At 33.3% G+C, this 144,179-nt stretch overlaps 1 protein-coding gene and 1 long non-coding RNA gene across 3 annotated transcripts in view; one reads left to right on the top strand and one right to left on the bottom strand.

Moving 5' to 3' along the window:
* Window positions 1-14,957, top strand: part of LOC118181696 (uncharacterized) — a 19,482-nt gene extending 4,525 nt beyond the window's left edge. Inside the window, exon 2 of the long non-coding RNA XR_004756930.2 lies at window positions 13,749-14,957. This is a non-coding gene — a long non-coding RNA (uncharacterized LOC118181696). The remainder of the gene's footprint in view (window positions 1-13,748) is intronic.
* An 18,339-nt stretch (window positions 14,958-33,296) lies between these two features.
* Window positions 33,297-102,289, bottom strand: LOC118181695 (dual specificity tyrosine-phosphorylation-regulated kinase 2-like). Of its 2 annotated transcripts, none has more exons than XM_085822295.1 (2): window positions 100,280-102,289; window positions 33,297-33,441 (listed from the first exon to the last, which is right to left on the bottom strand). In XM_085822295.1, exon 1 carries the CDS (start codon window positions 102,027-102,029, stop codon window positions 100,392-100,394), a length of 1,638 nt encoding a protein of 545 aa, XP_085678421.1. In that variant the 5' UTR covers window positions 102,030-102,289; the 3' UTR covers window positions 33,297-33,441; window positions 100,280-100,391. The 2 variants fall into 2 exon arrangements, with proteins under 2 accessions (XP_085678421.1, XP_085678420.1); XM_085822294.1 differs by lacking the exon at window positions 33,297-33,441 and adding an exon at window positions 85,860-92,433 and having other exon boundaries at window positions 92,506-102,289.
* Window positions 102,290-144,179: the final 41,890 nt, after the last annotated feature.

The following is a 144,179-nucleotide window of genomic DNA, read 5'->3' as shown; positions in this document are numbered from 1 at the left end:
TTTCTTTATAGCTGTTCGTCACGTTAAGCATCGCGCAAGTTTCTACTTGATGGCAATAAGTCTGCTTTCAGCTGCAAAACTCCTAAGCGTTTCACTCACGCGATTGGTTACCAATCGATTGGCTGTTGCGTGCAGGCGGCTTGTCGGAAGTCGCTGTGGTCGTTTAAACGTTATTCAATCTGTCTAAGAATATCGCTATATATCGTTGCTCGACGTACATATATTGAGGTGATTATACTTCTGTAAAGATTTCAACTTTCCGATTCGTTTAAGTTAGATATATCATCAGAGCAATGCCGACAGATTTAATATTTGAAGCCGATTTCCTAACTGAATCCCTTCATTATTAGTTTTTTTAATTCTCATTATCTAACTCTTGTTTAATTTATTATGCACTAAACCGTCTTCTTGAGGTCACGTCTGAAAGTGTTCAGTATTTCTCAGAGAGTAAATAGACATCGGTATGGAGTATCACTGCTTTCTAAGATGATCACAGAATGTATTTTTTCCCCGTTGGGAGAAAAATTCAAATGCACTGAACTATCTCTAAGACAGAGGTGAGCAAATACTTTTAACCATGGGCCAAAAAGGTCTTTTTTTAGGCGAGCACAGCCATCACAAAATGTGATGGTGCTCGTATGACGATCTTTTGCGGTGCTCTTAATTGCTCGCCAGACAACGATGGGGGCGAGAGGTATACTACACTCTTCCCCGGTATAATTTTTTAAAAAACAATTACAGTTTAAAATAACTTTTTAGCCACCTTTATGCACTGTTTTTTTTTACTTTAAATAAGCCTCAGAACAGTGGGTCGTACAAGTGGATCAACCAATGAAATATAAAATATACATAAAAATTTCAAAGACTATGAAGCAAAAACATGCATCGACGATTAATTAAATATTTTAATAAATTTATAGTTTTGCATATATTTTAATTTTTATGAGATATAGTATTGTAAAAACAATTATCATTTAATATATACTTAAGGTGAGACGTGAAATTTCGCATGTTCGTTTGCGATTGTTTCATACAAATTAGGATTAAAATCTGTAAAAGTTTTTCCCCCCTACTGGGTGTACGATGAGGCTAAAGTTGAGCATAATGCCATATGACAATTGCTTTTCATTCTTCAAGTCAGAGATAATTGATTATTTTATTACTTTTCTTTGATAGAGATTAGCGTATACTCTCAATCTGCATTTCAGCTAAATACGTCAAAAATAGGATCTGTTTCTATTGGTCATCAAATGACTGGCATGATGATTGTTTCATTTTTAAATAAAAATTTAGGTGTGAAATGTTCTTTTACAAACTCATTTTTCTGACTATTTTTTTTATATCAACAATATTCATATTTCATATTTCATCAACAATATTCATATTTCATTCATATTTCATCAAATATATTTCATACTCATTCACTTTTTAAATTAAAGCTGCTAGGAATCATAGGTCTATATTCTTCGGTGAATGCACATACTTTTCAAGCATAACTAGTGCTCTCAGCCTAGGTTGATCACTAGTATATATGCGCATGTACCCTGCAACATATAGATAATAAATGCGGTCTGCTGCTGCTGATTCCGATCGTTTGCGGACGAAATTGGGCAGGCAAAGATGGAAATATCGTTACATAGAATTTTATAGCGGGCGAGATGAAGCAACTGAAAGGGCTGCATTCAGTTCGCAGACCGACTTTTGCCAATTCCTGCTTTAAGAAATTATATATGCTCCAGATGATTTTGACTTTCTGTGAAAGTAGTCATCTTAGAAAAGAAAATGTTGAATATCGATGCTAATATATGAATAAAAAACTGATCTTTTTTAGAGATGGTGGGCACAAAATGGTGGCGTCTCGATGTATATGAAACTGATAATTTTTATGATCATTTCCAGTATTATTTTAATTTGCAATACGATGAGATTTTACTCAAGTGAGAAAATTTTACTACTTCTCAACCTAGCAATAATATTTCACGGAACTCAAACTTATCAAAACTTATAAGCTAAACGAAACTGCCACATTCGTAATGAATTCTATATAGTATTTTCACTTTAATTCATCTCATTTAAACTCAACTTACCAGTTTGGCATCATAATTCTTACTTGAGTAAAAGACGAAACACCTTCGCATTTATTATTTATTGTTAATTTATCGGGGGTTGGTTTGTTCCCCTTAAAAAGTCAACCAGTTTCGGATCAATGACGATAATTACTTGGTTTGTTAATTAATTTAGTTTTTCTTTTTTAAAAGTCTCCAATTTAAATTTTTTCATGATTTATAATTGATGCCCCCTTTAAAAATTTGTCAAGATTTTTAAATGCTTCTCAGTTACTTCATTCCACTACAATTCTACTAACTTTCTCAAAGGAGATAATATACTTAGGAACAGAGTAGTGAAGCTCTAAAAAAGATTTATTCGGGACTATTCATGTTTTTTATAAAAAAAATTTTTCGCATCAAACAAGAGCTTCAATTGTATGTTTCAGCGAAACGCGTAATGCTATTTAGACTAATTCGACACTCAGTCATTTTTTCCTTGAAAAGCCTGGAAGAGGGTACTGTTAACTTACCATTTTCCGCTTGTTGTTTTCGCTTGTTGTTCCGTTGCGTGTTTACATTATTGTATTTTTGTATTTTTGCAATTTATGTTTTCATTATAATTTTCGCTTTTTATATTTTGGTATATTTTTTTTCCGTCAATCTATTATGTGTATTAACTTTTCATATATATTTTTTCCATCAATCTATTTTTTATGTGTATTAACTTTTCACATATCACAACGGTCAGATATTTTTTCGTGCATTCGCATGTCTTCCAACATTAATTTTAACGTTTTTTTTTTTTTTTTTTTTTTTTTGCGTGTTTACAGTTTTTTTCCAGATAAATTTTTTTAAAAAATTCTTCTTTTTTAAAAAACTCAGACATCTTAGATCATATTTTAGTAATACCTCGTTGAACTATTTCGTGGAGCTACAGCTCCTGGTAACTTTTTAGCAAGATCGCTGCAATGTTTCTACCTACTATTATATATATATATATGTATGTATGTACACACACACATTATTTCTTACGCACATATATATATATATACACTGGTGTGCAAAAATAAAGGACGAGACGGTTTTTTCAATATAACTTTGTACAAAAGCTTTCCAAATCAACACATTTAATACCGTAAGATCCCCAATACGTAAGGACATGAGTAATGTAAGCAACTGAAAGAGAAATCAGAGGGATAAAAAGAAGCTTTATTCAAAAAGTAGCATTGAGCGCAATGCGACTGAAGGCCGAAACATCCCTGTGATGGGTGTCCAGCAAGAAGCATCCGGTCTTTTATAGGGGATATGATCTCCCCTGACTGCTAGGCAGGTTTCACAGCGTCTGCCCATGCTGTGAATGAGGGTGTCAATGAGTTGTTGAGGCATTGCTGCCCATTCGTCTTGCAGCGCCACTCGAAGCTCCGGAATCGTTACTGGTGGTAAGGTACGAGCTGCCAAGCGTCTGCCTAGAAAATCCCATACATGCTCGATCCGGAGATCGTGCCGGCCAATCCATACGTTCAATATCCTCACTCTCTAAGAGCTGTTCGGCAGCTACTGTGCGATGACATGGTGCATTGTCGTCCATGAAAAGGAACTGCGGACCCATAGCGCCTCTAAAAAGACGCACATATGGAAGAAGAATCTCGTTACAATAACGGGTCCCGTTGACTGAACCTGCGTCGAAGATGTGAAGGTCTGTACGACTACCAAGCATGATGCCTCTCCAAACGAGAACACCGCCACCTCCATACCTGTCCCTTTCAATGATGTTCGAGGGATGATTGCGGCTTCTCCGCTCTCTCCAGATGAGTATGCGATGAGGATCGCTACTCAGACTGAATCTACTCTCATTTGTAAAGAGTACTCGTCCCCGTTCCTTGTCTCTCCAATTCCAGTGTTCCCGGCACCACAGAGAACGCCTTCTCCGATGGGCAGGCGTTAGAGGTACACACCGTACAGGGCGTCGTGCAAACAGACCTCCACCTTGCAGTCCTCTGGCCACGGTAAAACGCGATATCGGTCGTCCAGTCGCCTGTGTCGTGTGTCTAGCGATTTCTCCCGTTGTATGCCGCCTGTTTCTTCTGGCCTGTAAGGCAATATACCGGTCATCTGCGGGTGTGGTTCCTCGTGGACGACCACTACTAAACCCCCAGATAGCTGTTCCTGTAGTTTGAAATTGTCTCCAAGGTCGTGAAACGTTGCTGTGAGCAATTCCGAACTCTGCAGACACACTTGTCACACTGCGGCCTTCCTCCAACTTCCCAATGTTTCGACCTCGGGTAAAAGCATCCAGATGTCGTCTAACAGATTGATTATTCGCCATTTCTCGCTGAGGCAGCAACTCGGTGTGATTTTAACTGCTATACAGCGTGCAATCTTTTTGCCAGAAATACTGATCTTACACCGACAACATGCTTTATACTACTCAGACACTCCCCCATTACGTCTACCTGCATATCTGCGCATGTGCTACCGTACATCACCTTACTTAATCTCCTGATTGGTCTTTCTGTCCGCTCTGCCTCTTCGTTCAGCTGATATGCTAATTTTTCGACTTCGTCCTTAATTTTTGCACACCAGTGTATATATATATGTAAGAAATAAAATAACTCAAAATTACTAACATAAACCACAGTCCTTTTAATACCTCATTTTTACGTGGCTACGTTACTTTCCTAGAATTTAAACCGCGTCACTTGAAAATTAATCCGTATTATGTCGTCCGAAGTTCGGTTAGCTCTTATCCAGTCACCGTTTAAAACTTAAACAAAGGATTCCAACTCTTTAAATACGCTTTGCTGAAGAGGGAAGTCCCTTTTCCTGTCTTCCTTGCGCTGTGAAAATATGTGCATTCCGTATTTCTCCGTTTCATCCATTGTCTCGAAATGTGATTTGTACAATATATCCTTAAAAATGTCAAGGGATCGAAAAATTAAGAGTTCGTGTTAAAAAAATTCGTGCTAACCGGTGACTCAAATGCTTTTTTAGAATAATTGTTCCTACATATACTGTAAGTAAAAAAAAATGCAGTTACTGATCACCAACTTCACGGCTAACAGTACTCATGGTTTCTGTAAAAGTAGAGGTCGATTCGGATGTTACAGCAAAACGTTACACAATGTCTAAGGCGTTTAACATTTCCTGGTGGGGTGGGCAGAATGGTATTGTCCTCCTTACTTTCTTCTGATGACATCTGTTGCATCTCAGATACAATTGTTTGTACATCAAATTTTCACTGGAGCACATACGGCAACATCGTCATCTGCACTAGCGAATTCCTCAAAATTCATCGTTGACCCAATGATCGCGATTATCGAGCAATGTTACCTCTGCTGGCTGCGTTTTAAAGAATACAGAGTAATTCTGTGAGGTTTTCAATTAAGCAGGACGGAAACCTTTTGAACGCAGTCTTAGCAGAGAAACAGCAGAAAAAATAGGAAAAATTTCAACGTTCGTGTTAAATGAATTCAAGATTACAATTGCGATAGTAATCTGAACTAAATAGTATTAACTTTAAATTTACTGCGACATACTATTCAAACAAAGGGAGGCAGATGAGAAGAGCGGCATCATAGGTCTTAACAGCAAGAGAGGTAGAAAAGCGGTTTCCCCCTTTTTTTCTGACGCAAAATGGCGTGAATTCTTCATTTATAGGAGTGGTTACGTAACATGCCCGAATGTTCTCGAAAGTACTGGTCTTGGGAAAAGATCCTGAAGTTGTGGAAATTTAGTTAGAGGTTGCCTGTTCGCGTAGAGCAAAGCCACCGTATTTTTTACATTTTACATATATATATCATCTTATTACACAATAGGATGACTTGGAGAGAGCTACAACGGACTGTCTCTGGTTCTGTGCTTTATAATAACTTAAAGAGGCTTTATGCGTAGTAAAGATGACACTCGACGACAGACGTACTCATAAATTCCACACGTAATTTTATTCCTGGATAATTAATTCTGAGGACACATATTCTTTTTCATTTCACATCATCATTGTGTATGCAACCTACAATTTTATATAGCTTATATTTTTAGACCAACGGACAAAAGCTCGCAGTAGCTAAGCAAGCAAACTAGCGTCTTAAAGAGAAAAGAGCTAAAGCAAAAGTGTCCAACATGGAATCTCATTAAGAGAAGGTTTTGGTTTGATTTGCTTATTAAGAGAATATTGGATTTTCTCTTAATAAGCTTGGCTTATTAAGAGAAAGAAAGTCATTCGAAATTTTGAGTTCATATTCCGAATTAGCTACTTCATCAGCGTCACGCAAGCTATAAGAGATGGATTGATCTAGAAATGACGCAGTCCAGAAAACGGCATTACTGTTTTTAGAATAGAGAGGGGTGAATTACGGGCTATTGATAGTTTAAATTATAATTTTGAGATATATATATATATATATATATATATTTTTGAGTATTACATATTTTTAATCTTACACACACACACACACATGTATCCGGCTGTAACGAAGGTTTTCAGCCGAAAAAACGTTCTTAATAAAGTTAGGAAAGAAAACATGAAAACAGTACATTTAGTGAGGGTAGTAATCACCACCCAAATCTACGATTTTCTGCCAACGTTTTTGTGATTTTTCAAAGCCTTCGGCCCAAAAACTTAGTGGCTGCGAGTCCCAAAACAGATCAATCTTATTTTGGACGTCTTGTGCAGAATGGAAAATAGCAGCAGCAAGATGTAACTGTATGTGGGAAAAAAAAATAATTCCGAAAGAGGATGTTGGGTCTATATGGTGGGGCGGCAAAAGATCCCATTCGAGTTCGTACTGAGTCATCCGGCGAATGCAGACACAAGTGATCTTACAATTATTTTGATGGAACATTACCTTTTTGCGCCGGAACTCAATTTGATGTTTTTCCTTGATAGCAGCGTCAATGCGGACTAGCATCTCGCTGTACACCTCACTCACTGTCGAGGATTTTACCTTTCTCTAGATATTCATTGTGGATAACACCACGGCAATCCCACCAGATACAAAGCATGGTCTTTTTGTTAGACAAATTGTGCATTGCGGCGCAGCTGACGAGCTCACCTGGAGCAAACCAATCTTCTTTTTCGGCTTGTGTTGTTGAAGTTAAATCACTTTTCATCACAAGTGACGATCCAGTCTAGAATTTTGTTCTTGCGTTGATATTGAAGCAGATTAGTGCAGGCCCGAACATGTCTGTCTTTATCTGCTTGATTCAGCTCATGCGGCACCATGAATTTGTACGAAGTTTATGCGATGCGCAGCGCAACTAATGAACATGGCACTAACGTCTAACTCATTAGCAAGCTCCCGAGTGTTTGCACACCGATCTTCTTTCAAAAGTTCTCGCAGGCGTGCCCCATCAACATCGGTAGTCCAGCCAAAGCGCTCTGTTTCTTGAATGTCATAGTCCTCGTTTTTGAACTTTTGGTACAAACCTTCACAGTATCATATGATACAACATTGTACCTGAAGCTGTATACATAATTTGGTGACATTTAGTAGCTGACGTTATGCAGCAGAATTGGAAGTAAATGATGGTTCTAATCTAGTAATGTGTTAGTGCCATTTCAGACACCTTGCACTTAATTATAACGATATTTTTTTTACAAATTTCACAATACAGTGTTCTCTTTTTCAAAGTCTCTTTCTTTCAAATGCCAAAAATCGTTTGATAAAATATGATTAAACACGCCAATGCGAACTCTGTTTGCGTAGACGATATTTGGGATGGCTAGAAACTTTTGTTAAAACCCTCGATATATATATATATAGTATAAATGTATTCATAAGTATGGTTGGACATTTAAAAAAAATTAGTTACAGACTTATGATTTCTTAGATGCATATGTCTAAGTTTGATCTCAGACACGTAATTCTAATTACAATGTTTTTAAAATGAGGGTAAAAAGAAAAAGAATTTTATAGAAATGGTTTGAGCACTGTGGAAAGCAAGATTCTGCAAAAATAAAATAGAACTTCTTAGATGACCTTCAAAAGGCAAAAGTTCAAATTTACAAAAAAATTTCATTAGGATTTAAGGAATGCAAAACCAAAAAATTCTTTACCTTTATGTGCAAAAGTTCCGTTAATTAAATGTTTTCAAGGTGAGAACGACTATGTTAACACATCTTGTTTCATCCTACATGAAACTACTATAGTTGGACTTCCATTAACGAACATTCCCATTAAAGGACAGTTCCTGAATCTTCGAGCCCTTTAAGAAAGAGACAAATTCACTCCCATACAGTGTAAATCGATGACAGACATAAGCCTTGGTTTCATGACTTCTGCTAACGTTAAGTTCAGTTTTGATTGTCACAAGATCATCTTTATTTTTTAAAGTTGCTCTGAAAATCTCGGTAAGATTCACGGGAAAAGTAATCTTCACTATGGAATGTCTCCGCTACTTTTAATCGTCAAGAGTATAGAACATTTATATTTTAACCCTCCACCCACACAACCCCAAAAAGTAGTACGTATTTTGCTATTTAGAGATTTTGTTTTATAACCGTCTAAAAAAAGTTAGATTTAATTTTTACGCAGCCCTTTCATCAACAGTATTAAAACATTTTTCATCAAAGTATCTGACTTGTTTTAAGAAAACATGTGATTGGAAATTCATATCTACAATATATAAAACATGTTTTAGTTTATGAATATAAAAAACTACTTTTATTCAACTTTTGGTATTTATCAACATTTTCTATATTTTTTCGCGTTTAATTTATAAAGCACATTAAAAAATATAATCTAAATTTAAATAAATGTAAATTTTTCAAGTTATGAAAAGAAAGAGGGATGATCATCCATCAATGATGAAAGGGGCGCATGGGGCTAAGAAGAGTGAAAACCCCTGATGTAGCCTCGATACTTATATATTCAAACTATAAATATGCAATTTATATTCAAACTATAAATATGCAATTTATATTCAAACTATAAATATGCAATTTAAGTAAAAGCAGACAGAAATGGGTTAAATTTCTTGTCATAAGTATTATGTCATGCATTGCAACTAATACTATAAGAAGATAATTTTAATTTTAATTTATGCAATGTTGCAATCATGTTGTTTGTAGTATTCATATCCATGTCGACTGGTGGGACGTATTTCAAAGAAATGACGGATTTCACTTTTGTATACACACTGCGTAAGCTGTCCTCTGACGTAATCAACCCACGTGAATGATAACAGAATTGTGTTATTAAAATAAAATAAATAAAATTCTCACGTGAAACGTAATTTTGACTTCGCTTATCAATAAAAAAAAACTAAAGTCATCTTTCGAAATCGTTTAATAGATGGCACATAATCGTGACCTACTTCCCATTTTCTGCTGTTGGGAATGGATGATTTTTCGTCGTAAAGTTAAGTAGTCCATAAACCGAGCAAAATGACGATACTAATATTTTAAATATAATTTTTAAACTGGCATATTTTGGCGCCTTATGGTTCCTTTTAGTATTACATTGCAAGTGAGGGCTACGTTAATGAAACATTCAAACACATTGCTGAAAGTGGCCAATATTTCTGAGAATATCGGTGTTAATTATGATAGCAGTATTATCTACGATAAAGAGTCGCTTATCCGATTTATAAAAATATCATTATATGTCTAAAATATTTTATGTGTTAAATAAATCAAAAGATTTCCATTTCTATTTCTTCTTATAATATCAAGGCTATTTTAATAGGCAACAATAGTAAATAATTTATTAAATAATGTTTAAATCAATGTGATGCAATTTAATATGTATGTTCGATTCAAAGTATCGAAGACCTTGTTTAAATGGCTCCGAAACTGCTTTTGTTATTATCATTATTTCCTTTTTCTGTCTGCGCTTGATGTCAAATGTTAACGTGCTAGAAAAAAAACCTGCAATTCTTGCCTGAATTTTTTCAAATTGGTTTTATTTTCCATCAGCCGCTTCGCAGAATGCAAAGTTGCATCCGATTTCCTGTAAATCGAATCATGTCTTGATTTTTTGGTTATCTTACTATATTGACTCCTACTGTAAGGGCTGAAAGTGTTGATCTTTTTCATTAATGTTTTCAGAGTAGCCTTACATAAAAAAGTCCACCGAGGTAAAATAAGTATCAAGAAGGTTAGAAGTTGTCTAAAAATTAAAATAGAAAATCATTCAGTTTAGAAACACGATTGAAAACGATTATTATTACGATTAAAATACAATTATTGAAAATACTGCTTGTGGTCTGTAGCAAATATTGGCAGATTTCGTTTGATGAATATTGTAATAAATAGCGAGTATTTTCGAAAATACTAAACAAAATTTAGAATGCAATTTTTCTTTTATTTTCTGTTTTAAAAGTAAAATCTGTTTTTCGTATTTAAAATATATTTTACAGTGCTTCAGGAAATTAACAGTATTTAAGGAGAAGGAAAGGCGAAGGTAAGACCTGTTTTCCTCCTGCGTTTATTTGCTACTTCCATATTTTTCTTTAACAGAATGCAAGATCCTTGAGTAAATTCGTTCTGTAAACTGATAATTATTATCACTAACAGTCATCTTCTACGTCGACCATTTTCACAAAAGAAGTCGTATAGCGAATTTACGATTTATATGGGAAAAAAATACTGTACAAGAGGAATATTCATGCCACTCGCGATAAGCCGACGAGTATCCAAATTTAAAGAAAAAATCTAATTTTTAGGTAGAATGAAGAAAATGTATGTTATTGTAATTGAAAAGGTAAAGAACAATAATTTCTTGTATGTTGCTGTAAAGAACAATAATTTTTAGATTTTAAATGAAAAAGAAGTAAAAAGCATAAACAAGATGAAATGTGCAGGACAAGACGTGCTAAAAATACCCTCAGAAATATGATTATATACGATTATGTATACAAGGAACGAAAATTTAATTCTTGTAATGGCCACAGAACATGATCCGTGAAATATATATATCGAAATCACATGAATGTTCTTGTTTGAACATTAATTAACTGTACATTAGTGAATATTCTCGACTGTAAAATTCTGCCTTTGCCGATCTATACTCTGATGTTGCCATTTTTGGAAGAAGCCTAGAACTCATTTTCTGGAACGCTGTTAAATACCTATCTTCTCTTGTATTTTCTTGGATATCAGGTACATTAGAAAAACTCCGTCTCTTCGCCTCAATTTTTAATTTGGAAAAATACCCAGAAATCCCAGAAAATTAATTCAGTTGGAAAGGTAGGTTGATCTAATTGGTTTATTTATTTTTTTTAGCCAGGAAGTGTTTTATAAAGAGAGAACTGTGGCTGTATGTGCGAAGCACAAATTTTTTCCCACTTAATTCTCAAATTAAAATTAGAAAAAGTTTCCCCTCAATTAATCTGTAATTCTTCAGCTAACAGTCTCACATTTAATCCTTTATCAGACCATATCGACCTTGTCTTCTGTTAGTGCAACCGTTCATTGATATTTTTGACTATCTGCTCCTGGGTTTATCCATTATATATTTTCACTTCTGTTTGAAATTTTTTTTTCACTCAAACACACTTGATTTTTTCAAGATTTCTTCATTACAAGTAATTTTCAATAGTCCTAACTTTTCAAGTTTTTTTTTTTTTTTTTTTTCTTCCGATTTTTTAGAAGTTTCAATATAAATACAATAAACCCTCACGAAGCCAGCATTTTCTTAAAAAGCTATAGCTTTGGAAGTAAGGCTTATTTCTGGAAGTATATAGAAATATCGCTAATGAACATTTCCTCTATGAAACGATCACCTCCGCAGAAGAACAAAAAATGATCTGAAATCATGACTGGCCGTCTTAGAAAGGATTTAGTGTATCCATTTCCTTTCCAGTTCCTAAACCACATTGAACCCTCTTTAGGACGACCATTTTCGGTTCTGGATGCGGTTTTCTGTGGAGGTAGTCATCTTAGGATATGTTCAATACCGGAGCGTATTCATGTTCTTAGAAACATTGATTTATCTTACAGATTGTTGTTTACGAGAAGTGGCCGCCTCAGACATAGCGAATTTACGATTTATATGGGAATGTTCTTGTTTGAACGTATAGCGAATTTACGATTTATATGGGAAAAAAATACTGTACAAGAGGAATATTCATGCCACTCGCGATAAGCCGACGAGTATCCAAATTTAATTTAATTTAATTAGATTTTTTCTTTAAATTTGGATACTCGTCGGCTTATCGCGAGTGGCATGAATATTCCTCTTGTACAGTATTTTTTTCCCATATAAATCGTAAATTCGCTATACGTTCAAACAAGAACATTCCCATATAAATCGTAAATTCGCTATGTCTGAGGCGGCCACTTCTCGTAAACAACAATCTGTAAGATAAATCAATGTTTCTAAGAACATGAATACGCTCCGGTATTGAACATATCCTAAGATGACTACCTCCACAGAAAACCGCATCCAGAACCGAAAATGGTCGTCCTAAAGAGGGTTCAATGTGGTTTAGGAACTGGAAAGGAAATGGATACACTAAATCCTTTCTAAGACGGCCAGTCATGATTTCAGATCATTTTTTGTTCTTCTGCGGAGGTGATCGTTTCATAGAGGAAATGTTCATTAGCGATATTTCTATATACTTCCAGAAATAAGCCTTACTTCCAAAGCTATAGCTTTTTAAGAAAATGCTGGCTTCGTGAGGGTTTATTGTATTTATATTGAAACTTCTAAAAAATCGGAAGAAAAAAAAAAAAAAAAAAAACTTGAAAAGTTAGGACTATTGAAAATTACTTGTAATGAAGAAATCTTGAAAAAATCAAGTGTGTTTGAGTGAAATAAAAATTTCAAACAGAAGTGAAAATATATAATGGATAAACCCAGGAGCAGATAGTCAAAAATATCAATGAACGGTTGCACTAACAGAAGACAAGGTCGATATGGTCTGATAAAGGATTAAATGTGAGACTGTTAGCTGAAGAATTACAGATTAATTGAGGGGAAACTTTTTCTAATTTTAATTTGAGAATTAAGTGGGAAAAAATTTGTGCTTCGCACATACAGTCACAGTTCTCTCTTTATAAAACACTTCCTGGCTAAAAAAAATAAATAAACCAATTAGATCAACCTACCTTTCCAACTGAATTAATTTTCTGGGATTTCTGGGTATTTTTCCAAATTAAAAATTGAGGCGAAGAGACGGAGTTTTTCTAATGTACCTGATATCCAAGAAAATACAAGAGAAGATAGGTATTTAACAGCGTTCCAGAAAATGAGTTCTAGGCTTCTTCCAAAAATGGCAACATCAGAGTATAGATGGGCAAAGGCAGAATTTTACAGTCGAGAATATTCACTAATGTACAGTTCCGTGCACATATTTTTTAAAGATGCTTTCCAGGAATCGAATTGTCACATTTTCTACATTTATCCTTATATATTCTTTGAATTATATTCTTTATATAGCAGTGTTTTAATGCGATCACCCGTAACTCTTTTGATAATTCTGTAGTTCCGTATTTATGTCATCTAAGAGGAAATATTCAGTCTCCATGTGAGTTTGTGTTATAAAAAGTGTTGTTCACTTTCGGGAGGTTGTTGCCAGAAAGTTTTTATTGTATTTTATTGAACCATTTATAATTCCATTGTCTTATTTATTTACTATTGCTATTTATTTAGTTTTATGTACCATTTCTAATGACTCTTCCTATGACTATTGTAGAATTAATTTTAAAAATTAAACCTCAGATTATAGTTAACGTTTTTAAAATGTTTTTATTTTCAGTTATTATTAATATGCGACAGCAGTCAAAAACAGAAAACCTGTGATGTTACGGCAGATGATACCAGGAAATAAGTAGTTCGAAGACCTCGACGCAAATTTCCTCATCTGGTTACTTCGGTGAAACGGCAGCGAGCCCAGAATGTTTAAAAATCTTGGCACCCATCAAAGCCGCAAAATGTAGCGGTACAGTATTCAGAATTTTGATCCCTGAATCATCAATAAGAACACTTTAACACCATCCACATGTTGTAAATGCGAAAAAAAAAAAAAAAAAAAAAAAAAAAAGAAAGACAGAAAAACACACACCCGGAAGGGGGAATAAAAGAAACATCCAGAAGATGCATCGAGGCACCTAACAGCACCAACAATACCAACATGGTTTATTTCCGGTAAAGGCTGAACAAGGGCCCGTGGCCTCGAAAAACGAAGATGAAAACCGCACGACAGAAGTTAAAAAAAAAAAAAAAAAAAAAATAGGAGGAGAGAAGAAGAAGAAGAAGAAGAAAGAGAGAGATTGAGAAGTCGCGTTTTAGCTTGAGTGTGCAAGATCATTCCATCGTTTGAAAGCTTCACAGGAGTTTAAAATAGCTTGCCACCAGTTTCACGCGGCAGCATTATTGCTGCAGCAGACAGACGAAGCAGATATGATGCCAAAGGAGAGAAGGGAAATAAGTTAGGGCTCCTTGAAAAATTCGGTTCTCTCGTCAAGGACGAATTATGGCTTTTCGGCTGTGGCACGTGCGGCTTTTAGAAAGAGAGAAAGTCTTCCTGTTTGGATACTAATATAGCGTTGAGTGAACCCTAGTGCTTAGTTCACTATCAAACTTCTGCCTTCGTCTGGCAAAGAAGCATTTTTTTTTTTTTTTTTTTTTTTTTTTTCCCCGTGGTAAGTTTTCTTTGAAGGACAGAATTAAAGTTCCAGTGATATAAAATATTCTTCTCAGACATCACTTAAGTTTCTAAACCTAAGCTTTCGTCCATGAAATTCAGGAATGTTATAACTAGAGATTGTACTATTTATAGGGCAATTATGGATTGTTCTATTTATAGTTTATTTATAGTATCCCTGATTTGGGAGCGGAAAATTCGGGAATTAAGAATTTCTGAATTGATTATTAATTTATTTTTCAAGATATAAGACTTCCTTTCGGAAATGCTCAAGGAAATTTAAAAAAAAAAAAAAAAAAAAAAAAAAAAAAAAGAAAGAAATTACAAGTAAGCTGCCGCAAAATAAAAAAAAATTTTAATTAATTTTTAAAAATAAATTTATAAAATTACAGTGGCATCATAGCTGCTTCGTCTGCCTGTCGAAGCCTCTCGGTTCACTGCGCATGATATGAATTATTCTGGACTGAATAAAATAATCAATCCATAATAATTCAGTCCAGAATAATTCAATCCGGAATAATCCCTTCCTTTGACTGGAGAATTTTGAAATTTCTAAAAGCTTCATATTTATCTTCAGTATTATTAATGAAGACTTCGTAGTTTACAACCTCGTCCAAGCAGTGCTGGCAAGCTGAAAAAAGTCAGCGGGATGAAATGGAGGAAACTAATTTTTTAGTTTATTTGTATTATTGTAGTAGTATATGTAAGATAAAAATATGTAAATCAAACTTAATAACTGTAAATTTATTATCAATAATCTCTTTTATTCTTCATTTTAATTTGGGTAATTTCCCTTTCCTGTCTTAGAAGCTAGTCATTATTTATAGCATATCAGTCTAAATTGCGTTATCTCAAAATTAATTCGCATCATAAAATCTTACATAACGCTGCAATGTAGATGCCGCTTATCCAGTCATTGAATAAGATTTCTACTGAAACAAAACCTTTTTTGATCCCTCGCAAGCTTCTTCTGAACACTTCATACACTTTTCTGCTTCCTTGCTTCAAACCAACATATCGCGGCCCGCTTCTCTGTATCGTCCGCAGTCTGAAGATGTGCTGAACTTACAAAATTGTAGGGTGCATGTAGCGGCCGTGATGATGTACGAATCGGAATATTTGTCTCAAGGATTAGTTATCCAGCAATAAATTATGTAGCTATGGCTGCGCTTGTCTGCAAGTTTCATCATTACTATAAAAAGAATTTATTTTAATTAAAGGGGAAAAGTAAGACGGAGGGAAGGGGAATAATTCAGAATAAAAACAGAACATAAGTTTTTTCACATTCTTTTAGTGAATCTTTTAATTTTACTCAAAAACCAATATTAACTTTTTATAATTGCTAATAAATATTCATTCAGGTTGTTTTTTAACAACGCGATTACCTTTCTCAGGCTTCTTATCGCTCTGAAAGTGATCGGTATTTCCAAGAACGTCAGTTAATACTGATATAAGGTATTTTCTCCCTCCTTTCTGCATGACTTCGTGGTGTAACGTTAGCACACTCGGCGCCTATTCGAGAGATCCAAGTTTGAGGATATTGCTCATTATTCACGTCTCCTGCTTCAAAATAACTTAATGACTGTACACTGATATCGAACGTCGCTTTGAAAAACCTTTGCAAAAGACCAAGATAAACTAGAACTGTAGATGATCGACTTAGAAAGGACTCATATATACAAATAATATCAGTTCTATTAAATGAATACAAAAGTTCCAGAAATGGAAGATCTCCTCTCGCTTTATATTCGCTTAGTATCATGATAACAGAGCATATTTCGACTTTTCCGGTACATATAAAGTATAGAAAACCTGTCTCAGACTATCTTCCGCATCATACTGGCCTTCTGCGAAGGCGTTGCCTTGGAGAGCTGATGCTCAGTACCGATAAATATTCCCAGAAATACTGCTCACTTTCAGATTTGGTCCTCTTAGGAAGTTGGCCTCCCCAACAGTGTTTACTGTATTCCTGTTGCAAAAGCTTTCTCTAACTTTTCTTCCCTTACACTATCATCCACATCAGAAACATTACCGTCACGATAAAAAACTGCAGCTACCCAAATGCTATAAAATCGATAAAAATTCAGTAAAATGATCATCCATGATTCTTAATGACTTTCAATTTCTGTGGAGTTGGTTATTTTAGAGAAGTAATATTTACTATTGATTTTTATATATGCCCTCAGAAATACTAGTTATATTTAGAGGTGATCCCGTTAACCCTAAGATAGCCACTCACTTTGTAGAGACATTAGGATTTTTGGAAGCCAAAGAGATGAAAAATTAGCAACCGCCTTCGCCGGGAATCGAACCTCTCCGGCCCAGCGTGCTATCGTTACACCACGAAAGCACGCTAGGGAAGTGGGAGAAATACCTTATAACTTCTCCAAACAATTTTGGTCAATTTCATTCGCCGTTCAAACTGCCCGTGTTCAGTGACTTTACAGTTTCTGTGATATTATTCTTACTTTTACAACAATTTTAGGTCTTTACTGAGTTGGTTAACTTGACTGTTAATTCTCCTTGAAAACTTTTTGGAGCATTCCATACTGTTGCGTGCGTACGGGTTCGTTATGAAATGAATGCACAAGTCCGATGAAAAATGAACAAAAATTTATTATTATCACAACAAAAATGCTTAAATTTTCTCAAATTATCATGCAGTATTACAATATCTCACAGTAGTTTTCTTTTAACTACTCAAATGTCAATAGAACGTAATTCAAAACAGCTAAAGAACGCTAATCCGCGAATTCGCTACAATCAACAACAGTAGTTTTCTAAACAACAACAAACTAAGCAACTACTAACTGAGATGTTTTCCTCCTTTTATAAGATTTTAAAATCACGCGCTAGAATTTTCCAGTACTTTCTCGAAATCAAAAAGAGATATTTATTTATTTAATGCACGCGCTCTTGTATTTTCAATTTTCCGGCTTAGCTTTCTTTTAATATTCGTCACGCGCTGCACTGCGCGAGAAATAAAACCATTTAATTTCTAATTGAACTAACATTAGCTTTTTAAATACCAAATTCGTAACACTGCCCCCTTCCCAAGGACTGCACGTCCCGGGCAGTACAATCCCTGGACAGGAAGCAAAACTTAAAACTGTGGCATAAATGCATTAATAAGCATTACATTACAATAATAAACAACATGAACAATAAATGCAATACATAAAACAAATCAAATGCTATCAAATACAAATCAAATACACATTTAAAAACAAAAATGGACCATGGTCTTATACTATTTACAATTATTTACATTATGTACTATGGTCATAGTAATGAGCTAACCTGTCGTAAGAGTTCGAAGACTCACGGATCCGAACCATGACGTCATTTAGCCTGTTTAGGATTGTGTGCGAACCATCCCAAGGTGACTGTAAATCAGGCCTGACTCCTTTTCGTCGAATCGGGTTCCACAACCACACCTTGTCTCCTTCGTTGGATCTATGTCCAGCAGCTCTCGTGTTGTATCTGGTCTCCACTTTCTCCGTCGCCAAGTTCACTCGCTTTCGTGCGGAACGGTGCATCACTTCAAAACGGGCCTTGACATCTTGGATGTGTTTGTTCCTCAGGCGATGAAGGCGCATCCGTACGGCGATGAAACAGGCGGTCACAAGGCAGACGAAGGTCTCGACCGAAGAGCATCTGAGATGGCGAATAGCTGGTAGTCTGGTGTTTCTTTTCGACCCTAGCATGATTTCGGCTGTTTCTCGAGCTGGTTCTTTCGGACAAAGCGTCGGCATTTCCAGGTGAGGATCCCTTCTTAGGATGGATAGTCATGTCTTTAGATCCTGAAAGCAATTTGTTGTTTTTCAAGTCTAAGGAAAAATTGTATTTCCTTAAAAAGTCCAATCCGAGTATGCATGGATCTGTAATATCCGCCACATATGCCGTGTGATGGTAGGCGGCACTTCCAAACGTGATGTTTACGTTTAACTTCCCAGTTATGTCGATCTTGTCACCAGACGCAGTCTGAAGGGTAACACAGGATGGCGTCCAAATAAGTTTATCTTTAAACTATTCAGCTAAATCTTTCCTAATGATGGTAACATTAGCTCCTGTGTCAATGATCATACTGCAAGGAACTCCATCGATATTCCCATTGATGGACAGTCCGTTATTGTTGCCACTCACTGTATAAATTTTAAGAGCTTTAAAACAAGGTTTTTCACTATCTGGCAACCTCCGTTCCTCGATATGGTCACTAATTTGTTTGCTGCGTTGTTGCTGGGAAATGGTCTTATTTTCCGTACCTCGGGGTGTTCTGCAGTTTCTGCGTATGTGGCCTTCAACTCCGCAGTTCCAGCACTTTAGAATTAGTTTCTTTTCACTTCTGTTCCGTCTCAAGCCACTGACTTGTCTGGTAAAATCATCTGCTTTATATTCCGTACCCTGGGGTGTTCTGCAATTCCGCCTTAGGTGACCTTCACTACCACATCTCCAACACCTTAGAGCTACTTTCTTCTCGCTCCTACTCCGTATCAAATCTTCGACTTGTCTGGCTAAATCATCTAAACGAGCCATCAGTTGATCCACTGGCTCATGGACTCGCACAGCTCTAACTGGGTAGCGATCTCTACTAGTTGCTTGCTGGGCTGCCTCGAATTTCATGGCGTACACTAGAGCACTTTTTAAATCTTTTACATCCGCCATTCGTAGAGCTTTCTGTATTTCAGTATCTCGGATGCCGTCGATAAAGTATTGCAAGGACAGGATTTCCCTTGTTTCTGTTGGGCATTCCGAAAAGGCGAGATGGGACAGCCTTTCAACATCCGCGGCGAGCTCCTGAAGTGTTTCGGTAGGCTTCTGTTGACGAGATTTTAATTGGAGCCTGCTGTAGTCTTTTAAACACTTCTCCCCAAAGCGCAACTCCAAGGCGCCGGACAGAGCTTCGAAATCTAACCTTTTGTTTTCGGGAAGAGTCTGAAGGATATCCGCTGCGTCGGCTCTTAGAGAAGCGGCGAGATGACAGGCCTTAGCTTGGGAATCCCATCCATTCGCATCCGCCACCATAGAAAATTGTGTCTTATACACCTGCCAGGAGGTCTTCCCATCATATGTGGATAGCTTCAGAGGTGAACGAGCAGGCATTGGTAAGAATTTAAAATCATCACTCCTGCTCCCTGCCGACGCTACGAATTTCTTTAAAGTATCCATTTCTTTGGCAACTGCAGAAACTCTCTCATCAATTTGTTCTTTTACAGAAGAAACTCTTTCTTCTATTTCTTCTTTCACCGAAGAAACTCTTTCTTCAATATGTCCAACTTTATTTTCAACTGCGTCAATTCTGCCTTCCATAGCTTCAAATTTATTTTCTATTATGCAAGTAATTTCTCTTTTCATTTCTTCTTGACCAGCTTGAACGGCTTTCATTTCGTCCTTAACGGATTCCTGGCCCAATTTCATTTCTTCCTTAACGGATTCCTGGCCCAATTTCATTTCTTCCTTAAATGATGCTTGGCCAGCTTCCATCTTTTCTTGGAATGCAGCAAAAGCACTAATGAGCTGTCTCAATTGTTCTTCCATCGCTCTTGTTATTGGCATTCAAATCCCACTTCTGACACCAAAAATTGTTGCGTGCGTACGGGTTCGTTATGAAATGAATGCACAAGTCCGATGAAAAATGAACAAAAATTTATTATTATCACAACAAAAATGCTTAAATTTTCTCAAATTATCATGCAGTATTACAATATCTCACAGTAGTTTTCTTTTAACTACTCAAATGTCAATAGAACGTAATTCAAAACAGCTAAAGAACGCTAATCCGCGAATTCGCTACAATCAACAACAGTAGTTTTCTAAACAACAACAAACTAAGCAACTACTAACTGAGATGTTTTCCTCCTTTTATAAGATTTTAAAATCACGCGCTAGAATTTTCCAGTACTTTCTCGAAATCAAAAAGAGATATTTATTTATTTAATGCACGCGCTCTTGTATTTTCAATTTTCCGGCTTAGCTTTCTTTTAATATTCGTCACGCGCTGCACTGCGCGAGAAATAAAACCATTTAATTTCTAATTGAACTAACATTAGCTTTTTAAATACCAAATTCGTAACAATACGTTAGGTTAAGCTATCATGCATTTATCATCCATTCGCCTTCGCAAGTGCTGCCACTGCACGAAATATCGCACTGCGTCACACTGGAAACTGTCAATCAATAGGTGACTAGCGACCTTCCAATTAATTTTATTTTAATAAACTATCCGACATCAGAGTACCGCCGCACACTGGTTATCTATGGGTTGAATGCTGATGAACATTAATCTCTACATTAGCCATTATCAATCGCCTTAAAAATCAGCAATGTCTTCGATTTAGTGACATTATAATATCTAAATTTACTGCACGGACTCACATCAGCTACTAAGTAACCAACTGCATTGATGTAACCTTCAATTTAGTTTCATTTTAGAAATTTATTCCATTGCTAAAATTTTAAATGTAAGCCTTGAATACCTTTGTTTCTTTATGTTCTCAGATACAGTGGTCACTTTTAGAGGTACGGATTTACGGAAAATGGTCCCGCCATTAGAGGATTTGAAGTATATTTAATTTATAAAACATCCAACTGACAATTTTCATGAAGATTTGCAGCACCATTTTAATTAATGAAAGATGTTTACGTGTCTGGTACAAAATTGTCTAGTTTTGTTTTCGTTGATGATTAAGCTATTGTATAACAATTAGCCAATTAAATTTTGGGCTTACCTGCTGCATATAATACCGCTGCTGTATATGTTTCACTAAATCCTATCAAAACGACCACGGTGTAGTTGCAGATGATTTTAGTTTTCTGTGGAGGTGGTCGTTTTACAAATGTAATGTTCATTAGAGAAGGCATATTTATGTTCTCCAAATATTACTTGTGGTTGTCTTAGGGAGGAGGTTTCTGCAAGAGGGTTCCTTAGATTTTTACTTCTTTGCAGATATGGAGAGAAAATGAAACTGATCATTTGAACTCGACATTAATACCATTGGCTAATTTTTTTGCGCCAAATATTTGTGTTAATGAATAAAACATTGAACTCTCTCTAAGACTACCATGTACAGTTCTAGATGATTCTAGTCTTTTATGAAGTTAGACATTTCAGAAAAGTGTTATCCGAAGCCGGTGTTTATATATTCTGTCAGAAATATTGGTCACATTCAGAATTGGTCGCTGTGAGAGAATTTAATGAATTCACTGTAAATAAACCTAGAAAGTAAATGAGTGGAAACAAAAACAATAGAAAAAATCGATAATTTAGATTAATAAGTAATTGATAAGAGCTTAATCGAAAATTATGTTTTTTGTCAGAGACACGTATCTGCTACCCATTTCATCACGCGATATTAATCGATTAAAAAAAACTAATCTTACTAATGAAACTCCAATTACTCCAGTGAAATCCAATCTTTTCCCTTCCGCCGCAAATCACTACTATTTTTAAACAAGCGAAAATGGTAGCAACAGCTATCTAATGCTTGTTTCAATTCGCGACTCGCACGCACAAGCGTCCGAGAATGTTCAGGGCAGTACCTACTGCCCTCGTAGTTAATCGCTATGCGTTAAAACACGGATTCTACGATTCCTTCCGTGATGGCGACCACGAGAGCGTGCCGATCGGCCGTTTCGAGAACCGAGTTCTTTTCTTGCGCAGTGATCCTGCCTGAATGCGTTTGAAAAGCTGTCGGTCTCATTAAAACAGTAGTTTCTTGTTTTGCGAACACGAAACGGAATCTTGAACAAGATTGAGATTATCAAAATAAAAATAAGGGGGGGGGAAGAGTTCGAAGCAATTAAGAGAAAAGTATATCGATAAGCTCGCAGAGGAAACCTCCATTTCGTGCTTTATGCATTTTGTCACAGGGCAAAGAAAAAAAAGAAAGATGATTATGAAACAGGTGTTCGTTGGTTTGGATGGTCAGAATTTCATGCAGTGGACCGCATCTTGCGGCGTAGCTTTAAATAGTCCGGTTTTGTTCATACGCGATTACAACACACTAACGGCACCAAAACCAAAAGATACGCAGTAAACTTCACAAAATTTTTTAATTATAATGGCTGCTTCTATTCTCGCATTTCTTTTTCCAAATTAAAGTAGTATAAAAAAAGAGTAACATCAAAATATAAAAAAGTGTGCGACAAACTTCAACAGAAAAAAGACAAAGAAACGTGTGGAAGAAGGAGGTTACAGTTTATATATTATTACAGTCCTATTACAAAATGTTATTTAAACTTCATCATAATCATTCAGTTTTTTTTTTGTACTCAGATCTACATTAATAAAAAATAAAATTAGAAGTTTTACTGTGAGCATATTATCGTATACTAAAAATATATAGTATTTGTGACATTCTGGGTATATTCTGGTATACTTACCAGGACTTCAGCCCGGATTTCTTACGAAAACAAATGGAAAAAAGATCTGATACAAAGCAGCGGATTTTGTGATATGTTTTTCCAAAGGAGGTGCGCCCACCAGCGGCCGAGCGGTAAAGTCGCTGAACACTGGTAGTTCGGTCCGAGGTTCGAATCCCGCGAACGGGCTGGCTGCATGGGCGTTTTCGTGGTTTTCCTCATGTGTAACGTGTATACGAGCCAGTTTCCCTTAGAAAGTCCTCCACGAAGGCATCCCTCCCCTTAGGCAGATAGCCCTCGAGGCTTTGCCATAATCACACACACACACACCAAAGGAGGTGCCATCAGTATTTCCATCCCAATTGTCTTAAGTTAAGAGGCGCTATAAAAATTAATAGTGTCAAAGGTTAGCAAAATTGTTGATAGTAAATCATAGTTCATTTTCCTCAAATTGTCCTGCCGTATGCACAGCATGTACGTATCATGTACTGATATTTTCTTGTCGACCGTTGCTTTAGCTGAATGAACATTCTCAAAACTGAAATTAATTCAGAAAAAAAAAAAAAAAAAAAAAAAAAAAAAAAACTAAAATGGTTCAGATTTTAATGATCGCTCAAAGGATTTGTTATGGTTTTTTTACGCTCTCGCTGAGCTCTCGTCTGCTGTTGTTCTCACTACTGTTAGCTTTAAGCACAATTTTCTTCGCACTTATACCTAATACGATTCACCGGCAAAATTACAAAAATTTTAAAAGCATCATAGCATCAAATGTTTAGAATTCCCGATGAAATGTTAAGTATTGGAATAATGTTTTTCTATTTTTCTGAGCCTTTTCTCAGTTCGTGATACCAATGTTCAGTTTTCTTAGTAAAATGGTTTACAAAACGTTTTTTTGTGTCCTTTCATTATTAATATTTTGCGTATTAAATTCATTTATTAGAATGCCACTTACGTCACATAAACTTCAATTCAAAAGCAAAACCACAAAATATTTAAAAATAGCATATCTTTAGAATTTTCGAGAGATAGTCTCGCAAGCTGCAGATAAAAATGTTTTACTCCGTATAAAAAGTATTTCTCCCGCCTTCTTCATGCCTTCGTGGTGTTGTGATCTGCACGCTGGGTGCGTATTCCAGAGGTCCGCGGTTCGATTCCCGGCGAAGGTGTTGCTTATTTTTCATCTCTCTTGCTCCAAAAAATTCCTAATGTCTCTGCACGTACAGTGCTGCCATTGCTCGCTTTCAAATCGTTGAGTTTATTAACCAAAAATTCATTAAAGTTTTACAAAATTTGAAATTCCGGTTTCAAGATGCACATGTTCGGATGGAAGATAACCTTATTCAAACTTTAATGCCTCTAAATACCGTCGCATTTTTCAGAATGTAAGAAAAATATATACGTACATTGCGGGGAAAAAAAAGGGAGGCAGTTCTATATCTCCCATTCTACTGGGCGGATTGACAAAATTCAAATTGCTTTTTTCATGTCTCGAAAACGCGACTTTTATATAGTCATAAGCGCGCCTTATATATTAGGATATATATTATATTTATATATACCATTGTTCTAACATAGGTATTTTGACATAAAACCGGACTTTTTCTGAAATAGCATACCAAATGTTTTCCATATTTCGATTCTACAACTTAAATTATCCCTAAATATTAAATTTTGTAAAATTTGGTGCGAAATTTAAGGAGAAATTCAAAAATTTATCTTGGCTCATTTTTTTCAGTTTGCGCCAAGAATAATTCACTTAGCGAACTTCTTAATATGTGGCAACCTATTTTCCTTTCCCTTCCAGTGTGCAGGTGCGGGAAAAAAGTCACATCGTTCCTACCTATTTACATTGTGCATGAGCGGAAAAAAAAGCACATTTTTTCCCTACTTTCATATAATTTTAACAAAGTGCCTAAACCACATTTGGTGTTACTATCGCTTTCAAAAAATATGCCAAATTTCAAAAACGAGCCAATATATAAATTCACGTATATCTTCGGAAATTCTGGATAAAAAACTGGAATTTTTTGCAGGTATGCTTAGAAATACATCTACTTTAAGATTATGGTAAAAATTTTATAGGTTATAATTCAAAATGTTTTTCGAAAAATTTATAAAAATTATTTAAAAATATAAATTTTAAAAATAAATCATAAAAAATGGGCAAATTTTATTTGGAATGAATCTAAATTTCGAAATATGAAAGGAAAAATCGAATAAGTTTAATAAAAAAAGAAAGAATAATAAATATATACCAAATTAAATTAACATTAAGGAGCTAAAATTTTGAGAGCTAATTTTTTAAAAACTATTCGTGCGATTTTTACAATATTTGGCAGTTTGGCATAATTAAAGTCGTAGAATCGAAATATGAAAAAAATATTGCCATGTCATTTCAGAAAAAGCCGATTTTGTGTCAAAATACCTATATTAGAACAATGCTATCTATACACGCATCCTAAGTCGCGCTTTTGAAACATGAAAAACTCAAGTTGAGTTTCGTCAATCGGCCCAGTTAACGTAAGACAAAAAAACTGCCTGCCCCCCAACCTTTTTTTTTTTTTTTTTTGTCAGCAGTGTACATGCAGATTCCTCATTAGTTAATTTCTTTAAAGGTAATACAGGGCGATAGTATTAAGTGGCAACAATTTGAAAAGTGATTCGCTGTTTATGATGGATCACGTAAAATACGTTTCGAGACTAATAGCCTATTCGAGCTAACGCGATCTTTTTGTTGGCTAAAACCTATTTGCGAACTATTCCTTTTATTACTGTAATGGTAACGCAAGGCATTCGAATGACTTTTGAGATTCCAAAATAACACTGCAGAATCCTCCTTGAAGTTCGCAGATTGTGCAAACTACGATTCACGAGTTGAAATCTGTCTGTCTCAAACTGTCGAAAGTCATAATGATGCAGAAATAATTTGATTTCAAAGCGAAGGTAGAATAGGTGAAACAATGATGAAAACTAATTCTACTGAAACAAATGATTCCATACTAATGGTAGTGTGGATAAGATAACACAACAGAAGCAGTTCGATCCAATTTTAACAAAAAGAAAAAAAGAGAAATTTCAAAAGAAAAGTTGCATTTCTTTAGAATTGGGCAAATGTTACTAAATAAGCAGTTGGCCCCCATGAAAGTGTTAGATATACGTGTATCCATGAATTTTACACGTAAATATACGGAACACGTTTTCATTAACTTCATATAGTGTCATGTTTGTTTTAATATCGCAACTTTTGCTTTAGTAGATTATAAAGAGTTAAACCCTCGTAGTGATAAAAATAACAAAGATGGAACTATTTTTGTAAGAATCTCTGTTTTATGTTGATGAACTTTGTAACTGGAAAGACAGTGAATCTTGTCTAAGACCACAATTCCAGACTGTTTTGGTCTTCCATGAGTGTCGCCGTCTTAGAGACATGATGTTCAATAGTAATATTTACGTATATTCTCATAAATAATGGTCGTTTTCAGATGTGTTTTCCTATGGAGAGGGTTTACTGTTCATGCCTAAGATGGTGCAAGTGTGTTTTCTGTGTATGCCTAGGATCCAGGGCCTGATTATTACCCAGGCTGTCAAAGTCGGAGACCAGGATAATAGTTTTAAAGTGCTTTGAAATTATTCTATAATTCCCTGTAATCTGATTTTACTCTTGTAAAAATAAAGTGGGAATTATAGGCCCTTTAAATAATAATGTGGCTAATGCTCCAGAGTTTTTGATCGGCCTGATTAGGATTAATATTTAAGAAAATAAAATTTGCAACTACTTTGTTTCCAAACTTGTGCAGAAAATAACTTAATTGCAGTGAATTTCTTCGCTACGCTAAAAGAATATTGTCTATGAGCATTACCTGTTTTGGAGAAATGGTATGTGATGCAAGAAAAACAAATAACAATTTCGAGTTCAGAAAAAAAAAAAAAAAAAAAAAAATTAGTTGACTTAAATGGAGTTTCATTTTTGATGAAGAGAAAAAAATATTTGGCCACCATAAGGGAAGAGAGATATAACGGGAATATGATAGATAAATTTTGACATTTCCACAACGATTGCTTTTACACAGTAGACGGAAAACAGATATAATCTTCTTTTCTCTTATACAGCGCAGGAAGACAAAATTACGAATAAGCGTTGTAAGTATAACAGGTAAGATTTAGGGGAAGAAAAACAGACCATCAATATTTCATAGAAACTACACTAATTCCAGGTAGAGGAGTGAACAGCAACGAGTAATAAATAAACCACAATGCACGATTTTCTTGAACTGAATTTCTTTCGTGCAATTTAAGTGCTTTGTTCATTGTGGCAGCTTCTTAAAAAAAGGGAGCAGGTGCTTTTGGTATACGAAGGTCAAACCGATCTCGAGCACGTCAGAGGTCGCATATGTAAAAATTAGCCATCGACAATAAGGGAAGATAAATATAAAAAAAAAAAAAAGAGACTGTTGCTACTGTATTCTCAGCCACGCTTCTGAGAGAAACTGGGAAATATTCCAACAGCTGCTAGTTATCACGGAACGTGCAGAAACTGTATTCGACATAAAAGAAGAATTAAGAACGAATTGCACGCAAATAACGAATGCTACTAGTGTAAATTAAATAGTCCAGGAAAAGCATGCTGCAGCATCATTGAGATGACACATTTTAAAGCAAAACTCTAAAGAAAAATTTTAATGAAAATAAGTTGATCCGAAAGAAAACAAGAGATGACTGTTTTTTAGACTCACGTAAATGGCTAATTTTTTTTCACCGTTTTGGTTCATAAACATTTTCATTACATGAGATTTATATTACATGTTTTAACGTTAGAAATAACCTTAGAGGTGTTTAAAAAATTTTTGGACCGTTACCTTACCATGCATTTCTCATCTCCTCGGGAATTATTATTTAATCACTAAATGAAACACCGACAGCTCCACACCGGTGATGCTGCCTCACAGAACCCTATGACCTGTGGTTTTTGACGGTCATATGCGTCCTTGGATTTGAATTTAATTTAATCTCTTCTACAGATCACTTCTGAAATTACGTAGGAGACCGCTTTTGAAAACGATCGGTATTTCTGACCAAACGGATTTGGGTCGTCTGTGGAAGTGGTCGTGTTAGAGAACAAGACTGATTATATTATTAAAGCTCCTAAATTTAATTACACAGTTTGTTTAAGTGCCAGCACCCATATGCTCCAATAGCCGGTACGTAGATCAGGTCATCAGTGATCAGTTGTTTTTTACTGATGCCGGCGTTCTTTGATTCAATTTCTTTTTAAAATCTAAAATTGATTCAATTTCTTTTTAAACACTGGTAGTTCGGTCTAACTTTCGTATACCCGCGAAAGGGTTGGCTTCATGAGTGGTTTCATGATTTTAGGCATGTGTATCGTGTATGCAGTATATTCTGGTCGCATACATGAATAAAGCGGGCGCAGCTCGCGCAAATCCGCTAAACACTGGTAGTTCGGTCCAACTTTCGAATCCCGGTGAGCAGGCTCACTGCATGGGTGTTTTCGTGATTTTCCGCATGTCTATCATGTATGCAGTGTCTTTAGGATGCATATGTGAATATAGCGGGCGCAGCCCGCGCAGAACCGCTTAACACTGGTAGTTCGGGTTTGCCCGCTAAGCGGCGTTCCCTTGAAGCGGGCGCTCGACGAAGGCATCGGCGAACGAAAGCAGGCTTCAGCCCGCTAGTTTCTTTTTAAAATCTATTTAAATTTGCTGCATTGTCGCACATTGGTTACCTTTAGGTTGATCACCATTGACCAGCAACACGCAGATCATTGGTGATCAACTGTATATACGGATATTAGCATTCTGCAGTTTAATTTCTCAAAAAAAAAAAAAAAAAAAAATATTTTAATTTACTATTTACCCCAAATCAATGATCTATGCGTTGACTGCATAGATTATCGACACAAAGGTCATAGATGAAATCTAATTTCATTTTAATAATCTACAGTGAATCCTCTCTGAGACAAACGAATGGTGGTTTTTAATGTAAGTTCAATAATTAAAAATTATTAAATAGCTTACCTTGAATTTTCATCGACTTATAGTTACCTAGAAATACTTGAATTTGACACAGTAAAGAGGCTCAAAGAATTGAATAAGAATTTGACCTTATCAGCTGTTAGTCTTGTTTACATGAGTTCATTCTTTCTTAATACACGACTAGTATTCGATGCTAAGAAAGAAATCTAAAAGAAATTATTTAATCTGTTGCCACAAACACACGCCAAAATTAAAAAGTACATTACGAATTAAACATATGGCGCGAGGTCAGCGCCATCTATAGAAAAAGATAAAATAAGGCATAAACATTTTAGAAAGGTGATGATCCTTACCGATATTTTTATATGCTTTCAGAAACACATTCAGGGATGATCGCCTTAAAAAGATGATCGCGTTGAAAAATCGCGACTAAATTTCCTGGAGTGTAATCTAAAGATCCTGTTGAAAAGGTTCACTGTATCTCACATCACTGATATGTAGGTTGACGGCCAGTGATCATTATTTATTCATTATCGATTCATAGATCGCTGAAAATCAACTCCTTAATTGGCACCGGCTTACCTCAATAATAATAATAATCCAAATTTGCTGCTGTACTGCGCACTGGTGAATTTCAAACCATAGAGTAGAGACGATCTGGCAGAGATGGCATATTTTTGGAGGCGGCATCTTTTGCTTGAAACACTATCTTATAGCTATTATCCGGATCGTCCAGGCAGATAAAGAATAATTGAATTCTAAATTATGATACGGAATTTAATTAAGAAGGAAAGCAGTTTTTTACTCTACATAAAGTATTTAAAGAAATTACCATGTGATTTCAACAGCTACATATTTTTGTTACACTTTTTATTCCGTCGAAACTTTTGAATGCAAATTACGAACAGAAACTAAATTATGGTTACGATGACATTCCTCTTTAGGAAAGAGGCATTTCAGTTTTATTTCCGTCATTGTTAAGAAAATCGAAACAGGCACATGGAAGGGCCATCTTTTTAAATTTTTGCAGTTCATTCCAAATATAGTCTCCAAAACAAAATTCAAAATATTGTGATACTAGTGCGAACTTTCCTCTATTGTTGTAAGTGTTGCTAGTTGGGAGAAGCAGTTCTAAACAAAAATCATAAGTATTTAAGAACTACAAATGTATATTTTGCATTCTGTCTTTCTGTTCTGTGTAAATAGCAGCAACAGGAGCAATGTAGAAGACTACAACAATGAAATCGAAGGTTTCGAAAATAATAATAATAATAATAATAATAATAATAACATAATTTTAAGTTGTTGGAATTAAATATTTTCTTCGAAAATAGGAGTAGAGTTTTAATTTATTTTCCTACATGTCGTTTTGATATTTCAGTAGTTATTTGTTTGTGCACCAAGAGGAGCGGCAAATTCAAGGACCGCCTAGGGCAGCAAAAGTTCTAGCTACTCCTCTGGGGAACCTGCGGCTTTGACGGTTACTTTCTGTTTAATTTTATTTTAACAGTTTATCTAACTGGCATATATCAAAATACAATCAAGCCTATCTAAAAAATTACCACTCACAATCGTTGACGACTCTGGCGTTACATAGAAATGAACACCAAATATATTTTTAAGGCCTATAATCACTTTCAGAGGTAATGAGATCTGGTCACTATGAGATATTTTTCTATATATTTAATTTATAGTATGTCCAACTGATAATTCTATATGTGAGTACACTGTAAAAAAAAATCTGTAAAGTTACTAAGAAAAGTCGTGGAAACTGGGATGCCATGGATTATTTGAGTAATCAAAACAGGAATTTTCTTAGTAACTTTACAGAGATTATACCTGTAATGGTTACAGATGTTTGACATGTAATGTTACAGGAAGTTATTCTGTAGGCATAACAAAGTTTTTGTATGTTGATTACCCAAGCATATGCCTGTAAAGGTTACAGATCTTTGATCTGTAATATTACAGGAAATTATCGTGTAGGTATAACATGTTTTTCATATGTGATTTACCAATGTAAACATCTGTAAAGAATACAGGAATTAATAGTGTAAGTAGATCGTAATTTTTGAATGTGAATTACTAAAGGGAATATTTGTAGATTACTAGTGTTCTGCTTGTAAGGTTATTGCAAGTGATTATGTAAGAACATGTATTTTCATGTGAAATTTTAAAGGATATATATGTAAAAGTTGCAGATAATTTACTTAAAAGTTCTTCCAAATAATTATGCATATAGAACATATTTGTCTTATACAAAATACAAAAATGATGTATTCCTAAATATTAAATATTTTGATTGTAATATTACTATAAATAATTACACATGTAGAACATATGTTTTATGTGAAATGTCTACAGCTACTGCTTGTAACAAAATATGCTGCATTTATTTATTTGTGGGGAAAGGGAAGTTATGTAACTTTAAATATTAAGTTTTTTTTTTTTAAGGAAAAATACCTTAGATTTTCTAAAAGATATACAACATTTTCTTTCAAAATATTCCCAATGTTAAAAAGAAGCTCAAATTTTATGTTTTTCTTACATCTGCATTACTTTCCTTTATTGAATTTTAAGACATCTCAAAGTTACATATGCATCACGAAATAGCTGGAAAAAAAACTTGTGTATTAGACTTAATGGTTTTTTGGCAATAAATTAGTAATGTTCTAGAATTCCCCCGCTGAACACTGGTAGTTCGGTCCGAGGTTCAAATCCCGCGAATGGGCTGGTTGTATGGGTATTTTCATGGTTTTCTCCATGTGTAACATGTATATAAGTCAGTTTCCCTTCGAAAGTCCTCCACAAAGGCAGATAGTCATAGTGTGCTTTGCCATACTTAAGTAAACTAAACCAAATCATTCTCCTTATACCCAACAGTGTAATCTAAAGAGACTGCAATTGGATATGATTACAGTAAAAAAATATTTTAATGAAATTGTTTCAATAAATAATTCTAAATATTTTTTCAAATTCTAAAAAAAAATTACTTATGTAACTCAACAATGAACTTAAATTCAGTTATCACAAGTTATCCAAAATTATTTTCATGCTTAATTGCATTATTCATTTTAATTACAACATATAATTCTTTTAGGCATAAATGCTTTTTAATCTCTTTGCTTTAATGCTTTTTAATCTGCTACTGACCATTAATTGAAATAATAGATTAATTAATCGGACAGTTGTACAGGTATTTTCCCAGATTTAAAACTTTATTAATAAATTACATTCTTCTCATTGAATACAAAATTGAAGAATTAGTTAGTCCTAAATTTAATTTTTCAAGTATTCCTTCTACTAAAACATTTATTGCCTACAGGCAGCCAGACAGTAAGCTGAACACTAGCATTTGGCTCTAGATTTAAATCCTAGAGAATGGGCTGCCTGTGTAAATGTTTGTGTAACATGAAGTTTTCCTTAAAATATTCCTTTCCTTGGACAGATGGCCCTCTCTTGCTTTGTCATATTTCAAATAATCAATTCAAGCATTTAATGTAGGTATGACTTCACAACTTCGTCCCAAATTCTAACTGAAAAATTGAACAGAATCCCCTGATACTGTGTCTATAATACATGATGAATATAGAATGATCTTAAAAATTTAAGGAAGAAAATATAATGTATTTGGAAATGCCTTGATCCTATAATTATATTTTTCTCTGCTATGCCTAGAAAATTAAGAAAAGAATGTAAAAACTGAAGATAAAGAATTCAGCATTAATAATTGATATGATAGTAGTAATAAACTAAAAATTTTTTAATGAAAAATTGATAATGCATAATGGCTCCTTAAAATTTTAATTTTCTATCCTACTATTAATGGAACTAATTTATCACTATAATCAAAATGACTCAGATTTTCTTTCTTTAACTGATGTCAAAAATACGATGATTATTTCAAAATTCCTGTGGATGATTTAATTGTTCTCAAAATTTTCTATTCATTTATTAAATGGTTCAGATTAATGTTTTTGTTATCATTATTTCAAACGACTTTTTAAATCTTGGGGAAAAATGTTTAAATCTTCATTCAACAAAATTATATTTTTAGATAGATTTTTATGGAATAAAAAATTCTGTAAGATAATATTCATTCACACAAGATATTAACTTAGTATTTGCTCATTACTTTACAAGTATTCGATGAAGCCTTTTAGTGTAACATACAGGTTACATAAGGAACCATTTCATTTTAACGTAATATTCCATAATCATATATTTTATTTCAAAAAATATCATATTTTGAAAATATTGGATATTGCAATGGATTTCGACTCTTTATTCCAATACACAGAATATAGAAACAAAAATAGGTTTATTTTTATTTGAAAACTATCCAAAAGGAAAATAAAATAAAAAATAGGTAAAATTTATATTATTGTTATTTTTAATTAACTAGTTGTGAAGGTGCAGTCCTCTTCTTCTTAGGATTCAAAGCATGGCTCCTAAATAAAGAAAAAAAATCACATTCGTTAGAAGTACATAACATATTCTAAATTTGTTATGTGACATTTTAATTTAGAATCTCTTCATAATAATTGCATGCACTTGCACATATTCCAAATGATTTAAATCTTTTTAAAATTAAATAATTAAATTGCAAACAAGATTCCTTTTGGTCCTTTCATGAAATCATAAATTGCATGTATCATCCATTTTTGAAGCAAAAACAGTACAAATTTAAATAATTCATTTTGCAGAAAATAATTTGAGGTTTATTAGATATTTACTATATTTATTTGTAATATAAAATAAATCTGTAAAGTAGTTTTAATAATGATCAGATTTTTTTTAAGATTAATTTCTCTAGAAATTGAAATGTATTAAGGTAGCACTTCTCAATCTGTGGATCATACAGCTTGCCCTCATGGTCCTCCGAAGTTTCCAAAGGAGACAAAAAAATTTAGTTGAAAAATCTCCGAGTTTAAAAAGTTACATATGACAATCATCTATCACCTTTTCTCGTAAGATAGACATTTTATGAAATTTATTATTGGTTACCCTACTTACAGACTTCCCACTCAGTCTTAGCAGTAAAAGATGGATTTAAAGCACTATAACTGTGGTACTTACCACCATATATCCAAATATACTATCATATATCTACTAAGACTGTGGTCTTACCATACATATATCCAAATATAGAAGAGCCATGCAAGATAAAATTCTCAGAAAGTGTTAGATCAAAAACTACTTTTCCACATAATATGAACTTATACGTAACAGCATTTAATACTTAGCTCACTGGCAAAATATACAAAATTTTGAAATGCAAGTATATATATATATAAGGCCAATAATATAGTTATCAACAATTAATGCATGAACTTCAATACTTACACAATTAACAAACACATGAACAATGATGTTACATGCATTCATCCTCTGAATTAACTAGTCAGTTTGGGTATTTTCTATCTTAGATGTCGCAAAAATTGATCGTGGATTTAATATTTTAAATGTTCCTCTCATAGACATTTTAATGCTTGTATTTTTTACATAGAGTGTCATCTTTAGTTTTACAGATATTCATTTGTTCACTTATTACGATTAAGTTTTACAGACAGAACAGATGATACCTGATTACATTAAGTGGTATTTAAGACAAACTTACTTACTAGTACTTAACACAGTTGCTAGAAAAATATTACATAGTGAAAGACAGGGTACAAAGTCAGAATCTGAAAACTTATTGACTTACACTAAGCTATTTAATGCTTGAAATATTTATGATTAGATAATATCTTTTACATCATCAGTATCTAACAGTGATATGATATACTTTAAGTATACAGTAAAACCACTCTATAACTTTTCCATAATTTTGTACAATTTTGATATTTAATGGAGGTGGTTACTTCACAAAGCATGATTCTCAGTGATAATTAATATCAATGTTTGTATCACCAGAATACTTGACATAATCACTTAAAGAGGTATAGTTGCTAAGGAAGGTTTTTCTATACTTCAAACAATGGTTTACATATTTTAAAAAGTATATTTTTCTGACACTGTTATTTAAAAAGTGTATAACTCCTTCTACTCTTAAGCATAAAAATTTCAAATTTTTATGCTTAAGAGTCATTCATTTAGTTGTAACTTACAGGAAGATATCTTAAATGCCTAAAATGTTTTAATTTATGAAAAACAGCAGTTAGAGTATATTGAAGGGTGCTCCCTGTATTATCAAGGGAGCGCAAGTTTGTGCAATTCTCTGATGTTTTCTTAAGTGAAAATAGGTCGATGTGTACATGGATAAAGTCAAGGGAGTGCGCGATGCCAAGTTTGTACAATTCACAGATTTTTTTTTAAGTGAAAATAGGTCGATGTGTACATGGATACCGAGTATGTGCAATCTGTTTTCGCGTAGCGGCGGTTTTTGGCACACAAATCGTCGCTACACAAGCCAAAATAACATGGTCAAAGAATTGCACAAACTCGGTATCCATGTACTGCCAAAAATCGCCAAATTTTGCCAAGGAGCACCCATAAATATGCTTTTACCAAAACAAGCTTTAAGGCATACTGTCAATTACATTTTAAATTCCAGTAATTTTTCAACACTAGTTCAAATACTCTAAGCGTATGTTTGCATAAGTTACATAACTTTTGCATCAGCAAAATTTATACCTTAGCAAATATGAACTATGAAAAAAAATATTTGAGCTTACCTTGACCCTTGGATTTACTAAATCTATGACACTTTTAACGCCAAAGAAATTCGATGACCGAAAATACGCGATGATTTATTTAATCTGGTTTTAAAATGGGTCATTTTAAGTTTGGTTATATCAACAACATATTACTCAGTATTGTTGGATAGTGAATTTGTAATTCTTTTTCATTCTTGAAATATATACACATGACAGAATTGGAATAAAAATTTTAGGTTTTTCAGATGAACTCATAGATTGAACTAATTTGTTGAATTTTATCAAGTAGTTCTTAAAAATACAACCAACGATTAATTAAAACCAACTGCAATTCATATGGATACTCTTTGTCAAAAAGGAGCAGTAGAACTTATTTTAAATATTCAGCAATAAATAGTTTTCTGAATATATTTTTTAGCGTAACGGCAGTTTCAAACATAATAAAGAGAACAACATTCATTCTAATGAGGATAATTTTGAAAATAATTCACATTAAAATATATCTGAAAGAGATTTTTAAATGAAAAGATGACACAAAATAATTATTTTCAAAAAATACATGTTATCTCAGATATAGAAGAAATTTGGCATTGAGCTGACTATTGAAATTAATATATGCAACTGACGTATCATTACTAATATTTCCATGATTTGATATTGAATGCTATAACTATTAAATATTAGCAAATGCATTTTATAATGAACTTTGCACCAAAATTTATATGTAAATTTACATTGTAAGTACTAGAATGAATGTTGTACCATTTTATTAATATTTTACTTTTCAACAAGCATAAAGGAAAAAATAGATTTTTTTTTCTTTAATGTTCCTAGTATGTTACATCATAGTTAAAAGTATGTCAAAGTCACGGCATTTCGATTGCCTTTTGTAAATGTTGGTTATAATGTAACTTAATAGATGCTTTATAAGTTGGTAAAGACTGTCCTGGATAAAAACTATCTTTAACACAAAAAATAATATACATTGAATACTTTTACAAATATGTAATTGCTATCCAACTATATAATCTTTTAAGGCGAACTTATCGCATGTATTAATGAAATGATATTCCATTTTTAATGTATGTTAAGTTATTTTGTCGAATTTTTTAAATATATTACATTTATTTTTTCTTTTTCGTTGAGATTAATAATAACATACATAGTGTAATAATGCTCTGAAAAATATTCTAAAGCAGTTCACGCTGGGATTAATGATAACATGTATGGAATAATAATGTTACATCTGTTAACAAAATGAAAAATATGAATATTCTAACGCGATATGTTTTAAAAGATACATAAATATTTAACATGAGAAATTATTAGACTATAGATAGAACATTAATATTGAGCTTAGTCTTCAGTAGGGAGGCTTCTGTTTAAGAAGGTATTGATGCGAGCCACTTTCCCTTAGAAAGCCCTCCACGAAGGTATCCCTAGCCTTAGGCCGAAAGTCTTCGTGAACTTTGCCATATTTAGTTACCCTATTAGATATTTTTCCCGCCTTCATAGCATGCCATCGTAGTGTATAAGTCAGCACGCTCGACGCGTATTCGAGAGGTCGGTAGTTCAAGTCCCGGCCGAGGGTATTGCTCATTTTTCATCTTTTCTGCTTCGAAATAACCTAATGCCTCTACAGTGGCGATCACGTATTTCTATTGCAGCGCCATTAATTTGCACACTGCAGATTTACTCAAAAATTTTTCATTTGACAGCATATTAAAATTTTATACGGATTGGCTTATTTGTGAACAAGTCGTGGTTTTTTCTCAATTTTTGGAAACCAAGGCATATCAAGAATGAAATGCTTTTTTTTATTTAAATAAATCAAAGTAAAGCATAAAACACTTAAGAACTGAATTTGTTGCTTTTAAATAGTTTAGTTTGTTAACCAGATACATTCCAATGACCTCAGAGATCACGTGACTTATGGTTTAGTTTTGTTTTATCTGATTAGGGCAAAGCCTCGAGGGATACCTGCGTAAGAAGCGGGATGCCTTCGTGGAGGACTTTCTGAGGGAAACTGACTCGTATACACGTTCTACATGGTGAAAACCACGAAAGCGTCCACACAGCCAGCTCGTTCCTCGGACCTCGGGTTCGAACCTCGGATCAAATTAGGCCTCACGGGTTTTACGTACAGCTAATTAAACGAACGAGGTTATTTTTCCTGTCCTTCTCTTGTGAAAACAGACAGATTACATATGAAAGAATATTATCTTACGTTTTCCCCAATGGCATCGGCATCGAAAGAAAAGCGAAGCAACGCAAAATCGTGTTTCAAGACTAATTACTCCTTTGGGCTAAAAATTATATGAAGTATACTAGTTTGAGAGTGAATCTCTACAAAATTCAAAATACAGAACATAAAATTAAATGCAATGAAACTTCTAAAAGACGACGACTTGTGGTTTTAAATGATTTCGGCCTTCTGTGGAAGTAGTTATCTTAGGGAAGTGATTTTCAATAGTGATGTTTACTTTTAAAAATACTATTAATTTTTAGAGATAGTCGCCTTAAGTATGTCAGTACAAGGGGGCTCGCTGTATTTAAAAGGATGTGTTCAAAATTGCCCAGCTAAACAAAAATTTGCTACGATATAATTCCATCCAAAAATTGACTCCTGGTGCAAAAGTTTGAATAACGAAAACTTATTTATTTAAGACGTAGCTGTTATTTTTTTAAACTGGATTGCTTGCACACGAGGCTTGCAAAAAAAGTACGTATTTCCTACCCATTCTACTTTTCCAGGACATGAAATTCGCGTTACATTTTCCTCAAAATATCGAAACGTTTCTTCAAAACAACTTATAATTCTTCTTCAGTATGAATGTACTATACAGAGAAAGAATTTTATAATTCCAGATTCAAGAGAATGAAAGATATTAGTCACATGATTGCTCGTATTCTGCAAAAGCTCATCATCTAGATTGTTTGTTGCTTCATCTGTTTCAGATTATAGTTTAAGGAGGGCAATATTTTAATTCGTTTTTGTATAACTCCAAACAATAGTGACGAATTTTGCTTTCCTCAAGAAGCCAGCTTCGTAATTTTGATCAAAATAGTTCTCATTTAGGCCTGTTTCGGTTATCAGAGTTTTTCCATCTGCTTATATTTACGCGCATGTTTAATAACTTCGATTTCCTACGGCTCTTATACTGTGCGAAATCAAAAATCTGTAATTTGAATCGCGAAATCTGATAACTGAAAATAATGTGATTTTCCCAGAGAAATTATCCACAAAGTTTCATCATTAGGGGAACTGGATTTCGTTGAAGCGTTTCACATTCACAAAAATTTACCTTCTTTAGTGATACTAATCTAGTTCTTTTCAATGCTTTCAAAATTCTAACAGTTCTAGTTCGTTTTGTCTTTGCTTCGTCTGCTGCATTTTTTTTTTTTTTTTTTTCAAAAATTGGAGAAGCGATAACCATGCAGATTCCGCTAAAAATATGGTTGTTGTTCCTCATAATTTTGCAAAGCAGTTTTGTTTCTGAAGAAGAAGGACTATACCTGCCCACTCGAAATCTATACAGTTTATTTGATACCTATGTAAATCTACAGACTTTTTTTTTTCCTAAATTTTGTATATTTGTTCAAATTTATCACAGTTGTTTAGGCATTAATCCACATGCCTTACATATTGTGTCCACGCTCAAGCTTTGAGTAACAAAAGCAGATACTAAGCTTCCGTAGTTACTTTGAATATGCAAGTGCTAAAGCTTGTCATATCTAGGGAAGGATGTCATGTTACTCATACCCTTCGGTTAGAAAACACTGTTCCTCTCACCTACAAGCACCTGTAACATTATGATTATACACTGGTTTCCAAAATGGGAGCCGTTAACGAAACCGAAATTAACTTGTATTACTTTATATATTTCAGTTATTAGTATTGTAGTTTTAGTATTAGTTTTGTGTTTGTGCAATAAATATTCAAAATACAAAAAGTTGGAGTTATTTCTCTATGAGGCGGAGGATGAAGAAAGGGGTGATATAAACACGCGACTGTAGAATCAACAAAAATTGAAATGCAAAGCTTTGATTAACATTAGAGTGAAGAATGAAGAAGCAAATATGTTTGTACATGAAAGAAACCCAGAATTACGGCCAAAGATGAAAGCAGTATTTAATTTTCGCAAATTATATTGTAAAGACCTTATTTTATTCTAACCAATTATTTTTAGCTTGCAAAACTTTCATTTCTCTTTTGATTTCAATTTCCTGCCACAATGTGAATTTTAATGACGTAGTATGCAAATCTAAGTGAGTTCGGAATTTAGTATTTAAGCAGCGGTTTTAAGAGTAGTAGTAGGAGAGTTAGTTTCGAATTGATGCCGCATGTTTGAAGTAGCTTTGTACGTGAATAGTTGGTGCTTAGCCATTCTCTTTAGATCATATTGACGTTCTAGGTTCGGCTTTGCTGTATGCAGCCGATTTAGCGGTTTCGATAATTAAGGAGCCAGTCATGTAGCCCATTTTACTTTATTGTGATTTTACATTTTTATTTTCTGTTCGGTTTACTTAGCCACAAATGATGGTAAATTGTGAGCACCGAGTCAGTGCAATCTTTGTTATGTTTAGTTCAAATAGAAAGGTTATTTAAATCTTCTGCAGTATCTGTTCTTCAAAGACATAGCGAAAATTCGCTACTCGGTCTTTCCAGTAGAGTCTACCCTTGAATGATCCCGGAAAGAACAAGAAGACTCTACAGTGTGATGACGTCACATTTGAGTCATTAATAAATTGATGTTTAATGTTAAAACAAAAAAAAATTCATTAATAAAATATGTGGAAACACCGAAACTTCACATAAACTTAACAACGATTGCCCATGTTTTAAATGAAGTGACCGTTGCAGATGCTAGCAATGACCTTTACTCCGTTAGGACAGTTAGTAAGTATCTAAGACAGGCTGGAGGAGATAATCGTGCACAGACAGCAAGCTCGATGGGGATCTCAAAGACTTCCAGTGGGATTAAGGTACATGCAATAAGGTGGCATTTCATAAGAGAAATGCTCCTACTCTCCAGCTATTCGTTAACGATGCTGGCTTGGTAGATCTCTTATCCTTCATAAGATGAAATCAAAACTGACTCTGCTACAGCACTGAGTCTCACAATATGGTATGGTGTAGAATTTCATTACGATTCCGCACAGCCATCACAGAACCGTCTTTAAAAATATGCAGCTGGGCTTGATATCCCCTTGAAATGCCAGTTCACATAATGATGCTACCACCTCTGAATGCAGGATGTTCAATGATATTCTGGGTCTGATTCCATGGGCCTCGTTCTCTCCAGCCACTTATACGCTTATTATTTGATTTCTTGGAAAATCTGCATTTTCCGAGAAACGACGTATCGTGAATCTTAGTTCATTTGGGAGATTGACGACACCACTTTAATCTTGTCTTTCTGGATTAGGCAGTTAGTGGGACGCAAACATTGGTGCTCAGACATATATTTCCTTCGCGGAAAACCTTCGACGCATAGAGTTGGCAGATATTATCTTACCAAGTGACGTTGCAAGTATGGATGTAAGCGTTGTGGAGGTCACTCATCGATTTCGCTTGGCTATTACAGCAATAACGTTAGGTAACCCTAGGTTAACCAGGGCAGATCTCCGCACAGTTGTTTGTTGACTTGTTTGAATTGTTTCTACACTCAAGATATTACGAAATGGTCATAGCTAAAAAAAAAAAAAAAAAAAAAAAAAAAAAAAAAAGAGCAACGTCTCAGATTTACTGTCCTTCTTCAGTGCGTACGATAGCGGACTAACGATCACTATCTGCCATTTGTCTTTTGCATATTGCCATCTGCATGCGCAGCGATCTTCAGGCACCCAAATTCAACTACACTTTTGCATTGGGCGCTTAACTTTTGGAAGCCAGTGTATTTTACTCGTCCCGTTATTACTTAAAAAGAAACACTAACAGACCCTCCGCATTAACAGATCGGACTTCCGTTAGTGTGCTGGGATAAAAGTCAAAATTTCTTTTTCAAATGTGAGTAATGTCGCATAACAATAATTACTTTCTGTCGTATTCATAGATTTAAAAAACGTATTTAATATATGCATTTAAATAAATGACACATTTAAATACAACTTATACATATAAGTATAGTAGAGTTCCCCCCCCCCAAGTTGTAATGTTAGGGGAACATCATTTGTATTATCGCCATCTTATTAAAATATAGAAAAATTCTTTGCTTTTAAACTGATCGCTTTTATGTGCCTTGTATTATTTGTTAGAAATCGTAAGTCTTTTCTTATATGTATGCAAATTTTACTTTGTTTTTCCTGCTACTCAGTTATGGAAATAAAGCAGAGTGAGATTCATCATTCGTTGTCATTAAAATGTTTTCTTATTTCTCTTACCTTTCCTTTTTATAAAACCCTATTAGATTGAAACTTTCTGCCATATATGTATTTGAAACATTGCTCGAGCAACATTTGTGACTATGTAGTATTGTAAGTGATGGGTTTCCCCTTTCTTGCCGCGTGCGTTCGTGGGGTAATTGGAAGCATGTTCAAATTGCAATCGGAGGTCTGCAGTTCAAATTTGCGCATGAAAACTGCTGATTCCCCCCCCTCCTTCGATGAATACCTAATCTCTCTACACTATCAATGACAAGAGTAAAAATGTTTCGTTCTTCTTCGAATATTTTACAAAAAATTCTCAATCAAACGTTCTCTGTATTTTTGCTTCAAATTCATTATCACAGTTTGATTAAGCGGTTGCAACAGTCTGTGACACTGAATGATAAGTAGCCAATATCAATTTATCTAAACACTTTCATTTGATAACCGCTGAAATAAAATTCGAAATTTGGATAGTTAAGTTGAAAAGGATTAGAAAGTGAAAGTTCAGAATAACGCAATAAGCAAGGTTTCTCCTTCAACACAGATAAGTTATTGAGATATTTTTGGACTTTCAGAAAGGGACTCAGCAAGTAGAGAGGCGTGTTATAAAATAATATTAATAATTTTAAAAAAACTCAAGAGACCTTAAAAGAATTTAACTGCATATGCGCACAATGCATCTACATTACAGAATTTTGCATTTTAATTCTCCTGTCTATACATTATTGTCAAGGGAAGTAATATACACTTACTTCCAAAAGTTAAGCACGAAGATGTAAAATGCAAAAAAAAATCAACAAATACTGCTTTGATTAACAAAAATATTCGGCAGGAAAGTAGCATATATATTTATGCATAAAACAAAATCAATAATTATATACAGAAATAAAAACAATATTATATTTTTGTAAGTTATCAGATAACGACATATTGGAGACTTAAACAGAATTAAAAATAAGCAGCATAAAATGAAAAAAAAGGACACTAATAGGGTATGTGATCCCCCTCATCTGTATACAAAGTTTACACCTTGTGACCATGCTTTCAATTAGGTAGTCAACCACCGCAGAATTAAGCAATCGCCATTCTTCTTGTAGAGCAGTTTCCAGCTCAATAAGAGTGGCTGGAGGTGGGAAACGTGAAGATAAAGCGCGGAGTGCATCCCAAAAATTTTCAATGGGATTAAGGTCGGGCGAACATCCTGGCCACGCCATACGCGCAATCCCTTCACTCTCCAGGTAGTCATCGACGATGTTAGCTCTATGGAGACGTGCGTTATCGTCCATTAAAACAAAAGTAGGGCCAACTGCCGCAGCGTACAATCTCACAATGGGTTCTAGGACTTCATCTCGATACCGGACAGCCGTCAAAGAACCCCGTTTAAAGATATGCATGTCGGTGCGGTATCCTAATGAAATCCCTGCCCACACCATAATGCTTCCGCCTCGGAATGTGGGATATTCGGTGATGTTTTGGAACTGATTGCGTGTTCGTTGTTCACGCCATATCCTTATACGCTTCCCATCTGGTTCCAGAGCAAATCTTGACTCATCAGTAAACATGACATTGCTCCAGTCAAACACATTCCAATTGACATGTTTCCGGCACCATTGTAAACGTGCCCCTCTTGATTGGACGGATAGAGGAACACAAACTCGAGGTACCCGGGCGTACAGTCCACTCATATGTAACTTTCGGCGTACAGTAGCTACAGATATCGGGCCTTACCAATGGACGCTGTAACCATAGATGTCACACATGTGGAAGTCACTCTGCGATTCTGCTTGGCTACAATAGCAATATATCGATCTTCCGCGGGGGTTGTAACCCTTGGGCGATCGGCTACGGGCCTTCAGACACCTGTCTGTGTGCTTTGGAATTTTTTCCATAAACGTGAAATTACAGAATCATGAACGCCGAAGAAAAGAGCAACATCTGTGATCGACAGTCCTGCTTCAATGCACCCCACAGCACGCCAGCGCTCAGAATCTTCCACTCGTCTTCTGGAAGTCATAGAAACACGTATGTCTTGAAAACAAATTGTATGAAAGTTTTAAACACCTTCTATCAGCACTTACAGTCAACTTCTGTAACCCTTCATAAAGCTGCCTTTTTTGCACATTTCTTGACATGAAAGCGCGATTGGCTGTTACCTAACATATTTGCATACTTTCATCTACCTCTGCAGCGAATTGCATCCTCTTCAGTTCTGATTGGCTTCCGGAAATTAGCATTTTCCTCTCCGTGCTTAACTTTTGGAAGTGAGTGTATAAAGGTTCCATAGCGACGTAAACATTCCTGTTCTCTAAATTTTTTTGACGCATTTTATGTCTGTACTTGAACAACAAAATCATTATGACAGTGCTTTAAAAATCCTAATGTTGCTATTACGCTTTGCTAAAATTACAATGCTGTGTTTTGATTTTCGATGTACAATTCTTATCATTCAATAGAAGGAATTCTCTTTTACCTGGTGCTTGCTCTGTTCGCATAAATGGTTAGCATGCCCATCCAAAAAATGGAAGATCGTCACAGGTGAGGGTACACAATAAGATTTTTAACTTGCTATCTTAACGTGAATTCTCGGGTCAGATTTTGCAAGAATTACAATTCTGTATCCCAAGATGAAATCTCCAAATAAAATATACACTCTTTCGCAAGGATGTTTCTTTACTCAGTGTATATAACTGAGTGTTGTCTACTATTCACGGAACAGAATGGACTAGCGAGAGAAGAATTAACCATTAAGCAAAAAAAGGACTCATTGCTTAAAGTGTTTGGAAAAGGGGCACCACAAAATGCTCGTCAGCTAAACCAAGATCAAAAGAGAAGAAATGGGGGAGGGGAAATTGGCGTAAACATATATGGAGGCACCAGAACTCTACTAATTGTACAAGGCCTTTAAATGCTTTAATCGGCCCTGGAAATAGATCTTCGAAAATCTGAAGAAAACTAATGATACTCGCCAGGAAGAGAGATATCCTGGGAAAATAATCTTAGCTCATTTTGCGAGTAAGTCCTGCTGCGTTTCGTTAGATTAGTAAAATGACTAACAAAAGTCGTCATTTGGGTTGGCAATGGATCCGCTTTCCATTAAAGTGAATTTCAACTGAACAAGCATGCAAAACAGTTCACTGTAAGATAAACATTCAGATTATTTTGGTCTCCTGTGAAGGTTGTCATATTAGAGGATAGCCATTTTTGCAATGCAGTTGTTTATTTATAATCTAAGAACTACTATTCGCTTTCAGAAAAGGAAGAATAGTTTTGAGTAGGTCGCCTCTGAAAATAAACAATTCTTTTAAGAGGATGGGGACCTCGACAGCTTTAATGAATACGGAAAAGAAACAATTCAGTATGAAATATAAAATTAGGTAATATCTGTTGTAAAGTTCGCTGAAACAGACCCTTTCTTTTTCAGGAGTAAACCATTGCACGCTTATAATCTGATTTTAGAGTAAATGCCTGTGAACAGGACATTGCGCCAATCTGAGACAGTCCAACTGAGATGTTGAAAGCACCACGTTATACTTGTCTCTCAGGAAGGACGGTTAGTCGAGCACAAACACTTAATAGTCGGGCCTACAGTCCCTTCACAAAATAATTTCGAGGCACAGTACTGGCAGATATTGTCTTATCAAGTGACATCCGTTTGGCTATTATATAAATATACCAATCTTCCGAAGTGATGCTTATCCTTGGTTAATTGGCGCAAGCTTCCGGAAAAATGTTTGATTTGGTTGGAATGGTTTTCACATTCGAGAAATTACCGAATGATCAACACACACACATACAGCAAAAGGAAGAAAAGAAAAGAAAGAGCAACATCTTTGATTGACTATCTTGCTTCAATGCAACCGGCATCGGTAAAAGTTTACAATTGGGTGCCCTTGATTTTTTGGAAATTCTTTTTTGACACCAAGATCGGCGCCAGGAAGGCACAATTTCAAGATGGCCGCTACACAAAACCAAAGTAAGATGTAAAAGAATTGTACAAACTCGGTGTCATGTACACATCGATCTATTTTCACTTAAAAAATCAGAATTCTACAAACTCGGCATTGCGAACTGCCTTGACTTTATCCATGTACACATAGATCTATTTTCACTTAAAAAATCAGGAAGCTAAAACCAAGTTAAAACAATCATGGTAACCAGAAATGGGGTTTCATCACCAAAACTGAGCTAAATTTGTCGCCAATCGAAAGGGCACCCAGTTCTACACTAGAGCCCCGGCAGCACGCCAACACTCACTATCAGCTATTTGCCTTTTCAGCCACAGAAACACGAATATAATTTAAAATTATCCTACAAAAGTCATGAACACTTAACATCAGCATTTCAATGAACCTCTTGAAATCTTTCAGTATATTGGCTTCCTCGACGACTGCTTGTTAGCATATGCTGAGATAGTTAATTGTGATTGACTGCAATATTTGATATTTGCATGCTGTTACCCGCAGCGATTTTCAGTCGTTTAAATTCAACTACGCTTTGTAAAACTGCTAATTTGCATTGTGTTTAATTTTTGGAAGCGAGTGTATTAGGATTACTCTTGCCTTAAAAATAAAGAAACCTGTCACTGTGACTACCTCTGAAAGTGATCAGTAATTCTTAGAACGTCAATAAAATTCGGTACTGAACTTCACCTTTCTAAGGCCTTCCCTGAAGAAATCGTTTGGAAAAGTGAGTGGTTATCTTTGGGAGGTTTTCTTACAAGTTCTTTGGGAGTTTTTATCATGACGCTGATCCGACGAGTAGTTCGCCATCGGAAGCTTCAGATTGGATTTCCAATTTATCTTTTTTAGTGCAAGCGCTGCTCTTCATTACACAGGTGGTTCCTGTGTAACATCTTCCGTCTAGCATTCTGGTATTGAATGATGCCACCGACTCTCTCGATGTGAATTTTTCTTATTCCAAACCTGAGTATGCAGGCAATAAGCGAAGCATAGATATTTAAGCTACTACCAGTCTAGGCGCCAAATTCCTGTAACACCACCTCGAATAAAATTATCTGAGACGTTTTCTTACGTAGCTAAATCACCATCTTCAAACAATGACTAGACTAGGATACCAGGCAGAAGCCCTTTTCAGACATTTGCAGAAGAGAGTTTCCGGTCACTTCCTGCTTTGCTCATCACTGGCTAGATTACCCGCAATAACAACACATTAAATCTCAAAATAAAAATTTGCGTTTCGGAGTCTGTTTTTTTAAACTGATTAAGATAAATGGCGTGTCTAAGAAAAGTTGCATTTTGTGTCTTGCAGGCTCAAGCATAACAGCTGCTTCGCATCTCAGTGCAAATGATACATTTTGAGTATATATTAGAATTCATTATATACGAAAAAGTCTCATTAAAATCGTCACAAATCCCTTTTATAACCACGGCTTTATCTACGCAATGCATTCCATAATAGATTTAGATTCGATGACGAAGATGTAATAATTATCACTCGCTATAGCGATGGTTCTCAACCATTTTTGGCCCCACGTTCCCTTTTTACCACTTTTAGAAAATCATTCCACCCGTTCTTTCCAAAACTTGAAAAATACATAAATACATTTATTTAGATTTAGAATATTTTCTAATGTGTTTAATAAATTAAATAACAAAAAGTATAGAAAATGTTGGTAAATACCAAAACTTGAATAACAGTAGATTTTCACATTCGTAAATTAAAACTAAATACTTAAGAGCTAAATAAAAGGCTTACCACATTACTCCGTGAAACTATGAAATTCTCCCTAGGAGGGGATTCCCATTTGGTTGAGAACCCCTGCTCTATAGCATTATTGGGTACAGATTTACAACATCTGGCGGATTGTTGTAAGCTTTGGGATTTACCCTCTCCGCCACATTTTATTAGATTTTTTAATTTACTTTACTCTCCGCTAGGAGCGCTCAGACTTTTACTTTAGAATGTGCATTTCAAAGCCATTCCTACCCAAGCCATGATTCTTAACTATGGTAGCGACTGCTGCAGGAAAAAAAAATCGATTTCTGTAATTTGCTAATAGCGTCCCCTAATTCTCTCTTTGTAGGGATGATGGGATACCAGAACGATGCCTAGATATTTTTTCACCTGAGGAAAAGGTAAATAAGTAACACTGAATCGTGCTATGACTGTTATAATATTTTAAATTCAACTTTATATATTCAGAAAAATAATATATCCGAAAAATTTGCAACTTTTAAATTAAACGGTTTATTTTTGATAAATAGCAAATAACTTTATAATATGCATAAATAGTAGCAGATTTAATTAAAAAGTATCAAATTGATACTAAAGCTCTTTTTACTTCCTTGTACGAAGTAAAGGAAGTATTGTTATCATGAAAAATTCCGAGTACCATATTTCAAAGAAAATATCCATTTTGACCACTATCGAATGCAATTTAACGGTGTTTGTGCGTACATCTTTAGGTATGGACCGAATAAAGGGCTCTTTTCTCCAAACGAATTATAAAACTGTTTGAAAATGGATTCAGAAGAGATTTTTTTTCGTGGCGTCTGTACGTACGTACGTATGTATGTGAGTATCTTGTATAACTCAAAAACGAGTAGCCTCATTTTCTCTAATTTTTTGTAAAGACTGATAAAGTCCATCCATTATAGTTTTGTTTAATTCAATATGATTAAATTATACCAGTGCTATTTGTGTAAGGAGAGCGATGACTTTGTGGAAGAATTTCTAGGTGAAACTAGCTAGTACGTAGTACATTGCACATGGAGAAAACTACAAGAAACCATGCAGCAAACCCATTCGCTGGAACTCGATGTTATAATTATTCCTCTATTAAAAGTGCAACTTTATTTAAAGTTTTTGATCGGAAAGCCTTATTTATTTTTCTCTTTCTGGTAGTATTAAATTCCACAAAGACATGCATAAAATTTTTTAAATGATTAACTTAAACAGGCATACATTTTAAACCACAGCAATGATGAATCGCTTGATTGCCTTACATAAATTTGATTCGTTTATGTAAATATTAATCAATAAGGGCTTAAATAACATAAAATATAATAATAATAAATTTTACCCATTTAATATATTAAATCGTTAATAATTAATTTTTTAATTTGACTTATTTAATTGGTTAAGAAAAAGTATGCGAAATCGTCTTGGAGAGGGTTCATTGTACTCTTATTACCGGACAAATTTTCGCAAATGTGCATATGTAAAGCTTACATCGTATAAAGCCCTTCAAATGCACATCTCTGAAAGTGACTAATATTTCTTAGAGCATAAATAAGCATTGGTATTGAGTATCTTTCGCCTAAGACGACCGCTTCACACAGCAACGAAAACCTTCTGGAATTGCAGTGGCTGTAGTCGGAAAGGGTTTTCTGTACACACAACGTACAGATATCATAATTAAAAACGTTGAATCAATCTGAAGTTATTATAAACGAATTTTTTTTCGAAATCTTAAACCGAAATTATTCCTTAATTGATTTATCTTTTTTTTTATAGCAAATAAAGGAAACATAAATAAACAGTAGAAAAGATTGGAGGGGGGTCTTAAATGATGCTTTACGATTCATCAGAACTCTTCTTTATGTATTACTGAATACGCAGAAGTTCGTTGACTCCCTCATTTCACCTCCGGACTCTTTCAACGATATGATGGAACTGGTTCAATTTTCTGTCGTAATTCTTTGAGTAAACATGCTTTTTCCCCCCCTCTATACCGATTAAAAGAACCTAATATAAATAAAACTTTGGAAACTAGGTCATTTAATAAACAAATAAAATGCACATTTCAACTGAATTTTTATGTTAACGTTTTTAGAACTAGCTTAAGGCCACATTAAACCCAACCGAAAAAAAGTTAAATTGAATGCGTGATTTGCAATCAATAAATGACGTTAAATAATGATGATTAAAGTGAAGGCTGGACGGGAACTTACCCATGGTTTGTTTTCTTTCACTAGCCTTAGCGATATTCTTAAAAATCTGAATTCTCATTTTCAGGACGATTAATATTTTTATTTTAGTATCTAGTTCATAAATTGGATGAACAGGAAGAGAGAAAAGTACATGGTGGTCATGCATATGCCTTCTGAAAATACATATTTGTACTTTTAGGAAGAATAATCAATTCTAAGAAGACCACTGACAGTTTCTAATGATGCTGGTCTTCATTGGAGCTGATTTTATTGCAGAGAGGATCTTCAATATTGATATGTATTTATGTTCTCAGAAACAATGATCAGTTTCAGAGGTAGTCGTGTAAGTGAGAAAGAGACAATAGTTCAATGAGAAGGTTCACTGTATATACATAAAATAAAACTCTAAAACTTTAATATATAATTGCTCCGACAGTCTCCTTTTAAATTTGGTTATTTCTCTTTTCTATCCTAAAAATAGCGAAATTATCGTAATAAATCTTTTTTAAGTGCACCATTCCAAACTTAGTAGCTATCACATGGATCTTATATAATGCAAATGATGCATGTACTGATGTGACAGTAAAAGTGAAACTAAAATCGTTTTTCCGATAATATTCAAACTAAACCTTTTATAAACCAATTGTTACGTCACTGTTGTAACCCATGCTAATTCTCTGTATCGGGAAATAAAATAACCACACCATTTCTAAACCTATTTTAACAACAGGATGCCCTTTCTCTATGCTTCTTGCTTAATTAATATGACATTTAATACCTTCCCCCCTTTTTAGTCACTAATTATAATGCTGTAAATATGGATGTAGAGACATTTAGTTATTTCGAAGCAGGAGATATGAAAAATGTGCAATGCCCTCGCCTTCCTTAGTTCTATTTAAATCAAGGTGATCTGGGAAAATCCAGAATTGTCTACTGTTGAAGGAAAACCACCAGCTCAAGTGCTATCTTCATCATCATTATAGTTATACAATCAAAATTCTATCTTGTTTGTATTTTTTCATGCTACGGATTTGTGGAGATCTCTTTAAACAACTAGGCCAGACAAACAGGAAGATTTGAAACACTACTCAGAGAAACAACAGCTCTTACAACAAGATAAACAGCTGCAAATCGTTTAAGCGGAAAAACATTTTCTTAACACGCGTAGAATAACGCAGATCGCCAAAATCACTCATAAACAAAAATCTAAAGCAATAACTCTAGAGCAAAACGCATTGCAATCGCACGACTCTGAATCTGAAACTTCTGATCTGACTGTCGGCTGCTCACAGCCTCCTATTAGTAGAGCTATTCCAAGGAACAGGATATGGATGAGCAGAAAATTTACAAATGCGCGTTTCATGATCATTTAAAAATTGTGTAGAAGTGAACAATGCAAAATTAAATTTTTTTTTTAAACATTCATCATTGTTAACAACCAATCGGTAGTTAAAAAGCAAAGTATGTTCTGAAAAACTGCCAATATTTGATAAAACTGTAACAGTCATTTTTAAGTTTTACTAACAGTAAATTTAATTTCAACACTTTCCTATTTTCTCTTTCTTTCATATTCACTCGAACCAGGAGATTTTGCAAATTAATTAAGAGTGCGCGAAATAGAAATTAAGAGCTAGGTAGGTTACACGCAATTCATGTCTACCGTGCTGCCTCGGAGAATTTAGCGTTAGTCTGCATTTGTCAGAAGCAGCTGTGTCTTCTGTTCCTCATCGAGTTTTTTTAAGTGATTAGTTAAGAGGAATAATTAGGTGTATAGTCTGAGAGGATTATGATCCTGATACAGTGATACAGTGAATCTTTTCCGAGTGCGGCATCATAAAAATTTGCCCATACGTATTATCTTAATTGTTCCCATTTAATTTATCCAACTCTCTTTCCTCTTCACCATCGACAGAGCAGCTGTCCCTCTGGGTTCGGCCGCGTTGCCAGAACCACAGAAATCACTCAGATTGTAAGAGCAATTGGCGGGGAAGGATCTTCTGTTACGGAAGAAGTAAAGGTCAAAGAATTAATCGAGAATGGATGATCTTAAAACACCAGCCGACTGTGAAAGCACTGATAGTGAAGAAGACGATAAAAAAACCTTGAACTTTCAAGGTGTTAAACGAATTGTTAAAAAAAAGGGCACAGAAACTGTCTGATTTTGCAATGGAGATAAACCAAATGAAGAAACGAGAAAAAGTTTATGAAAAACACTGACAAAAAATCTCCGCTTCTTACTAAGGAGCTTTCAACGAGTTGCGTCAGTTATTGTCCTAAGCAAACACCAGCTTTTAAAAACAATTATATCATGTACTTAATAAGCAGCAAAGAAAAATTAAAAAGAAAAGAAAAGAAAAAAAATCCTTTCAATAAAACTTCATTATTTTCATTTTTCCTTTTTAATCACAACAATAGTTACGTTTGTAGAAATTATAGAATATGTAATTTCTTAATTTAAGCTATATCTATCACAGCTCTTTTTTCACAAAAAAGTAACTTTGCAAAATGTGAATTTACTGTGGGTCCATTGTGTTAATGACGTAACCCCAGTGTTCAGCAAGGAATTACTGTACTATGAAGCAGATCACTTACATTCTTCAACGTTATTGTCGAGAATTTAATCGACAGTTTTGAATTGTATATTCTGGCTGTATGTATAACTTATCAAGAGTATAGAAATAAAGTTTTGTTGAATTTTTAGTGCAAGTTGACTTTAATCAGAGTGATAACTTGTTGACAGTAAAAAATGGCTCTGCATGAAGAACTGTTAACTATGCATACTTAATAATAGAAATTATAAGCTAAAATTATAAAAAAATGCCAATTGAAAGAACTATCCAATAGTAAATAATCAAAATTCTGCGACATATAATCGCTAAGAAAAAGTGTCCCAGAAAAATTCAACACTAAATATATTAAAGAAAAAAAATTGTATAGAATTTGGAAAAAATCTTTGTGCATGCACAGTAATCTGCAATGAACTGTAATCGCAAATGAAGAAATAAAAGGAGACAGAATATTGAGTAACACTACTAACAATTACAGTAAATAATAGGATGATAATCTCACCAATGATAATATGAAAACAAAGGAATTTTTTTATCAATATCAATAGCCTTTTCTATTCAGTGATGTCCGTAAAAAGTGTGTGAAAGAAACTATTATTTCTATCACTATGCAATGTGTTCGAATGAACTAGCTATCATTTGCATTTCCTTTAAATACACTCTTACGTGAAAGAATTTCAATTAAAAGATTTCTCAAAATCAGATGCACAGTTTTGTGAACGTAATCGCCATGTTAGCGGATTTTGTAAAAAGAACCATGGAATTTTGTAAAAATGATTTCATTTGACTCCTTTCAAAGATTTTGGTACATTACTTTATGCTACCATCCATTTAGCTTTCACGTCTCTTGATAAATGTTGCTACTGCACGAAATGTTGGGCTGCCATACGCCGGTCAACACATAGATAGCAGATGGCAGTGGAGCAGACTGAGGGCATCCAGACCCAGGCAAAGGTAGCCCATGGACGATTATATTGGTCACTCCCCGAGAGGCCTAACCACAAAGGACAACCTTTAACTGTAATTACATGTAGCAATCACACAGCCCTAAACAGACTTGTGAATAACCTTACAATCCCTGTCAAGCCTTGAACGAACCCCCGTAGGAATGGTGGTTCTAGCCCTGTGAAGGCAGCTTATCTTCCCCATGCTGTCCACTCTTAACATGTGGACCTTAAGAGTTGCCAGCTCGGGGGATAGCAGATGGTTTTGATCTACATAGAAGTCCTTCTGCTAAATTTTATTTTAACAACCTATTTAAATTCAACATGTTTCTCTATTCCAATAGCCGTCAACTCGTAGTATCCTTCAGTTTAATTTTAACATTAAAACGTTCTTAGCAAATTCTTTACAAGCTTTTTCAACTGTTACGTTAGGTTATTATGCGTTTATCATACCTGTGAATTTACTCAGAAATTTTGATGAATTTTCTTCTTATTGTTGAAACACCTTTTTCCGGTTAATGCTTCTTGTATAATAGGATTACTAATAATTACTTCGTCATACTTTTGCTTAGATAAGATAATCAGGATTCCCTTTTACCATTGACCTCGAAATTATTTATTTTTACCATTTTAGCCTCGAAATTGATTATAATATACATATAATCACACATTTACGCATATATGTAAAGATAAAATTCGAAACTTCAAATTTGACAACGTGTTTTTGTTGTCATACGCAATCCAGTTATCTAATTCCACAATTTTTGATTACTGGTATAAAAAGCCTGAGTTTGATCTCGAATCCAAATTCAATACTTTCCTAGTCGTAATGAATTCGCAATGATTTGGGCTTCGCGACATGGCCTTAATGACTTTTAGTTCTTCTGCTATATTAACTTTAGTTATCATAGCATTCTTCCTCTATGTTAATTTTAGAACCGCTGACTTTATTTTTGTCGCTATGCCCATGTTGTTATTTTGGAAAAACACGAGATCTTGATTTATTTTTCCAATAAAATCAGTTTATGAATGTTCATGAAATTAAACGATTTTAATACAGTACGTGCTCTTCTTGATAGTCTGCTGCGTCATGTTTCATTGGTTACCGTTAACAGGTAGATCTTCAGTTACCGAACGGCCTTGAGTTTCATTTTGTCCTTAAGGCCGTTTGGAAATCAATGATTTATATTAATAGTTTATCGAAACTTACTGCAATACCGCACACCAGTGATCATCAACCCTTTTGACAGAACATTTTTCCTTCCCCAAATCAAATCCTATTCATTCCTAGGAAGCCCTTAACAGTGATACAGGTTGTATATGCTCAGATATTGGATCATTGGTGAGTTAATAATATTGGTGACCTAATATGGTCGCTACAGTTATCTTCTCTTAAATTTTACCTGGTTGTAACGAAAGTTCTCCACCAAAAATATATTCTTAATAAAGTTAGAAAAAAAAAACATGAAAGCAGTAGCTTTAGTGCAAGTAGTAATCACCACCCAAGTCTATGATTTTCTGTCAACGTTTTGGTAGTTTCTCAAAGCTTTCGGTCTAGAAACTTGGTGGTCGCGAGTCCAAACACGGATCATCCTCATTCCGGACGTCCCGCACAGAATGGAAGACAGAACCAGCAAGATGTAGCTGCAGGTGTGAAAAAAGTAGAAATCAGAAGGAGCTATGTTGGAGCTATATGGAGGTTGTGGCAAAAGATCCCATTCGAGTCCGTACAGAGCCCAGACACGTGTGGTCTTGCATTATATTGATGGAACATTACCTTTTTGCGTCGGAACTCAGTTCGATGTTTTTCCTTGGTAGCAGTGTGACTAATATTTCGCTGTACATCTTACTGTCGAGGGTTTTACGTTTTTCCAGATACTCTTTGTGGATAATAACACGAAATTACCACCAAATACAAAGCATGATCTTTATGTTAGTCAAATTGCCCTTCGCGACGCTGCCGAACCGAGCGCAGACTAACTCCCTTTTCGGCCTGTGTTGTTGAAGTAAATCCACTATTCATCATGAAGATCCGGTCCAGAATTTTGTCCTTACGTTCATATTGAAGCAGATTAGTACAAGCCCGAACACAAGGAGTCTGTTTGAGTCAGCTCATGCGGCACCCAGCGACTGAACTTGTACGTCAAATTTATGCGATGCATAGCGCGACTAATGGACATGGCACTAACTTCTAACTCCTTAGCAAGCTCTGGAGAGGTTGCATACTGATTTTCTTCCACAAGCTCTCGCAGGCGGGCCTCATTAACATCAGTAGGCCGGCCAGAGCGCTCTGCTTCTTGAATGTCATAGTCCTTGTTTTCGAACTTTCGGTACAAAACCTTCATAGTGACATTTGATACAACATTAGTACCTGAAGCTGTACGCATAATGTGGTGACATTCTGTAGCTGACGTTCTGCATCAAAACTGGAAGTAAATGATGGTCCTAATCTGGTAGCGTGATAGTTCCCTTTCAGACACATTGTACTTAACGGTAACGATATTTTTTTACAAATTTCACAACACAGGTCGTAAAGCAAGTCTCTTCTTTCAAGTGCCAAAAATCGTTTGACGAAGTATGATTAAACACGCCAACGCGAACTGTTTGCCAGACGATATTTGCGGTGGCGGGAAACTTTCGTTAAAACCCGATATTTCAAAATCTAACTCATAGGTAGTATAGTAAGTACCTTTTGTATGATGATTACTGATGATTCCGTGTAATTTGGTCTTCTCTGGAGGTGGTTGCATTGCAGTGTAGTGTTGAATGCCCACTACGTATTGTTGCGTTCTTACGGGTTCGTGGATTGGGAGTGATTAACGGCAACACTTGAGAAAAAAAATCAAAACACAATTTATTTAGCCAGTATTACTCAGTACAGCTCCAAAAGCACGTTTACAATCGTCGAAAACTACTATAAACACGCTAAGACAATCAGCAACACAGTCGTCAGGCTATCAGGCTATAAACGGTGATGACAGCTTCACGGTGAAGCACTAGAGTGCAGCTCCTGACTCCCGACTCGGTTCGGTCGCTCTCGGAACTCTTGAGAACGTACTCTTGAGATTCTCCACGCTAAACTCGCAATTTACTCGACGATACACTCGATAGCCTCAACGATGCACATTCTCGATGCATAAACTTGCGATACACTGACGAGACTCTCCTACTCCGCGCACAGGCAGGGTTTATATAGCTTCTGGCCTGCCTTCGAGGACATTCTGGCTCAAACCGGTAAGAATTCGTTTCAGAATGTTCTCCATCCGTCAATGGCATATCGCCAAATGGGCGATTTCGCGCCAAATATGGCAACCCTGCCATCCCTTGCCGTTTTCTGGCAATCCTAAACCCGACTTGCGGAGAAGCTATCTTACCGCGGCTAGGCATTTCGTAACAGTATTTATGATTTCAGGAATAATGGTATTTCAGGTATAATCATCTTAGGGAGGCAGTAGCGACGAGAAGGTTCACTGTAATTTTAAATCCATACTTGTAAAGTTCTTTTTAACTAACATATTATTTTTATGTTAATTTCATTTTTCCATCCATAAACCCTTCTCACCGTTACTAGAAAAACATTCCCCCACCCTTTCCTAAACTCCAAGATTTAGATTATTTTTTAACGATTTTTATAAATTAAACAACAAAAAGTGTTGAAAATGTTGATAAATACCAAAACTTAAATAAAAATATTTTTCATACCCATAAAGTAAAATTAAATACTTAACAGCCTAATAAAAGGCTGACCGCATCCCCTCCCGAAGCTATGAAATTCTCTCCAGATGGGAAACTCCTAGAATACAAATTTTAATCAGTAACATATTTGTGTTCGTTGAGTGATGTTAAGCATTTCTGATTTTTAACAACTAACTGGTCTAATTCGAAAATTTTTTGTTAAAAGGATTGGTAACATATCTCTGGATAGTTCGCTAGTGCGCGATTAGAGACTTAGATGTTTTGACCTCCCTGCCCAGAAGACTGCATCATCTACCAAAATTCATAAATTGTCAATCTACGATCTCAGTTAATTCTGTGCTAACACAATATGATTTAAAGTGATGCAAAAATTAAAAAAAACTGCCCGCCTCAGACATGAGAAAATTATTAATCAAATAATCTTATTTTCATAATCTAATAATCCTAATACTTATAGCTAATGTTATTTTACCTTAATGCTTTTCATAACTCTAATATTTATAGCTTTCCTGCTTTTCCCCTCCTGCTTCCTATCAAGGTTCAGTTTTTCTCTCAACAGAAAAGAAAATCAATTGGTTTAGCGCTTCACAGTCCAAAATTGTTATTGCGGTTTTACTCTATTTCTCTCCAGGTTAGTTTATTATTTTTCTCTTGTACTATGACGTCATATCTAGCAACGTACAAAAAAGGAATTTTCCTTAGAAATTTTGCCAGAAAATTTCAGTAGTGTCCTCCCATTATTACAAATGAGGATATAAGTACTTTTCTGTAATAAAATGAAAAAAATTAATGCATAAAATTTTGTTTGAAAAAATGTTAAATTACAGGGCGTTTTATCTTTAAGAAAAAAATAATTGAAAATTTCTTCACCGAACTGTTATGTTTATATGCATCCTACCTTTTTATCTTTTGCTAATTTTCAGAGTGTATTTACAGCCCTGAAAGAAATGGTTTTTGTCTTACATACAGTTCCGGAAAATAATTTACTGTTTCTATTTTCTCAAGATCGATACGAAATTTTTGGCGATCAATTTTGGCTGATCAAAACTTGCTTCTAGTAATTTCGAGCATGCGTATTATTTTCACTCTTTAAACTGGCTTCGTTAATGCAAAGTGCGCGCATATACAGATATATATATATATACTCTGTAATCAGTGAATGTAATAAATATTTTCCTATTCACTGTAATTTTTTCCTCACAGCCATTATAATGATCAGTTTTCTTTCAAAACAGAAATTTCATAATGCGTTTTTATACGCGTGTAAAACTCGCGTTAAAAAAAAAAAAAGTGTTCTGTCAGTTAAACACAGAATGAAGCATTTGAAGCCATAAAATTAGGTAAGGCAACAATTTTGTGTCTGGTGTAGAGTTTAGTCAAGACTCTGTCGATTTCGAGGGTAACCAGGTGCTCTTCATTAGGAGCAAAGAAATCAGCAACGAAGAGAAAGCCACAGTTATACTGATTCCCAAAAGGAGTAAAGCGAAAGAAAAGTGAGCGCCATCAGTTGGAAGAAATAGTAAGAAAAATTAAGAAATTAAGTTAATAGAATTTTAGAAAGCATTAGATTGGAATTCAAGTCATTAACAAGATACATCTTTGTAAATCTAAAAAGCTTCACAAAAATCCAGTTCATCAATAAAAGAAGCTTCTTGGATAATTTTTGCAAAGTCAAAATTCTGATTAAATTTTCAACTATGATTAGCAATCGACGACTGGTTAACTTCGCCTTTGTAGACAAAAGATTCATGTTCTTTGATGCGAAACTTTAACGCTTTTTCAGTTTAGCAGATATATCTCAAACTACATTGACAAAAAAACTATAAATTCCATAAGTATTAAAGTCAGAAATAAAATCTTTAAGAATCGAACGTATATTTACCGCAAGTGAAACACCAACAATTTCTATTGTTACGAAATGTTAAGGGGCGGTAAGGTAGCTTCCTCGCAAAGCAAGTTTAGGGTTACCATAAAATGGCAAAGGAAGGCAAGGTTTTCCCATTTGGCGAGAAATCGCACATTTGGTGACAAAATTAGCGATATGCCATGGACGGATGGAGAACGTTCTGAAACGAATTCTTACTGGTTTAGTCCAGAATGTTCTCGAACACAAGCCGGAAGCTATAGAAACCCTGCTGGTCCGCAGTCAGTGAGTGTACCTCGTCGAGAGGGCGAGTCAGAGTGTCTCATCTAGTTAGTCCGTGCGGAGACGATCGAGTTGACAGCCGGCCAGCGAATACCGAGTCTCTTAGTGTATCGAAGAGTATCTTAGTGTATCTCGGTTAGTGCATCGTCGAGAGAGTGTGTTAAGCTCCGGGAACGACTGGAGTGCATCACGAGTTGTAGCGTGGAGAGTCTCGAGAGTACGTGGAGTTCCGAGAACGACCGAGCAGAGTCGGGAGCTGTACTCTGATGCTTTGCAGTGAACCTGTCTCCACCGTTATTGCCTGACAGTGTGAAGACTGTGTCGCTGATTGTGTCAGCGTGTTTATTGTAGTTCTTCGACGACTGTGTAAACGTGACTGTCCTGATTAATATTGGCTAAATAAAGTGTTATCAAGTGTCGTCTTTATTCACTCCAAATCTACGAACCCCATACGAACGTGAAGGAAGAAAATAACGTAACAGCTGGTGTCAGGAAAGAAAAACGCAACACTATTTTAGCAGTACCCAAAGCAATAACACCTTCATCGAAGTTTTGAAAAGAATTAGTAAAAACGGAACTGTAAATAAATTCATTTTACAAGCGGTTAAAAAATGTTTAAGTTTTTTTTACTGATACTAAAAATAATTTTTTTGAGAAATGATGTAATTACAGCAATTGTGACATATGTGAGAATGATAAACAAAACCAAATAAAAACAAGCAAATAAAAAGCGCTGGAAACTTTTATACCCTTGATCCGGAAGTCTAGAAAAAAATGGGTTAAAAGTACCTACATTTCGACCATTGCAATGCAAACCAACCTGTTCTATTAGAAAAATCTGATGCTACCGATAAAAAAAAAAAAAACAATGATATTAGCTTACAGTGATAAAATGGTATTCATTTCTTTTTTCCCTTTCTAAGCGATAAATTTCCTCAAGAAGTTTCTCTCGAGATTACTAGTCTCACGGCTGCCAGATTAAAATAGTACTTTAGAGCACTTTCAAACTTTGCTGTCTGGAGGGGGCGTACTTCTACAATCTTCGGAGAAGTTAAAAATAATTGAAAGTATATGAATATTGCGTACATTTATGTAAAAAAATAAGTCATTGCTTCATTATAATGTTTACAGAACAATGTAAACACAAGTTTCATATATATAGTTATTAATTATTACTACTACGTTAAGTTTAATAGCTGGGATAAGCTTGCCTTTTTTAGGCAAAATATCGAACTCCGGTTGTATCGAAATTATCTCTAAGGGCATTCACATTCGGTATTCTGTCTCTAGTTATATATTATGCTTTTATTGCTGCATAGCTTGGAAATTGTTTTATGATCAAAGAAATTTTAGCAAAAGGCATTAGAAGTTTATGACTCTGTTAAAAATTTCGGGATATTCTGCACAAATTTGTCACAAAAACTCTGAGTTCTTCTTATTGGTAATTAATTTTTAAAGTCGAATTTGTTGAGATATCGATTACGTGTCAAGCTCTGAATGTGACGAGCTGTCAACAGTACGAAACACTGGGGCTCATGAGCAAAAAACTATATCAGTTATTACCAGAAATTTGCGTACCTTATGTAGTTAGTGGAACTGGAAATGCCTGAATTCCTAATGCAAAGAAATGGCAAATACTTTTCTAAATTAGATAAATAAATACTTTCATATTTTAACGGTTGCCCGTAAGGATTTGTTAAGGTTTTTTACGCTCTCGTTGAGCTCGCAGTCTACCAGTTTGCTCTTGCACGTATTTCTCCTTAAATTTTTTTCCCCCCATTTTCTTCACACTTACGCCACATACAGTTAAAGGTTACATAGCAGCATATGTTTAGAATTCCATGCAGACAAATGTCGGCACACATTTTTATATATTTTTCAGTCTTTTACCATATCATTATTCAGTTTTATTAATAAGATAGCTAACAAAAATTTTTTTCACATTTTATTATTAGCCTTTTATGTGCTAACTTTACTTATTAAATATCGTATTCTTAGCATTTACGCCACGTAAAATGCAATTCAACAGGAAAACCACGAAATATTTAAAAACAGCATATTTTAAGAATTCCCGACAGACAGTCTCGCGCGCTGGTGATAAAATGGTTTTATTTCTAACAGTGCTGATACTGCTCGCTTTTAAATTGTTCAGTTTGTCAATAAAAATTTCATTAAAGATTTACAAAAACATAAAATAAATAATAAAACCAATTCAAAATTCAGGCTTACAGGTGCAGATACTCGGTTGATAATATATGATTTCTGAGCACTGGTATTTCAACCCATGTTCAAATCCCAATGAATGGACTTGCTACATGCATGGTTTTCCAAACACATAGCGCGTAACAATTTTTCATAGAAAGTCCTCTACAAAGACATGCCTCCTCTTAAGAAGATAGATTCGTATGTTTTGCTGTATTCAGATAAATAAAGGAATATGTATCCGAGTTATTATTTTTATTCGTGTTTTTCTTTCAGCAAATATTTGTAACCCCTGTGACGGCTCGAATATAGAGTTAGGTTAGTTATTTGGATTATGGCAAAGCACAAAAGGTCTAATTGTTTAGAGAAAGGGATGCCTTCGTGAAGGACATTTTTAAAGGAAATTGGTCTGTATTCACGTTACAATTGGGGAAAACCATAAGAACTCAAATGCAGCCAGCCTTTAGTTTGGATTAGAATCCGGAATGAAAGACCAGTGTTCAACGATCTTACTACTCGACTAGCTCAAATATAAGGTAGCCTCACATATGTGAACGAAAACCTTATATCTCCAAGAAGCGTTTTATATTACATACGCGCGCGAAAAAAAAAAAAAAAAAAAACTCTAATGAAAAAAATATTAAACAGAGGTCTTATAATGTTACGACTTAAACATGCAATATACTGAAATTATTACAAATAGGTAATCTCATTACCCTGCATGTTTACATGCTTATTTGTTTTAATGCTTTATGAATAAGTAATCTCATTGTACTGCATGTAAAAATAGGGTGCTGCGCAATAGACTTTTATTCAAGTTGTTTTATTTCAGCTGTAAGTCTTCACTAATCAATAATATCAAAAGTTTGTCATCTTGCGGAGGACATATTTATTGCAATGTTTATGTTCCCAGAAATGCCGTTTCAAATGTGACCATATATATGGAAATTTCGATAAATTATAAAAACAATGTTTACAGTATACGCTGTTTTTGCTGTAAGAATATTGGACAATATTCCAAAAAGAAATTTTTAAAACAAGAAATAATGAATATGTTTCCTAACAATCAATGAGGAAGATAGTAATAATAAATAATTGTAATCAAGAGGGCAATCGATTTTGTGTAGCATTTAGATATAATTTACTAACTGAAATAATATTGCAAGCGTTCGCAAAAGTTATCAGTTAAGTGCATAATAAGTTAAATGTATTTCGAATTGCTTGAAGTGTTACACTGTACAAAAATAAAATCACGATTTAAATTATTAAAAAGTGCGTAGATTGTTTGTAAATCGCTCAAACGGTTAAATCGATGACAGGCTGAATAAATTTTAAGGATAAATTAAAAATCTTTTGTTTTGCCTGAAAGCAACATACTAAAAACGGATTATTTTCTATAACGCGTTGAAGATTTAAGATCTCTACATGTTTTGTACAATTGACAAGTGACACATGAAGGAGAAGCGCATAGTGGCGTAACACAAAATAACATAAAGGCCATGAAAATTTTAGAAAAAAATCCACTAATGACATTTCTGGCATTAAAAGTCTTTAAATTTAGTTTAAAAGATGGCAACCGGGAACCCAAACTGATCCTGACAGTGATGGATCGGAAGACATATTAATTAAAAATGCATTCTGAACCGCCCACTCGCAGTTTATAGAATCACACAATAGGAAGCTAAGTTCCGATCTTGAGTTAGCCCGATATTCAGGTATCGCTGACGATCTAAACAGACCTAAGCTGCAACAACGTAAGAACAATGAAAAGCAAAATGTAGGCCAGTTAAAGGTTTTTGTTTCAAAGGAACAAAAATTTGGGGCGCGCAAAGACCCATTGTTCTGCACACCAGCTGAAGATTTGAAAGTGCAGGTTTTTCCGGAGTGTCCCGAAGAAATCGGGGCGCTGTTGCCACATCTTTTTTGCTTTCTTTCTTTTTCGATTTTTATTCTTTTGGTTCATTTTTTTATTGCTGGATAGCATCTTAAGAAAGAGTTGCTAGGATTGAGCTTTCAGTTTTTGATTGGTTTTTCTTCTGCATGCGTGTGTAATCTGTAGTTCTTTAAAGCTGCTATGAAATTGCATGGAAACAGAGCGAACCCAATCGCGGAAGACTACACGTGAAATTTATCGGTACTTTTAAGAGAACATAAACTGTCTGTCCGGTAAAGAATTTGGCTAAGAAACCCCTAATTTCCGAAAACTTCTCTAAAATAGAGGTATTTTCTAGATTTTAATACCAAAATGCCCCTGCTACCTTATACCTGGATTTATGTACTATTAATATTATGCCTTAGTTTCTTGTGTATATTTTAACAGACACGTACATATACTTTCTAAAAAAAGGATACAAAAAGTATTCTTGGGCATATATATACGGCATTGTGGGTTAGTACGCTTTCCGTAATGAATGATACCTGTGTAAAATAACGACATCCAAGGAACAGCAAAATCCTCTAGAACCGTAGGTGATCGTTATAGAGAGAATTCACTGTAGTTTACATGTTATAATAGATATATATTAAAGAAAAAAATATACATTATTTCAGTAACGACCAATATTTATGAGTACGTTTATATGATATAGGAACGTAGGTACAAATAAAAACTGCAAATGCTAGAAATCGAACTTTTTAAAATTTCCCTTTTAATACCAAGAAGAGAATTTCACACGGTGTATCCTCTAAAAAAACGACCACCCAAGTTTCCTGATGAATAATTTGATATTTTCTGGAGATGGTCGTCTTACAGAGTGAACGTTCATATTTAGATTTATTTATGTCCTCAGAGATAAAAGTCACTTTTGGAAGCGATCACCACGACAGGATTCAGGGAATTTTATTTCCCTTTTAAACAGCATGCCCCATATACACATATTGCGCTCCTCGCATGTTTTTCCTTCTAGGTTCTGAAATTTTAAGAATATTCGCGTCATTTCTCCTTTCTTCAGTGCGTACAAAGAACGAGCTTTCCTGAATTTTGAAACGAATTTGTGTATGTAGTAATTGTTCCTGTCTTAAACCTCAATTTGCAAACTGCCACGGAACATTATCATCGTCATTTAATTTATTTTTGATGCAGTAGTTAATGTAACTTTTAAAAAGAAATAAAAAATGAAATGTTAAAGGAAATTTTGCCATGCAAACTTAATGTATAAGACGTTAGAAATGCGTTTTACTAATTATATCAATAGTACAAAGGTTTGCAGCACCTGTTATAATTTATTATTAAGAAATGTGTATGTCTTAAAAAGACAAGGTAATTAATTTCGTTATGCAGATTAGTAATTAACTTTTACATCATGTGGAATGAATTAAACATTTTATTTTGCGTTGACTGACTGATTTGCAGCAAATGTCATACAGGATATAGATAATAGGTTCTTTCTAAGATTTTCCGCTTTTATATATTATTGTTTGCATCCAAAATGAAGCTGAATAGTTGTAATGAAATTTCGCATTGACAGTCTTTATACGTATTTCTGTTCTTCATTTTTTCAAACTGAAATAACTTTGCTGACATTTTCATTTTTCATATTATTCAACGTTCCTAAAAACGAATGCAGAAACAAATGGCAGGACCCTAAACCTTTTTTGAATTCAAATTTATAGCCATTCAACAGCAAGGATTTTAGTAGATGTTATTTTTATCAAAGGAAAAAAGGGAAACTTTGTATCAAACATTTACATTCTTTTTTTTTTTAATATGAAAATTATTTAAATGCTTGTTTAAAGTGTTATGACGCTAATCTGTCATTTGCAAATAAAAGTTTCTTTTAAATACACTCTCATTTTTAGCTCAAAGTGGTAATTTGCCCAGAAGGGCTATTAATTTCGTTGTGGCATTTTGTGTCGCACACTATGAAACGGCGTTTCACTTTTCATATTGTTGCCACCAAATATTAGAGCCTTGCATTATATTTAAAGAAATTAAATAATGAAGAATCTGCATGAATGTATGTATGTTTGCCCCATTGCGAAAACACAATGGTATCTAAAAACACCAAATTTTAAATAACGTAGTCCTCCACTCGAATATGGGCATCTGGATCCCCAAATTTGGAATTTGTTTTATTATCTATTTCACATTTTACAAAACCTTAACGAATTTTTGATTAACAAACTCAACGATTTCAAAGTGAGCACTGGTGGGGCGGGGGATTTATCTCCAGCGCGCGAGATTGTGTATCGGAAATTCTAAAGATATGCTCATTTTAAAATTTTTTTGCGACACTGCTGTTGAATTGAATTTTATGATTTAAGTGCAAAGAACATGATATTTATTAAATAAAGGTAACACACAAAACGTTAAAAAAATGCCCCTTTGGACGTAATGTAAAATCTGAAAGCTTTCAGATGTTTTTCTTTTAAATTTACAACGAACATTTTTGATAATTATTTTTAAATTAATTCCTTCATTTGCACTGCAATTTTCAGCGTCCACTTCCGATTCATCTCATTTATTTTCACTCTGCGACTGCGAAGAGATCAACAGAAACTTAAAATAAACCTTAAGAAACTATCTAAAACTAGAGCTCGGAGAACTTTAAGCCACAAATAAAAAATAAAAGAGAACACAACTAATGCTTAAAGAAACCAACAAACCCAAAACATCTTAATTTAATTTTGCCGTTTAAATAAGACGAGCGGCGGTGACTATCAAGAACATCATTTGGTTAAAGTGTGTCAGAAAACACAAGATATGTAGGGCAGAGGCATACATTAAAGGCGAACCCTTTGTTTAGAAATTTCTGATCTGAAGCCAAAGGACACAAGCAAACCCTTCTTACACTATAGACATTTGGGCCTTACCTGTTTTTTCTTTATGGGTAGGTCTTAGAAAAACATTTCAGTTATTTTGCCATGACCACGTTAACGAGAGAGAGTGTTAGTCAAATGAAAGGACTTATACATCAGTAAAATATACGTTGAAACAACAGAAAGTAAGTTACCCGGTTTTAGTTAAATCCACTAAAAGGTCAAAAAATCCCCCCCTTTTTTAGCTATTTTAATGCTGTTAACAGTGGTAGATTTTAAACCAGAATGTCAAAAAAAATTTTAATGAATTGAATATAATCATTCTTCTGTATGTCATTTCTATGCTATAACTTTTATTCCTCCATAACATTTTGTTATGATCCTAGTATAGTTCTTACACAGATATTCATTCCACTTTTATTTTTAGTCATAAATGACCAAGAATAATATGATAACTAAAAAAAATTAGTTTCAAGAGCATTAAAATAAAATTGTGTGCAGTTTAAAGCTTTTCATGCAATCCACTTTATACTTTTCACAGTTTTGTTTTTAACCTTAGAACAGGTGGTTGTAAAAAAAAAAAAAAAAAAACTGTCTGTGAATTCAGTAAATTTATTTGTTCTAATCAAAGTAGCAAATAAGCCATCCAGACGTCGTCTCTCTTACCTTCCCCACTAACAACGTAAATAATTTATATTCAATTCGTTTAAATTTCCGTTTTATTTAGATATCTATCTTCATCTAAGCTCATGGAACTGATGACAACACATTTGATTAAAAAGGTCCTTCATTGTCAGTAACTGTACGATAGCTAAGCAATTCGTGTGATATGGGGGAAAGTTCCTAAGAATTTGGAAAATTAAGCTTGAGATTCCGAAAACACTTTATTTGAAAGTTTATGTTTTGATCCCTGGTAGTGCAGAGGTCGAAACGTTACTGATATACATGACACTCACGATATAAAATAATAGCTGCAATACGTTATTAAGAATGTCCGTATAAAAACACTTTTTAGTTTATGACTTACGCTATATTAAGCAATAAGCTTTTGTAATATCAAAGGTAAATTAAAGATCTTACATATCCTCGACTGAAAACAATGATTGCTTATGCTGAGAAGATTTTATCGAAATTGAAACAATTGCACTTCCTCTAGGTTTTAAAAAGATCAATTGATTTTTTGAAGATCTGAAAGTCTGTGGTTCCGGTTACCCTTTACCCCATGACATCATCCCCACATACGAACTTTGGAAAATCTTCATTACATGCAATATCGTAAATGTTTACAAAAAGAAATCGCCGAAGAGAAGGCCTTCTTCCATCACTTAATTCTGCTTTAAGTCTTAAGGAATCGAAAAACTACAGTATACTTCATACAATCGCTAGCGCTTTTTAAAAACCAACAGGCTTGCTTTTCTAAAGCTATGTAGAATTTGACTGCGCTTGTGAGAGATCCTGTTCAACAAGTTTCCAGCCTTAAAGAGTGGAAATGCTTTTCCTTAAGAGTTTGCTACAGAAGTTTTTTAAACTTCAATTAAAGGAGACGAACACATTTGGAAATAAACCATTTTCTGAGGAAGAGAGAGAACATTTATTCAAAAACTTATATGTTATGTTATGTTATGTAGAAGTGAGGGGGCCACCTAATATTTACCCTAAGCAGGTATAACCCCACAACATACTAGAAAACTAACAACATTCTGGCATCATTCCTCGAGTCGTGATGGAAATTGTGACTCCAGTGAGCACTACAAGTACTGCTACCGGCGCCGGCATCAGCGGTACTCCTAACCTTTCAGCGTTAAATTAGCTCAAGTAAGGGATTAAATTACATGATATACATTGCGATATACATAGTTGTGCAGGTGCATATTTCAAGATGTTATCTATTGTAGTGGGTACACGCAACATATTTCAGGACACTATATATCGCATTAGAAACAGGCATGTTGTTCCCACGTTATAAATCATTTTTGTAAACATGATCTGTTTACTATCAGAATTAATTAAGAACTATAAAATTGTTTACAAAGCTTACATATAAGTACTGTTGTAAAGTTGTGCTGAAACTTTAACAGCTCAATTTTGACGAATCATTATTCGTTTTAACGTACGTTTTCATGTTAATTGATTTTCAGAAATTATATTATTGTCTAGCAGTACATTGTTATTTGCACGTAAAAAGTGATCATGACATTATGAATTGTGGTAGCTAGAAGCAACTTGTTTCTAGTGTACAGATCATGCCTACAATCATGACTTGTTTACATAATTTTTTTTTTTTCTTTCTTTTCTTTCTCTCTCTCTTTTTTTTTTTTTTTTTTTTTTTTTTTTTTTTTTTTTTTTTACAAACAGCTATCAAAATTTGAGAAGAATATAAAATAATAAAAATGACATAAATAAATCTGAAAACAAAAGGAAAAAAAACTTATAAGACTTATAAAGACAAAACATTATAACGTATTTCTCCCGCCTTCGTAGTGTAGTGGTTCTGCACGCTGGGCCGGTATTGCAGAAGTCCGAGGCTCGATTCCTGGCGAAGGCGTTTGCTAACTTTTCATCTTGCCTGCTTCCGAAAAATTCCTAATATCTCTACAGTGGCGCCCGAACTAAACGGGTTGTGGATGATGACTGTCCACACACAGGATTTGGCGATTGGGTCCACTAAACGTCAGGCGCCCTTTAAAAGAGGGAGTATATAAGGTATTTCTCCCGCATTCCTAGTGTGCCTTCGTGGTGTAGTGGTTCTGCATACTGGGCCGGTGTTCCAGAGGTCCGTGGTTCGATTCCCGACGAAGAATTTTTTATCTTGCCTGCTTCCAAAAGAATCCTAAACAAACTCTTGAATATGAAATGATGAATATAGTATTTTTATGAATATGTTAATTAAAATAATAAATAAAATTAAGGGGTTATATCAATGGATTTTTCATTTAAAAATAAAATTAAAAAAACTTTCATTATAATGCACTAATAATTGTAATGAAAATATTTTTTCTATTTTTAAAAATAATAATTTTTATTTTTAATTAAAAAATTTACTTAAAATTCATAAATTATAAAATTAATATTCCCCATTAGCTTAGCATAATGAACTATTTGTTGAATACCTTTGTTTGAAGCTAACTATTGTCGTGAGAAAGTCTATTTTTCTTTGAAGTTTTCACTGGCAGAACCTATTTTTATTATTAGCATCTCAAAGCGGTGTTATTACTTTCAGTTTCTATAAAATACGCAATATTCGCGTAATATAAGTGAACTCTCTCCTGGCAGTCATCTCTGAAAGTGATCAATATTTGGAGGACATTATGACATAATGTACATATTGTTATTCAACATCTCTTCTTAAAACGATCATCTCCTCAAAAGATCGGAACCGTGAATGGTCATCTTTGAAAACATTCAATGTACGCAAGCAAAATAAAGCTTAACTGATTTCAAAATTAAAAATTAAAAAAATAAAGGGATTAGATAATAAGAATGCCATTTTAAAATAAGAATACCATCTTCAAAATAAGAATTCCATTTTATTTGACAACAAAGAAATTCCGCATAAATACTTACATTGCTCTTTCTCCTCGAGAACATATGTTATTACCTTTTATTTATTTTATGCAGTTTTTAAATGTTAACACATTTTACCTATTCATCATGAATTTATTACCATTTTTTATTTATTAGTCCAAAGGGCCAATTTGCCCTGAAGGACTATTGTTTTCGTTTCGCGATTTTGCGTTGAATTACTATAAACGGCGAATCACTTATCGCCACTAAATATTATCCCCCCTGTATTATATCTGAAGAAATTAAATAATGAAGAATCTGCATAAATGTATATATGTTTCTCGCATTTTTATAAAACAACGGTACCTAGAGCCATCAAAATTTGACTAACGTAATCTTCCATAGAATATAGGCATGTGGAGAAGACCTAATTTGAATTTGAAATTTATTTTATTATCGATTTCATATTTTGTAACACTTCAACGAATTTTTGATTACAAAACTAAACGATTTTAAAGCGAGAAATAGCAACGTTGTGCAGGGAAAAAAAAAAAAAAAAAATTATCTCCAGCGCGTGAGACTGCGTATCAGAAATTTTAAAGATATGCTCAAATTAAAATTATTTTGCGATATTGCTCTTGAAATGAATTTTATGGTTTAAGTGCGAAGAACGTGATATTTAATGAATAAAGTTAACACACAAAATGTTAAAAATCGCCCCTTTGGAGTTAATTTAAAAACTGAATCCTTTCAGATTTTCTTTTTTTTTTTTTAATTTATTTATTTCATTTTATTTAAGTACACATTTCTTATTGCTTTATTCAATATTATCTTCCATAGAGCTGTGGCATGTATAATTTTCGATACAAAGTTATGGGAAATTTTTAGCCAATAAATTGGACTATTATCCGATTAATTGGTCCATTCTCTGCTAGTTATTGTTCCAAAACACATTAAAGTAATTTAGTGTTGTATATAGCTTTCTAGCTTTACATAAATAATTTAACGAAACTAAAATCAGAAAGCATTTAAACTACGCTTTAATGCCTCAAACTCTAATCATAAGATCCAAGTTGCGTTATCTTGTTTAACGGACGCAGCAGGAAATACATTAACTGGACTACTACACAATTAATAGCACATTACACTGCTTCATAATTATTTTTTACCCATTCTAACTCATTTTTGTATGACGAGCAAAACGAGTTTTCTTTTCAGCTAGATTCAAGTCCGTTCAAATGTAAGTCAAGTAAGGACACATCTGTCTGAACTTGGTAGCGTAAAACAAATGCCTATTCTTGTTTCGGATTTAAAAAAGGAAATCAACTTCCAAGAGCCTGACCTTCAAAAAATAGTTGTTATGTAATTCCAGTCATTATGAAGAGATAACACTTCATTAAGGTACAAGCTGCGAACGCGATGAATGAAATAAAATTTGATCAAAAAATATAAAAAAATACTTGACGCTAAATCATACCATCACTAATTTTATTCCAGACCTTGATGCATTTACTAGTAAAATAACACAACTTGCGGATTAATGTTAATAAAATACAAGCCACACACTTTTTTAAATTAAACGATTATAATTATATGCACTAAAAAATATTTTCCGAACTTAACCACAAAATTCTTTGTCATATGTGACTAAAAGTAAAATTATGGGGCTGCTAACGATTATACATTCTAAATCAAAATTGTTGAAGAGGAATTTAATTAACCATAAAATCAAGGATATATATGAGTAGTAATAAGTGGATGCTCCTTCGGCATTGAATAATGGTTGCCATATCATGAGGCATAGCTTCAACAAGTCTAAGGAAGTGCTCCTGAAGTATGATTTTCCAAAATTTCTCATGAAACACTTACGTATATTGCGGGAGAATGATGTACTTACACATCTTTTTCCACCCAAACGCATTTAGAGGCTTATCGGCGGCCATTCAGCAACGAAAATTCAGTGGAACGCTTCTAGAACAAGGATTCTACACTAAGGAGGAATTTGTTCTTAAGAGGGAATTTCGTAGTTCCAGGGAAGAATTGTGGTCAGCCTTTTGTTTTGCTGTTAAGTATTTCAATTTAAACTATTTTTATTCAGGTTTGGGGATTTACTAACATTTTCGATATTTTTTGTTGTTTAATACAAATATTTTTTGTTACAAAACACGCTATAAACTAATTTAATCGAAATAAATGTATATATGTACTTTTCAAGTATAGGAAAGGAGGGGGATGATGCTCTAGCAATGGTGTAAGGAGTGCGTCGGGCAAAAGAGATTCAGAACTGTTCTAGAACTAGGTGTCAGCCATTCTATATCAGTGACATCTCTACATGCGTTCTGATGGTGATTTTCCCCATATTAAGATATAGCGAAGGTGCTTGGCACAAATGCCAAAAGTTCGAAATACCGGGAATAAAAAACGCCAAAGACTAGTGGTTCTCAATATATTTTGCACCATGCACCCTTTTACTATTGTTAGAAGGTCATCTTCTGCTTCTGGTTCATTTGATTATGGTGAAGCACTTGATGGTTACCTAAGGGAAGGAATGCTGTCGTAGAGGACTTTCTAAGCGAAATTGTCTCCGTATGGACATTTCATGGGGAAAAAAACCACGAAAGCACCCATGTCACCAGCCCGTTCACCACGATTCGAACCCCACACCAAACTACCAGTTTTCAGCGACTTTATCGGCCGTTATTCAGCCAATTCTCTCCGCCTATCCCAAAGCCGAAAATTACATACACATTTATTTAGATATTTTTGAAAGTGTTTTCTAAATTAAACGACATAAAGTATGGAAAATAACTGATTAACTGTTGATAAAAACCAAAACTTAAATGTAATTTTTTATATTCATAAACCAAAACTAACGGCCAAATAAAACGCTGACCGCATTCCCCCTGAAACCAAGATAAATGAAAATTTAATAAAATCGTTAAACTAACAATAACTAGTGTAAAATAATAAAATAAAATATTGGATCTCATTTTATTTGTGGCTTCAGCTGGAGTTATATAGAATTTCACTCAAAAACTAAAAAAACAGCGGAGCCGTGTTCCCGCGGAATTTAAGCTCTGAATATTCAGAATATGTATATAATATTCAGAATTCTGAATATGTACTACTTCAAGAATGACAGAAATGAAGACCATTCTCTTTCTGGGACACCAATGAAAAAAGATAAAACAGTTAAAATGTCACCAAAGAGAATAGAACACCAAAGAGCTCATATTGTATTTAGTGAATGCTAAATACAATATGAGTGCATGGAAGGAAATATAAACAGAGGAGTGTAAATTTGAAAACAAAGAGAAGAGTCTAACACTTGCTGACGGCTATGCCTAGTCGATATGATTCTAGCAGTCAAACAGAATGCCAAAAATCCCCCCCCCCCAATTCGATAACAACGTGAGAACAAACGTAAGGCTCTATACCAGTTAAAATTTTCGTTGGTTATATCGCTCAAACTGCAGCGGGAAGTCACTGTACCCACTCTCATAAATTTTTTACACTTTCTGGAGAACAAGCCTTGGGGGGGGGGGCGCTTTCTTTCCTTAAAAGTGTCAACTATCCTCAAAGTGTTTGTTCCCCAAAGACAAGTATACATTCAGGAGTTAGAAGAGATTTTTAAGACATATTTAATATTAAAATAAAACTTATCTGCTAAAATTGTGATTCCCTTGCATAAAAGAATAAGCCAAAGGCCTAAATAAAAGGGCTCCGGTGCGCTCCAGCTAGAATTACGATTTACTTGGAATGGAGAAGTACCAGAGCCGGGCTCCGGCGCAATTTGAGCTCTAGATGAATTAATAATAGAGTAATATAATTTATTTACTTATTATACTTGGAAATATATTATAGTGCCATCCGCATGAATCAAGCAAAACTGAATTATGACTTTAAGATATCAGTGATTCATAAACATTAAGAGAAAAAAATGTCCATTTCAGCATTTTAAGTCTCAGATATGGTGAATTTAAAATTTTTATGCATTTCATTATTTTATATGTTAAACAGTATTTAATAATATATTAATAGGCTAAAACTATAGCAAATTTCCAAATACATGTAATACTAATTTAACAAAAACATTATCTCATTCAGATAAAGCTTTTTTAATTTTCTAAATTATGAAAATTCAATGTAAATACATAAAAGATTAATTATTGCTGCAAACAAATTTGCAATATCATTCAAATTGAGAAAGCCTGAATTTAAATGATATTGCAAATTAGTTCGCAGCAATAATTATTTTTTTATTTGTTTACATTGAATTTTCGTAATTTTAAAAATTAAAATAGCTTTATATGAATAAGATAATGTTTTTGCGTTTGTTAAATTCAGATTTCATTCCTTGCAGCAATGGCGCAAGAGAATTATTTAATTTTATTTAACTTTATGTTAGTTTCTTATGAAATACTAATTTATATTCATTAATGCAATTTTTTAGCAGCATGGTCTAAATGAAAATTCAGGATACTTTCTGGTATTTAAAAAGTTTACATACTCAGCTATTGAATAGCAACAGAATGCACAGATATATTACTAACTTATACTTAATTTCTGAAAGAAACAACAAATAAGAATCATAAACTATGTCATATTCAGAAAAAAACTAATTCCTAATACTGTCACTAAAGATGGGAGGAAAAATTTCTTATTTATTTCGCAAGTATCAGCGAATAGGTAGCTATTTTAAAGCAAAATAATATGCAATTATGTAAAGTACTCCCCTCAAATTAAATTCTGAATTTACAGAGATAATCTTCAGAATAAATTTAACTCGTATTTTGGCATCGCTTTAAAAACCTTGCCGCGCTGCCTCTTTTAATCAACTCATAGAATTATATGCTATCGACTGTTATTACGCAGACTTCCCTAGGATTTTATTTTCTGCCACCTAAGGAATTAAAAAACTGTAAATTAATTATAGACATTAAATTAGATTAATTACACAGAAAAAATTTCAAACCATACGAAATTTTTGTTTCATAGTAAAGACTATCAAACTTGCATCAAGAGCCAGAGGTTCTCAAGTTTTTTTTGCCTCATTGCACTCCTTCACCATTACTAAACGATCGCCCCCCCCCCGTTCTTTACCAAAATTCGAAAAAATACTTAAAACATTTAAATTTAGGTTATATTTTAACGTGTTTTATAAATTAAACACGTATAGAAAATGTTGACAAATACAAAAACCCGAATAAAAGTAGATTTTACATTCATAAACCAAAACTAAATACTTAATAGGTAAAAAAAAATAAATGGGTAACCCCATTCTCGCCTTACAAAGCTACAAGTCCCCTAGTTCAGAACCCCTGCTTTTTAAGTTTTAACGCTTATTAGAAACATGAGACGGGATTTAACAATACGCAACAAGATCGCACGCGAAACGAAATTTCATGACCATTATTTGTGATTATCCGTCTATTTGAATAAGCTTGAGAACATAAAATCTGATTATCTGGAAGGCTTGGCTGTCATCAGGCTTTATCCTACCTAATGTATAACCACGCAAAAGAAATAAAAAAATACGACGTTATGATAAATAAAAGTGCAATGCAGTTTGGCAACACACCCAATGCAAACGATCGTTCGGTCAAAATACACATCCTGTTTATAATGTGTTTATTTAATTCTGCGCCCTTTTTCCATCCAAGTATTTAGCCATTGAATGTAAATACACAATGGCTAAATACTGCGTTATTTTTAATGGCTTTAGTACGCGTTTCTCTAGCAGCCAACAGAACGAAAAAACATCATTTAGGTAAATAAATATCCTAATCCGAAAGTTCAGATTCAAAACACGCAGTATATGTTGATACATTACGTAATTAAATGTAGTTCAATTAAATATTGGATTTCCTACACATGGAGACCAATTAGTTCCAGATGCCGTCCATATAAAGTGTAAATTTTTATGTAGTTGTAGAACACTTATGCCATAAATGGCGTGTTCGAAAAAAGATGGCTACGAGGTTTTTATCTTTAAATATAGTCCTAGTCACTACCTTATTCAACAATGTTCTTACAAAAATTGTTTAGAGAATACTTAAAAAAATTCAAATGGGAAACTTCTTTAAAATATGATCCTATATGAAGTATTTTAAATCAGACTTCTTTTGAAATTCTACGCGGATATCTTATAGCATTTTATGTCGAGGTTCTATATATACAGATCTATAAAGATCACGTCTAAAAATTTTATTGAGATCTTAAGAGAGATGCTTTAGAAATTCTTCTGATACCACATACTTAATTTTACAAAATCAATAAAATTTTGCACAAGGTTTTAGATTTTCAGTCTGTTATTTTAAAGGCACTTCAAGATCCTCTATTTACGATAGTAACATGTGTCGTCCGCTGCAAAGCACTTCTTTTCACAAAGCGAAATATGCTTAACGGAAATACGAGGAACAAGAAACTTATGGATTGGATTATCTTCTTTAGTTAGTCATTATTAGGAGGAGGAGGAAAATTACTGAAGTGCATATTCTAAAATAACAGCTTATGTTTAAAGAAAACTGAGACATAATTCTACAGATATTCCTTGCTTGAGGTTTCTATAAAAGGTCTTACAAAAGCCATTGTATATCCGAATTAACATATTTTATTTTACTAAATTTTATGCATCATGTTTACATATTAGAGTTCAAACACACGAATCATTCACTGTCAATTCTGATAATCAAACATAAAACTAAACCTATTAGTTTTTCAAAAGTTAAAACAGTTCTCATTTGCTCACTACATGATGATTAGCAGACCTTAAAAGAGAGAAATTTACATAATGCTTGGCTGTAAACAGGGCCTTAGTACTATTATTAGATACTAGCTTTTATCAACCCACAAAGCTGTTTTCCAGAGCATAAATAAAATAAATAATATTGATTCAAATTTTAAACTTCTCAGAATTTTACCTAAATTTTGGTAGAAAATTGGTTTAAAACTACATATTTGATGGAAACCTTTAAAACTAGTGCACTTGCACTATTTGGTGACAACTGGTGGAAATGAAACAGGATATTTCATATCCCTGACCTTTCCTTTATAGAAATTTCTCATTTAAAAATATCTACCAAATAAATATAAAATTCATGGAATACCAAATTATGGATCTGAGCCATAAATAGAGATTTCCGGACACCTCTTTATGCTTTCTCTCAACCTTAACCACTTCTTTTTTCTAGTTATGGTTGACCAATTTTTTTAGTAATTAAAGCAATTTAATACACTTTAATTGGATGAAAAATTTTTTAATTCCTGTTCCATATGATTAAGTGGAGATAGAATATTTCTGAAGTTATTTACTGTCTTATAAAGTGTAATATGAAACATATGCAATATAATTAAAGCAAAATGTTTACTAGCATAGTACTCAGATTTTTACATTTGGATTATTAAAAAATCTGTTTTCTAACTGCTATGGAAGGAAACTCATTAAATTATTTTAACAAGGCTAATTTTTTGGGCTCTATTATTCTCAACTAACTGGCAAATCTTTCCCATCTCACACTGCTTCACAATGACACAGGCACTGTCTATAAATCCTGGAAACCAATTACAGTCAAAAGTCTTTAATCCGGACTCGTCGGGACTTCGGCGATTCCGAATTATCGATTTTTCCAGATTATAGATCATCAGTTTAAATCTGGTAAGATGGCATGCAGAAATTATAAAATTAAAAATATGAAACCGTAATTTATAAAATAATGAGCAATTATGATCTAAAGGGTATCAAAATTTACAAAAAAAAAAAAAAAAAGCTTAATATTTATTTGTTTACTTTATTAAACATTTCTTTCAACACGCGCATGTGTAAAGCATACATTACGCATAGCCTAAATTAGAAAATTGCAACCAGAAAACTTTTTGATTTGTATTCGTGATATTTATAATGACGAGGAATTTGATTTAAATCACATCAAAGACGGAGTACATCGAGATGAAATACTACATTTAGTAAGGAATTATAAGCAGAATAAAATAAAAACATCTGCCCTGAAAATAACAATAGTGCTGACAGATCAACTTCCATTTCATTATGCGCCAGGACGTCCCCCCCCCCGCGCGCAGAGCAGTGTGAAATTGATAAACAGATTTTGGAACGGTTAGATAAACAAAGGATATGCCTTTATCCATTTTTTGCAGCAATTCCACTTTTTGTTCGATGTACATCGAAACATACTTTCGTTTTGTAGATCCTTTGGGAACTCCAGCATCGGAAATTCTATTTGACATAATCGAAAGTTCAAGCTTACTTTTATAAAATTGCTCTTACAGTCTGCAAAAAATAATAAGCCAGATCCAATTCGAAGATTAAGGAACAACGCAATCATCAACATTAACTGAAATAGATAATTAGATAATTTTAGCTTATACTGTCCGTTATACATTAAACTTGCACGCGAAAACGTATTCTGCGGCACACGCATATGCGCAGTCGTAAAGGTCTTACGCGCACTCGTAAACGCCTATGCGCATGCGCAGAAAGTTTTTAGCTTTGAGGTCCGGATTATAGATCATTCCGGATTATGGGTGTCCGAATTAACGACTTTTGACTGTACAAATAAAATCTATATTAAAAAAAATTATATATTTTTTCTCCTCATTCAAAGCCCCCTAAAGCTCAGAAACTGCCCTGATAGTAGTTATGGGCCAATATGGATCCTAATGATGAAACCTGATTTTTAAATCAAATGAATGTAATCTTATTTCATTGTATAGATCTGAAGACCTAGAAGGAAAAATGACACAGTCTTGGTTACAGGAATGCTTTTTTAATATTCAGAGGCAGAGTGATTTCCTTTCTACTTCATTTTGCTATATTTTAAGTATTAAGTATATTTAAGTATTCCAGTATAAGTATTTTTAATGAAAAAATATAACATAATTTAACTTTTAAATTAGAAAAAAAAAAAAAAAAAAAATTAGGTTGCATGAGTTAAGTTAAATGTACTAAAATAAAATAAAATATTTTTTTTTTCATAGTAGTAAAAAATTTGCAGTCATATGTGATAAAATTACGGTGTGGCCATATAAGAAATGCATTGGATCATAACCATAATTTCAATGAATAACAGAAATGTGGTTGTTAAGAAAAAAATTTTTTTGTATCCCATTCAATATCAAAATCAAAAGCAGCATATTTTTTTTATTACCAAAAAATAAGGATGCTATTCAAGCAAGAAAAAACTGCATGACATAAATGGAGAAGGTGTGTTTGTCACAGTAATGCCAAAATCAGTTTGTAAAATTTCATTCTCGCAATTTTGAGTTTCAAGATGCATCATGTTTTAGAATGCCAGTTGATGCTGATGAAGAAAAAATAAACGTACTGATTAAAATGTTAAAACAGCAACATAAGAAATTTGTAAGAGAAATGAACATTTTAAGATATCATGAAATGATTTCATTTCAAAGCTTGATATATGGGTTCTGCAACTTCTTAAAAAAAGTTGCTAGCTTTGTCACATTGACACTAGCGATTTCCTTTTTAAACGAAAAAAATAATTCATTCTTGAAGAGAATCTTAACTGGTGATGAGAAATGGATTATTTACAACAATGTCAAATACAAGCATCATAGAGTAGAACAGATAAGTTGGTTCAACTCACTTCAAAAGCAGATTTTACATTACGCCTGAAAGGGGCATTTTTTTAATGTTTTATGTGTTATCTTTATTTATTAAATATCATGTTCTTTCCATTTAAACCAGAAAATTCAATTCAAGAGCAATATCCCAAAATAATATTAAAATCAGCATATCTTTAGAATTTCCGATACAGTCTCCTGCGCTGGAGATAAAAATGTTTTTTTTTTTTCCTTCTCCATACAGTGTTGCCATTGCTCGCTTTGAAATCAAATCGTTGAGTTTGTTAATCCAAAATTCGTTAACGAATTACAAAATATGAAATTGATAATAAAACACATTCCAAATTAGGGATTCCAGATGCCTATATTCAATGGAGAATTACATTCTGAATTTTATGGCTCAAGGTAACGTTGTTTTATCAGTGCGAGAAACATACATACCGGGTGGCCATAATTAAACTGACAGTGCTCACAGTGTTCTGTAGCACGATCTATTTGCGAGAATGATGCCACATTTTGTAGGAAGATTAAACAAGATGGGGGACGAAGGATTCCGCGAAAAAACAAATTAGTTTCAAAAGTCACTGCTAGGGGAATATTTGGTGCTGTGTGATAGAAAATAGAGTGTTAACAAATGAAAACCAATACGGAAATTACCTTTCATTTTGCATTCAAATGTGGTTCAATGTGGCTGCCGCTGTTGTGGACCACATATTGCATTCTGTGCACAGTATGCACAACAGCAGAAAGTAACATGTCTGCAGGAATCTCCCGTACAGTCCGTGATATGTTATCCTTCAACGTAGCCAGGTCCTGGAACACTCCTTGATAGACCTTGGACTTAAGGTAACCCCACAGCCAGAAGTCGCATGGGGTAAGATCAGGCAACCGAGGTGGCCATGCAGTTGGAAAGTAGCGGCTAATGACTCTTTCTGTTGTGAATTTCTGTCGTAGCATCTGTTGCACTCGTACAACGTGTGGAGGGGCTTCATCTTGCATGAAAATGATTCCCCCCAGGCATTGTCTTTGCTGAAGTGCCGGAATGACAAAGCTATTCAACATGTGGCGATATTTCTCTCTGGTAACAGAACAGGTTTTCAGTCCTGTCGGGGTAATGTTCTTATAGAAGAATGGACCTACGATAAATTCCGCTGTGAACCCACACCAAACAGTTACCTCTGGTGAATGTAAGGGAATTGCTGTGATTGCATGTGGTGATTTGTCATCCCAAATTCGGCAGTTCTGGGTATTCACAGTTCCATTCAGGTAAAAGTGGGCCTCGTCTCCCCATAAGATTTTCCACGGCCAAGCATCATCCACCTCCATTCTGGCAAGAAAGGTGACAGCAAAAGTCAATCGCTTATCATGGTCGGGGTACAGTAACTCCTGTACACGGCTGATCTTGTACGAATAGAAGTTAATAATCTTTCGTAAGATTTTTCATACCGTACTGTAAGGCATATCCATATTCCAAGCTACTCCACGAGCGCTAGAGGTGGCAGCAATACTGTCTGGTCCTCTGTCGACAATTGCCGTGGCAACTGCTTCGATTGTATCCTGTGGTACAGGTTTCTGTCCTCTGCCTGACTGAACCTTCAGAGAACCTGTTTTCTCAAACGTCGCAACCATTGCTTTTAGCCCATTAACTGACACAGGAACATTACCTTTATGCATTTTTTTGTGCGTTCTAAAAGCACGAAGAGCGGCTGACACGTTGCACTGGTTGAGGTAAAAGAATTTGACCAGTAATGCACACTCGACTACAGCAGGAGACATTGCACATAAACATTCAATCCGATTGATTCAAAATGTAACACATTGCCTTTTAAAAACCAAGCAGCTGGCACTGTGCGAATGGATGTAACGTGAAATTTGAATAAAGAACTTCTTCTGCTCAGCGTACGTGATATTGCAGATCACGAGACTTTATCGGTGTTTATGTAGATTTTACACTTTTTTAAAAGTGTTGCCATATTGCACTTAAACTAAATCAGAAAATGTGCATAATAAAAGGTAATTTTATTCCGTATTAATTTGCATTTGTTAACGTATTTTCTATTACACAGCGCCAAATATTCCCCTAGCGGTGACTTTTGAAACTAATTTGTTTTTTCTCGGAATCTTTTGTCCCCCGTCTTGTTTAATCTTCCTACAAAATGTGGCGTCATTCTCGCAAATAGATCACCTTACAGAACACTGTGAGCATTGTCAGTTTAATTATGGCCACCCAGTACATTTATGAAGATTCTTCATTACTTAATTTCTTTACATATAAGACAGGGTGATAATATTTGGTGGCAACAATTTGAAAAGTGAAACGGACATTTAAAGTTTGCGACACAAAATGCTAGAACAAAATTAATAGCCCTTTGAAACCCTTTTTAGCTCAAAGGGCTAATGTCGTTTTGGTTAAAAAGGCAATAATACTCTCTGTTTAGTAGGGTTTTAAGGGAATTTTCTTTCTTCGAGCTTCTACCAAACAATCCCACAATTTGTTAAAAAGTGACAAACGGAACACACTGAGTGATGCCGTTCCTAGAAAACGCCATAACTGCTTAACATAAAAGGTGTAGTGTTTCATCACAATAGTACCAGACCTCACACAAGTTTGATAACTCATCAGAAACTGTTCCAACTTGGATGGAATATGCTATCACACCTATCTTATTCAAATTATTACTTGTTCTAGTCATTAGAAAAAATTTTTAACTGTGAAATATTTACTTCAAATGTGGAAGTTAAAAATAATTTAGATCACTTTTTTTTAAAGAAAAGAAAAACACTATCATGCAGCTACCAAAAAGCTGGCAAAAAGTATTACTGCATTACATACAGTAATTTTTTTTTTTTTTTTGCCAAAAATAAAATAGTAAATAAATTACTTTCCAAGCAACCCAATATGTTCAATTCACTTATATTTCTAGTTAACAATTTTGATTAAAATTTTGACATTGTTAATAGCCAATAATGATTTTAATTTTAGTAATACTATAACCAAGACTTTTCTGATAGCTAAAGCAAATACATTTTAGATTTTAAAGCATTAACTAAAACTATGTAAGTTAAGAAGTTACAGTAACCTCCTGATTATGCAAGGAGAGGGGGGAAGAGATTGTATACAAAAAGAAAAACAACAGTTAAGTGCTTATGATGAAAAAGTCACTATCACAAACAATCGGCACACAAGTTTTCAAACACAATTTCAAGTCACAAAAAGGAAAACAATTCATGAGCTAATCAAAATATTTCAACAGACAGGGAAAGTTGCCAATGTATCAGTCGGAAATGTGGGTCCCACCCACTGTGCCGTTACACCTGAATATGCAACGAGATTTGGTGCAGTTACTGAATGTCATCCGAATAAATCTGTTCGCAGACTTGCAGCTGAATCCAGAATCATGCCATTCAGCACTTACAGGATCCTGCGGAAGACATTGCACATGTTTCCGTACAAGATTCAATGCCAGCACGCTATACCAGTTCAAGCTAAATGACAAAGAGACAAGATTTACTAACAAGATGTTCATGATTGATGTCTCTGGTTTCAATGTCGGTTGAATATGGTTTACAAACGAGGCCCATTTTCATCTGGATGGTGTCATTAACAGACACAGGTTACGATTTTGGAGTACCGAAAATCCACATTTGTCTCACACGCAGCCACTTTACTGCCCTAAACTTACCATTAAGGCTGTACTCTTCTGTAAAGGCATCAGTAGGTCCTTTTCCTTACGAGAAATGGTGGTGACTAACTGATATATTGTGCTTTTGAAAGAATTTGTTACAACTCAACAAGCGTTGAATGATCGACCAGACATGTCATGTTTCATGCAAAGATGGGGCTTGCCCACACCGCACACAACATGTTTTTGACTTTCTGTACTTCGGTGATAGGGACCTTGCCCATACCGTACACAACATGTTTTTGCCCTTCTGAACAAATATTTGATGATAGAGTTATTGTGTTGGACTATTCGACAGTTACGGAGAAAGGAATTAACAGGTCTCTTTATTTACCTGACCTCATCCACTGCAACTACTTTCTGTAGGGCACATTGAAGGACACTTCATGAGCTGGAGGAGGCTATTTGTCAAGCTTGTGTGTCAGTTTCCGGTGATTAACAACAGAGAGTGATTAAGAATTTCATTCTTCGTTTGCGAGATGTGTGTTATGTGAAAGGTTTACATTTTGAATCATTTTTGATGTGAATGCAGCAAAAGTTTGAGTTAGCCCTATGCACAGCCTACTTATGGTAATGCCACCCACAGCGTCATTTATCAGAGATATTTTTAGGTTTCTGTACAAGATTCTTACGGTTTGTTTTAATAAACATACCACTTGTTTTATGCTTCTATCTATCAACATATCCAAGTTATTTATTTTCAAAGTTAGGGGTCCTTTGTGAAACACCCTGTATTAAAGAGTACTAAAAGTGAGTTGACATGGAAAGCTTTGATACAAGAAATTTAGGTTCCTTAAAGAAACATTTTTTAAAATGTCATACGAAAGAAGTCATATAAAATCTAATGTATCATAATCTACAGATACTCTCATTAGTGAAAAAATATTAACATTTCTTGTAAAAAAAATCAGGCAACAGCAAGTTTAAAAGTGTACCTGATAGCACAGCTTAGCCTTTTTGTCTACAGAAAAAGAAAACGATGTTAATTTTGCAGAAATCTTAGAAAATATTACCTGAACTCACAAGATCTTACTGGTGGCTATCGATCAGAAAATATAATTTTATGTTACAGATATACATAAGTTCCTGGTATATCAAATCAGGGTATTCGTGTGTTATCAGAATCGGATTCAGAAGTGTATGTATATATGCACATGTGTACGTACGTATATGCATGTGTGCGTACATACAGAAATGCATATGTACAAACACATATACATGTATACATGAACACATACTACATCCATATATACATGCATATATTTCTGGACCTAGTCCCAATAACAGAACAGTACCCAAATCAATTTTGATAAAAACTGTATATATGGATCTTTACCTCTAAAATATAGATTTGCATTCCATTCAGGAAGGGGGCTAGAGAACATTGAACATTTTCCCATGCCAATAAAATAAACCTCCAGATTTCTGAGAACAAATGAAATTAAGTTTTAAAATAAAAGCTGTTTACTTTGGCAAGTAATAGTTACATTTTGGGTGAAAAGTGTTGAACATTATTCTATAAAACAAAATTTGAACAAAGGGAGATTTATGAAGATTATGTTTTACAAAAAATAACTGCACATAGAATCAGCATAAACTTTTTTTGAGGTAAAGGAAAACTGCACACCTTCCAAGAACATATCATGCATACCTCTCAGATAAATTTACTGCACACAAATTTTATCGTTTAATATCCATGAAAAACTGACATTTTAAGCATTACAATGTTCACATAAAAGTTCCTATTTTAGCACTTAATAATAATTTATCTAATTTAATGAAACTGAATTCTTTTTAAAGATTACCAAATGTGTATTTTTAGTTTTTGGCAACAGATGAAGTATTGAAGATAAAATGAAAAATACAAAATTTTATGGTTAAGCACAATACATATGCTGCAATTACTCAAAATAGGATGCATGATTAGTATATTCATACTGAAGATTGTTCAAGAATTTCATTCTTTAACATTATTGTGACTTATGCACTGAAGGGGTTTTTATATATGCAAACTAATGAATGGATCATTAAATGAAACTAAAATATGACAAAACACTGCAATTTATTTCATGTAATTAATTGAAAGGACACATTTAAAATCAGTATTTACTGAAATAAAGCCCTTAGCTACCTTTTTTTAAACACCCTCCAACTATCAAACAGAATGCAAATCTAATTTTTCCAGCTCAGTTTGTCAGAAGTAACACTCAGATAATACTACCACTCTGCTATTTTAAACATTAAACCAGTTTTGGAAATTTATGAACTAACAGAAGCTTGAGTTACCTTAATACATTATTCAAATTTATATTAATGCAAAATTTTAAATGCTTCTTGATAGTATTTTGTCATGGTATTTGAGAAAATCTAAAATTAAGCTATGTAAATCTTGTCATAATCTTTTACTTTCAATATGATTTTCTAAAAATAAAACTTTATAACATCATTAAATGGTTTTGCCCAAATGTATGCTAACTCTCAGAAAATTTAAAGTTATCTAGCATAGACTTATGGTAAGCTAAAAGTAGCTTACTTTAGTCTAAGCTTATTTTCAACTTATTATTTTATCAAAGTATAATCCATTGTGACCAGCCATTGTACTATTGTAATTTCTTTTAATACAGTGAAATCATGTTCTAATACCTGATGCAGTTTATCTTCTATACATATTCATAACTACACCAATAACTTAAACACATGATTTATTAAAAACTTGATTTTTGAAGTCTGATACTATCAAAAAAAGATGAGCCTAAATTTGACTTTTTTAATAAGATATAAAAGTAACTTAAATACATGATTTATTAAAAACTTGATTTTTGAAGTCTGATACTATCAAAAAAAGATGAGCCTAAATTTGACTTTTTTAATAAGATATAAAAGTATATATAATGCAGTAAAATATAAATACAGAAGAATGTCCTACATTTTGAGAATTTCCTTTAAATTAATTATACTCAGAATTATCTTAAAACACCAGTGAAATATATTAAGTGACTGAAAAAATATAAGTTGTTAAAACATATGCAATACTACTTCTAGATAACTACTTCTAGATCAGCATTTCATTTACGCTTTTCAAAAAACAAATGTTCGTCTACTTCATATAGACAACATTGTTTAAAATATATTTCCACTGCTAAAATACAAAACTTTTAGCATGTTTCAAAATATTATAGATTCACAAATTCTAAGCTTGTCACAATTTTTCCACTGAAGAAAACTGCAAAGTAAGTGAATAACTGATCAATAAATTAAACTTATATGAGAGAAGATATTAGCTGAGCACATTAAACAGGTCCTCTCAAATAATATTCTAGAGCTGGGATGACAAACCTAGGATACATAGATGAATTCTATTAGTGTACTAAAATTATAAAAAATAAACAAAATTACACCTAATAATATCTGTGTAAATGAATTAATATTTGAGATTATACATATACTTTTACTAACTTCTCCTTAAGTTTAATTTAGTTACATTTGAAAATGTAAAACGTGCTATCCAAAATTTACTGATACTAAAATTATCTGTAAGTCTCAGTAGCTTCTATCACCCTCAAAAAACACCTTTTCCACGTGTATACAGCTTCTTCGAATGGTTCTTTCCCTGTTAATATCTGTAGTGCGAAACTGTATGTTCACACTACAAGAGACTGTAGGGTAATACCTGTATTTTACTCTGTATTTCTCAATATTAAAAACATAAAAATCTGAAAGAGCCAAATTCAGAGAAACAGGGCTGATATATGAGAGGTATATTATTACTCTGCTTAAACTCACACACTGTTCACATCTTGTTTACTGCAGTGTTATCCACATGGAGAAGTCAATTCCATAGCCTTAGTTGCTGTATATGCTAATGCTGCTACCACAAAATATTAGATAAGAGAAATTTGTGATGAACAAGGAAAATGTCACAGTGGTACACAATTTCTTTAATGGAGCAATTTGATTTTTTGACATGATCCTCAATTCCATAGAATTCCATGGTACTTGATGAACACTTATATCAACAAAGTTTTCATTAAGTACTTACTGCATTACATCACTGCAATTGTCATTACTGTCTCTGTCGCATTTTTAAAATAGCCACTTCATAAGTTGAGTCCATAGACATGAAAAAGATCTGATGAATAATGAAACTATCTAGTAAATTTTGAATAGCAATCTATATATTTATTTCATAAATTCAATATCACTTAAATAAGTCAACATTAGGCAGGTTCTGTGAAGTATAAAATTAAAAAGCTGACATACTATTCACGTTCATTCATTCAAAATGTAAAAATATTTCATTTTGCATATATATCCCTTACCAATTTTTTACTAAGAAAGTAATTTAGGGACAGGATCAAAACTATTTATTATATATGGAATTCAAAATAAACATAGAAAAATTATCGATAAGGACCAGATAACTCGGTAATTAAAATAAGCAAAACAAATACACAAAACAATTAGCAGCAAACTATCAAAATCGCTAACCCAAAAAAAAAAAAAAAAAAAATGAAAGACAAACTGGTAAATAATAATCAAGTAAAGTAAGTAATTAATTACAAACTACAAAGCTATCAAACTATCATCTACCTACCTTTTATTTTTTTATCAGAACATCACAGCTCAAAATAATAATTTTTTTAAAGAAAGAAGAACCTAGTTTCTGATATAGCAATAACAGAAATTAATCATAATTAAAACTAACAAAAAAAATGAGAATTTGGTAGTACTACTTATATCAGAGCTCAGTAATGTAATAAATGTCAAAACTAGAGATAAAGAATGGTGAACTGATAAATAACTACATGATATTGAAAAAAATAAGACAAATTGAGTTAAATCTTCTAATATAATCAATCAGTAAGGAAAATTATCTTTTAAAATTCATACTTGTAAAAATGCCACAGATATTATCAAAGGTTTCTTAATAAAATTTTATGATAAGAGCTTAGAAAGATTCATCATCCTTGCTCTAGAATGATTACAATAAAGACCAGATTAATGAGGTACAATTTTTGCACAATACAGCTCAAATCTTCTCTCATTCAACAGTACTTAAATTAAGAAAAAAAAAAAAAAAAAAGAAAAAAAAGAAAGAAAGAAAAAAAAAAAAAAAAAAAACAATATTTTTCCATAAATTGTAAATTGGGCAGACACACAGTGAAAACAGTAGCTTAGATTTAGGAAACCTGGAACTTTTTTTGGGGGGCTGGACATAAGGATTATGAATGTTTATGAAACAGTAGACATAATGCAGACATTCTACATCATATTTTTTTTCATAATTTATTACATACAAAATTTGTTTTCTAAGTTAGCTAAACATATACACAAAGATGTGTTTTAAAAGCAAACACACCATTAGTTCATAAAGAAGACTTTGTTTCAAATCTACACCAAACATTAAAAGAGGACACACAAAATTTGTTCACTGACTGAACAATTCAGTGTATACAGTCATGCATAATATTTTTTTGCTACATTAGGCACTTCTTTAAGACACATTAACGCTTGTTTTTCATTCATCACTTATTTTACTTAAAAAGAATACAGGTATAATATATATTGCTAAAAAATTAATCCAATATGGATAACAATATTTTATTGTCCCAACTGAACATTGGGCAATAAATGAACAAAAGATTTGTATAGTAATTTCATTATTTCAATAAGGAAACAACAGACTTAAAATTAAATTGCAAACTAAAAAGATTAAACGGCATAAAAAGGATAATCATACTCATCATTGAGTTGTCTAAGAATTAATTTTGGAATGCAGTAAATTAAATACAAGTATTAAGGCATTAATATAAGTATTACTGCAACACATGTTGATTATATACCTTCATTTACAAAATATTCATTAAATAATGATTATCAAAGGCATAAATTTAATTTTGCATTAACATTAACTTTTTAGGTGTGGCTAAAACATTGATTACATATTAATGAATAAAAAGAGGCAACTTGTTACCTGTTTCTTACATAAATATTTATGTATCACCCAGAATGACAGCCAAAAACTGATTAATAATAAGGCTAGCAGGGCCTGGTTACCACCTAGATCTACAAGGCCCAAGCCTAGAAATTCCAGATCAGGCTGCAACTCCTCATAATCCTGATTTTCCCCCAGAAATACAAGGTAAGAAGTTCCACTAAAAGATTGCTGTGACTACGTCTCCAGGCTCTGGTAACCAGACTCAGGGTGGTATGAATAATTATAAGAACACAATTACATTTTTATAGAGCATATCATTATTGTTACTGCAATATGTTGTATGTCAAAAGATGCCCCTTTTAAATTAAGACATTTAATATAAAGTAATGATATGTAGCTTCTAATAAAATCTGCATGTGGCAGGAAAGTGAATATGCATGAGTAAATTTATCCCATATGGGCTAAAATCTTTTATAAATCTATTTTATTTTTTACATCTCTTAAAAAGTTGCTTTTTTGACATATGAGCAATTTAATACATTAGCAAATTCTATAGCCTCAACAAAAATTAATAACATGGCTAAACCAAAGAAGCAGAGCCAGATTTAGACTTGATACTGCCCTAAGCTATTTGAGATATGGGGCCTTTTATAAGTGTTAGACTATATTTTAATTTTTTTGGGGAGGCCCTAAGAAAGTGGAGGCCTTAAGCCATAGCTTATTTTACTATCATTCTGGGGAGAAAAATTATTATGATTTACACACTCCTGTTGCAAGAATAACATTTTAAATAACAACATTTATTACAGTTCCCTAAATCATAATTTGGCATCTACATACTAAACAATTAAACTCTGAGAATTTTGTTTAAATTTCTTTTATAATCACATTTGAATCATTACACAGAACTAGCAGCAATTTCAAAACAGACATATCAGAAACTGAATAATACAAAACATACTTTACCTTCAAATGAAAAATGCATAGTAAAGAATATGTAAGATTACGAGTGTTGTATTTAAAAACTAATACCGATTTTTAAGACATCAAAATATAATTTTTTAGTATGCAACTATAATGTGTACTTATCAAATTATAAAAAATATTTATTACTGCAAGTATAAGAAAATACAGATTAATTTCAAGACAGCAAAATTTGTAAATTTGGAAGATTGCTACTTATACAAATAATAATGTGTTTCTCAAGAAATAAATTCTATGCCATAATATTTTAATTCTTTATATCATAAACGAAGAAAAACTATATATATAAACAGACTTATTTACTTAATTTGGAATCTATTGTTCCATATGTATATCCATACTCTGCCTATTGTTACTAGAGGACTATTAACTTTTTTTTAAATTTATTTTTCAAGATAAATACAGCAATTTTATATGATGTGAAATAGCATCATTTACATGTATTTATGATATACGGATAAAACAGTACATATTTTTAACTTCCATGATAAAAAAATACATATTTCAATATATGCAGACCACACTATAATAGCACAATCATTTTTTATTGATAATATAAAGTCATACTAAATAACTGTAATTGTAAGACAATAAATGTTTAATAAGTAACGACCAGTTTTACTAGATATATAATTTGAGCATTTTATAATCATATTTTTAAGTTTAATTTATTACCTATGAAAACATATTTACATGCATGCAACTTTCTGAATTCAAGCATTCGACAATGAGGTAATCTATGTATTAGCATCTGAAATTTTTAAATTAGGGAAGGCGTTAACCTGGCAAATATTTACTATAAAAATTTATCATTCAAATTAATACTCTTTGCTAATACTAATTTTGACAAATTCTACTTTAAAGTGGTATGTGTCGAGCTTAATTTGAATTTTCTGATAAAAAGAAGGAGGGAATTTAACATTAATTATGGAGTTAACATACAAAAATTTCTAAAATCATTTTTGCATAGCATAAAAGATTACCTTTTTTTTTTTTTATGTAAGCCTTCTAAATGAAGCATAATTTAACAAATTTGATGACTTAAGCCTTTTCCAAGTACAAAGAAATTTAATTTCTTATTTAAAAATATACCTGAATAATCAAATGCTTCATTCAGAGTTGGTTTAAATAGACTATCAGATCTTAGTTTATCTTTACCTTCATTCATTATCACATAAGTATCTTTTTGCATCCGATTAGAACTACAAAATGTATTTAAATCTATCAGGGTAGAGATTTTAATGTTATTCTGTACAGGACGAGTGCAGTCAGAGTGCGTGCACAAAGAAGAAATTTGGAGTGGCAAAATTTTGAAGGCACGGGTGGTAGAAGATGCTGTCGGTGTCAAAAAGGACTGCTTTAATTCTATGCTTTCTTATTCTTTCTTTAGCCCTCTTTTAGTATACAGGCTGATTTTTTAGCTATGCTTAGGAATGGTGGGGAAAATAAAAGTTAAAAAAAAAAACTACTATGATGAAATGACCATACAAGTTTAAATGAAGGAATGCCGGTAGTTGTGTTCTAGTGAGTAGATTCCAGTGGCAGAGAGTGCTATTGCCTTTCAGTTGTTCTCTAGTGGAATGCATATGAGCCAGATTTTTCCTCACTAAATCTCACATGAAAGCATCTCTTACTCTATGCAGGTAGCCTTTGACTAAATTGGAATAAATATAATTTTGTCATGAAATATTATATGACAAAAATCAAAACACTGAATTTCTATTAAAAATAATTAACATATAGCAATTTATTATTTTATTTTCCTAATTACATTCACTTCGAAAAATGACAGGTTCTCAATTTCAAAATATGATATGTCCTCTAATATCCAAGTATGGAGTTCACTTTACGTTTACATTTCCAAAAAACTGTATCAGAAAAAATCACATCCGCAGCCTTGAAATATAAATAACTGGAACTTTCATGAAGTTTTCACACTGTGATAATGCCATTTCAAAAGAATTCCAAATTGGCCAAAATTAACTTTATAATGAATTATTCAGGTTACTGAAATATTTATAATATGGCTCTGATATAAAATACATTAAATTCTAAATTTAAGATTAAAATATGATTCAAATAAGTGGAAAGTGTTCAATTGCTGTATCAGCAATGAAAAATTAAGTACATGAATGAAATGCCATTTAAACTAGATAAAAAGTGACTTTTTTCCCAATGAGGGTACTTTATGACAAGCATTGTTTAACTTTGCACTCCTCACAGTGAAATTTTTAATAAATTCTCTAAGTCCCTGTCCCAAGCAAAAAAATCACCAGGTACCCACTCATTAAGGAGTAACTGAAATCATTTCAATTAACATTTATTTCATTTCTCCTTTTTAGTTACAGTAATATTTAGGTATATAAACTATGCATACTTCCTTAAGGTGAACTATATTTATCCCAGTTTTTCCAATGCAATTTTGTTGTACGTGCAGTGTTTTGATGGTGTAAATCTTGCGTTTGGCAAAAGTTGACTATACATATACTATTGCGTGGATAAACCTAGCAATATACCGTTTATTGATGTAAACAAAATTAAAAGTTGACTATACATATACTATTGCGTGGATAAACCTAGCAATATACCGTTTATTGATGTAAACAAAATTAAATGCAAATATTAACTAATTCAATCCTAGTTGAATCTTCATAAAAAATCCTACAAATGTCTACAGTAGATTAAGATAGTTCAGAATAAATAAAATGTACCATGAAATACTTTGCTGAAGAAAAGGGGTGGGAAAATGGAATTTGCACAATTTAAGTTTAACTGATTCAATAAATTTAATTTACTGCAAGCAAACATTTTCCTTAAGACAGACTAAAAAATTAAAAACCAGTATAGTTAGTAGCTATTACACTATTGCATGGATAAACTTTGTAATGTACCACATAATAATGCAAAATAAAATTAAATACAGATATTAACTGATTACATATTAGGTGAGTCTTTATAAAAAGATCTACAAACATATGCAGTTGGTTATGACAAGTGAGAGGAGGGGGAAAATTAAGGAAAAATAGCTTAAAATCACTATGGTTTGGGGCGAGAGAATGGTATTTACAAAGTTTTAAGTTTCACATTCTGCTGGGAAACATTTTCTTTGGTAAACACTAAAAATCAAAAACCAAAAGACCAGGACATGCAATAAAAAACCAGCAGTCTCTCAATTAGAACCCAGAGCTGGTAGCTATGAAAAAATGCATAAACTAAGATTTGAAGCATTTAGACCAACTCTTCACTAAAACAAATAATAAACTGCAGTCACTGTATACTAATGAATTCACAAACCTATGACTCAAATAATTTTGAGAAGCACTGATTTAAGGCTAAATATCTGTATCAATTCCACTTATTAATTTTTGAAAAATTACAAAATTAAGTACTCATATAGTTTCTGATATCTGTTTAACAATATAATACTTAAAACTTATTATCCCAAAGAAAATATAACAACTGCATAGAAAAGCATAAATAAGGTTACATTTTCAAAACAGTTAGCTTTTCATTTTTTAAAATCAGATCACATATTCTTAAATAAATGAATACACTTTCTTAATTATATATATATATATATATATAAGTATCACAAAGGAAATGAGCAAGGCAGGTGACTATTAGGAGGTCACAGTTCATTTTAACTCGAAATAAATTAACAAACTGATCTGCACACATAATTTGAATTTCAAACTGCATATATATTCATTGTATTCATCAAGCAAAATAATTATTAATACAGTTTCCTATGTATTTTATAAAAATATAATTCTTTTCAAATAATGATTTTATACTGCCGAAAACTTTTGGCAGAGAAATTTCACATTCTTGTATGACATACACTCAAATTCATTTTCCTTAAATTCTGTAATATATTTCTAAAAATGTAAGGCAATTCAAAAGTTCTGGACATATTTAAAAAATTATATAAAAAAAAAACGAAAAGAAAATATAGACAATCAAAGTTGTTAGGTGCAATTGCAGAACCAAAAAATACTTTTTATTAACTTTTATAAATAAATCTTTTGTTATTCACAACATCGAGCATATATTTAATTTTAGCTGAAGTAAATTTCTTTCATGTCTGTTCTGGTAAAAAATTCAGTTAAAAAAAATTTTAATTTAACAATAAGTGTTTAATTTTGCACTGCTGTATTTATATATATATATTTTAATGTTTCTATTAATTTTTTAAAATGTGTCATGAACTTCTGAAGCATGTTGCACCTCAAATGGTTTACTGTTATGCAAATTATGATTTTAAAGGTACTTAAAGGTATTTTTAATAAACAAGAATTGCTTAGAAGTTTATGGCATTCATCTTCTTCATATCTGATTACAATGATTCAGTTACCATTTGCATTATAATTCTCAATCTTTTTTAAATTGGATTTATTATTAATACACACTTTATATAATTGAATATAAATTAAATTATGTACACTAATGAGGCAATTAATTTGGTAATTTAAGGACAAATTTTTATACAATCTTTAGAAACGTTTCCTGCAGTCACCATTTGCAGTCTTATAAAATATTACAATCACACACATTTTAGAAACTAATCTACATATTTACATATATATACATGAGACATAATGCACATGACTAATTCTTCCAACACTGCAACCAAACATAAATTGGATTTACAAACTATTTTATGCTATTATATTCACCTGTCAGCCTGCTGACTACACAGATTTCAATAACATTTAAATTCTACATTCAAAAAAAAAAAAAAAAAAAAAAAAAAAGGGGGGGGGTGAAAGAATGCTAAAAAAAATTACAATTACTTCAAAAGGCATATCACACAAAAACAGTGCAAATGATTTTGATACACAAACAGAAAAAAAAAAAAAAAAAAGGTTTAAAAAAGGAAAAATATCCCTGATATGACCAAATATGATTTGCAAGCTACCAGTACTTACAGAAAAACCTTGTTTAATGCGATTAATTAATCTAACAGTAAATGCAGGCAAATTAAAAATATTTAATGTTTAAAAGTATGACTAAATAACTTTTTTATCCCCATTCCCCCAAATAAATATGTTCGATTGAGCATTCCTTTTTAAACTGGTAATGAAATTTGAAATGGCTAACAAAATTTTATCAGACATTATGAAGTTTCATTTTTTACAAGAATCAATACCAAACAAAAATTTTTCAGTAAGCTCAGTTTGACTAAAACTTGCTTCTGTAATCAGTTTCTATGTTAAAACACTTTTTCATTCACATTTTTCATCTTTCTTCTTTAGATACACATTGCTATAGTTGAAAGAGCACTCTCATATGATTATTTTGAATGGGAACTTGGAAAAGTTTCACACATCTTTAATGATCATGTTAAATATTTACTTTCCAGTTGCATTGATTTCTTCAATAATGTTATCAGCTGGATTATTAAAAAGGAAAGAAATCATTTGCATAGTGGCTAGCATTGTTGATGTATGCTGGCAGCTGAATGATAACAAAACAATTTGAGTTGCCAAAAATAAGCACTTTTAATTGATTAATCACTAGCTTAAAAGAGCAGGAAGCAGTATCATTTTATGTGCTGATTGCTGCACATACTATTGCATACAGCCTGGTTTTCTCATAAGTAAAAAATAAAACCCATCAAATTAGCAATAAATCATACTTGCCCAAATGTTTTAAAATTCAGATGCAGAAGAAATTAATTAAATTTATTAAATTAATTACAATACTCTTTCAGAAGAATGGAAATTTGAAATACAGCTTTAGAAGCTAATAATTTAAAAAGTCAAAAAGCTTGTTTCAGCCATTAAAATCACTTGTCAGAGAATGTAAAAAAGATTTTTTGCATGAATATACAAACTACAAAATACTTTATTTTAAGAAGTGGGGGAACAAAATGATGATTTAATAAGAGGAAGCTACTATCTATACAATCAATAATTAAAAACAGATATTTAATATCTATTTAATTCATTTAAAAAATGCATATGCTTGTTAACTGTTTCTAATTCATATTTTAATAAATGAACAATTAATAAATTCTAAGTTATGCCAGTTAGACATTTTGGGCTATAATAAAATAACCCCAGCATTTATTTAAAAAAAGGGTCATTAAAAGTTCCTGACAATTTTTTATACATTTGCTGAATTAACTAAACACCAAAGAACAAGTGTTGTTTAATTATTTTATCTCAAAAAATGTTAGAAAACTTTTAGGAATTTTGGAATTCCTATCTAGTTGTTCAATGAATTGTTCAATGATAAATATATAATAATCAAATAAATATTAAAAAAATTGGTACTTTTCCGTTTTGCCGGCGCAGGCGATAAAGTCGCCAATAATGGTGTAACTGATCCCAAACGGAATATCCTCGCTGGTAACCTTTTACACCTCATTTTCAAAACCAATCGCAGCAATTTCTTATCAGATTGATTGTTTCTTTCAATACTAGCATACAATTGAATAGAATTTTAACCCAGAGAGTTCAATTTTATGCCCTAAGGCCATTCGTGGTAATTAACTTAATTAGGATGCAATCACACTGCTCACCCCAAAGCGGAAATATAGAAAAGGCAGAGTTAAATTCATTATTTCCATTAAGAATGCACTAGCGAAGTAAACCACTGCGGTCTTACGTAATTTCTGAGTAAGCTATTTGTACGAATTGAAATAATTCTTGCATTTACAGTTGCATTCCGAATTAAGATTTAACTTGAAATTAACGTAGATAATTACTGAGAGAATTAGATTTTTGTAGCGTAGTTTACGTGAGATGAGATTACTTGGGGTCACGTGATATGAACCGGCGAATCAAGATGTTGACCATGAAAGCATAGTACTTTCTTAATGTCTTTTTACAAATTGTCTTTATTTATTGGCTTTTTTACAAAATTTTAAACGATATTAAAATGTTTATGCCTTCAAAATAAAAAAACCCCTTAGATTACATTTGTTTGTTCTTTAAGGATCCTTAGATTATATTTGTTAACAATTTTTATGTGTATACTGTATGTTGTCGCCAGTAAAGTCTGCTTGGTGAGATTTGCGCCGGCGAAACGGAAAAGTACCAAAAAAGGTATATATATTCCACTTTAAAATAAAATACAGAACACTTTTAATATTTAAGTTAAGGTTTGTTAAATTATTTTGTTTTAAATGAAATGATTCAAAGAACAAACTCAAATATACAAGTACGGAAATAATCAGCAATGTAATATTAAAAGTTCAAGCAGCAAAATGGCTAGCTTTCCTAAAGTAAAAGCATTTTTATTATGAAAGTTGTATGTTAGCATGAATATCTAATTAATAATTATAAAAACAAAGCTCAATTACTATTAAAAATAACACAGTTTAAACCTACATTTAAAAATCGCACCTCAGCAGATTATTTAGCATTTATAAATTCAAATAAGTATCAAGTAGTTATTTTCATAAAATTATATAACCAAATAATTCACATCATAGCAAACTGTGATAAGCTATGAAATTAATAGCTATGCCAGTAAGGTGAGTCAAAAAAATATTAGGGCACACACACATGAAATTTTTAACTTTTAAAAAAATGAAAAAAGAAAAAACTTTAATAATGAATTAAGAATTCTTTCCCTTTTATGACTTTATAGAATTGTTTAGACATAGACTCCACAACATTCTGACATGGATTTGCTTCTATTTTCCCCCATTCTCTGCATTCATTTCTATTGAAAAGTTTAAATTTATTATCTTGCAAATGATGTCAGATATGATCAATAAAGAATTGACATTTGGTTTCTATGCAGCATTTTGATAAGAATTACATAGTTTGCAAATGCCAGCATAATGCTTGGGATTATTGTCCTAATAAAGCTGGCAATGCAACAATATGTCATTTTTTAGCTGTTTCTCAAGTTTTCTTCTTATGTACCTAAATATATAAATTTATCCATTTTACCATCAATAAAATAAAGATTTCCATTTCCCCAAGCACTCATAATACAACCCCAGACCATTTTTCACTACATACACCAGTTTTACTGAGGGAGAAAATTTTTCACTTGAAGCCCAGCACTGGGTTTTCACCATAACATTTGCTTTCCATCACTCCTGAAAATACCAAATTTACTTTTTTCTAGAAATGTAAGAAATCTACTATAAGTCTTGAGGTTTTTTTTAATATAGGTCTTAGCAGATTGTAATTTAACCTTCTACTCACTTTGCTGAGAAATGGTTTCCTCATAGCTATTTGGCTAAAGAACTTGTATTTTCTTAAAATATTCCCAATATTTTCTACATTAGCAGACTTTCTAAACACTTGTTAGGCTTTTAAAGTCAATTTGACATTTTTATGATTGCAAATAATATTTTTTAATGACCCACCTTTCTTCATATTCAGTGAAATGCAATAAATGTCCTCAGTTTGTGATAAGTTTTCAATCAGATTTGTTTTACAGCATTTCAGAATTATGTTATGAATGATAGATTTGCTTACATTCAATAGCTTACCTATTTTGGTCTCAGATTTTCGGCAATTCTAATGAAAATAAATTTTATCTTGTTAAAAGAAACCTCAGATTTTTTTTTTCACACATAAATAATGCAGCTCCTCAACCTTTATCTATTTCAGGTAAAATCTTTCTTTCACACATTTTACAAGAAAAGTCTAGAACTAGCTTTATCATATTTATCACCACACCACCATGATACTTTTCTAACCTTAATTTTACATTTAAAATATTTCATTTATTTAATTTTACTTGTCAAAGCATGGTATTTATACAATAAAAAAAGAAAATATTCAGCTTTGAAATAATAGGTGAATTTTTAGATGTAAGTTTCCAATGCTCTAATACTTTTTAGAGTTACTGTTAAGTCCAAAATATGTTACCTCAACTGCAAATAAAAAGTCTGTGCTGAAAATCGTGCTCTGTAATAAAGGTGACAGTAAACTGACTACTCTTAATGTATAACTTAATAAAACAATATCTCAGCAACACCTTTAAGACAACGAGAAATTAAAATCAGCAATCGTTTGATCCATCAATTTTAGTGCCTTAACATTTTTTTTTTTTTTTTTATGTTACAGAAATAAGCCATGTTTCAAAGCTATCTTGCTTGCAAGCAGTAAAAGATCTTCAGTATATAATCATCAAATCAATCATAACCGGAAATAAAAGAGTAAAAAATGTGTGACTACTTTTATTACAAAACTTCACCAGCAAAATAATTTAAGCTACTCAGTAAAATCTGAGGATGCAATTATTAAAGCACACAATTTTTTTTTCACTCAGATATATCATGTAGGCTTGATACTTTGCTTCCTTAATAGATCAATATTAATTTTTAAGATTAAAAAAACCCATATATTTTTCTAGAATAAAATACTTTTAAATCATATAATTTTTTAACTAATAAAATATTTGTTTTGATGCCAGCATGCACAAACTTCAAACAATTAAATGAATTAAAACAACTTCTATATTATTAAAATACAAATTCTAAAATATTTAAAAATTTTACTTAGTGAAAAAAAGGCTTTAGCTTTCACATTAAGATAAATTACACAATAATTTATAAGAAAAAACAAATTTATTAAATTTCATGATAAAATGAATTTGAGCAGTTAATGATGTGAACTTATGAAAAGAATTGGAAAAATTGATGATTATCATTACAACAAAGAAAATTTAAAAATATCTAACTATTTTTTATAAGCGCAAGAAAATGAAATATTAAGAATACACTTGAATTAGAAACATATTCTAATAATTTACAGTCTTTTAAGAAAACATAAATGAAGAAATTATTAAAAATTAACTTTAAAAACTAACACAGCAAATTTTAATTTAATGCAGAAAAAAGCTGCTACGTTAAAATCACATTTAAGAACTACAACACATATTAAAATTTCTCTAAAAAATAAAAGATGAATATTTTTGAAAAGTAAAAAATACCAGTACAGATGACTATGAGAAAGCTACTCACAGGATGCATGCTTTTTTTTTACTGACACCTTCAGAGAAATTTCTAAGGGAAAAGATGGTAAAATTAAGACTTCCAATAATTTGCTGAACGGAGAATTTAGAAAGAAGACTAACTTACAATTTCACTTGATTTCTTTAATTACTTGGAAGCCCTTTAAGTATATAATTAAAATTTCACTTAGAGAAGTGCATTCAAAATCTTAACTTCCGTCTCTAAAACGTAAAGGCTCACATTATCGAAAGAATTTCAGTAATTACAGTTAAAATATGTGGTCTGTTGCAATCTTTAGGCATAAATGCATTAAAAATACCCTCATAAATGTTCCAATGGCAGTGTTAAATAAATCACATGCCGCACTACAATCACAAATCACATAAATCATTTTAAAAACATTAAAGCTAATAGCATTTTACCTGCTGTTGTGTCAAAACAGGTAAGCCTCTGCAGTAATTTAACAGATGAACAGGATCAAATATTCACTATTCCAATAGATATTTAAACTTTCACACCTACATAAAAACTAGATCAAGTAACCGAATTTCCAATTTGTGGCAATTTACTATGAGAATTTAAAGTGGCACTCATATCATCTCCTATAGTTGTAACAACCGTTCGGGCTTTTGTACCACCTATGGTGTTCATTTTAGCAATAATACTGGTTCGAGTTGAACCTCCATTCTGATATAATGTTTTTGACCCTGCATTATCAACATCTGAGTTTTCAGGGGCTTTCGGTAAACGACGGCGCAGCCAGGCATGTCTTAAAGCAGCAGGTGGAGTAAGTCTAAGAGCTGGATCCCATTCTAAACAACCTTTTAAAAAGTCAATAAATAGCACATCATTACAGCCTTTCAATGCAGTGGACCAATCTCTACTACCAGGAGGTCCTCGCATTTTTCCACGCCGTGACCTTCCACCAGTCAGGACTACAGAACCGTCTGGCATTGTTGCAGATGTGCAATATCTTGGATGGCCCTTCGAACTTATGAAGGTTTTAGCTCTTTTTGACTGCTCCAGCAATTTCGGAGGCGGCATGCCAATTAATTCAACTATGCATGCCAGCTGATCAGCTTCATCTTCGCCAGGTAGCAATGGATATCCTGTCAAGAGTTCAGCTAAAATACAGCCCAAACTCCACATATCTATTGCCATTCCATATTTACCACCTAGAATCACTTCTGGAGCACGATAGAATCTTGACTGTATGTATGAATACACTCGTTGGTTTTCATAGCAACTAGATCCAAAATCTATCACTTTGATGCCACTGCGACCAGCTTGTTTTAGCAACACATTTTCTGGTTTAAGATCACAATGAATAACTTTATTACGATACAATACATCTAAACACTGCAGCAAAGAATGGGCAAATTTCCGAACAAGTTGAATGTTAAAACCTTGAAATTTGTTTTTTTTAATCAATTCATATAAATTAATACTGAGCAGTTCAAATGTTATGCACATGTGATTGCGGAATGTGAAATGTTCCAACATGTGAACTATGTTCATCGTATTATCCTTATCCTGCTTTCTTAAATGATCTAGAATTCTGATCTCTTCTTGAGCTTGTCGATGAAACCTCTTTTCATTTCTAACAATTTTGAGAGCAACATTTTGGTGACACTTGTGATCATATGCTTTAATTACTTGACCAAAGCTACCTTTTCCAATAATTTTTATCATTTCATACCTATAAGCAATGTGGTCGTGCGGTGTATGTAAATAGGAACCTTGTTCATCATCGTACCCGCTGTTATTTGGGGCTCCTATGACGCCAAGTCGCTTTTTTGCATTGGCCCCTATAAAATAGACTTGAGGATAGGAAAATATTTCATGGTGCTCGTATGGCGTCAATTTGTGCATATATAATTTCATTACCTGTTGCGGTGAGGCACCAAGACTTTTCTGCGGCTTGGAGTTTTTGTTGCTTAGCTGATCATTGCTGCCGTTCGAGTTCGGGCGCACATCAGGCAGTTGCGCCGAGTTATCCGAGACGCCATTTTGAAACACTTTACTAGCTTGCTTGTATCGAGAAATAGAATCGCTTTTCTCCAAACACATATTAGATCCATTTTTACTAGAAATCTGGGGTAAAAATGACTCATTGCTAGGTGATATCGCAGTTCCATTAGTGATCAGTGACTTAGTCCGCGACAAGGGCATGCTAGCACTCGCTCACATACAATCCGTAGTGATCATACACACGTAATTTCACAAAAAATGGATAAATTTCCTAGTTGGAAGTCCCATCCAGGCACATGATCCTTTACACAAGCAGCTTTAGCGATGTACGATGACATTGGTGACACTCTGCGTCTCTTTAAACTTAATAAACAAGCAAAATAGTATAGCACAAACTAATCCTCAATGCAGCTCATTACTAACCATCATTCGGGTCGCTGCTCTCAGAGGCAACTGACTGTTGCTACGCTCCGTTGTTACCCAGAGCTACGTCACTGCACGTCATGCGTCAACGACCAATAAGAGAAAGGTTTATTTCCAGCATTACCAGAAGAGTGGCCTAATCAGCTGATTACAAATTTACGAGTTTTGAAGAAAATAGAAAATCTAAATGATCTTTTTGAAAGCAATAAATTATGAATAAATATTGCTGTAGTTCGTAGTAAAAATTAATTATTGCTTATTCATTATAAATGAATGTTAGCTGCATTCAGGGCCAAGTTAACAACGTAGGACGATTTCTAGTGTGTACGTGTGAGTACGAGTATAAATTTTCTTAGCTTACCGAAAAAGCTTCTACTTTAAACAGTAGCATTCAAAATATTAAATGAATGAGCACGATAGTAAAAAATGTAGTAATAAAAATAAATATGAAATATCTCTGGTTATAAAATTATAGATATCAAACATCTTATTCCACCCCCTTCCACACACACACACACTACAGTGCTTTAAATTTAAAACAAAAGTGGTTCTTTATTTTTTACCTGCTGCAGCAGCCAAAATATGAGTATTAAAAAAAATTCTGAAAGTTTTCAGATTTTATATTACGTCCAAAGAGGCTTTTCTTTTTTTTTCTTTTTTTAACGTTTTATGTGTTACCTTTATTTATTAAATATCATGTTTTTCGCACTTAAACCTTGTAACATTCAATTCAACAGCAATACCACAAAATATTTAAAAACAGTATATCTTTAGAATTTCCGATTGACAGTCTCGCACGCATGAGATTTTTTTTTTTCCCCTACAGTGTTGTTATTGCTCGCTTTGAAATCGTCGAGTTTGTTAATAAAAAATCCGTGAACGTTTTACTAAATATGAAATAGATAATAAAACAAATTCGAAATCCAAAATTCGGGCATCCAGATGCCCATGTTCGGGTGGATGATTACGTTATTCCAAATTTGATGGCTGTACGTACTGTCAATTTTTCACAATGCTAGAAACATACACACATTCATGTAAATTTTTCATTATTTAATTTCTTTAAATATAATACAGGATGATAATATTTGGTGGCAACAATCTGAAAAGTTATTCAGCCGTTTACAGTGATTCTCGTCTCGCAAAATCCCGTCTCGAGACTAATAGCCCTTCTGAGCTAAAGCTCCTTTGGGCTAAAAAGCAATACACAATCCTATGTAATAAAACAATTATTTATTATTTCTAGTAATAAGTAATTAAAATAAAGCGCATAATCAAATAATCTAGATGTTATATATATATTACTATTACTGGATCTCGCATGGGCTGAAAAACGATAATTATTAATGGAAGATATTATCTGTGTGCTTTAATTTAAGTGCGATAATATATTTTTCTAAAGAATGTTTTAATTTTTAATTCTAACTATGATAAAACAATTATATTTTATTAAAATACATGGTTTATTTTAAATAATGATTTTTTTAATATTTATTATTGACCTTTTAGTCCAAAGGGTGTTAGCTCAGAAGGGCTATTAATTTCGTTTTAGCATTTTACGACATCCAGTTTTGAATAACAAACGTCTCCACCCGAATATGGGCATCTGGAAGCCCGAATTTGGAATTTGTTTTATTATCTATTTCATATTTTGTAAAACATATATGAGTTTTTGATTAAGAAATTCAACGATTTCAAAGCGAGCAATGGCAGCACTGTACGGGAAAAAAAAGAATTATTTCCAGCCCGCGAGACTGCGAATCGGAAATCTAAAGATATGCTCATTTTAAATTATTTTGCGATATTGCTGTTGAATTGAATTTTATGGTTTAAGTGCGAAGAACGTGATCACACAAAACGTTAAAAAAAACGCCCCTTTTGGGTGTAATGTAAAAACTGAAAGATTTCAGACTTTTTTTAACTAAATTTGTTTAGTAGATTGTCTCAATACTTGACGGATATTAGAAACTGACTTTCAAAGAGTGGTGATTAATCCATTTTCCTCTGCATATGAATAATATTATGACTTAGAAGTATATGTAATATAAAACAGACGCATTAAGAAATACTCAGATCTTTCTGACCATCATAAGTTATATGAATTAAAACTTAATAAAGCTATTATAAACTATTGCAATATTTTATGTCAGATAAAGGCAGAGAAAATCTATAATAAAGTAGTCGCTATAAAAAAGTAGTATAATAAGCGCTGAATTTTAAATAATTTTTTTATATAATTCGAATTTCATAATAAATGAGATAACAGACGAAACGAATTTTATTACAGTATTAAAAGCAAACGATAATAAATATACTAAGCAAAAAATAAATGTAAATAAGAAAAAGAGGTAAAAACTTAAATAAAAGCCGAAACAGTGAAAGAACCAGTTCATAAGCTCTGCCTACATGAGTTGCACCCCACGCTTCGTCAAAACTCGATTTCTATTTAGTGGGTTCAGCTTCTTGAACTTTTGCTTTCATGTGCATTCCATTTCACCTCGCAACCACGCTTTTTTATACGATGCGAAGGCAACACTTTCTTTTTCGAACCAAAATAATTTAGCAGACAAATAGCTTTGAAGTTAAATGATAAATTATTCTATTTTCCCGTGTTCAAATTTTAATTTAACGAAATTTAAAATTAATCAAAATGGGCAAAAATATCGTGAGGGTTTTTTTTTTTTTTTTTTTAAATCGTTTTACTGTAAATTATGTAGTCTAAGGTTATAGAATTTTGATGTGGAGCTATAGGAAAAACTTATTCACTCACCTCTCCATTTTTAATTCTTACACGGCTATACACGAATATCATATTATTTAGTAATTCTTCAAAATAATGCAGACTTATTAAATAATATAAGTATTATTCCTACAGTAAGACGCAATTAAAGAGCTGCCTCCAAGCAATACATTTTTTCTAAAAATTTTTTGATTGCTGCTGTCGTTTAAGAAACGACTTTATTTCAGAAATTTAAAGGCTTATTTATTTGTGATTAACCTGATAATAAATTCAACGATAATGATAATAATAATAATAATAAAAGAAAAAAGCATTCTGTGTTTTTTCCTGAAAGTGTAGAAGTATTATTTATGTTTGAAAAACGCACACTTGTTTAATTTAATATAGTAATATCAACAGATTAGAAGTCAAGTCATACTTGAAATACAAAGGACTTATCACATAATGCTCCGGTTCCTCTTTTTTTTTTTTTTTTTTTTTTTTTTTTTTGTCTGTCTACCAGCGGCCGAGCCATAAAGTCGCTGAACACTAGTAGTTCGGTTTGGGGTTCGAATCCCGGCGAACAGGCTGGCTGCATGCACGCTTTTGTGGTTCTCCCCCCCCGTGTGACGTGTATACGAGCCAGTTTCCCATAGAAAATCCTTCACGAAGGCATCTCCTCCTTCAGACAGATAGCTCTCGAGTGCTTTAAAACCAAACCGAAGTTTCTTTAAGTAGCGCTTTAGAATTTAACATTTTGCAAATTGCCAATGATATCGGATTAAAGTGGACAAATCAAATTTAATATTATTTATTTTCCTCTAAACGCAGTCAAATTATGCAGTTTCTGAAAATTTCTAACAGTGAAGATTAGTTCATCCTTTTCAGCCTTGAGAGAATAAACTCTTTTAGCGTTAGGAAATTAGGTGTTTTGTTTAAGAAGTCACACGATATTTTAATTTTAAATTGCATGCAGTATGATCTAGAATTTGAGGAAATTTAACAATTTTTACTAATCAAAATATCCATAATTTAACTGCATATTTCAGTCTCATAAATACTGAAATAAAATGTATCTCATGAATACTGAAATAAAGAGTTACATTCTTTAATTATTATTATTATTATTATTATTATTATTTATTTATTTTTATTTATTTATTTATTTATTTATTTATTTCGGAATACGTTTTATACTAATAGAAATGCTTCAAAATGCTACTTGATTTTAAGTCCATCGTATTTATTTCTCAGAAAAGTTTAACTTCATATAAATAGATATTCATAAATTCAATAAACTATGTGTAATTTATTTAGTTGCGCTGTGAATGAGTATAAGTCCGCTAATTAGAAATGTAACGTGTTTTATGCATTCACATCGAAATTAATGCACTCAAATTAACTTACATATTAATTACATATTCTCTTCAAAAATAAAGTATTCAAATTACATTAGAAATGACATACATAATCCATGATCTATTTCTTTGCAAAGTTACGAGACGTAACTTTGAAGTCTAAGTAATATTAAAATTAACAGTGAGAAACAGAAATGTAGTACAAAAATGTTATATATTTCATGAATCCTTCACCTCATAAATTAATTCTCGATAAGTAAACTATTTCAAAAATAAATAAATCAATTTGTCTCATAAATTGAATATATGCAAAGAATAAATATTTCGTTGCATTACTGCATCTTATGCACGTTGACTAGGCTGCGTACTTTATGCAGAGATCTTTTTTTCTTTCTTTCTTTCTTTCTTTTTTTTTTTTTTTTTTTTTTTTTTTTTTTAAGGCATTCTTAAACTTTGAGCAGTATATCAGCCACAGATCTTAGTTTTAAATGACGTGTATCTCGTATATATACTTGTATTGAGTAATAATTTACACATTCCTCAAAATCTTACATGAGATGACGCACTCGGCAGAAGATCAAAACTAATAAGCAGAATGTAGTTAACTCGAATCCAGGACAGTTCACATTGTTTACTCTTTTTGCCTTGTCTGGTCTTGTTTCTTACTTAATTTTTTTATTTTTTTTTCAAATATGTATCTTAGTTCAGCATCGTCAGTGCGCGATAAGAAGTTAAAGGAGATCCGTAATTCGTTTCTTAATCTTAAATATTAATCAAATCATTAACAGATTTATCTTGACCTCTTTATAGACTTAATTCGTTTATGAATGACAGTTGAAATATAAAGCGTACACTATTTTTGATGTTTACACGACTTAAAATCGCCAATAGTAAGGCATTCTTCATGATGTTCGAAAACGTGGCTAAGGGCCTTAATAAACGTGGCTAAGGAAGGGCCTTTCCTTAAATATTGATCCTGCATAGATATCGTTCAATCCTGAAACTTTTTAAAATAAAAGTATTTTATGGAAACAGGCTCAGAGCTGTAAAATGAAAGAATGCTGTAAAAATAAAATTTAACTTTCTAACTATTGGACAATTTTTATACTTAGAAAAAAAAATTGCAAATAGAGGAATTTTCGTTATGCTTTAATGAATTAAAAGAAAATAATAATAATAACAAAAAAATGTAAATGTAAAAATAAAAGTATGAGATTTTATGAGTTAAAAGAATAAAATTATGAGCTTTTCGAAGTAAAATATGAGCGTTTCTTTTAAAAACTCATACTTTTACATCGCATATTCATAGTGAAATACGAGAACGAAATTATTAGAAAGACATTTAACATGTCTTTTTTTTAATGCCTATTAATAGATTTTAAACCGCATTAGTCTGTCAACTGCCATTATCTCTCTATTACTAATTAAAACTCATCACGTAATAAGAAAAATAAGGGCAACGATTTTCAAAGCATTTAATACAAACAACCAGGGAAACATGTGCAGTTTCTGCCATGTCATGTGCATCGTGCTCAGTAGTATATACATGGCGTGCATCAAAGTCCTTATCCTGATTTTATTTTCGCAAACGTTGACATATACTTCTTTCGGATCTTAGACACATATTTGCACTTACAAAAACGTTTTAAATTACAAAAAGATTTATGTTTTTATATTTTTAAATTAAAAAAATTAATTTTGTTTAAAATACGAAATCTAACTTTTTATACGTTCCACCGTTCCCTATACTTATAATTAAGAAAACTTTGTACTCGTTATAAAAAATAAAGCCCACAAAACTTGATTCCCATGCAATAAAAAATGACTCAGATATCTGGTATTAAATTCGAGATATATTCAGTGTTGTACATAATGGAAGAACGAAATGTTTACACGTGTATATAACAAGATATAAAATAATCAGTTTAGAGAAAATGTTTCTGAAGTTTATTATTGTGAAAAATTATATTATAATTATTGTCAACATTTTTTTTTTTTTTTTTTTTTTTTTTTTTTCAAAATGGAGATCTTATTCACAGAATCTTCTAGAATTCGTGTTCTAGAAGATACATCAGAAATGGTACACATCAGTAATCGTACTTAAATACTCGTGATATAATTGGCATTAATTAAAAATAAAAAACATTTATACTTAAGTAAAACTTTTATACGATTACTTGATGTTCTGAAGCATGGGTATCTAAAGTGCGGCCCAAACGCAAATTATGAAAGTATTTAAATTTTCACATTTTTATTAAAAAATAAATGTTTGAAGTTGATTCATATATAATCGATTTATTGGCATTTATTTATTTAAAAACATCTTAGTATGTCATGATGTATTAACTGCAGAGTGGCATTCAACCGACAGAAAAATTTGAAAATGTTTCTCTACTGGAGTTTTATAAAGATTACGTAGCCCACAATTAAATATCCTAATTTTCACAATCATGCTTTATTAATGTCTTCAGTTTTTGGCAGTACCTATATTTGTGAACATTTATTTTCAAGAATAAAGCATACAAAAAATAAAAATAGGACAAAGGTCACTGACAAACATCTTGAAAAATGCTTTAAAAATTGCACTCTCGTCTATTGAAACCGATATGGATTTGCTTGTTCAACAAAAGCAAATTCATCCATTTCATTAAGTTGAATTTTTTCCACCTTTATGAAATCCAAACTAAATGAAACGAAACTTTTACACATTAATAATAAATATGTACATATACGAGTACATATCTAATTCAAATTAAAAAAAATTAATAATAAAAAGAATTTATTTTAATAGATGAACATAGAGCTAATTTTTTATTTTAATCTGTTAAAAAAATATTGTATGTGTGGCCCCGCAATTTTTTCTTCTTTGCAATGCGACCCGCAAATTTTTTCCCTTTGCAATGCCTCCCTCAAATGATCATAGTTTAGACATCTATGTTCTTAAGTAATAAAGCTTCAAAGGAATATTAAAAACACATTTTTAGACTTACAAATTACTTATGTTAAATTTTTTCGCCACATCAAATGTAACAAAATCATACAAAAAAGGTTAACATTGAATGACATTTAAGGAGGAAAAAATCCACCTTGAATTATTCTAATTTACGAGGGCTATCCAGAAAGTAGATTACGTTTTGGAATAAAAAAATAAACAATGTATAGGAAACAAATTTTATTATATACAGATGAAAGCCACACTCAAATACTACTTCTCTACATAGTCACCATACAAATTAAGGCATTTATCGTAGCGATGTACGAGCTTGGAAATTCCTTCGTCGAAAAATTCGGCCGCCTGCGCCTTCAACCACTTCGTTACCTCTTCTTGCAGCTGTGCGTCGTCATCAAAACGCTGCATAGCCAGCCACTTCTTCATTGCTGGGAATAGGTGGAAGTCGCTCGGTGCCAGGTCGGGACTGTACGGCGGATGAGGAAACAACTCCCACTTAAAAGATTCAAGAACTTTACGAGTGACATTTGCCGTGTGGGGCCGGGCGTTGTCGTGAATCAACAAGATCTTAGAGCTCAACATTCCTCTGCGCTTGTTTTGAATTGCTCTTCTGAGTTTTTGGAGAGTTTGGCAATACCTTTGAGAGTTTATTGTAGTGCCTCTTTCCAGGAAGTCCACTAAAACTACACCTTTTCTATCCCAAAAAACAGTCGCCATCATCTTCCTTGCCGACATTGTTTGCATGCATTTCTTGGGTTTTTGGGGAGAACTTGTGTGCCCCCACTGCATTGATTGCAATTTCGTTTCACAGTTCACATGTTTCACCCACGTTTCGTCACCAGTAACGATGCGATCGAGTAAAGAGTCACCATCCTTATGGTAAGCGTCCAAAAAGTTCAACACTGCAGCCATTCGCTGATTTTTGTGGTCCTCTGTCAAGATTTTTGGAATCCATCTTGCACAAAACTTGTGGTAACCAAGCTTTTCGCTGATGATTTCGTGCAACAAACTTCGCGAAATTTGTGGAAAACTCAAAGAAAGTTCCGTTATTGTGAAATTTCGATTTTCACGGACTTTAGCATCGACTTTTTCGAGAAGTTCGGCGGTCACTATGCTGGGTCTCCCACTTCGATCTTCGTCGTGAACATTGGTTCGGCCATTTTGAAATCTTATGACCCACTGACGCACTCCACCTTCAGTGATAATGTTGTCCCCATACACTTCACGAAGCTGCCGATAGATTTCTATCGGTTTACAGTTTTTTCCAGTCAGAAACCTTATTACTGAGCGCACCTCGCAGCTCGCGGGATTTTCAATTAACGCAGACATTTCAAACCGTCACAGTATCTGAACGGAGCCCAGCACGAACCTCTCACTAGCACGGCTAGATGCAGACTGAGCTGCGCAACGCTCTGACCCCAAGATGGCCGCGCTAGCCCCGCCCCTAGCGGACACAGACGGAAACGTAATCTACTTCCTGGATGGCCCTCGTATTTATTAATCAACTTTTCAATGCAGATGCAGTATAACATCCGAAATCGCAAATTTTGAAATACAAGTCATTTCTTTTTGAATTTAAAGATGTCAAAACATGAATTTTTGCGACATTTAAAACATTTGTATAATTAAAAGTATGATAGTACAATCAAAGATTCAGAAAATAAAGGCCGGATAAGGACTTTTGTGAACACCATGTGTATCGTAAGAACGTGCAACTAGAAAGTACGGTATATCATTGGAAGTACAAGATTTGTAGATATGCTTTTAGAACATTAAACTGGGAGTTTATTAAGTTAGGTTTGTAGGTCTGCTGTTAGAGGATAGAAAATTGAAACTGCGTGCAACTTAGGCCACTTGGGTGAATAGTCCACTGACGTGATTTGGGTATGATTTTGGTAAAGATGCATGACTCTTAATATTTAAGTGAATATATAAATGATTTTTCCCAAAGTCTTAAAGAAACTAAATTTTCTTTAAGTTTTCTTGTTGCCTATTTGTTTTTCAATGCCTTTTTACAGCCATAGTCTATTATTTTAAATTAGGTACTTCAAGGCCATAATGATCCTCCCCTCGTTTAGGACTGCAACGTGTATCGTCATCACCGCACAGACGGCGTCAGGAGATTTCAACAAATTAGAGGATTTGATTTTTGTTCCGAAGCAATCTTTGCCATGTTTTAAGTAATGCCTTGGAAGGGAAGATACCATCTTATAGTGCTTGTTTTAAAGTAACAGACTCTATAAATGCCCTCCTTTATCTCCTCAACACCCATGCTGGGTAATAATATAGCAGAAGGAAATCACAAAGAACAATTTTAAATAAAATTTTAACAGTTTTCTTTTCATATTATACATTACTTTTTGTACTGAGTTTATAAATTTTAAATATAAAATTATCTGAATTCGGGTCAGATTTTGAATAACTTTTATATTACATTCAGCTAACCATATATATTTAATTCATCCTAAATAGCTATACTTATACTGCAATAAAAAAAAAGAGTTTAGAAGACGTATTTTTAATATACAAAAGCGTAGAAATGTATTATACATATAAAAACATTTTTCACTATAGCATATTTTCAGTCAAATACTCGCAACAGGCACATGGTTATATAATTATTTATACATTGGTTCACATTTGTTTCAGACACTTGTATTGTTGAATTTTGTTTGCATAGATTTTGTACTAAATATTGAAACATAGACTACTTCAATATTTTCCCTAATATATTATTTTTCCCTCGTTCAAATATCATCAACTTATTTCTTTTAATAAAATAGTTTATTCAAAAAGAGTTAATCAGTAACTCATAATAATTCGGATACTCAAAAGTTTTATTGAAATTTTTTAGGAAACGAAGTTTCTTGTCATAATTTTTAGTTTTAAGTGAAAATACATCACAAGAATTATTGTCTGCATTTGGAACGTCAATATTTGTTTAGAAAACTACATTAATATTTCCATATCTAAAGTGAATATAAGTAGATGCTACAAATTAATTACAAGTTCTATCAGAAATTTAATTATTAACCAATATAAACGCATTAAAAGTTATCGAAACATGCAAAAAATACTTGACATGAAGCGTAACAATGTCCTTGGTGTTATAAAATGATGGAAATTGCTTGGAAATTGTGTTGATAATGCGTCGAAGTCTAGACCACATTCAAGCTAACGCCAAGGAATGGGAGATTTATCCTATGAAAAATCAAACAAGACTAAAAAATTTAATGCTGTAAACTTGCGGCGGATTCAGAAGAACGGTTTACAATAAAAGTTAACTTTGAAACTATTAAAAGAGCTATAGGGCGCATGGATACAATGAACAATTAGCGAGAAGGAAGTCCTTCTTCAACGATAAAACAAGGGAAATACATCTAGCGTTCACGAAAACCTATGGTAAGCAAAGGTTTTTTATCATATTGAAACGATTTTATATTCGCATACGATTTAAAATTTAATATATTTGGTTTCGATGGACAGTGTGGAGAGATTCAAGTGAAGAACCAAATCTTAAAAACCTAGTGTCTATTGCTGACCACGGGTTGGAGGTATAATGAGTGTAATGGTATGACGAAGTTTCGTTGCCTCTGGCATGGAAAATTCAGGTCTTATAGAAAATAATGTGAATTAGTACAGATGTGTAAATCTTCATAGAAACATGAAAGCTTCTGCAAGAAAAACTTGAAGTGCAAAGTACATTCAATGTCTTTTAGGTTAATCGACCTAGATATACGCCCCTAAATGTTCGTTTGTGGCTATTATACAGCTTTCCTAAAGTTATCAAAACTCCTCCATGTTCTCTGGATTTTAATCCTATCAGCTTGTATAGAGAGAGTTGGAGAAAATAATAAGGAAACATGATAGTTCTTCTAAAGTGGTAATGAAAGTAATTCTTACGGAAGAAAGGAGCAAAATAAACCATTCTTGCAAGGAAAAATAAGTTGAATTTATGGCAAAAGTCATAAAAAGTGCAATTTTCGCTAAAGGATATCCAACGAAATATTGAATGAATCTTCTATTATTTTCGTGTTTTTATTAATTATAGACGATTTATTCGAAGTGTCCGGGTACATTTTCACATCTTTTCGAATAAATTATTTTATTTGCCAAAGCGTTTCGAATATATATATATATATATATATATATGACCACAGAGGTCTTTTTTAGTTTGTTCTCTATTCTTTAATTATATATATATATATATATTTTCAAAACACGCAGGTTTTTGGAAGACATGACCGATAGTAATATGAAAAAGAAATAAAGTCATTTCAATAATATTTAGTAACTTAATGTGCAAATAAAATTGAAAACCACAAGTGTCCGAAAACAAATGAGAGTCACTGTATTTACTCCAACTTAAATAAAAATAATTTAAAAAAAAAAAAAAAAGATAGCTCCATTTATTAATATAAGGAAGTTTTTCTTTTAAAATGCCTAATTTTAATTAAATGTGTCCTTAACAGATATTATCAAATAGCTATTATTAACATTGATTTCGTGAAACGCATGTTTTTATTTCATTCATTAACTATGCGCAATATTACCTCCAGTGAAATTTTATGTAAAAATATATATTCTAGACATAGAGATCGTTCATCTTGCTGGATTCATCAGTTTTATTTTTTATTTATTTTAACGCCGCAAAAAGCAGGAATTGAATTTAGAGTTGACATAAAGAATCATAAAATTCAACATGACAAAACGTATGTGCTCAACTGAATATAACAAACCGGATTGTGATTCCATCTTATGAAACTAAATACACCTGCAACGCATTTTAACGCTCTCTGGGGTGAATGGCAAGTTCACTAGCGACACCTGTCCATCAAATTGGAATAAGTGCGATTTTTTATTGCACGCTGGTTGTTTTTCTGCTTCCTCAAGAAGAGTTTTTTAACCTCATTTCTTTTAAATATTCATTGCATAACTGGGGCAAAGCAAAAGGAATTGCCGGGGGATTTTTCTGGCATGTATTACAAGTTCACGAAATACTCTTGGGCTTTGTTCTATAGCATCTAGCATAATCAGGACATCTGCAGTTTAAAGATTTAGAGTTTCTTTTGTCTTTTTTAAAATGTTCCTTTATTGGGTTTTATGCTTTCTTGGTTTCTTCTGCTTTTGCTTTCCGGTTAAAAAAAAAAAAAAAAAAGGGCGTCGAATGACGTTGGAGGAATTCTGCCGCACAGCAAATCTTTAAAACATTTTAAACGTCTAAGAATACACGGTGAAACTGTTCCAAAATTAAACGGAGCGTCACGGCGCGGAATTTTTTTTTTAACGATCTTCAGTAAAATTTCCATGACGTGTAATCCTTACGTATTTTCGTCATAACGAGAAGAAATACTACCTTTATACTGGAAACGCAAATAATAGGCATGTTATATTACGAAATTTAGTACTTATGGAACAAAATCAATTTTAAGTACATTTTTAATATTTCATAATATGTATTATTTTTTAAGTGGGGGGGGGCACTTTTATAAATCACCTTACTCTTGTCATTTTTGAAAAGCAATTTTTACTTCCTTGTACGAAGGAAAATTTTCGGGTACCTTCTTACAACGAAAATATCCATTTTGACTGCTATCGAATACAATTTAACGATATTCTTGCATGACGCAAGGACAGAATAAAGGACTCCTTTTCCCAAAACAAATTATAAAAATTATTTAAAATGGATTTAGAAGAGATTTATTTCGTGTCATCTATACGTGCGTATGTATGTATCTCGCATAACTCAAAAACGAATAGCCTCAGAACGTTGAAATTTTGTATGTGGGACTGCTATAACATGTAGACGTACCACTCCCTTTTTGGTTGCAATCGGCCTCACCAAAAGTATATATATATATATATATATATATATATATATACATATCCAATGTGTTACTGGGCTCAGTGAGCTCAGTTTATTTCTTTTAGTTTATTTCTTCAGCTTTTCTCTAATATATTTGTAAATTCTGCATTTTTTGCTTTAAAAATGATTGAATTATGTTGTTAATATCTTCCGGTTTAGGATTTTATGCCTTTAGTTAACCTGCATGTTATAGTTGTAAAAATTATCTACAAATTAAAAGTGGTTTAAGTGCGGCTAAGCCTAATCTTTTTATTATAGCAGCCATATTTGTTTACATTTGAAACTTACCAGAATAGTGGCAAATCTAGAGAAACTAAGCTTCGCTACAACAATGTAGCATCTTCTTTTATTATTGCGAATTAAATTTTGCTTAATCCATTCTGGAATTATCATTTAAGTTATTAAATTATCCCATATATTGACTCAGCATAGCGTCCACAGCAAATTAAGTCAGTTTCTACGCCTTCGGTGACTTTTGCCGGTTTCAGTTTTGCACACCGAAAAGTTTGCCTTCTTGCCCGCTGGCCGAATTGCTTGTTTTTGCGTAGAGCTGTTCTATATTTCGATGTATGCGGGTAAGCTTAAGTCTAAGATCGAGACATACATCAAGTTGATTTCTGTCGCCCTCCTTTTTTTAAGTTAGTGATGAACAGTGGCTTAAATAGGGGTATGAAAGGGATGCAGGCGCATAGGCCCCCAAGAGCTTAAAGGGCCCTTAAATGTTCTGCTAAACTAGATTTACATAATTAAATTTCAAATTTAGGAAGAAAATATAACCAGACACAGATTTTTGCTTGCATTATAAAATTATATATATATGATGTTTTTATAGAAGAAAAAGAAAAATTTTTTGTAGTTTCAGACAGGTGGGACCCTTTAAACTGAAAGTGATTCAGCCCTTTTAAGCTCTTATGCTTCGTGCTTCGGTGCAGCTCTTTTTCTGTGTAGTTCCAGATAGGCAGGATCCGCAAAGTTGAAAAAAATATCAATTAAAAGAAATCCAAATGCAAAAGAAAATTAGCTGCATATTGTTTTCTGAGGCTCACCAATGGTCGAGCGGCAAAGTCCCTGCGCATTGGTAGTTCGGTTCGAGGTTTGAATCCCGCTAACGGGCTGGCTGCATGAGCACTTTCGTAGTTTTCCCCCATGTGTAACTTCCTTCACGAATACGAGCCAGTTTCTCTTATACGAATACGAACCAGTTTTCCTTATACGAATACGAGCCAGCTTCCCTTAGACAGTCCTTCACGAAGGCATCCCTCCCTTCCGTGTAGTGCTGTAGTGCATTAGGGCGGAACACGTAAATACTAATACGTAATAATAATAATAATAATAATAATAATAATAATATGATTTTCTGTTTCCTTGCGATATGAGTGCTATCACGTTAATCATGAAAGCAGTTAGTGATTCTGATCTAGGTTATATGACGATAAGGTTACTGATGATAAGGTGATATAGTGATATTATGATGATAAGGTTATTATGAAAGCAATTTCTGGATTTCTGGAGTTAGTTTTGGGCAAATCTTAATAAATGCTGCTGGGCCCATTGTTGACTATATATTATTTACAACTTTATATAGATAATTAAATTATTTACGCAGTTCTCATATACCATAATACTGAATAAAAAAAAAATAGTAAATAAAACATTTTAAATCCTTTTTATTCCTTTTCAAAGTTCTAATTTTCCTTTACACTTTCCATAAAAACCTGTACTGGCTTGTACTTATTTAATTTCTACTATCTTATATTTTATGCTTTTTCTCACTTACCAAAATAATAAGATTAGTTTTTTTTTTATTTATAAAAATAACTGATTAGTGGAATTTTGTTTTTATTTTAATTTGAATATTTATTTAAATACATTGTAAGGTATTTCTCATGCCTTCCTAGCGTTCCTTCGTGGTGTAGTGGTTTTGCACATGGGCCGGTACTCCAGAGATCCGCGGTTCGATTCCCGGCGAAGGCGTTGCTAATTTTTCATCTTCCAAAAAAATACCTAATGCCTCTACAATATTTAAGTTTAAGAAGATTATATAAGTTCTTTGCCTAATACCAAAAGCAAATTTAGTAATAACGAAATCTTGTTCAATATGATAAGGTAATTAGTAATCGATAAAATATATTTTTATTATTGTTTTATTATGAAGATAATGCTTGCTATAACGATCCTTCACCACCACCACCCAAAAAAAAAAAAAAAAAAAAAAAAAGGATGGTTATAATGTGTAGTTACTAGAGCAAAAACTGATTTCATATTCAGTTGGATGTATTTTGTACCGGTCATTGTAATGGAATGGTCATTATAACGAGTATTAAATGTATTAACATTTTGAGCTTGCCTGTCTTAGAATTCAGGTACATAGATATCACTTGCCCAAATCAGAGTAAAACTGCAGATTGAACATTCAATTATTTAGGTAAAAATTGCATTTTTTTTTTTTTTTTCTAATAATGAAGACATCAAACAAATCGTTTTTTTTTTTTAAATGAATAATTCATGTTCCCGCGATTTTTTATTGGGTTCATAATAGATATTTTATCGGGTTTAGAATTCTATACCCAGTATAGTATAAAAGAAAATCAAATAATTCTTTTAGTTTCGACTATTTTCGTAAATATTTAGAAAATTTAATTTTAAAATAAATTAACTGCATGTTAAATATTAAGCTAAAATCAAAGTTTAGTATTTTTAAACTAATGTCAAATTACAACAACAAATAATCTCAGAGAGAAATGTAACTATCACAAATTAAATATAAGCTCTTTATTTTATTTCTATAAATCATGGTCATAAAACTTTTCTAAATGTGTAAAATTTCTCGGGAATTTTCATGAATGAAATGCAATCTCTGGTCAGATACCTTTATACGAGTTTAAATGAAAAGCATGTCAAAACAGACAAATAATTCATAATATTCTGTTTTAGAACAGGTAAATTATTTGACTGTTTTGAATACTCCGTTTTAGAGCTTCTACGGGTATTTTAAGAATTCACGTTATATCAAAATCAGATAGCTATTTTAAAATTTTATATTGTTGCTTAAGTAATTTGTAATTAATGTATTATGCATAAGATAATCCCAGTCTTTATGTACTATATGCAATTTTTACGCCATTAGCGTTTAGATACAAAATGATAAATAGTATAAAAACTTAAAAGCGACTACATTCTTCCTCCTCTGAAAATGACGTATTTTTATAGACATTTGTAGAGATAATGCATTAGTATTATCTCATGAGATAATTGTAACCTAGAAAATATTCTGAGATGAGCAGAAAGGGGAAATGTGTTGTCAGTGTAATCTTTGAAAGTTCTAAATGCATTTCAGAAAATAGCAACAGCAAGAGGCTAATGTAATTTGCTGTAAAATATAAACCAAAAGATTTAGGGCTTCATAAATATATGCGTAATTAACTAAAATCCTGGGAATTGAAATAATCAGAAGCAGTCCAGTTTTAAATGCCAAGCCCATGAAAATAACAAATTCATGCAGTTGAAGGGGTCATTATGGAAAGGGGACATCATTTTTGGCTGTTTAACTCGAATTCTGAGAAAAACAGGTTCACTTGTTTTCTCTCAGAACACCAATCCTCAGGGGAAAGAGGCGTTCTAATCTCGCGAAATAAATTATTTCACATGTGTATTTTATTTTGTTAGCAGTGGTTAAAAAAGTTAAGAGTTTTCTTCAATATCCAAAGATCTATTTATTCTCTGTTTTGCAAGTCAGTAACATTGTCTACTAAAGAAGTAAGAAAGAAATGTTTTAATTTCGAAAAATTTGCAGGAAAGATATGGAGCTCTTTATTTAATTAACTAAAATGTAAGGAATATTTTACTAGATGGAAAATACGTAAAATGCTATATTTTTCTCTATCACTGCGCAAAAACTGTTTTTATAACATTTTCGTCAATGATTATGGACACATTTTCCCCATAATGTTCCCCCCCCCATGATTAACGTGAACCGTAGCCCAGTTTGTTTAGAAAGTCCTGAACAAAAGTATCCCTTCCTTTAAGCAAATAACCCTCGTGTGCTTTGCCGTAACCTAAATAATACAATCCAATAAATAATCATTTTGTATCCAATCAGCCATTGGCCCTATGCAACTGTTGGTCTACAAATTAAATTAATTCAGCATTAAATGCATAAAAGAGCTTACTTTTAATCAGCTTTACGTTTAATTTCACTCAAGCTTGTCACTGTCATGCAGTGAAATTCAGATGGACGAGAAAATGGAAAAAGTTTAGGGAATTAATAAATGGTTTTGCAGAAATGAAACTAGAAAAATTCTTAACAAACCATGATTTTTTTAAAAAATTCCGTCATATGTTTTATCAGACACAGTCCTCAAATAGCAAAAAATTAGATTGATAGAAATTAAGGACATAGAGAAATTTAGCGGAGAGCGATGTAATGCATTTCAGGATACCTTTCACACAGTTTTGTTTGGGAAATTTCTGATATAAATGTATGTTTTAAAGCTAGATAATGTATTTTCGTGTAATAAGAAAGGCTCATATTTATTTATTTATTTGCAACGTTTTGAAGTAACATTTGGGAACTAGGTAAATTACAATATACTATTAACATGATTTCTTTTTGTACGTTTACTCATGATTCTGTCTGTCTGTTTGTCTATAACTTAAACAGTCATTTATTTCCTTTTTAAAAATAGTAAATAATAATACTTATGATAAAGATAATATAAACTTCTGTAAATTTCGAATAAAATTCCAAATAAAATTCTTCGTAAAACTTCGTAAAATCTGAGGCTTTTTTTTAATGCTATATTTTGACCCCTTTTCTGTTTTTGTTTTCATTAAGTTTGTATTTTACATAGCGTCTTTCTTTTCTCTACAGATTTATATATTTGTTCCCGATGAAAGGAAATTTTCATAAAAACCTGATCTCAAAAAGCAGCAAACTGGGATAGAAACTAGTTGGCGCTAGGAATGAGGCTCTGGTTTTTACGCCCCTTAAACTTGACCTTAAAATAAAGAAAAAGAAAAGCAAAGGAAGGAACACTTCTTAATTTTCAACCAAAAGATTCTGCTATGCGTTTTCCACTCGGTATCTTATAAACACGTGCTCGTATTGTTTAGTAATTCACTGAGCGTCTACAAAAATTATTGTCACTGAAAAACTCTATAATTATTTTTTCATCCTTTCCGATAGTGCTATAAATTGTGGGCATTTAGGGGGCGAATTTTTTTTTCTCCTGAGGAGCTCACGAGCTCTACTTACGACATTGGTGATGAAAACTTCTTACGCAGATACGTAGAAGCAAGTTTAATTATAATTTTTAAAGCATAGCTTCACTATATATTTCATTTTCGATGGTAATACGATCCACAAATCAACCATACCTTCTGCTTGTAATTTTATTTGTAGTTCGGCGTCATCAGAGAGTTCAATAAATCATCTTTTTCATTCAATGCTAGTTTGTTATTTTCAAAATCGCAATGGAAAGGATCGACTACCTACGAAAACTTGTTATATTTTACCACTTGGATAATAAGTTTCAGATCGTGACTTCAGAGCTTCGAGACGCGTAACATATGTCATTACATAATTCTTTGATAATAATGATATAATTTTCTATTAAAAGAGATTTTAAGGTTAGAAGTCGGGGTAAATTTCTCTGTTTTACGCAACTGGCCCACATACCAAATTTTCTCTCAAACCATTTTGGCACTGACAACAATCAAAGAATCATCTTACAAACAGAGATTTAGTTCATTTAGTTTTGAGAATTCATCTGAAGGCTATGGATTGCTAGAGAATCTATGGATTGCTATGGAAAGCTATGGATTGCTAGCTCTAGCAAATAGTGATGTGAAATCTTGTTACTACCAAACTACTTAATTCACTGATTATTGACAAATATCAGAACATTTTTGTAAGTCTAGAAATAGCAACTCTTGTGGTTCGCGGACCACAGTTTAATAAATGCTGGGATAAAACAATGTGCTGACACTTAATCCAATGCTTTTCTAATTGACAAAAACATTTTCTTTAGAAATATTGAATTATAATTGACTAATTAAGCAATAATTACAGTTACAATTGCAACTTAATGCATTAGGCCGGCGCTTTAGCTCAGATTTCCTGGTTTTTTTTTTTTTTTTTTTTTTTTTTTTGCATGGAAAATCACAACTGATTTAAAAGAGTGAGAAAACCAGAGACAGTCGAACACATAATACTGTCAAAATTATTCTACGAAGGTATGCAGTATAGTTGCGTATAATATACAGATGAACAAGCTATGTTCCTGTTTCTTCTTTTTTATTAAGCAAATTATATAATTACTTGACACCATTAAGTGAAATTTATACAAAAACAGTTAGGAAATAAATGACATTTTTCTGACCTTTCCTGGAAAGGTAGAAATCTGCTATAATTCGTCAAATCATTCAATGTGATTGAAAGCAAGAAAGATAGCGATGTTCTTTAGCATAATTCTACGATTCTCACTTTCACTGAAATATCCAGAGAGAATTATCATAAAAGAGAAAACTGGATCAAGTTTTGATTACAAGTTAGCCAATTTGTCTTTCATCTCATTACTTTGAATATGCCACTCTGCGTCGAAGCCCATTTCAAGATTTCCTCAGTTTTATAGAAAGCCATGATTTGTTTTTTTCAATAATCATATAACTTGTTCCGAGGAAGACATTCGAGAGTCGCTGAGAAATAAAGTCAGAAATTTGACCGACTTTAAACATTGAGACCAAGAAAAAAGAAAAACTTCTTTTAACTTTCATTAGGATTATTAAAATCATTCCTTCATCATTTGGTAAAATTTTAAAATAATTACGGTAAACTAAATGGCCTAATGCAATTTGCCTTAAAATGATCGAGCTTTCTTTCTTGATATTCAAGTAGAAAGGCTCAAATTAATCCAGCGTTCCCTTGAAAGTCGAAAAACTGCCAAACACACAATAAGGAAAGTCAGTGGCATATTAGCACAGAAAAAGATTAACAAGACAAAAATTAATAACCAGATTCGATTTTTATCTATTTTTAAGAAGATAAATAAATTGATAATATCACTTAATAGAATTCCAAATGAAAATTTTATTTACTTCAAGATACGGGATTAAAATAGTATTATTATTTTTCTATCTTTAATAATAATAATAATAAAAGTAATAATAATAAAATATTTCGAATTCGATTATATGGTTATGATAATAAAAAACTTATGACTATAAAAGGTAAAGGTTTTGTTACAACTGCTAATGAAATTAGTAACAACGAAAATATAGTGCGCGGATAGCTGTTAAGTGCTTATGAAACGATATCAGTGTTATTCACGGAAAAGAATTTCGTATCATTTTTCAGAAACATCTCAGATATTCCACATATGTTTTAAGCTAACGAATAAAATTTTTCGTTGTCAAGTTATCTAAGAAAAATACGTGAAGTCAAACTCAAAAGTTTTTTCGCTCAAAAATAAAACAGAAAAAGATTAACAAGAAAACAATTATTCACCAGATTCGTTTTTTATCTATTTTTAAGAGAAATAACAACCTGATCATCTTCTTAGAGTATTGCGATTGATAGCGTATCTCAGTGTGCCGACACAAAGTTCACACTTCCCCAATCTAAACATTCGTTTTATATACAGTTGAACCACCGTTAACGCACAGTTCGCTTTTAAAAGACAAATCTCCGTTTAACAGATAGTTCCTGAATTCCTTCACCGTTGAAACAGGAAAACAATTGACTGCCATTTAGTAGGCACACCTTGGGACCGAACGCATGTTAACTGTCTTGGTCTTTAGTATTTGATAACGCGAGGTTCGGTTTCTCGAAATGTATTTAAAATTAGTACTTATTGCTAGATTGCTAGATCTAAACAAGAACTAGCCAAATAGGAACTTACGGTATATATATTATTTGTCTCTTAATTTGCAATAATGGCGTTAAACAAAACATTAAATTAAATGTTAATCATTAATAAATTTAATTTGAACATTATTTCAGCCATTTCGTATTTAGACAAAAAAGCATTAGTTGAAATCAAATTTTAAAAAAAGTTAGGGAGCATTTATAAATTTGTTAATCATATAATTTTTATTTCAAAATAACACTAATCGCCAATGCCATGATCTGTACAACATTATAAAAGAATAGTCAAAATATCCCGTTAACGTTTTTTCTCTGAAGATACCAAAATATGTAAATGGTTGAAATTGTACACAACCATGTGAGTTGTATGAAAGTATGATGTGAGTTGTAAGATGAGATTATTTTTGGTACGTGTAGAATCTGTTAGAATTTTAAAATTGGATTACTGAAGTACGGCAAAACCTTTTAAGACTAAGAGCTTCTGAAAAAGAATGTTTCGTGGATGATTTTCTAGGAGAACTTACATATATTTATTTTGCATATATATATTTATTTATATTTAATTTGAGGTTTACACGGAGGACCAAAGCTATGAATTTCCCATGTCACTAACCTGTTGAAACTCCGCAACAGAAACTGGAAGCGAGCTATCAATATCTCTCTGTAATTTCTTGGTCATTACTGGTCTTGTTAAGAGTGACTATAATTGAAGACAGAGGTTGTAAACCCAGGTTTGGCAAAGAAACTTTATTACGTGTACGAACAACCTGATTATCTTCTTAGATATCTTCTTAGTATTGCGATTGATAGTGTATCTCAATGTGCCGACACAAAGTACCAAAGATGGTCTGCTTTTAAATATTTTGTGATTTTGTTGTTAAATTGAATTTTATGGAGATTAATAATAGATAATTAAATAGGAGAAGAACGTGTTATTTAATAAATAAAGTTAACACATAAAATGTTGATAATAGAAAGACACACACTCGCACACACAAAAAAGATCTTACTAAGAAAACTAAATATTGATATGATGAATTGAAAAAAATTAAAAATGTATGCCAACACTCAACACTGTATCGCGAATTCTAAACATATACTGTTATGCTGCTATTAAAATTTTTGTTGCATCGTTGTTGAATTGTATTTGGCGTAAAGGCCAGGAAAACGATGCTTAATAAAGCTAAAAAGACAAAACGTGAGATACAGGAGTAAGTGCAACAGCAGAGTGGTAGACTGCGAGCTCAGCAAGAACGTAAAAAACCTTAACAAACAGTTTGAGCAACTATTAAAATGCCTGTTTACTTGAATATCAAATGTATTTCTTTCCCCAAGAGAAAATATATCTTCAAACTGCATGAAATGGCATTAGCAAAATTCATGCTGACTATTTGCAAAATCTGGAGCATATCCTGATGCATATCACTGCACTAAAATATAGGAATGTTTCGCACGATCTGGGATATTCGCTCATCCGCACAATCTTGGCTACCTGTTCTATAACCATTTTATGCTGACTTTCCCTATAAGAGTAAGAAGTATACCTCTATTTATTAGGAATGCAATGTAATAGGCTTGATTATGCTGCTATCTAGTGTAAATTGCGTTTCTTTCAAAGTAGGGGAACATTTTTCTTATGTAATAGAAAAATTTTAATTCAATTAATTACTTAAAAATTTCTTAGGTAATTTTCTTAAGTTTTCAACTAGCTTTTGCATTTAACTTTAGGCCAAACATCAGTGATACAGTATTTTTAAATAGATCGCTGAGAAATCCACTATGTAGAAAAAGTAAGCAAAATGCACTTTTTTTGTGTTATTCCAAATACCGTCAATGTGTGCCAAAGTTTTCAAAATCACATTTACACATTTTTTTGGAATACATTTTCAAGCTTTTCTGATCATTGTTTCCCTGAAATAATAATGCGTTATTAAAAAAACTGCTTGAATTATACTTCAAAATAGTTCAAATCTTTAATCTTAATTGCAGTTGGAAGAACTAGGTCAGCAACTCTTCAGAACTAGATTTCATTAATTTGTCCGAAGTCAGATCATATTCAATCACAAATGACTATTTACAGTCATTTGTGAATGTGTAGATAATAAAACACATCTGCTGGTAAAATAAAAATTAAACTTTCCTACTGAGGCATGGTGAGATCTCCACAGTTTTCCCTGCTATCCGAACTTGACATTATGTTTGTTTGGGTGAAAGGTTTTGAGTTTCCTTTGTGACCGTGACACAAGATTTCATTTCCAGTTTCCGTGCTTATTTGCTTCCACTATCATGGTTACTGACCTTAGACGAACAATTCGTCACTAAGGAAATAACGCCATTTGCGTTTTGAAACAGAAAAGGATACAAACATATTGATTTTACAAAGCTGTATTTTTTATGTGTTTCACAGATTATTTTAAACCTTTGGAAAGAATAGAATTTTGAAATGGGCATTTGTACTTAGTCTTTTTAAACTGATACGAATGTCCATCTATTTCATAGATTCATTAAAAGAAAGAAAAGACTGAGAATGTGAAGATTTATTCCTTATCCAATGTTGTAGTGCAGTATTTGCGAATGTGAATCGTGACCCACCAACGAGAAAATAATTTTTAGCGATTCGCGATAAAATTTGAGGTATCTTTTGTTGTTTTCCTTTTTTTTTTTTTTTTTTTTTTTTTTTTTATGCAATTATATAAATTCGTCCTTACCCGACCTTTTCTTTATTTTCGCAACCGTTGGTCATAGACATGTAATTCCACTTAAAAAAAATATTTTAAATGACACGAATATTCATGTTTTCACGTTTTTAAATTTGACGAAATGAATTTTGTAAAAATTACGAAATCTAACTTTTTGCACGTACCTTCGGTCCTTATCTTTAAATTTAGAAAAAAAAAATGTACCGCTATGAAAAATAAACCACAAAAGTTTGATTCGCGTATGACAAAAATTAACCGAGATATTTGATACAGAAATTAGGAATAATACTTAGGGGCCAACACAAATTGAAGAGCAAAATGTTTACGTTTGTTCGTAACTAAAAATAAAATAGCATTTAGAAAAAGGTTTCTAATGCTAAGAGAGTACGTGGCGAGCATTTCTATGCAGATTATTGTGACAAATACTGATCTACTCCTCCCCCCCCCGCCCAAAGAAAATGAGATTTTATTCACTGAATCTTATAGAATTCGTGTTCCATAAAACACTGACAGGCTTCAATATTGCCGAATCGGAATAGTATTTAAATTAGTTAAAAATAAAAACTATTTCTTCTTTAATGAATTTTTCCGATTATCAGATTCTAAAGAAAGAAAACTTCATGAGAATATTAACGAATTTTTTAACTTAACGTAAAACTTAAAGGACGTTTACCTGATTCCATACGTCGACTAGCTCTAATATACCTTAAGTTCAGATTTTTCCAACTAGAGAAAAACTGGGTTTTTCGACACCATAGAGCAGCTTCAGCTGTGTCAGATGTGCCCGTTCGTTCAGATAAGCCCTAATATGAACGGCCCTTTATAAATCACTTGCATGAAAATTCCTTCGGCATATCAACTATAACAAAAATATAAATAATAATGCTAATAACTCTTAAAACAATGTCATTCAATAGCATTTAAAGAGAAAAACATCCACCTTAAATTATCTTGATTTGTTTACTAACCGACCCCTCAATGCAAATCCAAAACGACATCAAATATTGCAAACTTTAAAATTAAATTTCTCGGTCAGTTTTTGTAGAACGGGAACCAAACTTTTGGTGTTTCATTTTTTATTATGAGAACACAGTTTTCTTAAATAAATGCATGGGTACCGAAGGAACGCATTAAAAATTAAATTTCGTAATTGGTACAAAATTAATTTTCTTTTAATTTAAAAATACAGAAACATGAATATTTGCATCATTTAAACATTTTTATAAAAGAAAGTATATGTCTACGACGAACGGTTGTGCAAAAAAAGGGCCAGGTAAGGACTTATGTAGACACGGTGCATATTCGCTTATAATTAATTGACAACGTATTACCAATTAATTTGTAAATATTCGCATCTATTTATAACAGTTATTACAATCATTTCTCCCATATAACTCTTTAGAAGAACTCTTTTATATAGCAACTGTAATGCAGAAGATCTATAATCAGTTGCAGTTACCCGCATATATGCTGAAAAGCCGGGATCCGAGCGAAGGATCTTCCATTTGATGGATGGACGTACAACCATGATAATCACTTATATAACATGAGCACTCGTCGGGTATGAGATAATTCCTTACGTTTGAGACATAAGTATTATTCAGTAAAAATAAAATTACAGTGTTGACGTTTAGCAAAGCGTAATAGCATCAGCACTGCATAGAGTTTTTTTTTTTAAGCACTGGTCAGAATGATTTTATTGTTCAAGTACAGACATAAGAAAAGGTAAAAAAAAATTTAGACAGTAAGAGTTCTTAGATCGCTATGGAAATTTTAAGTATTATTTCCCATGACGATAATGTACAGACAAGAGAATTAAAAGCAAAATTCTGTAATGGGGTACATTGCATGCATTATATTGTTACATTTTTCTAAGGTTTCTAAAGGTTTCTTTCTCTTTTTGTTTTTTACTAACACGTCACTCTACTTGCTGAGTTCCTTTCTCAAAGTTAAAAAATATCTCATAACGTATCTCTGCTGACGAAGAAACCTTACTTATTGCTTTGTACCGAATTTTCAATTTCAAATACTTCTCAACGTCATTATCCCGTTTCAAAATTTTGTTTCACCTCTTATCAAATGAAAGCGTTTAGATAAATTAAAATTAGCTACTTATCATTCAATTTCACAGACTGTTGCAGCCGCTTAATCAAAGTGTGATAATAAATTTGAAGCAAAAATACAGATAACTTTTGAATGAGAAATCTTTTAAAATATTCGATGAAGACCGAAACTCTTTTACTTCTGCTATTGATTTGTAGAGAGATTAGCTATTTATCGAAGCGGAAGGGGGGGGGAAGTCAACAGTGCTGTTTCGCAAATTTGAACTGCAAACCAGAAGATTGCTATTTGAACATGCTTTCCATTACCCCACGAAAGCACGCGGAAGGAAAACAGAAAAATATCTTACAGTATTAAATAGTTATAAATGTTGCTGGAGCGATGCTTCAAATGTAAGTATGTCAAAAAGTATCGTGCAAATAGATATTTATAAAAAGGAAAGGTAAGAGAAATAAATAAACATTTTAATGATGAATCTTATCGTACTTTATTCCAGTATCTGAGCGGCAAGAAAAAGAAAGTGAAATGTGCATACATGTAAGAAAAGATTTACTGTTTCTGGCAGATAATACAAGGTTCATCAAAGCGATCAGTTTACGAGCAAAGAATTCTCCCGTATTTTAATCAGTTTGCGATAATATAAACTCCCCTAAAATTACATATTCAAGAAACTCTAGTGTGTTTAAAAGGAATAAAAAATTTTTATTTAGTTTACAAATATGAAAATAACTGATGAATGTTGTACGACCGTACACACATTTGAGAAAAATTTCTGACATTTAACCCTGTGTAACAACAAAAGGTAATCTACAACTTCTTTAAAGTAATAACGTTATGAGTAAAATACACTGGCTTCCAAAAGCTAAGCACGCATTGTTAAAGTGTAGTTGCATTTGAGTGTTTGAAAATCGCTGCAGTAGCCATTCATAATTCATTATTCGAAGATATGCTAACCAGGCAGTCGTTTAAGACGCCAGTATTCTGAACGGTTTAAGAAGGTTCATTTAAGCGCTGATACAAAGTGTTTATGACTTTCATAGGAGAAATTTTGGTAATATTCCTGTTTTTATGGCAGATAGTGAAAACAAATGGTAGATAGTGAGAACTGGGGTACTATCGGACGTATTGAAGAAGGACAGTCAATCCGAGATGCTACTTTTTTTTTTTTTTTTTGCTGTCGATCAGTCGGGAATTCGATAATTAAACAAGTCAAACAGCTGTGACAAGAGTCAAACAGAAACCTGTGCCAATCAATGGTTAGCATCACTTAGGAAAATCGGTATATTGCTATAACAGCCAAGTGGAATCGAAGAGTGACCTCCACAGCTGTTACATCTATGGTTACAGTGTCACTTGGTAAGACAATATCTGCCAGTACTGTGCTCCGAAGGTTTTACGTGATGGGATTGTGCCCTCGAGTGCCAAGTTTTTGGGTTCGATTAATCGTCCGGTCCTGAGAAATAAGAAAACGTGGTGTCGTCAACATATCAGTTGGACTGTCTAAAATTGGAGCAATTTTATGTTCACGGACAAATCCAGATTTCCTCTGAAATCAGTAAGAATCTGGAGAGAAAGAGGCACTCGGAAAAAGGCCCCAACATCACGTATTCAGAGGTGGCAGCATCATAGTGTTGGCTGAAATTTCAATAGGATATCGAGCCCAGCTACTCATCTTTAGAGATAGTTCTGTGATGGCTGCGTTTTATCGGGTTGAAGTCCTACACCTTATATAGTATTTATGTTAATTAACCAATTGTTAGAATTTAAGCCTTTGCCATAACTTCTCATTTCCGTTCTCTTCATTCCACCAGAATGCAAATTAGTTTTTCTAATTTAAGCTGAGAGTATTCGATATTTAGTTTTAAACCTTCTGGCAGCCGCTCTTGCTGTTACTTAATAGTTGAATTCCGGTTTTAGTGTCTTGCTAACCGACGTTTAAAATAATATCTGAGTAATATCTGAGTAAATATCTGAGTCAGCTTAAGTGAAGTATTTTATGTGTAGTCTCCGAGTATGTTATCTATAAATTTGAAATTTAAAGTACTGTTATGTAAATTGAAATTAGTTAATTTAAAAAGCTTATTTTAATCGTCTTCTGACTTTGTGATTGTTTCAGACTCAGCGATAATTCGCTAACAGCCCAGTAGGATCATCAGCACTGTGATACAAGCTTTTGGATACCGGAGACTCTCGCAGTCTATGAACTGTGAAACTATATATTGCAGCAGTTGGTCCTGATTTCCTCCTCCTTTCGCCATTAAGCCAACATTATTAACTAGTACAGCGAGGGCATTTCTCGCATGGAGTGACCGCCGTATTCTCCCAACCTTAAGCCCATTAAAAATCTTTAGGATGCCCTCAGTCATACTGTCTATGCACGTTTATCTCCTCTAGCTCCTCTAGACCAAAACAGCTGGGAACCGCTCTTAAATGAGGAATGTTCACTGCTAGCATGTACGATGGTTGATCACCTCATTGAAAGCATGGGCAATCACTGTAAAGTTTGTGTGAAGATCTAGTGTGGTCATATACCTTATTAGTACAAGTTTTGGGGGGGGTTTAAAGCTTTAAACATCAACTTGTCAATGACTCAAATATGACGTCATAACATAATTTACAAATATTGTTTTTATTTTCCTACATAATGCTTGTTTTTCCCCCTCCATAAAATTTGCTACTTTCAGGTGCAATTTGGTATTATTCTATTTGGTATATTCAATTTGGTAATTCAAAGCTTACTAACATTTTTGCTGATTTTAGAGTAAGGCGCTGAACTTTCGGAAGGCAGCGAATATTTTTGTCGCTTTTAAAATTTGTCATGTACGAGACAATAAGAAAACCATTAGAAACTAAGTGCTAGAGTTTTAATAAAATTAATGGAAAAAAACAATTCATGGACTTCTTTTTTCAGTAATTTGATAATGAGTTTAGTGATAAGAAAGCCTTTCTTATTGAATTCAAGTTTAAATTTGAATTTGATAAAAAATCTTGCACATGAACTTAGTAGTTATACATTTCCGCTTTTGAAATCAACCCTAATACTACGGAATTTTTATTTAGTGACTTTCGCGATTTCGCTGCATACATTGTTACTTGTGAGAAAAACCGCGCCATCAACTCGTTCGCCTGTTAAGAAGTTTACCACAGATGAACTATTAGTATTTTATAATCCGTTTTAGCCGCATGTGACCTATTCCTGCTTCATCAAGACCACAAATTGCATATTTGAAATATTTGCTTTTGTTTTCAAAATTTCACATGTATCAGTAAAGAGTTATGAATGTCAAAAATAAGCCACTAATTAGTTACGTATAAAATTCCATATCTGAGTATATTGCCTATCTGAGATTCGAAACATGAAACTTCTGTTCTGAGCACTTATGTTGTTCTTATAAATAAGAACAACATAAGTGAATAATTTATAAGAATAAGTTCTTATAAATAAGAACAACATAACAAATTGAGCTATTGAAGCCCTAAACTGGCTTCGAATACTTATATTTAATAATACATAGTGAAAGTTTGATTCAGATGATTTGATCTCAAAAGGAAAGCCATCGACCCCTGACGACAATCACCGTGAAGCTTTCAGAGGTTGTTAAATAAGTGAGCAAGACAACAGATGCAAAGTATTGTGTTTTCAAAATAGCATATAATCCACAGAAAAGAAAGAATAAAATAGCCTGTGCTCACTCTCAATATTTGCAGCCTCACACTGGCACGCATCTGCAGAGATAAGGCGCATTCCTGGCAAGTTAAATGCGTGTCGTACGATATGGAATATTGCTTCAGTAAGGTGATAACGTGAACCTATTCGAACTCTAACAAGTAGTGCTTTGGAGTAAAACTGTGATATGCAGTTAGCCAAATGGTTTGTGATCATGTTGCAATAAAAATGTTAGTGACGATGTAATGCAAAACCATCCAACAGATGAAGAAACGCGTCATCTGTTGTTGTGTAGAAACAAGTGATGCAATGCCAAAGCAACCTGGCCCGCACAGCGACTTTCTTTACCCTGCACAGCAAAAGGGGTCTTTAACGCGACTGCTAAAAAATAAAAGATAAATTCGAACAAAACGTGACAAATTGTCATGGCTTTTGAGACAGGTGATATTAATGGAATACAGAGGAGAAAGAATTTGTCTGTATGTATGCTTCAAATTCCAGAAGTGACTCGCTGATGATAAAATGCCTGCAATATCACATATACGTTACTTTTGCCATTATATGGCTGCAAATGTTGCGAATGCGTGGGCCACTTTATATGGTCTGTTCTGGACGTTGTGAACGAATATGATATTTTACACTTTGCACCTGTTGCTTCGTTCACATTCTTGATCATCTCTGAAAGTTTAGACGCAATTATCTTCAGGAAATCTGATTCTCTGGGATGAAAGAGAAGTGATTTATTGGTAATTGCAGTAAAAATATAACTTATGTAACTACAGATTCTGATCAAAATTATTGTTACGAAAGGTACAGCCGCGGTAAGATAGCTTCTCCGCAAAGCAGATTTAGGGTTGCCATAAATGGCAAGGGAAGACAGAGTTGCCACATTTGGCGAGAAATCGCCCATGTGGCGACATTTGGCGACAAATTGGCGATATACCATGGACGGTTGGAGAACCTTCTGGAACGAATTCTTACCGTTTTAGCCCAGAATGTTCTCGAACACAAGCCGAAAGCTATATAAACCCTGCTGGTCCGCAGTCAGTTAGTGTATAGTTGCATTCGACCGCGTCTGGCATGAGGGGCTTATTTATAAACTTATAAATCTCCCTATGGATAGAGAGCTGATTCAGCTAATTAGGTCTTTCATCACTAATAGGAAATTCATTGTGGCTATTGGAAAGGACATCTCCAGTTTACGCACCATGAGTGCAGGTGTCCCACAGGGGTTCATTTTAGGGCCCGTCCTGTATTTATTTTATGTTCATGACTTCCCTAGGGCTCACATTGGCAGAAATCGCTTTCTTGGGTGCTATGCGGACGATACGGCATTAGCCGTAAAGTCCGCAAACGCACACCATGCAATCAAGAAGTTACAGGAACTTCTACCAGAGGTAGAAAAGTGGTGTACGACTTGGACGATTTCTATTACTGCCAGCAAGTCGCAATTATTAATGACAAGGAGGAAAAATACACAGTTGACTATTAATAGCAAGCTCTTCTTATTCTCTGAAGAGATTCCTAGAGTTAGTAAGGCGAAATATTTAGGAGTAATGCTAAATGAAAGATTAAAATGGGGAGATCATATAACAGAGGTCAGAAGAAAAATTTTCACTGTTGTAAATAGTCTCATCCCTATATTGGATAATAATTCTAGCTTAGACCTCAGGAAAAAGAGGCTAGTTTATATCACGGTAATTAGGCCATTGATGACTTATGCGTCGCCGCCCTGGTGCACGGCTACCAAGGAGGATAAAAAAAAAGACTTCTAATCATGCAAAACAAACTCCTAAGCCTTATCACCCATGCTCACTTTTTTGTGAGCAATGCTACACTGCACTGTGTTTTAAAACTGGACACTCTAGAAGAGCACCTGAATAAGATCAACAGGAAATTCTTCACGAAAGCTCTGAACTGTGACCATATGAGAAATTTTGATATCTTTACCTACGAAATATTGAATGAGGACGCCAAACTGCGCCCACTTGCGGCCCACCTTGTCAGGGACCCGAACTTTCCCGCCTAGTGCCCACCTGTAAATAATGTACCTAATGTGTTTATTAGCATTCTTAATTTTGTATCTTACTCATTTATTGTACTGTGTATTTCTTAAATTCACTAGTTTTATTCACACACTCATTTTATAGCTCCCACTTAGTCATGCCTTTACCGGGCCGGTTACTTGCTAGTGAGCTCTTGCGTTGCTGGTATTCCTATTCTTTATCCATCTTAGCTCCTCCTTACGGCGGACATTATGTGAAGATAGTTCTATGTTATTGTGCCCATCTGGCATAAATTTGATTGAGCCAGATAAACTACTGATCTCAGTGGTATTCTGGTTATAAGTTATCAGTCAGTCAGTCAGTCAGTTAGTGAGCTCGTCGAGAGGGCGAGTTAGAGTGCCTCGTCTAGAGTGCGAGATAGTTAGTATCGAGTTGGTGTCCCGTCTAGCAAGTCAATCCCTGCGGAGTCGATCGAGTTGACAGCCGGGCAGCGAGTGCCGAGTGGCTCGTTGAGTGCACCTAAGGAGTCTCGTAGTGTATCGCGGTTAGTGCATCGTCGAGAGAACGTGTTGAGCTCCGGAAACGACTGAACCGAAGAGTCGGGAGCTGTGCTCTGTGTGTCGTCGAGTGCATCGCGAGTTGTAGCGTGGAGAGTCTCGAGAGTACGAGGAGTTCCGAGAATGACCAAGCAGAGTCGGGAGCTGTACTCTAGTGCTTTGCCGTGAAGCTGTCTCCACCATGATAGCCTGATAACCTGGAGGCTGTGTCGCTGATCGTATCAGCGTGTTTATAGTAGATCATCGGCGACTGTAAAAACGTTTTTGGAGCTGCCCTGTCAATACTGGCCAATAAAGTGTGTTTCGATACTTCATCAAGAAGTCTCGTCGTTAGTCACTCCTAATCAACACGAACCCCATACGAACGTGAAGGAAGAAAATAACGTAACAACTGGTGTCAGAAAGAAAAAAAACACGCAACATTATCATTAAATCTCACATTAATTGAGTCCATTTTAGCCTCTCACTAATTAGTCTCACTTGCTGCACTCTTCAGGCTCCCCAATTCCAAAAGTGGCGGACATTTTATAGGATCGCTATCTATGATCCCATCGCTACATTGGCCGTCCAGAGTCACCACTCCTGGGGGCATATAGAGACCACGTTGGGTAGGAACTCTATTGAAACCGTCTGTAAAATGGTCGTCACGTTATTCACTCAGATGGATGACGCCATTATCCTTTTGGAAACGGATTCGTGTATTTTATGCCCCCAGAGCCCAGGCTGTCACGCGACCCTAAGAGTACCAGAGAAATGTCGAACACTTAATTAAATATGGATAAAACTTCAAACAATCATTGCTGGGCTTAGAATTGCATTTCTTGCTTCTCAGTGAATTGGAGTACCAGAGATAATGATCAGTTTTCCCGAGTTGATTCCAGGTTTTAGTCGAGAGCACAGCAGTGAACAAAATCCCAGTATCTGACATTTCTTTCTTCCTTTCACCAACCTTTAATAAGACTATTAGACTTACGAGTTTTAAAATCACATAAGGAGTACAGTCATAAATATCTATACTTTGCCTGAGATTTGACAACTAGCCCTTCCCAAAGGCTTGAAAATAACTTCCATCGACAATTCAATGTAATTATGTCCCCAATACATAAAAAAATTTTATTTTAAGAATTATGAAAGTTGTGGACGTGAGAGCTGAGAAATTTGGGGATCTAAGAATTGTGAAAATTATAGATCTATAAGCTGTGAAAGTTGTGGATGTAAGAACTGGGAAAGCGGTATGTGTCCAAAAATTGGAAAAATTGTGACCCTAAGACTTGTGAAAAATTGTGTACCCAGGAGTACCCAAGAATTTGGAAAACTGATATTATGTGATTAATTGGGATTTCAAGAACTCAGAAAACTACGATATCAAAAAATGGGAAAAGTGCAATCACAAACATTCATGCTAAACAAACAATATTTTCGATTTAAAGAACTGCGAAAACTGTTACCCTAGAAATTTGCGGGTCTTAGAATAATGAATTTTCGAGGTTAAAATTTGTGGTGCAAATTTTTTATGAGAGAATAAATCTCAGATAAGATAAAGAGATAGAGCATTAAGATTTAGAGGAAATAAAAATTCAGCCCTTCAGTGTTTATTAACTTACGTGCATATGCACGTAAATTAATGTTCTCGATCTACATATTATTATTATGAGAGGCTATTAGCCTTAATCGAGGATGTGTCTGTTTCATAACCAGTGCGGGGACAAGTTGAACCCAATCCATCAGGGAGCATCGTCGGAAAGAGTTGCAGCAACTAATACCAATCAAATCGTTATCTCTGACGCGCTCATGATCTTCAACTAATGTAGGACAAGAGGTCCGTGTCCGTTTTTCTACGCGCTTAGCTTTCGGCCACGGAGAATTTACCCACAGGAACTTATGAGCAATTAAGATGCATCTCTTGTTGGCTTCTTTCTTTTCTTCTTTTCCCCCTCCTCCCCACGGATGGCTCGGCTGCTTTTAAACTCTCGTTGTTGAATCACATTCATCAATTTGTTTTACATCCTTCATTTCTCTCCTTGGCTATTTTAGCTTGCTGAACGTAAATACAAAGTGCATATCCTGAATTTCGGTGATAAGGTTTGGCATACATTATGGCACTTCGGTACGTCCCAGTCTGAATTTTTCTTATTTAATTTGTCGTGATTGAGGTCCTTATTGACCTGGTTCAGAGGTGAATAACTCAAATTTAGATGCCTGATAAAAGATGTAACTTTCGGATGGCCGACAAGGAGTGACTGAAAATTATGTTTCACACTGATTAAAAATTTAGGCTATGTGTCATTAATAAAACGGATAACTACACAATGATATCATTATCTTTTTTACGACATAAAGAGCTGTCTGCTATCAAATTACTCAGCAGCTAAAAAGATGGAATTACAAAGTATATGGCTACTTCAGCTCAAGATTTCTTCTAAAGCGGGAATCGATATTTTATTTATCAAGTTGTGTGTGTTCAAATATAAAAGCAGCGTGTCATACTCGGCCCTTAATTTCGCAACCTTTGATCATAGATATGTACTACTAATTACAATATTTCAAATGGTACAAATATTCACAATATTGTATTTTTAAATTTTAAAAATCCGTTTTGTAGAAATTATGAAATTTAACTTTTTTCCTAATTTTTTTTTATGAAAAAAAAAATATATATACAGACTATTGTTGTTATATTAGTATTGTTGCGTGCGTACGTGTTCGTAATAGATTGAATGCCCAAGTCTGATAAAAAATTAATAAAATATTTTCTAATTACAAGAAATACAACAAAAGCTGAATTATTCCTCAAAGATATTCGCACAATATCGCAATATCACACAATATAATCAGTAGCTATATTTTAAACTACTGAAACATTAAATACAACGCAATCCAAAGCGCAAAGAAAGCTAATCCGATCTCACCGCGAATTCGCTACAATCAACAAACCACAGTTATCTAAACAACTGAGCTGAGATATTTCTCTCCGGCTTTTATAGCTTTTTTAGACAGTTCTAGAAATGCGAGACAGTTCTAGAAATTTCTGGAAAGCAAAAAGCGTAGAATTACGGTTACAACTAACATAGTAGACAATGGCATTTATTCAAATTAAATACCAGTTACAGAGATAAACGTTTATTCAATGTTAAATGTACGTGTTCTTGTATTTTTTGCTTTTCCGGCATAGCTTTCTCTTAAAATTCCTCATGCGCTTCATTGCACGGTGAAATAAAACAAATTTAATTATAATTCTGTTATGGAATTATTATAGTCTAACTAAATGCAAAATTCGTAACTGTATCATCATACACAGATTATTTATGCGCAGAAAATACCACTTATCCAAGTAGTTGGCCCAGAATCTAATTTTATACTTTCGTATCCTAGAGACAAATCTAGTTGTGTTTTTCTGTAAAACGCTTACAGCTAATTAATGTTCCTTTCTTAATTTATCTCCTTCTGAATAAAGTTTCATTTTTGCGGCTTCGTAAATATTCTTACATGTTTATGCTTGCACATTATTCAAAACTTCCCGCATATTTACCGAGAATGTCAGGTTACGTTAAATACTTTTAAGTACAACGATATGCGGGCGGCCGAGCGGTAAAATCGTTGAACACTGGTAGTTCGGCCCGAGGTTCGAATCCCGCGAACGGGCTGGCTGCATGGGCGTTTTCGTGGTTTTTCCCATGTGTAACGTGTATACGAGCCATTTTCCCTTAGAAAGTCTTCCAGGAAGGCATCCCTCCCCTTAGGCAGATAGCCCTCGAGGCTTTGCCATAATCTCACACACACACACGATATGCAGCATTTCTTTCCAGCTTGGGGGTGATTGAATTCTCAGCGAACTACCGGGAGCGACGTAGTAATTCCCACATAACGAGGCTGAAGATGTCTCTACTCTTCTGGTCAGTGAGTGAATGCTATTTATTATTTTTGCCAAAGAATAAGATGAAATCTGCTAGCGTGCCAAATGATGACAAAATGTAATCCATTTCTGATGGATGTCGTAAATTTTAGCTGCGCAAGTAACTCGAAAAAATTGTAGTTAATTGATAAGATACTAAGTCTGTAAATCAAAATTTGAAAGGAAAGAATTTTAAGAATGCTAAACCTTTGCTTTCTGTTACGAAAATATAGCACTAGATTCTTTGGATAAGGAATACACTTTACCCTGATGTGTATACGAGATATTTAGAAAAGATTACACTACTAACCATCTCTCGAATGACTGCTCTTAAACGCATGTGTCACACTTAAATAAAAAAAAAAAGTCGAATAAGATAGCCATTCCTATTATGACACTTTTAGTCACGTGAAACCCTTTGATAAAAAAGATGCGAAATTAAAATTTTTACCTACGTGTTCTGTAAAAAAGTTTCGATTATTTTCTACATCCAATACGAAAAAATATCTATTTTAGAGGTCATAAGAAACTAAATGTCATTAAATAGAAAACTTTGAATATTGGCATTCCTACAAACGATAAACCAGTGCTTCATGCTTTTCAATTTTTTTTTTTTTTTTTTTTCAATGGCCGGACACTTCCTTGTTAAGCATTCATTGAGAAGTTCGAATTCATCGATCATTTAGCCATCGAGGGTGGATCGTGGAATGTAATCTATATTATAAGAAGAAAATGAAGGTAACGCGACCAGATCCAAGCTTTATGAGAGAATCGAACCCATTCCTTTGATTTCTGACTAGCAGTCAATTTCCGCTAATCACTCTAATATGCAAAACAACATATTGTTTGACGTTAAAGATGTCGTTTAGAAGTATGCCGTCGTAAACTTAACACGCTTAGTTGGCACATACACACGGTCCGCATAATTTTGTTTAATTTTGATCGCATGAAGATGAATATGTATAAGAGAAAATAGCAATTAATAGCCTTTGGGCGTGAAGTTCGACTATTACCTGTGCCGTATGTATTCCTTCCCCATTCAAAGCAGCTTTTGTTTTATTTCTTCCTTTTTAGAATGATTACGGCAAAGCACACGACGACTATCTGTCAAATCACGAAGGATGGTTTTGTGGATGAATTTTCCGAAAAACTGGCTCATATTTATTAAAGCAATATATATCGTTGCAATACAAAAAGCTCATAGCATAAATTTAAGCTTTGAATGTTTAGCTTTGCTTCAGAAACTTACATCTAAAATATGTGTAATTCATGTTTTATAATTTTAAAATAAACTTAAACTTCAGTTAGCATATTTATTTTTAACTCACCAATACAAAAGCGGTGTTGCGTAACCAACTTAAAGTATGCATTCTCTGTTTTCCTATTAAGCTGTTTTTATTCATGCGTAATTTTAATATAAGCTCATTTTTCACAAAAAATCAAGAATGGGTTAGTTGCATAGGCACTTTTGTAATCTTTCCCAAGTGCAAAGTGAACACGAGCCCTTTTCCTTGAAACGTATCTCACGATAGTGCCCTTTCTATGGCCGACAGCCTTTGCGTGATAATTCAATAGGAAATGCGTCTTATTTATAATTGCAGCAAAAGCTTTTATTGAAATCAATGAATCATAAGCAAATTATATATATTTGTTGTTAAGAGAAAACTAAGCAGAGCCTAGTTAATGGTCTCGAAAAGCTTTATTGGAAAAACATTATTCTGCGAAAAAGAGGACATGTTTTCAATAAAGTAAAGAAGCGTTCGATTATGGTATCCATACACTATTCTAGCTGTCATTGTCTCAAGTCAGAAATACAGGAAAATTCAACATACTTTTATATATTATAGTATAGATTATTCCTCTTTATTTATGACTCTCTCATCAATGTGTAATTTATATACGCAGAATTTCACATAAAAGTATGCATTAAGTCACCTTATTAATTAGTGGATTTAAATTATATTGAACGAGTTGCGAGTTTAAACTATATTGAATTAAATAATAATTAACGTTGACATTTATTATTCCTTGCTTATACATAGAGATTCAGTAGTTAATTCAATTGATATATTATTAAATGCTTAAAAGCAATCTCCCTCCAAATAAATTCACCATTACGTTTAAAAGACCTTTTTCTTGAAAGAAGAAAATCGTGATTTGTGAAAATAATTTTAGAAGTATAATAACAAAATAACAGAATCTGCAAGGATGAATTTCAGGAATGAGAAATGAGGAACTGATTTCCTTAAGTCTAGCTGAAAATAACTATTTTTATTTTTATTACATTACACTGAAGTGACAAAAGTCATGGGATACCTCCTAATATTTTGTCGGTCCTCCTTTTGCCCGGCGAAGTGCAGCAACTCGACGTCGCATGGACTCAACAAGTCGTTGGAAGTCCCCTTCAGGAATTTTGAGCCATGCTGCCTCTATAGACGTCCGTGATTGTGAAAGTGTTGACGGTGCAGGGTTTTGGGCACGAACTGACCTCTCGATGATGTCCCATAAATGTTCGATGGAATTCATGTCGGGCGATCTAGGTGGCCAGATCATTCGCTGGAATTGCCCAGAATGTTCTTCTAACCAATCGCGAACAATTGTGGCCCGGTGACATGGCGCATTGTCATCCATAAAAATCCCATCGTTGTTTGAGTACGTCAAGTCCATGAATGGCTGTAAGTTATCTCCAAGTAGCTGAAGGTATCCATTTCCAGTCAATGATCGGTTCAGTTGCACCAGAAGACCCAGTCCATACCATGTAAAAACAGACCAGACCGTTATGGAACCACCACCAGCTTGAACAGTGCCTTGTTGACAACTTGGGTCCATGGCTTCGTAGGGTCTGCGCCACACTCGAACCCTACCATCAGCTCTTACCAACTGAAATCGTGACTCATCTGACCAAGCCACGGTTTTCCATTCGTTTATGGACCAACCGATATGCTCACGAGCCCACGAGAGTCGCTGCAGGCGATGTCGTGCTGTCAGTAAAGGCACTCGAGTCGGTCTTCTGCTGGCATAGCCCAAGGAAGAGAAATTTCGCTGCACTGTCCTATCAGACACGTCCCTCGTACGTCCCACATTGATTTCTGCGGTTATTTGACGCAGTGTTGCTTGTCTGTGAAACATTGACAACTCTACGCAGACGTCGCTGCTCTCGGTCGTTAAGTGCAGGTGGTCGGCCACTGCGCTGTCCATGGTGGGATGTTATGCCTGAAATTAGATACTCTCGGCACACTCTTGACACTGTGGATCTCGGAATGTTGAATTCCCTAACGATATCCGAAATGGAATGACCCATGCGTCTAGCTCCAACTACCATTCAGCGTTCAAAGTCTGTTAATTCTCGTCGTGCGGCCATAATCACGTCAAAGCATCTTCACTGAATAATTTGAACACAAATAAAAACCCTGCCAAAGCACTTCGCATTTATACATTTTCTACACGATACTACTGCCATCTGTATATTTGCATATTGCTATCCCATGACTTTTGTCACTTCAGTGTATGTTAATTGAAGTTTTCGTTTCATAGTCTTGCACTAGGGATTATCATTGTTAAAGATCCACACGTAAGAATAAATTTTTTCTTCCCTTACTTCGTGCCTTCGCGGTGAAACTTGACGCAGTTAGCAGTTGGGAAGTTCGGATTTTAAAGGCATTACTACTTTTTCGTGTTTTCTGCTCCGAAATAAACATGATGACTCTACAAGTTGAAGTCATGATAAAGGATTATTTTTCAGAATTTTATTCATTTCAGATCATAATTTTTTTTTCTGTGAAGTATTTTCAGAATATATTCCTAAATTTTTCTGCCTGTAAAATGCTACACACTTCCAACCCTAATTCATGATAATGCAAGATATTTATAAAACACGAAAAGTTTTCAATAATCTTCCGAGTAACAATTACAGAGAAAAAAGTTCTTCGAATTAAATTTTTTAATTAAAGAAAGCTTTTATTATGCTTAATAAATCATTATTTTTATAAATTTTGAAGAGTTAATGTATTAGTTTATAATGCTCAAGCAAGAGCAAGTTCAATTTATAGCAAGATCGTGTGAATCTACTGCAGAATTTCTTCTCAGTCTATCAGAAAGCTGTTATTATTATTATTTTTTTAGTGTATGTTGTATTGTTCTTGATTCTTAATTTCTGATATTTCAGAATATGTGAATTTCACTAATATTTCTTAATGCTGAAAAGTCTGATCCTTATTTGCAAAAAATTAGGATAGGTTAGGTTACGTTAACTGAATACGGCGCAGCCACGAGGGCTATCTGCATAAGAGGGAGGATGCCTTCATAGAGGACTTTTTGAGGGACCCTAGCTCGTGCTTCCGTTACATATAGAGAAAAACCAACCCTGCAACCAACCCGTTAGCTTGCGTTTGAAGCTAAAACAGGTCAAACTACCCGTATTCGGCGGTCTTAACTCTCGACCACTGGAGGGCTATTTGCAAAAGAGCAGTTTTAGAATTGAAACTATTCCGCGTAAATGTCCGCCTTCTTTTTCTGAGATCTCTCTCTCTCTTTTCCTCTAAAAAATTAATGTTGAAGTAAAATTCTTTTATTACCAGCGTAGAAAATGAAAACTGTACATTGAAATAGTAGTTATTTGTGTTACCACTTAACGGTAACTGATGACAATTGTTAGTAGTTACGAATTTCAAGCAATTTGGGTGTCACTAAACCATCTTACATTTAACCCATATTGAGCTGCTGTAGTTGCATTCACACCTGATAAATCTTCAGGCGAAAGTGTTCTGAAATAAAGTCAATAACAGAGGGGTAATTTTATGCGGACTTGATCCTGCTTAAATTTGCGGCTAATTCCAAGTCCCACCAAAAGTACTTCATTGGGCAGTTCTAAAGTGAAGATTTTTATAATTACTTTGATTTTATTTCCAGACTTTAAGTATAAAGAAAATTTAACGCATCGAAAATCTTCCAGTCTTTATCAAGCGTGATTATTTCGTATGCTTAACATGGATGTCAAACGGTAAGCGCTTCACAAGGGCTAGAAATGTCATCAACTGTGTTAGTCTTCCTTGTAATACCTATCTTGGCATGCATGTGGAAGCTGAGCTTCAAAACAAAATATAGTCAACCCTATCGTGACAACTGTTTCCTCAAACGATTATATCTAAAAGTGGCCGGCATTTTGGGAACACCAGTTTACATCAGATAGAATGTAATCTCTTTAAAGCGACCATCTCCACAGAAGGTTTGGTTTATTTTATTTGGTTATGGTAAAGCACACAAGGGCAATCTACCTATGGGAAAGAATGTTTTAGTGGAAGACTTCCTTTCCCATAGGTAAGAAAAACTAGCTCGTGTCTGCGTTAAACATGGGGGAAAAAGCGAAAATGTCCATACTACCAACCTTTTCCCCTGAAAAGAACCCAGGCCGAATTATCACTGTTTAGCAACTTTACCGCTCGGCCGCTGGTAGGCCCTCCACAAAAGATCGAAATCGTTTGGAAACGTCTTAAAGAGGATTCACTAGACCTTCCACCCGCTTCCGTGATATAACAGTGACTCATTGGCAGTGACTCAAAATTATATTCATGCCGATTATAATAGTTATACGATATGTACGGGGCATTAAAATTTGTTATGAAACTACTTAACAAACGCAACAATGAAAATAGAATTCTTTGCAGTACTAGAGAACTTACCTCCCTTTTTTTTTATAAAGCTCTACAGAATTCAGTTAAATTATTTTTAGGAGAAAAATTCATACAATTCACATCACACGTTTGCAGTGTTTCATTTTTTAACAATCTGAAAGTTTTCAACTACGCGATTGTAAAGTGCCTTCTGACCTTGTCAGACTGACGTGGAAACATCTGTGTTACATAAAGTTTGACCATTTTATTACTTTGTAACACCTCGTTTCGAAAAATATCCCCGAACATAAAGCCAAGCAAGATTACCAGCATTTAAGGTAATAATCACAAGAGTAACCATCTTCATTTCACTTTGCTACCTCCTTCGCTCTTTTGACCTCTTTTTTATGCACAGCCTTTTATTTCAATTATTATCTCAGCTGCCGACTTTTCCGCATTTTTTCACGATTTCGTTGACTAGAAGTCTGTCTTTCGAACAGCATTCATTGGGTTCAAAAACGAAAAAGCAATAAAAAAGCTCGGTCACATTGAACCTTAACCTTCGATTGGCGAACAAGCTCCGAAAAATAGAATGGAACTTACTGCTCTCCCCCCGTTTTCATAGGCCATTACATTTGAGAAAGCATGCTTCGTGGTTTTTTTTTTTTTTTTTTAATTCC

The sequence above is a fragment of the Stegodyphus dumicola genome, chromosome 8, assembly GCF_044657685.1.
Source record: "Stegodyphus dumicola isolate Sdum_Otavi_A_Nest chromosome 8, ASM4465768v1".
Lineage (NCBI taxonomy): Eukaryota > Metazoa > Arthropoda > Arachnida > Araneae > Eresidae > Stegodyphus > Stegodyphus dumicola.
Note: the sequence above shows the minus strand (reverse complement) of the source record. Positions and strands in the feature narration are given on the sequence as shown.

What these genes read in the sequence shown, in the direction of transcription:
- LOC118181695 (XM_085822295.1), bottom strand. Translation starts at nt 102,029, where the DNA reads ATGCCCTTGTCGCGGACTAAGTCACTGATCACTAATGGAACTGCGATA.